Here is a 118,976-nt window from a genome sequence, read left to right as displayed (position 1 = left end):
TATTTATAAATTACTATTTGCAGGACATATAAACTATTTGGAATTCTGAGGTAAAAAAATATTTTAATTTTATTTATTTTTTAAGGAAAAAAATGTTTTATTTGTAAAATACACATATATATAATTCCGGAATCTAAGATTAGTCAGTTGAACAACAACAAAAAATCATGATATATGAGAAATAATTCGTGTTGCATGCTCGATTTTATTTATTTATTTATTCTGACAAAATATTATGTATAATTATTTCTAGTGTGATCGCTTGCCCGTTGCTACTACACGTATTGTTAGATCTAATAATAATAAATTAATCTTAAACAGGATTTCTCTGTATTATTGATTAATTAATTAATTAATTAATTTTCTAGAATTATTGGGATCTCAAGAATATTAATTAAGAGACATCAAACAATTCTAGCTCATCTATCTACATTTTAAAAGTGTCATGTATCTCATTTCTATTACCATGAATTTATTTGGTAGAACACACACACATGTTTATATATATATAAACCAATTGAGTCAATGGTGTCTTTTTTTAAAATAAAAAAGAAATTTTTTATGAGGTTAATTAAACAATTTGTAACACAAGCATATTCATTACAATGTGCTATATATGATACAGCATATTCGATTCACCAATAAAGTATATATGAAATTATAATAGGCATATCGTGAAACGAGACAATTATGTTCATATTTACAATACTAAATAATATTTTTGACATAAAAACTATTGTTTTTTCATTGATGACCCAAATAGAAGAATAGTTTCACAAAATTGACTCGTAAAATCGTCTCACAACAACTTTTGTAATGAAATTTAGAGAATCATTGGACGTGATTTATGAAGACAACATACATACATATTATTTGATGTAACATATTTATCTTTGTTGAAAAATATATTTAAAATGTATGTATTGAATATTTGAATGTTGAATATTTGAATGTTGAAAATAAGAGTTGTAAATATTGAAAATTAGTGTGTGATGATGTAGGTAATGATGTATTTTATTTTTGGATTATTTGTAAAGATTTCCTATAAATAGATATCTCATTTGTGAAGAAAATCACAATTGAGTAGAGAGAAAAATATTATAAAGTGTGTAGTTTGGTAAATTTTGAGAGTTTGAGATTTTTACTTTTTATCATAAATTTTTACTTTTTCACAACACGTTATCAGCACGAAGCTCTAAAAGTCCTCCATCCTTTTCCAAGCTCCAAACAGAAGAAAAAAGTAACAAAAGTAATAATATTTATTTTACTGTTATTTATTTATTGTGTATATATTTAATATATAATATAATGTTATTATTAATAATAAAAATAAATTTTTCAAAAACGTGTTATAAATCCTGGGAGGATGTTAAGACGACATCCCACACTCCCGGTAAGGGATACGACAAGTATAAAAGCTTATAAAATTTTTAAATAAAATATCTTATGACATATCATAATAGTAATATGATATGATATACATAATTATTTAAATATGTCTAATATTATATACATCATATTATTACCATAAAATTATACAAATACATACCTTTATTTTTTTTATACACCAACGGTCATAAACGGTAACAAAACGGCTAGTTTTTGCCCTATAAATATGATCTCATTAACACATTCAATCACTCCAACTTTCTCTTCTTCTCTAAAAATTATTCTTCACTAAATTTTCGAAGAAAAAAGAAGATGGCTTTCTCAAGGTTATTTTTAATTATTTTGGTTATCATACTCACAAGTCTTTTATTTATCGGAGAATATCCTCCTCGTGTGTTTTCTTTATTTTTACAAATGCTTGTACTTGTTGTTCATCTATTACTTTGTATTGCAATATTCATTAACTAATAAAATGCATCGTAATTTTTTTTAGTACCACCATGTCAAATTTGACAAAGCTCGAATTTGTTGCGCTCGACATCACGGGAAAAAATTATATGCCATGGACTCTCGATGTAGAAATGCATCTTGAGTCATTGGGTCTAAGTGAGACAATAAAAGAAAATGACATATCGACATCACAAGAAAAGGCAAAAGCCATTATATTTTTGCGTCGACATCTCGACGAGGGATTGAAATGTGAATATTTAACTGAAAAAGATCTCATGGCTTTGTGGAAAGGATTGAAAGAAAGATTTGAACATATAAGGGAAGTTATACTTCCGACCGCCCGTGATGAATGGAATATGTTAAGATTCCAAGATTTTAAGAAAGTCAGCGATTATAATTCAGCGATGTATCGAATAATCTCGCAGCTAAAATTTTGTGGAAATGAGGTCACAGAATCAGAAATGCTTGAAAAAACATTTTCCACGTTTCATGCATCAAATATTATTGTACAACAATAATATAGAGTACGTGGATTTGCGAGATATTCTGAACTCATCGCCTGTCTTCTTGTGGCGGAAAAAAACAACGAGCTATTAATGAGAAATCATCAGTCCCGACCCACTGGATCAACATCATTTCCAGAAGTAAATGCTGTAAGTAAAAATGAATTTAAACCTGGAAACCAAAATCAAATTCAAAGACAAGGTTTTGGTCGAGGCCGAGGTCGAGGTCGTGGACGTGGACGAGGACGTGGAATTGGCCGTGGTCGTGGTCGAGGCCGTGGTTTTGAAAACAATAGATATAGTTATTTTTATAATTCATCTCAAAAGAGCGTCTCAAACCATCCACAGAAAAGGCATCATGAGAATACAAGTGTTAATGAGAATCACTCAAAAAGATATAAAAGTTCTTGTTTCAGATGTGGTACTCCAGGACATTGGTCCAAAATTTGTCGAGCCTCTGAACACCTTTGTAAACTTTATAAAGAATCATTAAAGGGGAAAGAAAATGAGACCAACTTCACTGAACGCAGTGACCATTTGAGTGATTCAACTCATTTTGATGCTGGTGATTTTATGAATGATTTCTCTGGAAATGATCAATATGTTGGTGGGATAGAAATGAACAATATTGATGCTGCAGATTTTCTCAATGATTTCTCTGAAAATGAACAATATAGTGGTAGAATATAAATGTACAATAATTTATTTTTCATGTATCCATATAATGTTTTATTGTATAATTATGATATGTGTTATATTTAAATATATATTGCCAGTAATTTTATTTCATTGCATATTTTTTTGAAGTTCAAAAAATGGAAAATGCTATGAGCAAAGCTGAAGTTTGCATACCCGATAGTGGTACAACGCACACTATCCTCCGAGATAAAAGATATTTCTTGGAACTAAAACCGACAAAAACAACGGTGAATACAATATCAGGTCCTGTAGACTTGATTAAAGGATGTGGTAAAGCACAATTTTTGTTACCTAATGGTACAAAATTTTTGATCAATGATGCTTTATATTCACCACAATCGAAAAGAAATTTGTTGAGTTTTAATGATATATATTCCCATGGGTATGATACTCAAACAATGAATGAAGGGAATAAGAAATATATGTGTCTTATCACATATAAATCAGGAAAGAAATATGTGATTGAAAAACTACCAATGCTCCCTACTGGATTGCATTATACACATATAAGTCCGATTGAATCAAACAGGGTAGTTGATAATTCTTCAATATTAACCAATTGGCATGATCGATTGGGACATCCTGCTTCAACAATGATGCGAAGAATTATAGAAAATACACATGGTCATCCGCTGAAAGACCAGAAGATCTTTCAGAATAATAAGTTTCAATGTAAAGCATGTTCTCTTGGAAAACTTATTATAAGACCATCACCAGCCAAAATCCAAACTGAATCACCAATGTTTCTTGAACGTATTCAGGGTGATATTTGTGGATCAATCCATCCACCATGTGGACCATTCAGATACTTTATGGTATTGATTGATGCCTCCAGCAGATGGTCACATGTATGTTTATTGTCAACTCGAAATATTGCATTTGCAAGATTACTTGCTCAAATAATAAAATTGAGGAATCAATTTCCCGATTATACAATCAAGAAAATTAGACTTGATAATGCAGGTGAATTTACTTCCCAAACTTTCAATGATTATTGTATGTCTATGGGAATCATTGTTGAGCATCATGTTGCTCATGTACATACACAGCATGGATTGGCTGAATCATTGATTAAACGTCTGCAAATGATTGCTAGACCAATGATTATGAAAACAAAGCTCCCTATTTCTATATCGGGACATGCAATTTTACATGCTGCTTCATTAATTCGCATCAGACCAAGTGCATATCATAAATACTCCCCATTGCAGCTTGCATTTGGTAAAGAACCAGACATTTCTCATTTGAGAATTTTTGGATGTATGGTGTATGTGCCTATTGCACCACCGCAACGAAAGAAAATGGGACCTCAAAGAAAGGTTGGAATTTATATCGGTTATGATAGTCCATCAATCATTCGATATCTTGAACCTCAGACAGGCGACGTGTTCACAGCACGTTTTGCTGATTGTCATTTTAATGAGGAAATCTTCCCAATGTTAGGGGGAGAACAGAAACATACCGAAAAGGAAATTACATGGCATGTATCATCATTGTTACATCTGGATCCAAGAACAAAACAATGTGAAAAAGATGTACAACAAATTGTACACTTGCAAAGAATAGTCAATCAAATATCAGATGCATTTGCTGACACAAAAGGGGTAACTAAATCATATATACATGCTGCAAATGCCCCTGCTCGAATTGAAATTCCAAAGAAACAAATTGAAGATACTCATGATGTCATTAAACGCCTGAAGAGTGGAAGACCAGTCGGTTTCAAGGATAAAAATCCTCGAAAAAGAAAATTTATAGAGAAACACGATTATCACAAAATAAAGAATGATGTTCCTGAAGAAACACATGATGATCACAAAATAGAGAATGATGTTCCTGAAGAAACACATGATGATGAAAATGTTCTGTCAGAACCACAAACTGACAAGAATCATGAAATATCTATCAATTATATTAATACTGGAAAAATATGGAACCGAAAAGATATAAAAGAAATTGATGATATATTTTCTTATAATGTGGCAATCGACATCATAAATGATAATAAAGATCATGAACCAAAATCTTTTGGTGAATGTAAAAATCGGCAGGATTGGATAAAATGGAAAGAAGCCATCCATGTTGAATTGGATTCGTTAAATAAACGTAATGTTTTTGGGCCTATAGTCCTTACACCTGAAGGTGTAAAACCTGTTGGATACAAATGGGTTTTTATTCGAAAGCGAAATGAGAAAAATGAAATAGTAAGATATAAAGCTCGACTTGTTGCACAAGGTTTTTCTCAAAGGCCTGGAATTGATTATGAAGAAACGTATTCTCCCGTGATGAATGCAATTACGTTTCGGTATTTGATTAGCTTGGCGGTATCTGAAAATTTAGAAATGCGTCTTATGGATGTTGCTACAGCTTACTTATATGGATCACTTGATAGTAATATATATATGAAAATCCCTGAAGGATTTAAGATGCCTGAAGCACAAAGTTCAAAACCCAGAGAATGTTATTCTGTGAAATTACAAAGATCATTATATAGGTTAAAGCAATCTGGTCGAATGTGGTATAATCGACTAAGTGATCACTTGATGAAAAAGGGATATGTAAATAATTCAATATGCCCTTGTGTTTTCATTAAGAAAACAACATCCGGATGCGTAATTATTGCTGTATATGTTGATGATTTAAACATCATTGGAACGAATAAGGAAATTCAAGAAGTTGTGTCATACTTGAAGGAAGAATTTGAAATGAAGGATCTTGGAAAAACCAAGTATTGTCTGGGTTTACAAATTGAACAAAAAGAATGTGGAATGTTTGTTCAACAGACAAATTATACAGAAAAGATCCTTAAACGTTTTAATATGGATAAATCAAATCCTTTAAGCACTCCAATGGTTGTTAGATCATTAAACATAGAAAAGGATCCATTCCGATCATGTGAAGAAGATGAAGATATTCTTGGTCCAGAAGTACCATATCTAAGTGATATCAGTGCCCTTATGTATCTTACAAATTGTACAAGGCCTGATATATCTTTTGCCGTAAATTTGTTGGCAAGATTTAGCACATATCCAACAAAGAGACACTGGAACGGAATTAAACATATATTCCGTTATCTACGAGGAACGACAGACTTGGGACTTTTGTATTCAAAAGATGCTAATCCAAGTATAATTGGTTATGACGATGCTGGATACTTATTTGATCCACACAAGGCACGTTCCCAAACTGGATATGTTTTTACTCGTGGAGGCACTGCAATTTCTTGGCGTTCACAGAAATAAACGCTCGTAACAACTTCATCAAATCATGCCGAGATTATTGCACTACATGAAGCAAGTCGTGAATGTGTGTGGTTAAAATCAATGACCCAACATATCCAAATCTCATGCGGATTATCATTCGACGAGAAACCTGTGATACTATATGAAGATAATGCTGCATGTGTTGCTCAAATGAAAGAAGGATACATAAAAAGCGACAGAACTAAACATATTCCTCCTAAGTTCTTCGCATTCACCAAGGAGCTTGAGAAGAATAAATGTATTGATGTTCGTCACATTCAACGTCAATATTCAGAAAGCATATATATAATATTGGGATGCGCAATCTACGAAATTTGTGAAGAATTGTTCGTGTCAACATGAGGGGAAGTTTACGTGACTGCACTCTTTTTCCCTTGCTATGGTTTTTATCCCACTGAGTTTTTCCTAGTAAGGTTTTTAACGAGGCAATATAAAAACACGTAATGAAGACAATCATTATGATCATCATCACAAGGGGGAGTGTTGAAAAATATATTTAAAATGTGTGTATTGAATATTTAAATGTTGAAAATAAAAGTTGTAAATATTGAAAATTAGTGTGTGATAATGTAGGTAATGATGTATTTTATTTTTGGATTATTTGTAAAGATTTCCTATAAATAGATCTCTCATTTGTGAAGAAAATCACAATTGAGTAGAGAGAAAAATATTATAAAGTGTGTAGTTTGGTAAATTTTGAGAGTTTGAGATTTTTACTTTTTACCATAAATTTTTACTTTTTCACAACAATCTTTTTAAATATTTTTATTATAATAATTCTACAAACCTTTCTCATTTTTAACACTGGCTGCAAATTTCCTTCTTTTAAAATAATTGTTGCCCCAAGAATATTATAATTAACACTTGCGATTACACCCGATAATTAAAAATTAAAGTTGCTTGTACAAGTCAATTATTTTTAATAATTTCATTTAAAACGTGATTTATGCATCAACCTCCAATTAGCTCGCCGTCCACTCTCCGCGTCTAATTAAATGGTTGTAACATAATTTAAGTGATCCATAGAAATTAATTGAAGCCATTTCTTAATCATTATTTATATTTTAAATTGAACATAGAGTATGTTTTAGCAATACATTGTCTTCAAATGACAGCATAATGAAGTTTCCTACAAAAGGAACACTAATACATATTTTACAGTATATTTCTCCCAAAAGTAGGAAGAAACAAAACTTAGGTTGAATTTCTACACGTTAAATCACAAGTAAACCTAATTCATGTATGCTTCTACTGCATATGATATAAGTATTTCTATTCCCCTTCTGCCATATGGGGAACCAAATAGCAAAAGAATCTGCAAATTGCTTTTATTTCATTCCTGCAAGAAAAACCATTCGAATTGCTAGTACCACAAAATAATATACGGCCTTTTTAGCACAATGCATTTCAAAGGTTTCCCAGAACTGATCTAAAATAAATAAGATCAAGTCAATTTTCGATTTTTATCGAGCAAGATCTGATCATATACAAGATATATTGAACACATCACCTCATCAAAGGGCTATAGGGATTCTCATCCCATCATGTGCAAGCTGGACCGGTATTCCTTCTCTGGAATGAATGAGAATGGTTTAAATTCTAGAATTTAATGTTTTAGAATCGCAAAATAAACCTCACATTACACTATTCCATGTTGGCATGCTAAGACTTATTTAAATTTGAAGGCAGTGACCGAGAGATGGCATGAATTGAATAACACAGACTAAGGCCAAAAATCAACACACAAAATTCAGTAGCACTGTATTCATCAACAATTATTCATGGGAAAAGATCAATCCAAGAAAAAGGATTCATAGTTGGAGGTTGGAATGTGGAGAGGAGAATAGACTTTAATTTTTAACTTTGATTTCCCTATAATCTGATAGAAATGAGCAAAATAAATTTGAGTCACTATTGAATTCAGAACATGAGCTCCAAGCTTTTCATAAATGGAGTAAACAAGTATAGTATTATGGTGAGTAAGCCCCCGCCTACTATTCTTTCTTGATCCTATTTTGGGCAGTTTACTTTCAAAACATTACACAAGAACACATAATCAACCGTACCTTCTAGACCATTCCATAAGAAATTCATTGTCTTTGTGGTGATCAAACTCGTGGGTCATTCCAATTAATAAAGCTTTCTTTGGACATATCCTCTTCACTGCATCAAGAGTCTAAAAACAACAAACTTAAGAAAATATAATGAAAGTAGCAACTTCCACTTGAATGTATCACGTAAAATCTACGAAGAAGAAACCTGAGGGAAGCAAAAGTGAGTATTGTGGGAACCTTTCTGCAATCAAGAAGGAACAAGTTGAACAAACAATAAGAAGTAAAACATGGGTATAAAGTATAATAAGAAATGTGGACCGGGAGGAATTAGGATCTGAAAAAGGCTCCCCAAAAGAGTAAACACAAATACAGAAGAAAAGTTCTGGTTTACAAAATTAACAATTGAGCAAAAGCCAGAGAGAATCAAAAAGCTGAAACTTGTAGTCAAGAATTTCTCGAGCAATCATCATTTTGTATTCTACAGAATTCTTAATCGCCAACCTCATATCTAATCAACGAATTGAATATTGATAGTACACAAGGTGAATGACAACAGGGCTTAAAAAGTAGTGTTTTATTGTGATTGTGATTGGCGTAACAACAAAACATACAACTGCAGCTTCATTTCATAGTAATCACACGAGTATGAGTTATAATATCTAGTCTTAATCGATCTTATACAGACTGAGATGCACAATACATAGACAAAGACTTTGCATCTCCAAGTCATCAAATAATTAACAGAATCACCATATCAAATAACAAAAGCAAGTATGGCACTACTTCTACAAAATTGCCTAATGACTACAGTGCGTATGAGCTAAAAGAGGTAAAGTTCACAGAAAAAGGGAAAAAAGGAACTTTTTGTTGGGGCTAACCATCAGTACCTTGTAAAGAGTGTCCAGAATAAGGAGATCCAACTGTCCACCTCCATGCTTGGAAATAACTAAAAAGGCAAATTAATTGTCACAAAAGGGCGAAATAACTACAAAAATAAATTGGTTGTCACAAAAGGTAATTTGAACCTACACAGAAACTGGCCATAAAATGCTTATCTTTAGTTTCTGTATAATTCTTTACTCATTCAATAAATTATAGTTGAACTTATCATGCTACATCATGTTCTTCATAACCAATAGTTTTTTCAACTGATTACTTGCACAAGCCTTTCAGCTCATGCTTTACTGGATAATTGATAACTTCAGAAAAGTAGATATCAGATATAAATTTCTGAAAAAGTTCAGGAATAGAAGCCGTTGATGCTTTTGTGTGTGTGTGTACAGAAAGAGAGAGAGAGAACACCAATTAGTTCATGATCTGAAGTGATCAGGTAGAAACCTATAAACACCAGACTACAAAGGAATAAAGGAGTGTGCTTACGGTATTCTGTGGGAGGAAGAAAGCGTGAAACATCTGATATATATGCTACTCTGGATCTTTCACCAAATAGAAAACCTAAACATACATAGTCCTCACCATGCATCACCTATTAATAACGAGAGACAAGTAAGGAACGAGAGGATTCTGAAAATAAAACAAAATGCAAAGGAGGAAACTAACAGGTAGAGGAAAAAATTGCAGTCCGGAAGCTACAAATTTCTTTGAGCAGTCATTATCAATAATCCTCCAGTCAAGTTGCGCTACACGTCTAACTTCCTGCCCAGGCTTAAGTTTTTTTTTAGCCAAGTAAGGGAATTTCACTGCAATGCTGTTCAGAACCAAACAAACTTAATTGCACAGAGCATCAGTTTTTATGTAACCAACATAAATTTTTTAAATATTCTACATGCTGAATTCATTTGTGCTATCACACTGGGCATTATGTTTTCATCAACAAATTTTTCTCCGCCTACTTTAGTCATTACAGGTAGCATATATTTCTGCCAAAAGAACAAAAAATAAATTGTGTGTACAGACAAAAATAAAATTTGAATTTTCAGAATGCCAATTTTTATTTTTTATGGTGGTTAATAGAAGCAGCAGCAGCACCAAAATTGCAGTGATACTGCAGCTACACATAGTATCTATGATTTATGTTCTTAATATTGATGTCAGCAAAATCATCATAATTTTAAGTTTTAACTCATAGAATGTGCAAAACACAACCCTAGAAGCGCAAAATACCTCTCCATTGCATGTTGGGAAAGGTAGATAGGAGTTGGATCAATGTCATTTGTTGGACTAAAAGGTTGCACGGCACGTATATCATCCAAACCAAGAACCGCATCAGCATGCTCATGAGTTAATAAAATCTGAATGAGCCAAAAAAAAAAAGAAGCTCCCAATGCTTGCTTCAATAATAAATAAAAAGATAAAATTAAACAGAAGTTAGAGAGGTTGCATAATGGTTGTTAGACTTCTTGAGCCCGTTTAATATTCATCAACTTTGCCTAATCGGACAGATTTAAAGGATGGAGAATATTTTTTTCCCTAAATGTACCCAAACATGGAAACAAAGAAGCAACCATAAAAAACCAGAACATCGAGCACTAGATTTCCAAAAATAAAGAGTTAAAAAAGGCCATGAAAGAAACTTATCAGTTAGGTATGTCTAAACAAAATTTAACAAGACATTCATAGAGCCCACTGAGTAAGATTTTTAATGACCAAATGGATATTTGCAATCAAGCAAAGTACTCGATTAATATGAGGTGGATCTCTTTATAAAATATCTTAATCCGTCTCCCCTATTTGCTCTTTAAGATGTGAAACATCATGTTACAAAAATGTGGGCACGCTAGTTTTATAAATTGCAAACAGAAAATGAAAAGAGAACGAAATAGTAAACTCACACAGTCAACTAGGGGAATTTTGTGAAAAGTGAACCATCTGAGTACTTGTTCCCTAAAAGTCTTGCCAACATCAATTAATATATATTTATGTTCACCCTCATCACCGCAATAATCGATTAGAAGCGACGTGTTGCACCTAACCAACCATCAGCACCAAAAAAAACTTGTCAAGACTTAAAGAAAACTTGTCTCCTGTTCGGATCCAAGAAACAATAAGTGCCAGATTCAATCTGCATCACTTTTCTCCACATAGTTGTATGAATGTACATTATGAACAATTTCGTTTGAGATTTTCTCAGATTCTTGATAAATAATTAAATAATTTGAAACTGGCAATAATTCTCCAAAGAAAAACCTGTAATTAGGGTTTCCCTCCGGTGGTAAGGATAAAGATTGGGAACACACAGGGCAGGGAGGATCGGAAGGTTGGATCAAGCACATTGCATTGGGGACAGCACTGGAACAACCGGTTCCCAGAAATATCAGAGCCGATTGCGACGTCTCCGCACTGCCGTTTGGTGTTACATTGCCGGCGGCGTCGGACGTGGCGGCCATCAGGTTCTGGGCGTGAGAGAGAGAGGAGGGGGATGGCGAGTGGATGTCTCAGATATCCGTCGTCGCCCTCACTGTACTACAATACGAATAAACGAATTTAGCTTAGGCATTTATACATGCCATTAAGAAGACTAATGGCTGTTACTTTTTCCTTCATTCATTTTTTTCCAACTTAAAATAAATAAATAAACAAATATATATTAATGCATCCACATACATGTCATATCTATTTTCTGTAATTAATTTTATTTATATTAAAAAATAAGTAGTGCCATATTTGTAAAATTAATGAGAATATTATAATTTAAAATTATAATATAATGAAAAAAGACAAAAAAAGGAATACCGATACACTATATTTGTCTCTATTTTCTAGATTCTTAAATACCGATGGGGGAATGACACCTCATCGATACTCACAAAGGTGTGCACGGTAAGTGTGCAGGATATCAAAACTGTATATATATATTATATATATTATTATATATATATATATATATATATTGAGTGGAAAAAGCAGTAAAATCCAAAAAACCGACAAAGCAAACTAATAAAAGAGTACTTTTCATCAACCAATTTAGGATCAATCGGTCAAAGCACTCTACCGCGAGAGAGAGTGTGTGAAGGCATCGGTGACAGGACTGATCTCCTTCTTTTATGTTTTAAACAATGATACAGCCTATAAAATCCTGGAACGACAAACATAATCCTGCATGTTGAAGCACAAGAAAATGGTGTGCGTATTACAAGGCACAATGCTTATTGATAAAAGCATGATATAAGAAAGATTGATGAAAATAATGATGGGACGCAACACTTGGAATCCTGTCCACTGTACGTTCTACAAGACCACTTGTAGACGAAATTTAGTTTGACTGAAAGTTACAGTGCCTTATTTTGTTCGCACGATGACTCGGTGTGTCAATTCTACAAGTGCCCGCCTTGATTTCTGAACATCCTCATCATTATTCTCAGGAAGGGAATCAATTGCAGCAGAGGCAAGGGTGGCGTGCTTTGCTGCTAGCTCTCTAGTCCTCTCAATGCCCCGACTCTTTCCAAGGTACTCTAGAGCCTGCAGTATGAGTAAAGAATAATTTTCAATCACTCAAGTTTCTCTTAAATGCATGTTTCAGAAATATAAATTCAAAAAATAAACTCATTAATGTAGCTAGAATAATGCTGACTGACTGATAAGCACAAGGTTGATTCAACAAAACACTTACACGATCCACATTTGCAGTATTGTCGAATCCCTGATCAACAATGGTCCGAAGCTCAGGAAACTCCTCCATAGCAAACAATATGGGAGCAGTAATAATACCCTGAAATAATTTCAGTCATATTTCGAGTGTTATAGATAGGGGTGTAATGGTGTATTAGTAGCCAACCACTGCACTAGATTGTAGGTTGCTAAACATCGATCAAATTGAAAACAGTTGCAAGCACACAGATAAAATAGAACACAGGAACTGCAGTTTAGTGATTTGGATTAGAGGAGAAGTGCTTATAAGTTGTAAAATTATTTCATAATATTACAAGTAGGCAACCATTAATTGTGACGTGCCAGAGGCAGGATTTACTAGAGACGTTTTTCTGGTCAGCCTTTCTCAGAAATAGTAGAAAATCTGGAACTACAGCTCTCACACGAGGTAAGTGCGTTGACAAACATATGGTTAAACAGCAAAGTGAGCACATGCTAACAAACACACAACACAGACTGGCAATTCTTCAACAAAATACAGAAAATCCAGCAAAAAAGTGGGACGAGTACATGACGAATGTCAGACAAAGAGCCTTTGCCAAGGGAACTTGATGTGCCAGTGAAGTCAAGAACATCATCTATTAATTGAAACGCCAGCCCCTGTAAATTTAAATGCAAATTTTAACAACAGCTGCTAAATGAAAGAATATATAAATAAATGCGAAGACAATAAGCATTTCATAAGATAGACATACAGCATGTCAGATAATACACTGTTACAACAGATTTTTAGGAAAATCTCAACAGAATTCACCCACTTTCACCAAAAATTGGTAGGCTGATATATAATTGGGAAAGTCATTGATGTAAGTAATTACTGAAACCATCACTAATGTAGCTGATAAACCGATGGACAAAACCACTATACGGGGTATAAGAGATACCAGAAAATTTGAACTAAACTAGCATGTGTAAAGAACAAGTCAAGTCAGAACATGAATGGTATATGAATTTAAAACTCCTCATCCTCTTTATATCCTCCATCAAGAGGATGAAAAATATAACAAAGGACGTCTAATCAAATTAAATGCAAAACAAACGAAGTAGGAGAGAAAATGTACAGACCAGATTTTTTCCATACTCGTATGCCAATATTGAAGCTTCAGCTGTCTGGCCAGCAAGAAGGGCAATGGCCTTGCAGCTATTTGAGATCAATGAGGCAGTTTTATAGTATGTTTTCTGCATATAATATTCCATGCTGCAAAGAGAAATAGGGACGTGATTTTGAGCTGAAGAGAACGGCCCAACTGGAAACAAGGTATCCTTAAAATAGAACTGCTCACAATTATTAAATAACTAAATTATAAATAACAAGTTCTTTTTCTCTGAAAGCTTTCAAATAACAGATTTAAATCAAATTCTATGACATGTAAATGCATCACGCCTTTCTGTGGCACACTAAACAACTCCAAGCAATGCCTATAAAGTATAAACCAAAAAATTGAGCACTGCACCTGCATCGCTGCTCAGAACTAGTAGTCATTTGCATTGTCTCACCAGTAACAAGATGCTCAACAACCATAGCCAAGAGTGATACAACCTGTAAAAACAGCAAAATCAGGAAACACATTAGTTGATAAATAAATGACAGCTCCAGTCAGCAAAAAATTAAGCAGAGAGCTACAACTAATTATTGACCAAATATCGAGTGTAAGAGACAGCTTGAGCAACAAACTTCAACATTTTGCAACAATAGTAATAATTGTTTATACCTTACATATAACCATATGGATTTGGATGACCATTTATATTCTCTCTTTGTTCAACTAATGCACATGCAGCAATGAAATGAGAGAATAAAAAGACATGGATCGACTATAAATTAAGGAAAGGAAATGCCAAGGAACAAAGAGTACCTCGGTGTTTTTTAAAGAAGCAAGTGCCACACAAGCTCTAGAAAGCAAGAAATCTCCAGCCAGTACAGCTAACTGCAATATCATGGAGACCACCACTAAGATATATGCAATTAAAAGAGCAACTAAAGTCAAATAAGCTCTGCAAGTTGATAGTTCTCATTTATTCATCTTGTATCCAGTCTCTCTGTAAGCATTTTTCCTTTCCATGAGTATATTTGTACTTGTATTTTGAGAAGACTAGTGTCTCTTGAAAAAATAAATCAAAATGTATAGATCTTGCTGTTAGTCTACACACCCATTATTTTAGTGGGTTCTTTTGCTGAATACTGTGTTCACTACCTAAGTTTTTAAAAAACCCATATCATAGACAGAGAAAACAAATAAAACAAATAGATGAAAGACCTGTTTTCTTCTGAAAAAATTAGTTTATAGGAATACCTATATCTTCTAAATTTTAAGCAATGAGGAACCGACACTCAATATCTCAATTCTTTGTGACTACCCAGTCGAAAGCAGTGATTAGCATCTCAACATAAATTTTAATTACAAAACTTAATGCATGAAAGAGAGGGAAGTGAGAGCACACTAACAACCGGTAAAAACTAAAATGAAAAATCAGTTATCAAAAAGATGCCAAAACAAAAAATAATTCAAAAACTTTTCATCATCTTAGCAAAAGTGAGAAGACAGTCATCAGGTGATACAACTGATTGCAATTATCAATTTCAAGTTTTTCTGCCGATTTTCTTCCTTTCAAATTTTTACGAGGTTTACTAATAAATTTTTCCAGAGGTGGAAATGAGCAAAAATTAACGAAATTTGTGGGTACCTTGTTACCCATTACAAAATTCAATGAACCAATCCCACGCCTTGTGTCAGCATCATCCAACACATCATCATGGAGGAGGCTGGCAACCTAAAAAATTTAATATGAAGTTGTAAGACAGATGAGATAATGTTGATCAAAGCTACAAACAAAGCAATTACACAAAACTATGCATTTAAAACTCTAATATTCGAGACACCACATAATTTATGACAAGAATTCACATATCAAACAACTAAAATGAAGACAACTTCAAATATACTACCATTTGACATATCAAACAACTAAAACGAAGACAACTTCAAATATACTACCATTTGAAGAAAGAGAGATTTTTATCATGGAAAAAGCTCAGATTATTCAAAGGATCTTACAGATACTCGTCTTTTCATTTTGTAATGCTATTCTCATCCAGAAAAGGAGCCAAACAGATATCTTAAATATGTTCAGACTTGAAAGGAAGCAAAAGAACATGACAATAATATCAGAATATAATGTTCCAATCTGAAGAACTCAAACAAAACTAGCCACTCTTTCCAATACAAAACCAAGTCCACCATACTGCCATCATCTGCTTCTATTAAATCCACGGACAGAAAAGATCTACACTTCGTGAGGTCAAGCAGCAGATGATGAAACCTGGGTAAATAGTAGGTTATCTTAAAATAAACCAAAACTAAAGAATATAATAGTCTCTCTCACTGGTCCAACTAAACTGCATGTCTAGTCTAACCAAAGTTCATCGCGAAAGTTTGAAAATGTTGGACGCGTGACTATTATCTGCTTTGGGCCCTAGGGATGCATAGGAATGTAAAAACTAGAGTTTTTGGCTTCAAGGAGAAAAAAATCACTGACATGGATCATCTCTGTGATCTCAGCAATACATCGCTGTCTTGAACGCAATTCCAAGGACAAAGGATCGCCAGCAGCATCAGAAGCTGGTCTCGGCATTGGAATATTTAAAGCTGTGGCCATCAGCAACAGAACCTGCATTGTGTACTATTCAGGTAAATGATACTAAAAAACAGACCAAAACCACTTCTGTTAGTATGCATTTCATTCAAATTAAACCGCACATGATCAACAGAATAATAACACAACATGATTGCAAAATTCACGTTCTTTTTACATCTATGTAATACATCACAAATAAATAGATAATTACAGGTATAGAATAAGTAACATTTCATGATGCAAACGTAGAAATAGAATACAAAGTATGTAGAGTTAATATAAAGACATATGAAGTACAAAAAGATGGCAAATTTTATCATATGCGGCAATTTTCAATTTAAGTCATTACATTTAGTCAGTATGGATATTAAAGAAGTGAAAAATATAATGAGCTCTCAGCACTTAATAGGTGTATAGCTATGGTAAATTGGTACAAGATGCTAAATTGATTCATTTGGTTGAGAAGATTGATGCCAGAAAGTTTGATGGAACCAGTCTTTTCTTTTCTTTTTCCATAGCACTTGCAATCTGTCATCGATATTTTAAAATGGCAATCTCAACAAATTTTTAGGGGCGGCCGAGCACTGATCTCATAATATGATTAATCATATCACAGAGAGTACGATTTTCATTATGTTTTATCAGTCCAACCAAAAACACACATTCACAAGGGTTGGTTAAGAACTAAACTGGCACACGCTATTGAGGAATGTATTTTCAACCCATGTTTTTGGTTAAATTGAATCCATTTGGCATCCTTTTCACTGTCAGATTAGTTTTTACAGCATGCAACATGTTTTTCACCACATTCAACATTGCTCTAATGAGTCATGAATACGATTTTCTCATTAGAAATTCAACCATGACTTGAGTGCTATCGCTGTCATAAAAAGGAATGGAATCAAATTGCAGGTGAGGAACTTACTGTGGGTCGAAATCTTTTTCCTTCGACTCCCATTTTGAAAAAATATTCTGCAGCAGAGGCAAGCTTGGGGACCTAGAAGATTAAAGGAATGCAACCTCTCCATCATCATGATCGATCTGTTAGCTGACAAAATATAGAAGTAGATGTCAATACCTTTGCAATTACCATGGACCTCAAGCTATTTGCCAGAATGGACAGTTCATCAGCAACGAGAGAAAATGGATCTAATTGCTCCTGAGATATAAATTAAGAATGAAGTATTAATACTTTCTTCATAAACGCCACCAATGGAGCAAATATAACTGGAAAAGAAACCAAATATGAGGAGACAACTTCATTAGAATTTATGTTACGTGTACAATTAAAAGAGCTCACCAACAAGTAGCAAGAAGATGATTATTTCACTAACCTCAACAACATAGGTTCCCTGACGTTGAGATTGTTTCCCAATAGTACTTATGGCACTTGAAACCCAAGAATAAATAACTCTGCAACCCAAAACCTACTAATCACCAGCAACATAGAAGGCATAGTACAAAATATTTAGAAATTTTTTTAATGCCAAACAACAGTAACTAAGTGACAATCAAGATGATCAACAGTGACAACAAAAACTCCTACAAAATAATGAAACAATGTGAAATTTAAACACTAAATAATAATGGTATGATCAACAAGACAACCGGGTAAAACTACTGCAGGTAAAAGATATCAACAACCAGAGTGCAAATGCTACAGCCCGCACTACAGGAACCATGTCCTGAGGCTCAAGCACCTTGTCAGACACCAGTCATATCAAGAATGCAGTGTGTGTGGATCCAATATAAGTGTAAAATGGAGCTTCCTAGAAAACCAACATTTGTTGTAATCATGTCAGTTACCCGGTGGGGGGGTGGTTCTTCTCCAGAAACAAGTAGCACTGGCTAAGACAACAATAAGCACACATTCATTATATATACTGTCCATATACAGTATGACATAGATAGGACTTTCTCTACAAACTTCGAATTTCTAATAGTATTCTTCAATACTTTATAGTCTACTTCATCTATACACATATATAATTAAAGGAAACTGTAGCCTAGCTAATTATATTTTCTACATAATGATTGGATGATTATCAAGCTTCTATCCAACGATTGATAATCCTAAATTAGGAAAATGAGAGTACATGAAGTAAAAATCGAGGTGCAATGAATGACTTAAAAGTATTCCAGTCATCAATCTCGTCAAATTCAGATACTCATTACCTCCATAATGCATACTACATAGTACATACGATAAATGGCTTCTATTTTTTGTTTTTAAATATCTCGACAAAAGGTTCAGCAAAAATCACCAGACAGTAGTACCTTGTTAGAAAAGCAACTCGTCAGTTAGCATAAAGCACCATTCTCTGGGTACTTGGATAGTCAGTGCCCAGAAATCCAGCAGAAAATTCAAAAAAGCCAACTGACGTCCACCACTTGTTCGACGGAATTTCCACAAGAAAATTCTCGCATCATTAAGTCAGCCCACAATCAAAAAGTACAAAAAAGTAATTTCACGGTCATTGTAATTTATTTGCTCCAAATACATATCCAGGTAGAAAAGATCAATATCAACACATAACACTCCATTGAATCTATATTCAAAGATTGACTTGCAACAGAAAAAGCAACTTCATTCATTCTCCGTGACAAGATCATTACAAACTGTGATATCAAGTTACTGAACTCAACAAGAGCGAGTATATTTATTTACCTCTTGGGAATAATGATCAGGAAAGCGAAACTGGGTGCAGGGCTGAGGTAAATGACGCTGACGCTGGCCATCACCAAGTAATGAAGAGTATACCCATCGATATCTGTTGCAACCCGTCCTTGTAACCCGGGTCAGCCCCCTTGCAAATAACATCTCCAACGGGGAAAAGGTGGTTCAAGTTATTGGATGGAAGGTCGACAATGAAAAGGCAAAAACGAAGAAAGATTACTTGTCAATGGCGCCGATGAAGAATATATTAGTAAACAGAAATTCGACTGGGACTCGGCTCCGCGGCCACCGTCAACAGCTTATTTGCTAACATCTTTCGGAGAATATGCAACAGGCTGCCATGTTCCAAGTCCCAAATCTGAATGATGGGATCGTCTGCCTTACAATTGGGCCACGAATGGGCTAATTCTCTTTAATGGTCAATTAGTTTTAACTTTGGTTCAACAGTGGGGATCGAAAGGCCCAAATTTATTCGGGCTTTTGGGACACACATGTTTAATCCTGGGTGCGCAAACTTTTGTGAACCAACCAGTATGTAAGAATTAAGTAGTGCATTTTTTAAAAGAAATTAATTACAAGGAATTATTTAATGCCATAAGATGAATGTAAATCAATGTGCAATAATCACAATATTTTATATAGGAAAATTAAAAAGGCTATATAAAGATCCCGTTTGATACTAAGAATTAATCCCCTTAAATTAAATAATAAAAGAAGAATGTCAAGAAAAACTGAAAAAGGGTGTTCATATCATTTGCTTATCAGGGTATAAAAAGTAGAGTCGAGCTCGAATGTCACACTGTTCGAACTCGAATTGTTTTATTTTCTGTTTGTATCGAGCTACAGCTCGACTCGTGTATATATCGAGTTACTCGAGCTCACTAATCTGAATTCTTGCTTTTAAATATTGAGCTCGAGTTTGGATATGTATGTACAAAAATATTCTTTATTTTTTATTATTCTAAATAAAATATATATACATTAATAGAAGTTGTTCGAGTATAAAAATAATTGAAACTTAACTCGAAAAAATATTCGAGCTAATCGAACACGACTCGAGCTCCAATCGAGTTTTGACCGAGTTATTCACGAGTTACTCACAAATAACTTGACTCGCTTGCATCTCTACCGATTGCCTCGCTGATAGCCTTCGACGTCAATGGCAGTGTGCGTGTGGTTAAATGACATTAATTCTCGCTCTATCCAATCATTCGTCGCTAATTCTACCAGTTTCAACCAACATGCGTTCTAATAATGACATGAGGATGGGACCAGCTTTTATGGTTCCCAAGTTTCAATTTAAAATTAAAATGAATCGCATCTCCTTTGATTTAAGCCCGGAAATTTAATATGGGAGAGTATCGTCGAAAAATATTCAAATTTATAAGCAAGTTTTCTCCACACAAATTTCACATTCTCAGAGTATATTCAGTTGTCCTTGCCAGAAACTCGGAAAAAACTTAGAGACCACTGCTGAAAAGGCAACTTTCAAGGCTTCCTCCCTTTCACCTCTCCGGCCTACTCAGTTGACCTCGAACCCTCAAATTTTGATCAAGGCGCACAAGCTCAGAGTAGAATAGAAAATGTAACCGTAGTACGTAGTTTTCAAGAAATAGAAAATGGAATACTCTCGGGTTTGTGAAGGAATATTCTAGAAGAAATAGATAGATACAATTTAAATGCCACAATATAAATGTAAATTAAAATTAGCTTCTCGAAAGCTTGAACACGGAACTTCACACAATTCAAAAACGGATTTGCCATTTATAAGTTGACTTCAAATTCCATGAAAGCTGGATTCGAGTTAGGGAATGTCTTCAGAATTCTGAGACTCCTTGGTAGCTCAACTTCATTTTATCCAGATGCCTGGAATTATGATCATCTGAAAGCTGAAAGAAGGAAAACAACATAATTACAATCACGGCTTGACATACACCAACCGACTAGAGTAATGCTGTGAATCACAAATAATGCTAAATTAGCAGTAACCTTATTCTCCAAAGCTCCACGACAAGTCCAAACCAAATTACAAGCCACACCTAAATTTTGCTAGCAACTTCCACCAGCTAGGTTTGACATACAACTTCAAATACAAGCAATTCTTCAAATACAAGCAATTCAAGTAAAGAGAGGCAAGTCAGGTGATGTCGATTATGAGTTGAATAAATAGGTCAGATAGAATATCGAATAACTTTTAAGGGAAAATATTCCATGAATCCAAGCTTCCGGCGATAGGGGAAGTCTGCTGCAAGCTATGCGCACAAGGCCAATTGTGACTTAACCTAAGAAAGCCATTTCTTAACTGAAACAAAGATCAGTTGACCAATATAATTATGGCTTCATAGTTCACAATCTTAAATTATTCGTCTCTCCCGATGTTATGATCATTTTGATCTCCAAATTTAGACTCAAGTGTTTCATATTGGACCTAAAAAACAATTAAATTTCATGATTCATAAACCCACAGGCCTAGAAGGTAGAATAGAGTAAAGATCAGGCATAGATTATCCAGCAGAATAATGTAAGATTGACACAGTGATAGGGCAGTGCAACTCCAGTATCCACACAATCTAGCATCAACATCAAAATTGTGAAATCAAATAATTCAACAACATCCAGACTCACATTTGATGGACGATCCAGCAAGGCAAGTGAGCCTGGACTTGGTATTGGCCTCAGCTATAGGAAGCGTCTTCCCTTCATTAATCATCCGCACATTCCCATATTCGTATAACTCCATCTGATGATGCAGAGGCCACTATAACTGGATCATTCTCTCCAGAATCATCACCATTCTTTGATAACACAACAATGCCTTTCACACGAGCCGTGTGGGCATCATCAATGCTGTAAGCCACTTTCCCACTGCCTGCATCCCATGCCTTTATACCCCTATCTTCTCCACCGGTAAACAAAATCCCATTCTGGTAAAAATAAAGGAAAGCAAAACAAATTCAATCCCCACTGAATAAAGGACAATTATCAAATGTACACCCAAAAATTACAATCATGATATGGATTTGAACAAGGTAAATAAATTGCACAAATAAAGCTACCAGAAACATCTATTAATTGTTGCAACCCATCCCTTCTCTTTCTTTCAGTAAACTAAGTAATTTCCGTAGTTTTTAATATCGTATTAATTAATCATTATCATATTTATGCTATCATTTTTCATTTTCCTCGGCTAAACCACACACAAGGTAAAAGTGAGAGACAGACATACGGCGCCAGGGGCAGCACAGAGGACTTTCTTTCCATTATCCAACTCAGAAACTAATTTTGCATCCTCTGATTCGTGGACCGTGATTTTCTCATCGACCACCATGAAGAATTTGTCTCCAGTTCTATCAAATTGTACGGTGGAGGACTCTTTGTTCAGCCTGCAGTAAAAGCTCCGCCTCCCTCGAACCAAATTGACCATGGCCAAGCAATCGTCATGGCCTACCGTCAACGCCAACTTCCCCGAGGGGTGGATGGAAAGAGAATTGACACCCTTCTTGTGAACTTTCACGGTTTTGAGGTGAATAAAGGGATCAGCGTCGTAGATTGAGACACAGCCGTCGGCATCTGCGGAGACGAGATTCCTGGGGAATGAGAGGGAAAGAGGGGTGTAGAACGAAAGGGAGGAAACCGCGGAGGAGTGGTGAAGGGAACCAATCTCGGAGGACGTGGGGAGGTCGTCGATTTTGATGGTATCATCGTTGCCGCCAGAGACAGCGGCGGAGCCCGAAACGGCGACGGACTTGATGGTGGAGAGATGGGAAGGGAAGGAGAAGAGCGGGGTTAGGGTGAAGGATGAGGGGGATTTCTTCAGGCTGTAGCCCCATATGAAACGCTCGTATGATCCCGCCACCAAACTCATCCTTCAACCTTTTGCTTAAACCATGGAAGTCCGCGGAACTATTGGGGGTAAGTGTTTAGGAAAATCAGACATATTTTATTCAATCATATCATATATAATAATATTTACAGCAAAACCTAACCTATATATATTTAGTTTTATGAGTTATAAATTTTTTATGAAATTATCTCTCCAGTCAATTAAGACGTTTTGGAATAATACAATGACGTATCAACATTTATTGCAGTCTGTGTCTGTATTTGGAGGGGAGATACAACGTGACAATAACAACGGAGAATTATATTCACAGATATGTAAAATGGGTTGCGTCGGCCCAGCCTGCTTCAGCCGTCGTCCAACGGGGCAGCACTTTTTGGCCCACCAATATATATACGAGACGGATCAATCCCTACCGATATTTACAATAAAAAATAATACTCTTAAAATAAAAGATAATACTCTTAAAATAAAATAATCAATTGTACATAAACAATGCAAAAACTCTCGTGAGAATGTCTTATATGTCAATTTTCTGAGACATAACTTTTGCCCGACCAAACTAATGAAAAATTATTATTTTTTATGTTAAAAGTATTACTTTGCGCGGTAGGTATAGATTGGTTCGACCCGTCTCATGAATATAGACATGCGAGACTATGTCACAAGAGATCTACTCCATAAACTATTATAAATAATATAAATACTTCAAAATTTATCAACCATATATAAACTAGTGATTTGTGGCACACGCAAAGCTCATGATCCATAAAAAAAACAAAATAAAATTTATCAATTTTTGAAGTTGAAATGATTGAATCAATTTTTGAAATTAAAATAGGAGTAGATAAGAGGGAAAAAAAATTGTTTGTAAAAGATAATATATTAAATTCATGCTTAGTTTGATAAGATATATATTTTAGAGAAACCCGAAATTATACAATGGCTTAATTCTGTTAATACATTGGTTCCACGTATTATAATATAATAAAATAAAACTTTTTTCTTCAATAAATTCAAGTTTTGTTGCGTAACTCTCTGTTTTCACCTTTGCTTGCTACTTTCTGGAACTCTTCCACATCTGAAGAGGCAGCTAGTAGTCATGGGCGAGGGTGTCGATGTTTTTGTCGGGGGCGAACAAATTGTTTTTGTCAGAAGGGGAACCAAAACGGATAGGAGAGGGAGAAAATAGTTAGTTGGGAGGGGACGACGAGAAAACAGGTAAGTGAATGTTTGACCAATAATAAAGAGTTTCGATTTCTCATACTAATACTTAGTATCAAAAAAAGATTATTTCGTAAAATGTTATTTAATTTCTTTAATGGGAAAAAAATTGAGATTACATTTATGTTAAAATATATTTAATTTTATAACGTGAGTTTCCGCAAACAATGTAAATAATCCATTTGTTATTAAGTTATATATATAAATTTACATGCCACGGAGTGCTAAAATTGAATTAGTTTCTACTCTGTCTTAAATGCATTATTCGGATGCAGCGTCAAACCTTAAAAGAGATTCTCCTAGACTAAATATTAATCTATTATAAATAATAGATAAATTGGCCGACTATGTCTAAACAATGGATTTTCGAACAGCTTAACTCATATTGTAGTAAATATTAGTTGGTTTGAATATATTACTCGATATATAATCTCTTTATACCTGAAACTATATACATGTACATGTGTTGGGTTTCTCTGTCAAACAAATCCATGAATTTGAAATCTTTTTGTTTCGAATACATTAATCCAAATGCGACATAAGTTTTCTTTCTTGAGCATCTCTTCACATTAGTTTTCCTTTTACGATCTAGATAAGACGATTTCTATACCACGCAGTGATATTATATTATATATAATGTATGCCACGAACACAGACATCCAAACATGAAAGACAACCACAAAGGAAGTCAAATGGTCGATCGCGTTACAAATCCATGGGGCAAAATGCAGGTTGATGCTTCCATCTCAATCAAAAGAATAATATTATGATGAACGCAACTGAGTTGACATACTTACAATTAAAGTGTAAAGCTGAAAATGAAACAAATCATAATAAAAAAGATCAAAATTTTCATACATTTTTATTATTATCTTTAACAGGGTAACACATGAGCATAAGATCTTCAAACCTAAAATATTTACAAATAAGCGATGACCACAAATTTAAGGGCTTGCAGTTCTTACAAGCATGTAAGCATAGGCCTGAGTTCGAAATGTAACTAGATGCCTGTCAACCAGAATAGACTTTCGACGGAAGTACCGTGTCACCAGATAGATGCCTGTCAACCAGAATGGACTTTCGACGGAAGTACATTTAGGGCTTGTAACCAACCAGTGACTGGTAGTGAAGTGGTAATAGAAAGGATGATGAACTCCACAGTCCACAGGTCCACTCCATGAAAAGAAACTGCATTTTCTGTGCATCCCTTGAAAAAAACTTGCCTGAAAAAATGATTCCCATCAAGAACAAGCTTTGAATGACCAGATGCAGCAGAGAATTTCTTTACAGCAAATAATGTAACGAAAACTGATCGTATCATGGAGGCAGAAACAACCATTTCTTACGTAAAACAAAACAAACAACCGTTATTTGCATGAAAGAAAGTTCAATAGAACAATAAGAAGTAACAAATAAAGAAGAAATAAACATGAAGGCAGATCAAACCATAAAAAGCCACATAACATTCAGCAGGCTTTGAGATTTATATGAAGACTTTAACTCAAAAGTTATTTATATTTATCTGTCTTGCAATGTTAACGGTTACAAAGTTCTGATTCACATTATGGCAGCTGAATAGATCTTATATACCCAATCCTGCTCTTACATGATAAAGGTTGGCACATTACTCCAGTCCCAACCCCAGAAAGAAAGAAAGAAAGAAAGAAAGAAAGAAAGAAAGAAAGAGGAGAAAAAAAGACACCATGGGAGAATAGGCATTACGCATACTGCACACATGGAGAAGAGGTGCTTGAAGCCACTCAAGATGCAGTAAACCAGGGTAACCAGAAATATCAATCTAAATCTCGTTGAAAATACAACCAATAACATTACTCAAATGCCTACAAACTGTGTGTGCCATTGCAACCTGATAGCATTTAAACTAAACTTGTCATGATAAAATCAGGACACATATTTGAGGCACACCCAAAGCTAAACTTGTCATAATATTCGCATTTATCAATCAGTGAGTACTCGAATAACCATTGATTTCGTGTCATCACTCTCTATCTTCACAGTAAAAAGGAACTAAATTCACCATTCAAATGCGCAAGCATAATTGAGGTACACCAGAACCTCATGAAACACGTGACTGCATAAAACATACCCAATTTCGATGCCTCGAAAAAAAAGGAGAGAGAGAAAAATGACAGAAAACATTATATTCTCCCATCCCCCAATTTCACCAAGAATCCAAATTAGTTTCTTCCAAAGCTTGTAATCAATAAGCCACTCAAAAACAAATTACCTCAAGCGTCCATTCCTCTGCACCTTATTCACACCTCATCTCAAAAGGAGTTCATTTCTAGACAATAAGCCCTTCTCTTTAATAACATCTTTGCGGCAGTATGAAGTGGTTCCTCGAGTGCAGAGGACACCCAGTTCAATTCTGAACCCAAGATCTCCTTCTTCGGGTGCTCACTAGGCCTAATCGCCACCAAGGTTGCACCTTCCAACACCATCCCACAAGGCAATTCTAAACGAGGGGCATACCACAACCACATATTCAGAGCTGGAACGAGAGTCCTTTTAGATGCTGATGATGCCAACAAAGGCTTCATCCTCAGCTCTCGCAGCTGCTCTTTATTCATAGACAACACTCCTTGCCCATCAGCATCCGTTAAAAACAAGCTCTCCAATGTCTCATGCTCGGCAATTATAGGCTGAAGAAGATAATGCCTTGCTGAGGCTGCAACCAAAGAGCTTATCGTCCACACAACACGCAACTTTAAGCCCCCATTCGTGTAAAAAGATTCAGGAATGCTGCCACGATCGATCTCGCCAACTCTATTGTTGTTCCCAATGTCGGCTTCAGAAACAACATAAGCACCTGAATAATTGTGCATCATACTATTGGCAGTTCGAATTATGTTTGAAGCTCCAAAAATGACGCAGCTATCAAGAGTGGAACCAAAATCTGCCTTCCACTTCAGCAGAACACCCTCATCAATCCCGAGATCGCCACTCGGTAATTCAATTCTGAGGAGCTTAATTTCGTTAAAATTCCTCAAGACTTGACTAGGGGAATGGTGCGTGACGCTATTTTGTTCAGAATCACATTCTAAATCTTGGGACAGAGAAATATTTCGAGAAGCGGAGGAGGGAACGATGAGCTGAGTAATAAGAGAGTGCAGGGGTTTGACGAGCCCAAAAAAGAATAGCCTGAAGAGAGAGACAATGGGATAGCTGGACTTGTCTAGAACCGAGACAGATGAGGAGGTGGCGGATGAAGATGAATCATCGTCCGAGATGACGCAATCTACGCGGACGATGACGTCATCCACCTGAGGGACAAGAGCGCGAAAACGCCTGGAAACAACGCAGCATCGGCCCAATGCTTCGACGTCGCCGATCCTGTTAAAGATAAGGAGGAGAATGGAGTCCGGCAGCGGGTCGAAGTGATCAATCTGTTCGGCGTGGAGTCTGCTGCCCAGATCTAATCTCATCGAGCACATTTCGTGTAGCTTCGGTGAAAAGCAATGAGTGGATAATTGTGGGGAAGATCAAGAAACACGGGATTGACACATGAATTAAGAGATGTGAAGATAAAGAAAGAAAGATTCTAGCTCCGGCCGCCGTTCACATAAGTATATTTGGGGCGTGGCCTCTCTCCGAACGTGCAGATTACTTGGCAATCCACGGGTTAATTTATACACGGTCCCCAGGAATGCATGACAAGATTTTATTCCCCCATTTAAGTATTTTAGCCACAAAATTTCCTCAAATATTAATTTAAAATAAATAACCTGCTAACTGAATTTTTATAATTAAAAAAAAAAAACAAAAAGAGCTCACCGACATAATTTCTCACGGCACTCCGAAAAATTTCGTTCTCAAGTGATTACGTTGTACTCATACGTTACGGCATGGATGTGTTGTTCGTTTATGGTGATGTCCAGACCAAGCAAGATATTACCATGAGCAGAGCAGAGCTCTATGAGTCAGCAGGACGAAATCTGAGGGGGCTTGCATGCCTGTTTCCTTAAGTTTTTGGGAAGCCTGAAGTCCGAGTTAGAGCAAAGAAAACGGGATGCCCATTGATTGTATTATTTGGGGATCTCGGGATGTTGGCAAAATAATTGGAAGATGATATCATTAGATTAATTATCCTATAAAAATATGAGATTTAATAATGGTAATACAGTATCGATGACTGTCATCAAGCAATCACGACATATGAAACTGTGATCGTGCTATGCAACATATGGATTGGGGTAAATTAGAAGATAATTAAGTTAATCAAAGTACAGAATTTACGGATGTCAGGGCTTGAATTCCGAGGTCGTCGTTACTTTTTTTCTTATAAATTTTATGTGTTCTCGTTCAAAAAGTGATTTGATTATGGTTATATTTATTACAAATTGTATTTATATTCTCCATAGTTTTTTTCTGTTTTGTGAGATCATTATTAACTTGAGTATTGGATTGACCGCGATGGAAAACTCTTTCAGAGCCTCTTCACGAGATCTATTGTTTGTTTGTGTGCAAGAGCTCGGCTACCTGCGGTAGATCTTAAGTATTGACCTACGAAAAAGGAGAAACTCTAAGCTCGAAATTGGTCACCCTTTAATTTCTACCCCCAATTTACCGAGCCACATCAGTTTATTCGTAAATCGTGACTTTAAAGCTTTGCATTGAATTAATGGGTTAGGTGAATATTGAACCTGAGATGTGTACAATCACCCAATTTACACGAAGTCGTGATCAACTCGTCTTACACACAGGAAATAAATGGCATTTTCGTTGAGCAAACGTGGGTTCCATGCATTCAAGAAATGGGTATGGGTCTCAAACCCGTTCATAAAATTGACCCATACATATATCGAATTGCTCTCCTCCATGACCATGCGTGCTTGCTTTTATTTGTATGAGATTAAAGGGACACCTCGTTTTTGTTTTTTTTCTTCTTAATACGGCTTTTAATAAAGCATTGACAACAATCAACATACACAATACTTGAACGAAAGGGTTCGGTTCGATAATATTATTGATTTCAAATGACGTTCATCTTAGATATATTTGAAATATATCACATTAACTATTCAAAACACTTGGTTTCGTTATAATCGTATCACATTGATATATTAAACTAATAAAAAATGAATTATAAACTCAAAAAATTTACATCATCCAATAGTAAAACCATTTGGACGAAACGTTAGGATTATAAAATCAAAAAAATTACATCACCTGGCGGTTTAAAAACGTATAATCCAACTCAACCATTTAGTCTGAAAGATGTGTGGTCGATTTAGTCATTTGCCCGCGATATTTGGGCCACAAAAGCATTGTAATTTATGGACCCTATTGGGCTACACATCCATTTTACTAATTATTTAATTTTAGCCCATCAATTTCTGGTTCAAAGTTGTGAACGGTTGAATTAAATATTTTTCACTAATTAGGATATGTTTGGTATGAGTGTTAAGCAAATGATAGATTGTTAAACTCATATTTGTCTCATTTTTTATTGGTTCAATTAATCAAGAAAGTCATGATAAAAAAAACATATTTGGGTGAAAAGACATCCCATTGTGTTGGGAGGATTGATAATCTAATTCCTAAAATATAAAGTAAATTACCATTTTACCCACAATTGATGGTTTATATTTTTTTTATTTGCACACACATCACATAAATAATTCCATGATGAAACTAAATAAAATTTAAAAAATAGAGAAAAAAATAATTAGAAATCCACTATATCATCCTCTGCGCTTAAAAAAATAGAGAACAAAATGAGATAAAATGCAAAATCATATTAATTTTTATTAAAAAAATAAATTATCATATAAATACATAATCTATAATTTAAAATTTTATAAAATATTTATTTATTAATAGCTGAACACGTATTTTGAAAACATTGCTACAAATATCATTTTATATACCAAATTGTCATCAATTTTAGTTTAGGGTATTTTTGTCTCAACAACAAAAAATATAAAATTTATCATACTCGTTAAAATCTTACCAAACAAAACATTATTCATCACTACACATTATATATCATTACCTTAAGTTTTTTCATGAATCCAATTAGTTATCATATCCTACACACCAAACCTAGCCTAAATGTATAATAAATCCCTCGATTTGATACCCAATACAAAACACTAGGTCTAAATTACTTGATTCCACATATATCTTCATACCCCACAATTACTATTATGGCTTTCCATGCAATAACAATACTTCATAAAATTTAGAAACATTTAATTTTTTAACTTAAAATTTTAATTAATAATCAAAATTGAGGAGACAAATTTATCTTTTAAAAAAGGGGGTGGATTTGCTTTAAATCCAAATATCAAACTTAAATTTGCAGGAAAAAAATGTATTTGCACTCATTAATTCAAAAAATAATAATTTATGTACTTTCCGGATCCACATGTTTTTCGCGGATGAAAATTTATTCAAAACATTGAAAATCTGATGCTAATATATAATATTCGAGCATCAACTATTTTATATATGGTACAAAAGATAATATTTTGAGTATAAAATAAGAACAAATTTATTAATATCAACATTTTACACATGTTTGAGCACTAAAAAAATCATGTATTAATACCAGATCTGAAATAATTGGTAAAAAAATACCATATATTAATATGATATTTTTATTTTTTTGTGCTGCTTTTTTCCCGAAAAAACAAATATGTCATTAATATCAATACTTACTATATATATTTGAGTACTAATTAATCATATATTAATATCAGATTTGAATCATTTTATCCTCATATATCATTTATTAATATAATATTTTTATTATTATGTACCAATTTTATCCGAAAAAATAGGTGAGTTCAGATAATACATGAACATTTTTTATAGATCAAGAATAAAAATATATAATTATTCTGACAAAAATTGAATATAAATTTAAGAATTTAATGCAAATTTATTCCTAAAAAAATGAGATCACATCGAAGGAGTAGGATTAAATATTTATTTGTAGACAGCCTTCTTGGAATTTTACCCGTCAGCCTCTCCTTATTATATATATAGACACAAACTCTGTGTTTGCGTAGCAAATTCTAGTTCTCTTTGTCCGCAGTCGATCAGCATTGTGAGGTTTGCACCGAAATTTTCTCTCTTCAACATCGTTTATGTGTATTCGATTTCTCCATTCTTTTGAGTTACTTTGATAATAGTTTTCCGTATTCGTACTTCTGAACTTCAGTTGTAGTCTAATTTCTTTGCTGTTTATTTGGTTGTTTCCTGCGAATGCTGGAATTTTTACAGCTCTATTGATCAGCGTCTGCTTCGTTTTTTTTTCCCATGGTTATTAGGTGAGTGATAATCTGCGATTAATTTTGATCCGTAATTGTTATATTGTATTGTAATGATATGGTAATGGCATTAAATAGGTCGACTCGATATCAATCAATTTTATGCCGATTAGGCGGGTCTACTGCAGTAAGTTATTGATTTTTTGAAGATACGGATATTGGCTGGAACAAGTTGTAGTGTGTAGGGTGGGTCTACGCCAGTGAATCATTGAAAGCATTCAAAGTTGTCACAAGCAATATATAAGAGTAGTGTGTGTGTATAAGAGCTTATTTTTGTACGAAAGCTTATCATTCATTAAGGTATATAAAGAACAGGTACCGACACTCTATGCTTTTACTTAAGAAAAAGATGTGTCGGTTATCACATCATATGAGCATGTCGGCGAGTCCATAAATGTTTGTGCTCTTTTTTCTAACTAACGGTTTAGGAAGGATTTTGTGAATTTCGTTGATGGTGAACTGTTATTTTAATGGTTTAGGCACTTAATTTTATGTCCATTACTGAAAGAATATATGGTGTATGGCATAAGACTTCATCATTGTGTGGTAAGATTCTGTAAATTCCTCTCACATATAAGAATTCAGGTGGTAAGGGGCTTATAAGCTCAGACAATTCGTCATGATATATCGAGTTAGTGTTACAGGACTTTTAGATTCAATTTGCATATATTATAGGATCTCAACAGGTACTTCAGCACTCTTTTTTGTTGTAGGTAACAATAGATAACAACAGTAATTTTGTTCATGGAAGATGGTAAACTGATAATATCTTCTCACCCACAACTATATTCATGTGAAAAATATATAAAATGCATTGTTTTTCTACCTGTACAACAATTTAACGAGCAAGAACGGATCTTTAACAGCGGTTCTACAAGTACGTGGTCCTTAGGATGAGTATTTCCTTCTTCCAAAATGTCTCCCGATTTTTCTCTATGATTATTCACTGGTTTTGAATCATATCCAGAGCTTCTTGGCGCGTCGTAGGGGAGACATCCGAGCAAATGGAGATTACAAATGTTATGGAGTATGAAGCCCTTGCGAGGGAGAAATTACCAAAAATGGTTTATGACTATTATGCCTCTGGTGCCGAGGACCAATGGACTCTCAAAGAAAACCGAAATGCTTTTTCTAAGATTATGTAAAGTGCCTCAGTAGTTCCTTTAGAATGCTTGCTGTATGCATTATCTTTTTTCTAGAGATTCATTAATTTTCCAAGTATAAGGAATAAAGCAAATATCATTTATCTGGACTGGCTTTGTTGCCAAAAACTAAAAAAAGCTCTATTTGTTGTATAGGTTCCGCCCCCGTATATTAGTGGATGTTAGCAAGATTGATACCGACACATCTGTCTTGGGCTTCAAAATCTCAAGTCCCATAATGATTGCTCCTACGGCTATGCAGAAAATGGCACATCCAGAAGGTATTAAGTATAAACAGCATGGTAGCCAGATTTTCAATTATCTTGAGTTAACAATCATGTATGAGAAACATTTTTAAACACACGATTGTTTGATATGTTATTGTAAATTTGCTGTTAATATGTAGAAAGTAAAATTTGTGCACGCAACTTCTTAGGTGGTGTTTGCAAATGCTTGAAAAAAAGTGATTATGAACTTTTTTTTAACAAATTTGCAAAATTTTGTAAAGGAAACGTCCATAATCACTTTTTTTAAAACATTTGAAAACTACCTTAATAATATACTTTATCTATAGCATTTCTGAAGCTGATTGATGCAAAACTTAAATTTATAATTTTCAACAAAGTATATGATCATGTTTCAAAGATTTTTCTATGACCCTTAAATCTAAAAGCATATTTTGACATATATTTCATCCTTTATATGCATTCCCAAGTGCTTGAAATAGTTTTTAAATGGTTGCTTGATGCAGGAGAGCTCGCAACAGCAAGAGCGGCATCATCGGCGGGCACCATCATGGTTCGAATTTTCATCACCTCTATTTTCTTTCTCAATGTTAAAGTTTCATCTTAGTCTTTGCCTGCAACACTGATTGAAACATTTTATTGCCTTGCTACTGATCGATGATTGATGTGCTATATAGACGTTATCCTCATGGGCCACCTCTAGCATTGAAGAGGTTGCATCCACGGCACCTGGAATTCGATTTTTTCAGCTTTATGTAAGTCCAAAAATCATCATCCACTTCTACTTGTTGGCCATTCTGCTGATTCTCTGCTTGTTATTTTCCATGATAATATAGTATTCTCCCTCGTATCTAATTACTACCTCACAGAATGAGCAATTGGAATCCATTAATAATAGCCATGTTATATAGCACAGATCCTTATTTAAAATCGTAGCCTCAGAGATGATTTCTCTTTAAATTTAGGTTACCAAAGACAGAAGCATTGTAACTCATCTCGTGAAAAGGGCTGAAAATGCTGGTTACAAGGCAATTGCCCTGACTGTAGACACTCCAAGGCTTGGGCGCAGGGAAGCTGATATTAAGAACAGGTCAAGTCTTTACTAAATATTTCCTCTCTTGTAGAGATTCAAATTCTAATGTTGGGTTTGTTAATTGATCTTCGCGTTTGTTTGACTGAGAAATTTTATTTAACATGTATGTGTTTCCTCTTGTGCTAGTTTTGTCTGTTCATTGATATTTATTTTTGTGCAAGCAGATTCGCTTTGCCATATAACTTGACACTGAAGAATTACAAAAAATTGAATCTTGCCACGATAGATGAGGTAAACATGCTAAAATACCTCTCATTGAATAAATTTAGTTCAGTGATCTTGTATTTTAATCCCACCATCCTACCAACTATTTGTGGCTGTTTTAGACCAATGACTCTGGACTTGCTTCATTTGTCGCCAACCAAATCGACCGATCTCTTAGCTGGAAGGTAGGAACATCATTTTCACCTGATGAATCTAGCGAAATTGCAGGAAAATCAGTTTTAGTTTTATGTTTTCTTCTTGATAAAACCTGACAGGATGTGAAGTGGCTCCGGACAATCACTAACTTGCCGATCCTGGTGAAGGGTGTGTTAACCGCCGAAGATGGTATGCCCTTTACTTCAGTAAATTTAATTTTTTTCAATGTTTCTTTACCTTATATTGGTGCCCCTCGTTAATGTCTTATTTGAATGTATTTCAGCCGCCCTAGCTATACAAGCTGGAGCAGCTGGAATCATCGTATCCAATCACGGAGCTCGACAACTTGATTATGTTCCTGTGACCATAATGGCCTTGGAAGAGGTTATAAATACTTGTTTCGGTTATTGCAATTCCCTATTAAGTTTGTTCCTCTTGGACAGTGGCTCAAGGGAGGGGGAGACCAGCAACCACGGTCGCCTCCATTTCTCTTGACCTTTTTAATGCATGCATGATTTTGGTAGACAATATAGAACACTCCTTAAATTATGAATTTTGGCTCTGCAATGCTTTGGAGGTTGTTTGATATGTAAACTGTAGTTAATCGAACACACGATATTTATTCTCTCATTTTTGCGAGTTGAATACTTTTGCCCAAGGTGGAATTACATCTGTGTCTGTTGGTTTGTTGATAGTGTTTAGCAAGTAATATAATGATTCCAAACTTGAGAAAATGTTTCTGGTTTACATAGCCTTCTCCAGTATACTTTATAGCCAGTCCAGGTTCAGACATGTTAGTTTGGAAACTTGCAGGTTGCAAGAGCAGCACAGGGCAGAGTTCCCGTTTTTCTTGATGGTGGGATTAGGCGAGGAACAGATGTCTTTAAAGCAATAGCCCTTGGAGCATCTGGTGTATTCGTAAGTATCGAAGACACGGCTTCTACATATGACACCGTCAAACTTAGTGTTTAATTCACAAGTTCTCCTTCACTTATACTTCCTACTTCTGATTAGAACTTAAAACTTCGTGTTGTACATACTACATATACATGACCAGAATAAATTTACCTGGAATCCGCATTAAATTCAATATTATTTAAAGTTATCAACCATTGTCGTTGAGTATTATAATAAGCTAACGAACTTTTTTCCCCGTTGGCAATGGATACTACAGATTGGAAGGCCAGTTGTTTTCTCATTAGCAGTTGATGGCGAGGCAGGTGTACGAAAAGTTCTTCAGATGCTGCGCGATGAGTTCGAGCTTACCATGGCATTAAGTGGTTGTCGCTCGATCAAGGAGATCACCCGTTCTCGTATTCAGGTGCCGGGTGACACTCCTCCTGTTACCTCTAGATTGTGAAGTCCGAGTTTGTGGTGGAATTACGTACCGGTCATTATCAAAAATACCAGTTTGCTGATTAATAATGCCATCTTTGTTATAAATCATTTATTCGTCATTTAATGGTTCGCCGTATTCAAGTGCGGTTTGGACCGGCTTTGATTTTTTGTTTTCCAAATGAAATATTTTGTGATTGTTGAATAAATTATTTAAATTATCCAATCTAGCCATTATATATATATTTTAGGGTTTCTTAGTATCTGTGGTTTGTAGAAATGCTGGACGTACAAGCTACAAAGTGAACATGAACAAGCTAGGAAGCCAACATGCATGTTTGCCACAAATTGAACATGTTACCTTTTAATGAAATTAGTTTCATTAAAAACAAAAAACAAATTGAACATGTTGAATGGACTCGTGTCATGTACTCGACAAAGCAAAAGAATTTAATACTATAATAATTATCTTCTTCAACCTACCCACCAATCGCGTGTGTGTGTGTGTACTCGACAAAGCAAAAGAATTGAAAAATCAGGTACTGTTTTTGTTGAATAAATTTTCTATATTATGTGTATACATGTAAAACATATATTTATCAAACCATCTCTATTCTCTCCTTAGGTTATTATATAAATTTATAATATAGTTTTTTGTTTTTCTTTTTTTTAAAAAAAACAGAAAACTCAGTTATAATAAATGAAAGCATCGAAAAGATGGATAGGTGGCGCCTCACTGAAACTTCTCCCCAAATCCTTGCATTCCCATGGCCACACAGTGGGCTACAAAACCACAAGGGAGGGAGACAAGACAATATTTTAAACTTTACATAATTTGTTCGTAAAATTATTTTTTCCCAAAAACAAACATTTATATTTAGGATATAGATTAGTATCACATCAACGATGTTGCATTTAATTTCAGACGAACAACCAACCTGACATAAAGATTTTAGCTGGCGCCCACTTAAAAAATGGAGATTCTTGGAATTACTTCATTTGTAGACTTTGAATAATTAAGATCCTACATCATCGACACAACATCCAAATGTGAGAAAATAAAAATAAATTAAAAAACAACATCACGAGATAACTTTAAACAGGCAGTGGGAATTATATAATATTTGACCGACCGCGATCTAAGTTAACTTCAAAATTTTTATTTTTTATGGGTCATTATTCTACAAAAAGTGCTCCCGATCGACGCGACGCTTCTAGTTCTCTCTTCTTTGATATGGTTTAATTAAATATTAAACTTGAGGTAATGGTGACAGCCCACTTGTTTAAATTAACATTAAAATTTTATCCGGATTCGGCTCCATTTTATTTCCGACATTCAAATGATTCATAGCATTCCAGAAATCATTCTTTTTAATTGAGAAATAACAAATAAATTATCCTGCAGTTTTGCATTAATTCAGTCCATGAAATCATTTTAGATGCTCTGGATTATTAAAATACTAACAAAAGATGCACACGCATTGTATGCGTTATTATTATCTTTAATTTGATCAAATAATACTAAACTATTAACACGAAATTATTTCAATTTAGAATAGTTGTTTGATTTAAAATGAAGTTTTGTTTAGATTTTTTTCTATGTAAAATATGGAGTGACTTGAGGAGGTTTTTAGTAGAGTAAGAATGATAATTATGAAATTAAATATTTTGGTGTCCTCAAAAGTAGTTACTCTAAGAGTCTGATATTTAATAATATAATATAACATAGATAACAAAGGTATTTTTCATACACAAATTTGAGAAATTTATTGCATGCAGTTGAAAAAAAAAAAAAAAAAAAGGAGGATGTGGCTGTTAGTCCGATAAATTGATATGTTTAAAATTTTAATTTCTCAACTTATTAAAATACAATTTTGTTTTCATACAGTAACTTCGATTTGTTTTAGTTTTGATAATTTTTTTTTTCCTGAAACCACTGAATTCATCGAATATGTGATACATGTGAGAAAATATTACGCATATTAAAATTCATAAATATTTATATTAGTATATGAGTGTGATATTTTTGAAAAGTAAAATATCGTCATCTTATACATAGTAATTCCTAAAAAAAAAACACTTTTCAAACAGTACTCGAGACTGATTCTCACAGTTAATAATTGAAGTACGAGATTTAAAATTTTAATATTGTAATTTTTTTTCCATATTTTACTAGGTAACTAGTACACCGATGCACGCGTTGCGTGATTGTATAATATTTTTTATAATTCATTTGATTTATATTTAAATGAGGATCAAAATATAATTATAAGAAATAGTGAGGGACTACACTGTAATTTTGATATATAAATTAAACAATAAATTGAAAAATAAAAGGAAAAAAAAATAACATCTAACATAAACCCTAAGAAACTAATGAATATTATATACGCTGAACTACATATAACTTACATTAAGATTTTAACATTTTATTAATATATATAATATAATTATTAAAATAGACCATGACACCACCAAAATTAGTTATTCTAACTGTCTCAAACTTAATAAAATAGTATAGATAAATCTAGACATACAATTAAGTTTGATCCTTTTTACTGCCCTAAACTTATGATAATAATTCTCGTTCTATATTATTATATATTTATTTATTAGTGGAGATATACAGAGAGATCTTTTCGAGTCAATAAAATAATACATAGCACAATCAATATCCGTTGTATAAATAATAAATATTGTCCCATTTTTTTGGACTCTAGTTTGTTTTCCAAAACCCATTGATATTTGACCCACGTGAATTTCACATGCACATGTTTCTTGCCTGCGTAAAACTCGAAAATTTGAAATTCTGTGCCAAATCCTCGTATGTCGTTTTGCAATAAATTTAACACAAAGAAGAAAAAGAAATTGAAAAGATAGTTGAAGAAGAATAATTACGTACAGATATGTTTGATTGGGAAAATTCTTGGAACTAACAAATTTTCTTGGCAGTGTTCAACTTGATGAAAACAAGGTGGACTCTTGGAGATGGCGACCGGAAAGTCATGGTCTCTTCTCAACAAGTTCAGCATACAAAATTGTTTCAAGTAATCGAAGCCACACAAATAAATGTACAGCTAAATCTTTGCAAATTCATTTGGGCCAAAGGAATTCCTTCTAATTTCTAAACATCAAGTTCAGCATACAAAATTGTTTCAAGTAATCGAAGCCACACAAATAAATGTACAGCTAAATCTTTGCAAATTCATTTGGGCCAAAGGAATTCCTTCTAATTTCTAAACATTCAGGTTACTTTGGATCAGAGGATAAAATTATTAAATGATTAAGAGAAAAATGATAAAAAAATGATTGAATTATTAAAATAGATAATGATAAAATAATATTATGTTTGATATGATTATTAAGAATGAGATAAATAATAATCTTTTGATAAATTGACAAAATCGACCTTCCATTTTGGCGGCGGCGGCGGTCGGCCGGAGGTGTGATTGTCGGCCGGAGACGACGGCGGCGGTAGGAGGAGGGGGTGGTCGGCAGCGGCGGCGGCGGCGGGGAACGGCCGGCGGTGGTCGACGGCGGCCGACGGGGGTCAGAGGGGGTGATCGGCGTCGGGAGGCGGCGGTGGTCGGCGGAGTCGGCGTCAGGCGGCGTCGGGCGCCGTCGGGTGACGGCCGGCGGTGGGCGGTCGGTGGAGGGAAGTGGTGGTGAGTTTGGATTTAACAGAAGGGTAAAATTGAAAAAATAGGATGTATTAAGAGTAGGATAAATAATCATAGGGGGTGAGGAGTGATTATTTTATCTCAGTTAATATAACATAATTATTCATAGGAGAGATTGACTTGATTAAATAAAAATCGTACCAAATAAGGGATAAGACGTGTTAAAAATTCATAAACCCATCTTATTACTCCTACCAAACGGTGCCTCAATGTTTTGTTTGGAAGCTATTGCAAAATAGAATTCCCACAAAAATTAATCTTAGTATAAGAAATATCGGACCAGGTGAATAAAGCTTTTGAAGTTTGTGGCTATTCCGAGAAGGAAGTACACCACCTCTTCACTACTTGTTCCTTCACCATATGATTTGTTCTATTCGATCCGTTCAATTTTGTCAAGTATTTTTTTTTTCGTCACAAGTATGTTTAAAAATTCAAAGACACTGTTATGATTCAAATTAGAAATAATAAAAAAAATTTCGATGTTTGATCGAAGCTCACTTGTTGATTATTTTACAAAATACTCACCCATTATACTTTTGGAGCAAGTCGAAGAAGAAAATAAGGAGCACGTTCGAGGATGGTGATGAAGTCCCACTCAATCAAGATAATCTTTATAATTATGTCATCATATTATATTTCAATTTGTACGTTTCTGCATTCGTCATTTAGGATCTCATTCTACATAAAGTTATTTATTTTTATTCAGTAGACTGGTTTTTTGTTATTTGATTACTACGAGATTTGTTGTTTTACGATCTTATAAATGTTAATAAACGTCGGGTGTCAATACGCTTCGGTCCCGGAGCACGACAGATGTGACATTTGGCAATACACGGTCTGGAGTATTTGGAAGATAAGAGACGGTATTATCTTCCAATCCTTGGAACCAATCTTTGAAAAATCATTCCAAGATATTCAAGTCAGATTGAAGTCTTGGATGCTAGCAAAATCAATTGGAGGAAACTTCTCATTCGATGATTGGGTATTAAATCCAAATTTCATCATTGAGCTAGTTGTATTGAGCTGTTTTGGTTTTTTTTTATTCAATTTGGTTGAGATTTTTTCCCCTCATATTCGTGTAGGGCTTTGTTCGGTTTTTATGCTAACTTGAGTTTGTAAAATTGTACGAAAGGGCTAACTTGTACTCTCTTATTAATATATATAATTTTCCTATAAAAAAATTAAGTATTTTAAATGACGCACATGATTAAGTGCATCAATGCATCTACTTTTTACTAACATGCATCTATATCTATATTTATTACTATTATTAAGAATCTCGCTAATAGAGACAAAAAATTGGTCTGTTTTTTGTTTTCCCAATTTTACCCTCATTTGATATCAAAATTACATTTTTGTTTTTATTTTTTAAAATTTCAAAAAACATTTTTGTTTTTTTTTTTAAATTATAAAATCAAATGGCATTTTAGTCTCTCGATAATCTGTCAAATTTCATTTTAGTTCATAGATAATTATAAAAATAATGTACACGCACCGCGTGTGCAAAATAACTAGTTATATATAAAGAGCTGACTTGCACTCGGTCTCGACTTCCTTGGACCAATTTTAGACTGGTCTTACTTTAGTCTTATAATCGTTCTGTCTGAGTCCAAAGATGCCGTAGATCCTTTCCAAGACATCATTTAATATATACCTTTTCTGCTCCAAGTGGGTGGAGGAGCAAGACGGTGGAACGGTGGGCGGTGGCATCACGTTGGGTCAATTCTATATATATATATATATATATATATATATGCACGGACGTGCACAAGTACAACCAAACATTTTAGTTACTGGATCACAATGGAATTCGAGAGCGCACTTAAATATTCCAAGGAAAAAGATGCTCACAAATTAAAGCTTTTTTCTGTTGTTTTGACATTTAACACGTACGCTAAAAAGTGTGTATCTTTTCAAGAAACACACACACACACACACATATATATATATATTGTGTAATCAGTGACGATTGATCAATAAACTACGTACTTGATTACTTTTAATTCGTAATTACGGATATTTATAGAGTCAGACGTTTGCTTTATTAACAACTACTGTAAAATTTTCGCTTCACTTGCTGAGGATATATGACACAACTATTAAAAATAACTTTAACCAACTAAACATTCTTATTAAACCCGGAACACAGTCAGAAGCTACGTAAAATCTTGTCCAAATATTTTAACTTCAACAATTTTTCGTGGTAATACTGATATGAAATTAGAAAATAATGATTTAAAATATTTGAAAATAACGATGTGCTGCCAAAATTACATACATTCATAGGTCAAATCAGCACTTCATTATAAAAAAAATCGAATGGTATAAATATAAAATTGATAAAAAAATAAATATAAATCAATAGAATAAAATCATAAATACGATTAGATAGATAAACGAACCAAAAAATATACCTTTTTAAATATCCAAACGAAATTCTAAATTATCCATTCCCATATTTAATTATTGCATTCCAGACAACAAATTTATAAACGAGGAAATAACCTCGATCAACACTTTTTTTTAAAAAAATGACCTTCCTAGAGTGTATTTGAGGAGTTGACCGCCTTGCAAACTTAGTTGCAAATAGAGCTTTGACAAGAACACTTGAGGAAAAAAATATATACATGCATCGGGGAATCGAAGATAATCATGGAAAAAAAGAGACAGAAACCAGCTGAGCTCCATTATTACCTACAGCAAAAGCTACAAGCCTGGCAGCGGAAAAAGATTGTGTAAAACCAAAATTTATCCTAACAAAACAACTGTCAAAATCATAATCAAAGACTAGCAGAGAAATCCGGGGACGCTGCTCTAAATCTACCAATCCCTCTGGTAGTGCCGTCGACAGCACTTATATACATACGAACTGCTATGCGTATATATACACTAAATTCTTCCAGTACATCATACTACTGCAAGGTGTCGCAGCGTCATTTATGCTTGGTTTTCCAAGTCTTTTGAGCTCACGAAGGTCCCATGAAATCCGTACGGGACACGAGATGGAAGCTTGACGCAGGCTTCCAATTCTAACGTCATGGCATTTATGATCTGCAGCTCTGATTCCCACGCATTTTCGTCGTGTACGAATGTGAGAATATACCCATCATCTTCTCTTTCTGAATTTGTGTCATTTGGGACGAAAAACGGCTCGCCTCCGTATTTACAATCGCCGTAGATGGATTTTTCAACTTTTCCGGTGTAGTGGTCCACTTTTGCGAAGCCGGAGACCTTAGGCCAGGGCTCCGCAATAGCAAGATAAGCGTGCCTGGTTTTCCGACCGAGAAGGTTCCGGTTAACCATTCCGGCTTCTAGATTGATTTGCTCCAAGGAGTTGATGATTTCCCGCTTTTTGGACTCGCCGGTTTTCAGATTCAGTCGGATTTCAGATAAAATGCTTTTCAACTTTTCATCGCATTCATTAAAAATGGAGTCGGGTGGAGTCATGCATGACCCGATCACCACGATCTCATCCGTCTCCGGCTCCTCCCAAGCATTCCATAAGTGAAAACAAAAGGTTTCGGGACATTCGGCCCATATGATATCATCCGCATTTTTAGCATTTTTGGACAAAATTCCAAACCTGGAAATCTTATTCCTGTCGTATATCACAGGGGAGCCTCCTTTAATCATCTCTTGAAGCTTGAAAACCACTTGCTGATCAGGGATCACCACGAAATTCTCTGTTATGGCGAAATCGTGTATCATTGTTGGAACATCAAGTGGTATTTCGACATCGGGTGATTTGATGCCCCCATTGGAGAATTTGAAGAATTTAAGATAAGGCTTTTGAACAACATCGTAGCTCAAAGTAAATAGCTCCCCAGACACTGGATCAATCTTTGGATGCGCAATCATGTTACTTTTCAATTCCCCGGAGAAATCATACCTCGCAACTGTTTCGAGATCGCCTGATGGGGTGACTCGAACTTGATAGGGAAGATCATCTTCAGACATGGCTAGTAGCCTTTGATTGAAGTATACTAACCCGGCGTTTGCCACCCCTGTGCCTTGGCTGTGGTCCAGTACCCCGAATAAGCCTCGGGCGTAGAAGAGCATCAACCTGGCTATGCCCGAATGCCCATGGAGCTCGCCAATGGCTTTAGGAAAAACGGGCCTGCCCAATTTACGTTCCTGAGTCAGCCTTTGCGTCTCCGTGTACCGGCAAGCGTAGCTGACGGACTTGCCTCCATCGATGGTCACGGCGTGGATCATGCCGTCACCATCGAATAAGTGGTGGCCCGCTACTGGGTCGTGTAAAGGGTTGGCGCCGTTACGCAAGTAAACGCCGTTAATGCAGGAGGGAATTTTACCCGTCACCTGAAGGTTATTCTGCACCGGTTGCTCTGGGACCGGTGCGAAGTTTCCGGCAATCTGGACTTGTGGGTCAGCAGTCTTGGGGAGTGGGTGTTGTCGCTCGTGTGAAACCAATAGACCCTCCACCGCGTCCAAGGTTTGGGCTGCCACCTTTTTTAGTATGTTCCACTGAGGCGGCCGCGCCGGAGAATCAGATCTCTCGGGTGGCAAATCTGTTCCAAGTGTTGTGGATGATTGAAAGGGCAGCTTGGGTAAAGCGGCAATTGAAGGTGAATGCAAAACACAGTTGATGCTATTTCTTTTCGAATGCTTAGTCCTCATCGAGACAGAGTTTGATCGAAATCCCACCTCGACAAACGAGAACCAAGGGCAAGAAACATTGCATCCTGCCCAACAACTTGAATTTGTGTCTAATATAGGAGGAGATGAAGCCATATGTTTGATTTGTGTATGCGTTAACTATGTCAAGTGTTAAAAGGGACAAAAATTGGTATGGAAAAGAGAAGTTGAAATGGCTTTGTTATTAAGATGCGAGAGGGGAGTGAGGAAAGAAAGAGGGATGAAGAATTTAAATAGAGTATAGTATTATTTTCATATTTTTGGAATTAGCCAAACATGAAACTAGAAAATGCAATTAATGAAATGTCAATTGTCAACTATCTGCCTTACATTTGAACTCCGCACGTAAAATGGCTCGACGGCCCCCCTATGCCATACCATTTCTTTAATTGTATGGTGTTCCCTACACAACGTAACAATGACATAAGTTTCTAACTATAATTTCCACTAAAATTGACCACACTTTCATGCCATAACATACATTTACTATATGCAGAAACATATTTGTGCAAAATAAAACGTCGAGCGAGCAGATCAGTTCGTTTTTGTCATCTCTTCAAATATAAATATATATGCTTTGCGATGGTTTTTGTCCCTTGGAAATAAAGATCGTTACGCTAACTTCCCGACCGACCTGATAAATATCTTGTGTCGCTTTACAGAAAATGTCTAAGCTAAATATCTTGAGACACTTCACAGAAAGTGTTTGATTTAGTCCACTTCATGTAATTGTGGAGGTAATATACACCACATTCAATCATGTTTTCCGTGTCCTTGTGTGATATTTTTCATCCACACGCATATATTTGCGGTATACCATATGAGTAACTCTTTAACACTAAAGACACGTATAATTGAGTAAGTATCTCGTGAAACAGTATAATAAATTTAGTTCATATATATGTATTATCATTAATTAACCAAGTTATCAACCAGTGTACTTTCAAATTAAATCAATTCATCGTTCTAGATCACAAGTGACCTTTTTATCTGTAAAATGTAAAATAATTCAAAAGAAACGATATGCTAAATTGTGTACAATCTCGTTTTTAAATTTATTATGTAATAGCCATTATATGTACGATTTCTAATTTTATAAAATCTGTTAACTCTATTTTACATGAAAAAGGGAAATACCATATGGTTCAATCCACTTGATGAACTGACACTATCCCCGTCCAAGTAGACAAATATTTTGTCACGAGACAAATCATCACCTATTGGCTTAATCTCTAGAAATAAATTAAATCCACACATTAAAACAATAATTGGAGTGAGTCACATGCAGCCGGCATGCAAGTTAATCGAATATTTTTTTATTTACCGCGTTTTGGGCCATTAACTCGACAATTATTTCAATCATTATTCAAATCGAGCGCATAAAGCTAATTAGTTTAATATTAATTTCCAGTTTTTGTCCAAGTGAGGTATTAATTTCATGTTCTCGTACAACTAAAGATAAACGTAATTAATGAACAAAAAATGAATAAATAAATAAACATATTTATGCGTAGCATAGCAAATGTTGCATATTATTTTATTGAAAGATTTGGTCCATACAAAATGTCTGTGACAAAATAAATTAGTTGAATCATTAAAATGATCGCAGCACATGATAATTAGTTGCAGATAGCTAATATCTGCTGTGATCTACTACTAATTTCTCTTAAAACATGCTTACAGTGTGATCCCTAATCTTTATTAATCAACTAAATATTTTATTTTTTCTAATTTTTTTATAATTTATTTGACCATGAATCCTATAAATACTGACGTCCGGTAGCATGAGATGTGTTTTTGGGTATCGAGCCCATTCTTTTAATCTGTATCTTGAATTACCATATATTGCTTTGATCTAATCAGCCCATATTTTTCCAAAATTTGTGGGATATGATAGTTTAGATCACAATCTTCAGGTAGTGTTTGCAAGTACTCGAGAATGAGATATTTTCCACGTCAATTCCTCACACATGCACTTTGACACGCAAATAGATAGTGGGGAAATAATTATGGATTTAGGTTAAAAGATTAGTTCATATTATGACCAAAATTGATCTGTTTTAAATGCCCTGAAAATTCAAGAAAGCAATATGGATCATTTAAAGATGATTTAGGCTTCTCAACTAAAAAAAGTCACGAGTGTATATGGGGATGGATATTTACTTGATTTAGTTAGGCAATTAGGTATCTTAATTTTAATTAGAGTGCCGATGGATACAAGAATAATACTTCATATTAGGAATAAGTATTGATATTATCTTGGAGATTAAAAGTAATTCAGTTTTACTAAATTAAACAAAAAATTGAAAGTTTTTTTTAGGTTTCCTAATTCCAGGAATTCTAGATATATAATTAATGTACGTAGTTGTTTCAACCAATAAAGTATACAAATTTAGTCATGTTAATCTTTTTTTTTTCCTTTCTTTGCGTCGAGAAGAACTTTTTTACGATCAAGTACTGTTGTCCAGTCAAATGAGTGACCAACGAAATTAAGGTTCTAGTGTCCTAGTTCTTATCTTTGATTGGATCAGGCATTCCAACTAATTGAAACTTTCCATGAAGTTTAAATGAAAAATCTTCATAAATTAAAAGAAAAATTATGCTACTTTTGATGGCAGTTTAATTATACTGCGAGAGGTTTGGAGCTAGCAAAATAACATTGATCGAACATTGTTGTTCAAATTAATTCTCTCTCATGTGTATTTAAATACACTCAAATATTCTCGGGCAGGGTTTTTTTCCAACCAAACTAATATCTTCTCATTAAACTAAAAATGGACCGTGAATGTCTTCTTGCTTTCCTCGTACTTTCTTTTCAGGGCAAATGAGGTAGCTGGCACTGCTTTTCTTGTCCTTAGACATTATATTTGAGGATATGATATTAATTAATTTCCTGATATAGGGAAGTGATATGTTCCGTTCGTTGTTGGAATTAAAAAGAAAATATTTTTATGTATTATCTTTGACAGATATTCAGAGTTTTAAGTCGAAACCACATAAAATGCTGTATATATCACGTCATAATAGAACATAAATCTAGCTTGAAACACATGCATTGTATTTTCATTTTATTTTTAGCTAAAAAGTAACCAAAACTTTTATCTAATTAACTCCTTTAAACTCGCTTTTGGATTTCAGATTAATTCGTACGTGCAACTACAATTGTCAAAAGTGCAAGTTTATAGCAATTCAAAATCACAGGTTCCACCTTGCTGACTTCTCACTCCGCAGATTACTTTGTTTCATCATAGCTAGGGATTAAAGCCGTGCGTCAAGTTTGTTCAAATTATCCGGATACAAGCGAAAGCCAGCGTCAAAAATCAATTGTATGGATATTGAGATGCTGTGTATATATATATATAAAGTTGTTACTATTATTTCAATACAAGAAAAGAGTACGTACCATTGATCCGACGATATTCTCTAATGACCGCTTGGGGCTATTACCGCCACCAAATGACCCCACCTTTGCAAGTTGCATAGGAAAAAGATATTTGAGAAAGGAATAAAAAGTGGCCAAAACTTTTGGAGAGATAGAAAGGCATGCATTAAGATATTGTCAATCGGTTGGCGAAAGAAAAGGGTTTTTCACGAGTACCAAATGGTTAAAAGTTTGCATCTACTTTCGTTGGAGATGTCCCTTTTTCAGACAGAAAAACACACATGATAAAGAATTTGTAGGAGTAAAGGAGAGGCAACTTGGTACTGTTTTTTTCTTATATGGACAGAACTGAACACAAGTTGAGCCTGATAGAAGCAACTTTGTTGAGCTATGATAGAAGCAAGTTGGGGTATATGGGCATGCAGCTTAGCTAGCATACATGCTTTTGTAGTGGAAGTTGAAATCTCGCCCATAAGGGTTGTCTGGTCCCGAGAAAACCCCGCCGTAAACCCCGTTCGAGTGGGGAATTAAACCCAACGTACGTGGATTATATTAATCATTTTTTAAATATTCATAATATGAAGTAGATGTTATTAAATTTCCTTCAAATTAAATTAAATTCAGAGTTTTATAATTAAAATTGCTTCTTGTTCAATATGCACCTGCCTCGGTCCAGCACATAGGGGCCAGCCTGGGTTAGAGAGCCTGAATTTGTTTCACGATTTTTTTTTTAATTTGAAATAAGAAATAAATTAATCAAATTTTGGATTGGATTCAAGTATCAAAATATATTTTATCACAAGCTACCCTCCTCACATAAATTTCTTAATTGGCTGAGGTTCAATTATTGGGCTGCCTAGGGTATGACCATCTCGGTCCTTAAAAGAGCCCATCCGAACCTCACGCCCAATGCACCGCTATTGATTTTTTATTTTATTTTTTAGGTTAAGTTTTGCCATGAAAAATAATAAATTTTGATAAAAATATATATTATTTAAAATACCGTCATAACAAAACTCAGAGCCGTACCTACTGCGAGGCGAGAGAGGCCATCGCCTCAGGGCCTGACCAGCACAGGGGCCCAAAAAAAATCTCATGTTGTTGAGTTATGCACCTAAATAGTATGTGCATTTGACATTTAAAAAAAAATTGGACATTAACCCATTGAAAACATGATTAAATATGATGATTGTGTTCATTAATGATTTAATCAAATTATGTAGAGCCCAAACAATAAAACTACACGGCTCGTTAATTAAATTTTTAAAAATTTTGTATGCATAAAATGATAATGTTTATCCAATATATTTATTTTTTTATCTTGTGTCAATTCATGTGTTGAACTTTTATATTTTACTTGACGATTATTTGACCTCTTTTCTTAAATTTATGTAGTTGGACATATTTCAAAAAATAAAACACAAAAAATTATGATACTTACCTATTTTACATATCTTTATTTTTATTTTCTTGAATAAAATATTATATTTATTATTTAAAATAAATCATATAATTTTACAATATTGATTCATTATATTTACCATTTTGTATTTGGATAGTTTATATTGATAAATTTCAATTTTAGCAACATATCTTACAATTTTTGCCAATTTCAATCTTTTTCCAATATAATTATTCATATGACACTGCATTACGTTAGAGTCATGTTGATGTTGTGGCGCACGAAGAAAAAAATCGCAAAAAGATAAATATGTAACTCGTAATTTCTATTATTTGGTTATTTTTAATTTGCAAACTGAGCTTTACGGTTATTTATTACAACAAGATTTTTTTTTTAATATATCGCTTCAGGCCCTATGAACCACAGGTACGGCTCTGACAAAACTTTTTGTGTTTTCCATATAATGTCATACATTAGTCCACATGAAAATACATAGGTTTCACCTTCTTTTCATTAAATCTAAATTAAAGATACACAAAAACTATTATGAGACTATTTTATGAATCAATTTTGTGAGACATATCTTTAAACTAACGTGATCAATGAAAAAAGTATGTTTTTTATGTCAAAATATTATTATTATTTTTTTTTTGTAAATATGAAACGAATCAACTTATCTCAACTAGATAAAAGACCTACTAACTCAAAAATGATATGACCCTTTTTATTGATATTGGAAGTACCTTGTGTTTTAGCATCCCACCTGTATGAAATAGTTTTATTTAGAAAAAAGAAAAAGAAGGAAGAAGAGTTTTACCATCCTCCCAATTATTTATTTTTTAAAATTCAAATCCTTCCAGTTTCGATGAAGTTTCCATAACTTAAACAAATAATTAAAAAAAAAAACTGATTCCAAATCCAATCAAATAACATGCCGAGAGGAGACCAATTTGTGATAAAGAGTCGATTTTTGGGGCAATAAAGTAAAGAGTGGCGTCGCGGACAGATCTTTTCTTCTTCCCTGCTCGAACTAGTTGAGTTCACTGAGGAAACAGGGGATGGGGGCTGTGACGGTGGCGCTGATAGCCATTGCGGCCGTGGCTTTGGGATGGTTGACAATTGAGATAGCTTGCAAGCCTTGTCTAGAAAGTGGCCGCAACGCCATCGATCGTAATCTCAACCCCGACTACGATCCCGACGATGAAACCCTCGACGCACCTCTCAATCCAAATAACAATGAATCCGATGATTCCGCTGCCGCCCCCGCCTCTTCCACCATTCCCAAGGAAGTCTGATCTTGATGCACTTTGAATATACGCTGTTGGTTCTTCGGTAATTGTTCTTGTGTTTTCAAACTTTTGCCGTCTTTCTCGACTTTTTTCTGTTTTTCGTGGGCTGATTATACGTAAGATGGAGATCAGATCGCAACAAAAGGGATCTATCTGTTTGATTGTTTCGTTCTTATTTTTGTTGACTTCATAAGTTGTATTGCAGATATTTTTGGTATGCATTGTGCAATCCGAAATATGAACTTCTATAATGCAGATTATTATTACCTGTTTATTGGTTCAGAATCAGACTTCAGATTATATATTTACCGTAGATCCTGTCTAACGCTGGTTCAGAGTTTTCTTGCTGGTGTAAGTTATTTTCTTTAGGTTTATTGATAATGTTCAAGTGGTGATCTTGAAAGTTGAAACTGGTTTAAGAATCAGTTTATTTCTTCATGAGGTGTGCATTCATATCCTTTTTCCTTTTGTTATATCACCTTAGATGAAAATTGATTAGGCTAAGTGTAGTGCGAGATACGGATTGGATGGTGTGGATGTGAAAGAGTAGAGGCACCTCAATGAATTTGGGGTTCATATCTTTAAAAAGATTAGGCCTAAAATGTGTTTCATTTGATATATTATGTGGTCGAACTGAATTGTGGCTCCGGGGCATTTCAGCAGCATTGGAGCTGGCTGATTTTCTGGATTTTTAGTCCCATCTTAGTTGCCAACTATAATGTGACATATGAATAGGCAGTGCAGCCTCTTCTATTTCTCTAATATGCTTTAACCAGATATTCACGATCACATATGATTGCATCAATAAGTCTAAAACCTGGCCATGAAACTAGTACACAACTCCTACTTTCAAAGAATATAGCATTGTAGCAATGATATGGAGCTTATGAAACATAAGCTGTTGGAATAATGATATTAGATTATTATCATGAGAACCCTTGGTATTGCTCGCTCGCATCTTCACCATGGTGTGATTTTTTTCATGTAGTTTGAATCCTGAAAGGATTTTCTTCGAACATCTAATCCCCGTTGCTCGCAAGGTTCATCTACAAATCGGTCAAGAGGGGGAATATCTTTTCGTCAATCGGGATCCGTTAATTGTTCAAATTTAGTGATCTTAACTGAGAGCAACTGAGGATGTGAGCAATATCAACGCCCGGTTTTCATCTCTTCAATTAAAAAGAGACTTTAACCAGTGAAAGTAGGGTGTCAAAAATGAACCCAAGTCCACACGAAAAATATTGGGTTAGGGCTTTTGGGTTCGATTCAGATCGGGTTGAATTTGAAATCTGACCCGAAAAAATTGGGTTTGATCAGGTTGGATTGACCTGAATTGATGATCAAGTTACCCATCAACCCAAACCCACACAACCCACCTCACTCATTTATATTTTTTCAAGGTTTGACTCGTAGAAAAATGTGTAAAACGATATAGAAATGGAGTTTGAAAATTGAAAGTTACTTTGTGGTGCTTGAGTGTTTTTTTTATTGTATATTGATATCATATATGTTTATCGTGCAATATTTATTTTATGAAATATTTGAATTTTCTAAATAATTGTTTTTTTGGGATAATTAATAGTTTATATTATTAGACTATTAAATTTAAATATTTAAAATCATGGAACAAAAGTATCATATTTATTGCATAGTAAAAATCAGATCGTGTTGATTGGGTTGGTTCGGATTTGAGTTTATTTTTTGGGTGTGGATGGAAATTTTTCTGAAAATCTTTGATTCAACTCGATACGACCCATTCGAATTGACACCCTTGAATCCATGGTTACATAATGGATTGGACCACCATTTTAGACCGAGAGACGTTCTATTTTTATGGCCACAAATAATTAATTTTTATTTTTTGGGGAGTTTCGAAGGTTTTTCAAAAATCAAACACACCAGGCATAATATGCTGTAGTCTAGTTTAATTTTTAGGAATGAAATACTGAGTTTGATGTTTATCAAACAATAATCAATTCTTCTAATTATTTTAAAAATCGGGTTTGATTCCATGATGCATATTGCTTTATATTAATTAAATGCAAGTGTCATGCATACATCGTATCAAACAAGAAAAATCATGTCGTTGGGTTGATTTTATCAATATCTTTTCGGACAATTTTATCACCCATGGTTTATACAATATGATTAACATGATTTGAAATTTATTGTATCAGTTCAGAAGTTTATTCAACGTACACCAAAAAATAATATCAGAAGGTTTTCACGTAAAAAAAAAAAAGAAAATCGTGTTATTTTTGTACTTACAAAGGGAGAAAATGAAGAGACGGGAGAAGGTGGATTTGCTTTCTGGCAAAGGTCCCTTTAATTAATTTTACGAAGAAAGCCAACTTCCTCATCTTCTTCTTCTTTTTTAAATCCCTTAATTGGCTACCAATACAATCCATGCACACTCTAGCTTAGTCATTTCTACGTGCCAATCGATGTTTCTACTTTGAAAAGGATATTCTACTCGCACATGAATCAATTATATGCAACAAAGACTAAACTAATCTTACGTACCGAGGTTTGAAATTTTGTCACAAAAATATCAATTATACAAAAATGCCAACTGATACCCCTGGGATGAACCCATCAAGATCCGGCCCAAACTTCCGGCCCATATCTAAGGCCCGCAGGTGAATGGCCCATGACAAGCCCATGTATTCTCCTATAAATACCAGGTTTGAGCGTATAATTAGGGATTCAATATATTGTTTTCAGCAGCACCCTTAGCTGCTCCCCCCATACATCCTCAGTCACTGACTTGAGCGTCGGAGGGGCTACGCCAGGACACCCTCCTGGCCCCCTCCTAACGGTCTTCTTTGTGATTTCAGGCTCAAGGTAATTTCAAAACCTGCGTCTGGACTAGTGACCCTTGCTGGAATCGGACCCTGAATTTCCCGTGAGTATCACTTGGCGCCGTCTGTGGGAAAACTTGAGTTGAGACGTAGAGATGGTAGGCAGGAGAGGGAGTAGAAGAGCTACCTCAGCATCATCGCGTCCTCAGAGGGGACCAGAACAGTCTCATGCTGAGGCAAGGCAGGAACAACCCCATCAGGAGGCGAGAACAGAACAACCTCGTCAAGAGAACATGGTCGAGCAACCCTGTCCTAATGAAAATGTGGGGAACTTGACTTTGGAGCAGTTGGGCCAATTTATCACCCGGACAGTGGATGAGGCAATGAAGAGGAATAAAGAGTCTATGTTTGTAGAAGAGCAAGCCGCTCGCCAGGAGCAAGAGGAGAATGTGGAGGGCAGTCAGAGTAGGGGGGAGGAGACGCGACCCCTCCCAAGTGAAGAGAATCCGGAGATAGAGGAGATGTTGAAAGAAATACAAATGTTGAGGCAGCAGTTGGGGAGCAGAGCGCCGACACCCAAGAGAGGAAGTCCTTTTTCACTAACCATTTTAGAAGAAGGGCTTCCTCCAAATTTTCGACAGTCGAATGTGGGAGAGTACGATGGACATACTGACCCCGAGGAACACTTGGGGAGGTTTGAGAATGCGTCTCTGTTGCACCAATATTCGGATGGAGTCAGGTGCAGGGTGTTTCTGGGCACGTTGGTGAGGTCAGCCCAGCAGTGGTTTAACACTTTGCAACCCAGCTCTATACGTTCTTTTCAGGACTTCTCAGTTGCCTTCTTGCACCGATTTTCTAGCAGCAAGAGGCACCAGAAAAATTATTTGAGCCTGTTCGTGATGAAACAGCAAGAGAATGAAACTTTGCGATAATTTGTCCAGCGTTTCAACAGTGCAGCGCTGGAAATACCAGCGGCTACCCCTGACATCATGATAAGTGCCTTCACACAAGGACTGAGGGGAGGGGAGTTTTTCAAGTCGCTGGTCAAGAAGCCTCCGTTGAGCTATGATGATCTGTTGGCTCGAGCTGAGAAATATGTAAACTTGGAAGATGCCCAACGGTACAGAAGGATGGAGAAATGGCCCGGAGGAAGTAGAGTTGAGGGAGCGGAGAAAGGAGGAAGGAAGAGGGGTGCGGGGGAAAGAGAGGAAGACAGAACTAGTAGTAGAAGACAATTCTCATCCCATGTTCCCCTGGATAGGAGTCGGGACGAGGTGATGGAAGTGAGGGAGCCCACGGGGAGGTGGGAGAAGTCGCGAAGGGTTGGGTGCAGTGCTAGATTGCCTTCACGGGATAGACGAGAAGGATCCTCATTCAGGAGTCGACAAAGGTCTCGCTCGCCCCCTAGGCGTGGTCAAGGCCCTCCATGGATAAATCAGAGGATCGGGGAGCAGAGAGGGGAAGGTCGATGTCAAGATGTCTCTCAGGAGCTCGTCGAACCGAGGAGGGGAATGAATGAGGATAACCACCCTACGAGAGGAATGATTCATATGATCTCGGGGGGTGCTACTGATGGAGACTCTGGGCGAGCTCGGAAGGCACATGGGAGAAGGTTGGAGAACTTTGAGATATCTAGGGGTGCAGACTTACCACAAGACCCCGTCATCAGCTTTGGGCTGGAAGACCTCTGAGGCGTTGTGACTCCACATAACGATGCCTTGGTGGTAACGACCACCATTGCCAATTATGATGTGGCGAGAATATTTATTGATAATGGAAGCTCTGTGAACGTCTTGTTCAAGAGCACGTTGGATCAAATGAAGATGGGAGGATTTGAGTTTGAGCCGATATCCACCCCGCTGTATTGGTTTGCAGAACGCGTCATCTTGCCTTTGGGTCAGATTGTTCTTCCCCTATCCTTGGGGACTGATTTTCGGCGGGTAACAAAGATGATAGCCTTCACTGTAGTAGATACCCCGTCAGCGTATAATGGAATTCTAGGACGACCAGCCCTGAAGGATTTTAGAGCAGTAGCTTCCAGTTATCATCAAAAGCTTAAGTTTCCTGTGGGAAAAGGAGTTGGAGTCCTATGCGGGGACCAAAAAGTCGCACGTCTTTGTTATGAAAGAATCGTGAAGGAAGAAGAAAAGAGAGGTCGCGAGCATTCGCATGGAAGCTTGAGCTCAGTCTTGCAGTTGTAGAGTCATTCGAAGAAGCTTCTAAGTGGATAACTTTGTTCTGTGAAGGTATAAGAGGAGCATAAAAGTTGGAGAAAGCGCAGGGCAAGGCTTCAAAGAGACCCTGAAATGCTTACCACCTCAGAAAATATTACTCTTGAATTTATTGTTGATGTATTTCATCTTTGCATTTTCCCATGTAATCAGTTGAAATTCAATAAAACCAAGTTCTTATATTAAGTTCATGGATGTTGTTGTATTGTGAGGATGAAATAAATTTTATTTTCCTGCTAAGGCATCGCCTAGCAGAGGAGCAGAGTTGGGGTGGAAGAAAGATTTTATTTTTCTGCTAAGGCATCGCCTAGCAGAGGAGCAGAGTTGGGGTGGAAGAGAGAGGAGCAGAGTTGGGGTGGAAGAGAGATTTTATTTTCCTGCTAAGTCATCGCCTAGCAGAGGAGCGGAGTTGGGGTGGAAGAGAACTTTTATTTTCCTACTAAGGCATCGCCTAGTAGAGGAGCAGCGTGTAGAAGAAAAATTTTATTTTCCTACTAAGGCATCGCCTAGTAGAGGAGCAGCGTGTAGAAGAAAATTTTTATTTTCCTGCTAAGATATCACCTAGAAGAGGAGTTAGAGGGTGGGGGCGTTGAATTTTCATTCTCCTGCTAAGGTATCACCTAGCAGAGGAGTTAGAGGGTGGAGGCGTTGAATTTTTATTTTCCTGCTAAGGTATCACCTAGCAGAGGAGTTAGAGGGTGGGGGCGTTGAATTTTCATTCTCCTGCTAAGGTATCACCTAGTAGAGGAGTTAGAGGGTGGAGGAGTTAGAGGGTGGAGACGTGGAATCTTTATTTTCCTGCTAAGACTCGGCTTAGCAGAGGAGTTAGGGGATGAAGGTGTTGAATTTTTATTTTCCTGCTAAAGCCCGGCCTAGCAGAGGAGTTAGAGGGTGGGGGTGGTGAATTTTATTTTCCTACTAAGGCCCGACCTAGCAGAGGAGTTAGAGTGTGGCGGTGTTGAATTTTTATTTTCCTGCTAAGGCCCGACCTAGCAGAGGAGTTAGAGGGTGGAGGTGTTGAATTTTTATTTTCCTGCTAAGGCTCGGCCTAGCAGAGGAGTTAGAGTGTGGAGGTGATGAATTTTTATTTTCCTGCTAAGGCCCGGCCTAGCAGAGGAGTTAGAAGGTGTGGGTGGTGAATTTTTATTTTCCTGCTAAGGCCCGACCTAGCAGAGGAGTTAGAGTGTGTGGGCGTTAAATTTTTATTTTCCTGCTAAGGCCCGACCTAGCAGAGGAGTTAGAGTGTGTGGGTGTTGAATTTTTATTTTCCTGCTAAGGTCCGACCTAGCAGAGGAGTTAGAGGGTGGAGGTGGTGAATTTTATTTTCCTGCTAAGGCTCGACCTAGCAGAGGAGTTAGAGGGTGGAGGTGGTGAATTTTATTTTCCTGCTAAGGCCCGAGCTAGCAGAGGAGTTAGAGTGTGGAGGTGTTGAATTTTTATTTTCCTGCTAAGGCCCGAGCTAGCAGAGGAGTTAGAGTGTGGAGGTGTTGAATTTTTTATTTTCCTGCTAAGGCCCGGCCTAGCAGAGGAGTTAGAGGGTGGGGGTGGTGATTTTTATTTTCCTGTTAAGGCCCGACCTAGCAGAGGAGTCAGAGTGTGGGGGTGGTGAATTTTATTTTCCTGCTAAGGCCCGACCTAGCAGAGGAGTTAGAGGGTGGAGGTGTTGAATTTTTATTTTCCTGCTAAGGCCCGACCTAGCAGAGGAGTTAGAGTGTGGAGGTGATGAATTTTTATTTTGCTGCTAAGGCCCGACCTAGCAGAGGAGTTAGAGTGTGTGGGTGTTGAATTTTTATTTTCCTGCTAAGGCCCGGCCTAACAGAGGAGTTAGAGGGTGGAGGTGTTGAGTTTTTATTTTTCTGCTAAGGCCCGGCTTAGCAGAGTAGTTAGAAGGTGGGGGTGGTGAATTTTTATTTTCCTGCTAAGGCATCGCCTAGCAGAGGAGCAGAGTTTGGGAGGAGAAAAATGTTATTTTTCTGCTATGGCGTCGCCTAGCAGAGGAGCAGAGTGGAGGAGGAGAATTAAATTTTCCTGCTAAGGCATCGCCTAGCAGAGGAGCAGAGTTTGGGAGAAATTAAATTTTATTTTTCCTACTAAGACATCCCCTAGTAGAGGAGCAGAGTTTGGGAGGAGAAAAATTTATTTTGTTTGTCGATAACGAAAGATGTTTGCCGCAGTGAAAATTACTGGGCGTGGCGCCGGGCGAGCATGGCGCTTGTGTGGGCGAGGTGATGGGCGAGCTTGCGGCGTGGACGTCGGGCGAGCATGGCGCTTGTGTGGGCGAACTTGCGGCATGAACGTCGGACGAGCGGGCGAGGGGGCGAGGGTGATCCACGTTGGGCTGAACGCTGGGCGGGGCGAGCGTGACGGGCGCTCAGGCGAGAAGCGGCATGGCGAGGCTGGGCGGTGGCTTGCGCGGGAAGATGGCGAGGCGAGGAGAAGGCAGGGCGAGCGCTCGGGCGAGCGTGGCATACGCCGAGGGGCGAGCACTCGGGCGAGGGGCGAGCGTGGCACGGCGTGGGCAATCATGCGGCGAGGGGCGAGCTTGGCAGGTGTATGGGCAGGCGAGGGCGAGCGTGTGGGCGTGCTGTCAGGCGAGCTGATGGGTTGGGCGAGCTGGCTGGGCGGTGATGGGCGAGCGTGACAGGCGAGCTGAGGGGCTGGGCGAGCTGGCAGGGCTGGTGAGGGGCAAGCTTGGCAGGTGTATGGGCAGGCGAGGGCGAGCGTGTGGGCGACTGGTGAGGGGCGAGCTCGGCAGGTGTATAGGCAGGCGAGGGCGAAGCAGGCGAGAGTAAGGGCTGGGCGTAGACTCGACGAGGGTAGTGTGGTGTGGCTAGGCGAGGGCGGCGCTTGGCGAGGCTAGGCTGGAGAATTGTACGCTGGCGGCGAGCGTCGACAGGGCGAGTGGCGCGCAGCTGGGGCGTTGTGCGCGGCAGGGGCGAGCGGCGAGCGTGGGGAGGGGGCGACGCTACAGGATTGCGACTTTATTTGTTTCCAAATTTTTGGAGACTGACAGATGGCGAGAAGGACACACAACTCACATGTTGTAAACCTAGAACAACGCAATTAATCGAACTTTGAACCTACGATTCAGTTCGACTCGGGAGGGGGAGACTGGTGATACCCCTGGGATGAACCCATCAAGATCCGGCCCAAACTTCCGGCCCATATCTAAGGCCCGCAGGTGAATGGCCCATGACAAGCCCATGTATTCTCCTATAAATACCAGGTTTGAGCGTATAATTAGGGATTCAATATATTGTTTTCAGCAGCACCCTTAGCTGCTCCCCCCATACATCCTCAGTCACTGACTTGAGCGTCGGAGGGGCTACGCCAGGACACCCTCCTGGCCCCCTCCTAACGGTCTTCTTTGTGATTTCAGGCTCAAGGTAATTTCAAAACCTGCGTCTGGACTAGTGACCCTTGCTGGAATCTGACCCTGAATTTCCCGTGAGTATCACCAACGATATTTGAACGAGAAAAAAGTGGAAAAAATTATATCTAAAAATTTGAAAGTATTTTTGCTGGACATCGTGTGGTCATGGCTCTCAATTAAGTCCTTTATATATGTGGCATCACACGTGCATCAGATTCCACAAAATAAGGGGAAAAAAGGCTTTCGAAATGGGACTTGCCAGAAGTAAGAACCCCTTGAATTTGCTTTACAAGTAGTACTCAAGATTCATCATGCATGCATGTGTACAAATAAATTTACGGCATGCATGAATCCTTTTTGCAGCCCTAAATTTAACTATAGATTTAATTAATTTAAGCTAGCATGATTTATTATTAACAATCAAAACTTTATTGAATTAGTTTATTCATATCTTTCATTACCTATGGCAAAAAGGAAATTGCAGACAAGGAATCTAAAGATAAAGACACCAATATACTAAAGTAACATGGTCATTCTCTACTAGCTCTTTATTAATTTCTTATCCACTTACCAAATTCCTTCCACTTTTCTTTCGTTTTGCTTTGAAACCTCCACCAATAGCATTGTCTAATTTTTGCTCAAGAGGAATCTCATGACTTAAATGGTATAAATCTTCGCCCCATTCATCAATTGATTAATACTCGGGCTTTTAATTTGGCTTATGGCATGTATTTATTATATATTAACATTAGTTTGAATTAATGAGCTTGTGAGACAATTATGATTCATATTATAATATTTCGCTTTTGACATAATCAACATATAGTTTGATAAAAATATATATATCATATATTCACTTAACGATTGTCTGAGTTGGTGAAATAAGTGAGCGTTTGATCAATGATCATGAGTTGATTCTCTCTCCCAACACCTTCTTTGACTAGTGTGGTCATATAGTTTTAATTAGAGTTATTCGAATTAATTTTTATGAGAAATAGATCTTTTGCAACCAAGCATTTTTTATAAATAAAAAATAAAAATCGGCAGTTACTTTAAGCCATATTGTTATTGGTCCCTAAATTAAATCATTGACTAAATTAGTGAATTATTATTTTGCCACATGTTAACCATTCATAAATATTTGTTAAAAAAATATGTACCAGCTGCATTTTAATTAAAGAGAGTATTAATGTGACTCAATCACTTAAAATGAAAAAAAAAATTTCTAACAATATTTGCAAATTAAAAGTATATGCATGCATATTAATCTGATGAAAAACAATATTGATATGAATCAAACAAATGTATACTAAAAGATACTAATTATATATACATATTAATATATAAATTTAATTTGCCACTGATTTGGGCTTTAATTATAAACAAAACATATAAAAAGAATTAAAAAAGAAAAGTAATGAGATTCAAAGACCTCTTTGCTTTTGTGTGAAGAAAGAGTTGGTATAACTTATAAGACCACCAATAGCCTCTTGAAAAAGACATGAATAAAAAGAACCTATCAAAATTATAAGTAGAAGATATATATGAGAAGAGCAAAACGATCACTAAATCAGCCAAAAGGCAAAGCACCAACTGAAACCCTCTCTCCTTAATAAACTAAAACCCAAACAAGTAAAGAAAAGAATTCACGCTAACACTATAAATCACTCTTTTCTACGTCCATTTCATTTCCCTTTCTCCCTTTTCTCGCTAATTTAGTGCTTAGAATTAATTTCTAGCTCTAATGGGAAAATTAGTCCCGAGCAAGAATCTTGTGTTGATACATATTCTTGTTGCATTAATCTTTCTAAATTTATCAGGTACGCATGTTCTTGTAAATAATTTCCTCTCCCCCCAATGCTATAAGCTTGATCATTAGATTAAATGCATGTTATGATATGTGTGTTTTATCGTTTAAGGATTAGTATCAGATTAATTAATGTATGAAATCATATGCAAAAAAGTTGTGATTATCATTGTGGATTGATTGAGGTTTGCATTAATTACAGGTTTAAGGTTTATTAGCGATGTAGAATCATTGGGCATCAACTATGGGCAAGTGGCCGACAATTTGCTACCACCGGATAAAGTTCTTGATCTTCTCCGATCACTTAAACTTTCAAAAGTCCGAATCTACGACACGAACCCTCAAATCTTGACATCATTTGCGAACTCGACTGTCCAACTCATCGTGACAGTGGAAAACGAGATTCTACCAACATTAACCGACCCAAACCAAGCCGTTCAATGGGTTTACACTCACATCGAACCATATTTTCCTTCCACAAGGATCACTGGAATCTCCGTCGGCAACGAGGTTTTCACCGGCGGTGACACCACGCTGATAACCTACCTCGTCCCCGCCATGGTTAACATCCACGCCGCTTTGGTTCGGCTGGGACTTGATCAATTCATTAAAGTCTCCTCGCCAAATTCTTTAGCAGTTCTTCAAGAATCATACCCGCCTTCAGCGGGCAGTTTTCAGGCGGAGCTCAACGGCCGTAATGCCCCAGATTCTGAGGTTTCTTGAAACAACCAAGTCCCCATTTTGGATCAACGCGTACCCGTATTTCGCATTCAAAGACGAACCGGATAATATTCCTTTGAACTACGTACTTATGAACCCGAATCCAGGAATGCTCGACCCGTACACAAATCTCCATTACGACAACATGTTATACGCTCAAGTTGACGCAGTCATTTTCGCCATGGCGAGATTAGGTTTCGGAGGGATAGAAGTTCGGGTTTCAGAAACGGGCTGGCCTTCTAAAGGAGATTCCAATGAAATCGGCGCCACCATTGAAAACGCAGCGACTTATAATAGAAATTTGTTCAGACGGCAGCTGGAAAATGAAGGGACTCCACTCAGACCTAACATGAGACTTGAGATTTATTTGTTTGCTCTATTTAATGAAGACATGAAGCCCGGCCCGACGACAGAGAGGAATTATGGTTTGTTCCATCCCGATGGTACGATGGCTTATAATATCGGGCTCTCTGCTTTGTCTAGTCATTCTTCACCTTCCACGGCTTCTATTTCCTTAACTTCAAATGCAACACAGGTAAAGACTTAAGTTTTTAATTTATTTATTCAATCCTCATGTATTTGTATTTTGTAATAATCAATAATATATACAAGCTAATTATACCAAAACAGTAAAAAAATTCAAATTAATGTAAAGAAATGAATCGTAACATAAATTTCTGTTCCTCTACTTTATTTTCATTTAGAAATAATTTTTTTAATTATGGATCCTCTGTACTTGTTTTTTTGTTCGTTTTGTTTCTCGTGGTACTGTCTCTTAATTACCATTGAACTTGAACAGGTTAAACAGAAGGGATATGAGAGTTTGCTGCATTCAGTACTCATATATTTGCTGGCCTTCAAATTTTTCAAGGGAAGACAATTATAGTAAAATATCTTTTAAAGGAAGGGTTTTCTCTAGTATTCTAAACTAAATTATATATATATAATATATATTTGATATATATACACACATACACACATATATAGCATGTTCACATATTCTTAAAAATAATTTAAAAGACACAAATCGTTGATCCAAATACATATCCTGAGGGGTACTGCCGGAGTGGAGTTACGATCGATTTCGTATAGTTTATCATGTGTTTGGATTTGGATGAATATATATGTGTTTGTATGTATATTAAATTCAGTGTTATTGAATCGAAAATCAGAGAACGATTCAAGGCGTTGCCAAGAATTGGTTCATTCCATGATCCAGAAAGTAGGAAATCATTTTACTTGAAAGCATTCAGGCCGGCCATCCATGAAATATAGCGATTGGTTTATATTTGTTTTGTGGGGGATCATCCGCCATTGATTTCTCCAGATTTATCGATCGTATAGTCGATTGCTTTAGCTATCCACGACTCGGAAAAGTTAGCCACGAATACGGGATTCTATGTCCATATACTTGTAAATAAATTATCTTATTGCAGATTACATATTGTATAATTTGTCTTCCCCTTTATTGTACAAAAGATATATGCAGTGGAAGAATTGTTTGGACTTTGCTTTTTCACGTTCAGACTGGACTCGGAAAAAAATTATGTGCATACCAATGCATATTTTAATATGAGAGATTTCGTCGGCAGTAATACGTGGTTTAAATATTGATAAAAAATTGTGTGAGACGGTCTCACGGGTCATATTTTGTGAGATTGATATCTTATTTGAGTCATCCAGTGAAAAATATTATTTTTTATGCTAAGAGTATTATTTTTTATTGTGAATATTGGTAGGGTTCACCCGTCTCACCGATAAAAATTCGTGAGACCGTCTCAAAAAAAACCTAGTCGAAAGTTGTTTTGTGATTCTATTAACAAATATTAATTTATTGACAACTTCGTGATTTTATTTTTTAGAATGGGTTCACTATATATCCAATAAACAATGTAAATATTTGATCAACAAAAAACCAAAATATTTTACATCATTGAATATGAATTATGATGTGCCATCGAAATCGTTGATATGACGACATGCACATCTCTAGCCCCTTAATTGGGCCCAAAGGAGTTGATCATGGGCCTAGGTCCATGTCACCAGTAGCCCGATTAAATCGGGAATTAATTTAACGAAATCTAGAATCTTCTTTGGAAACTAAAATCTGGCTTTCTCCAGAAGACCAGAACAATGTGCAGAAACCCTACAAATTGAGTAGTGACAGCAGCGTAAACAGCTGTTTCTGTACCGGGAAATTCAGTAATTCGAACATAGTTTGTTTTCAGGACAGTTATTGAAATGGCGGGCAGTGAAGATTTGATTCTGGACTTGGAGGAACTGAAACAGCTTCAAAGCATTGCGAAGAGGCCCCGCGTCGTCTCTATCATTTCATCTGAGATTCGTGATTTGGAAAAGGTTTTTGGGTTTTCCTTCTCTATTCTTTTATTTTGAGTTTTTCTTTACTTGCTTGGATCTCCTTCTTTTCTGCTTAGATTTGACTGGTGAAATGGCGGCTCACCTTTTTGTATCTCGTTGCTGATTATATCTTATCGTTTCCTCGGTTTAATTTTATCATTTTGCATTTGCATAATACTCTCCTCTCAATGTTGAATATAATTCCGGATCATTTACTTCTTTATTTGAGAACTTTCCCGCACCTTCACTTGGAAGATGTGCCGTGAGTGGCTTTTGGGAATTTAACAGGCTTGCAAGTAAACCTGATGATTGTATGTTTTTCTGAACGTCTTGTATAAACTTGTTTTCGTGGTACACTTGAAATCCAAATGAGTAATACAATTTTTGGTTAAATATTTGGAGATTTGAGTATCAATAGTTGATTTGTTGTGTATCTCCATCTTAATTCAGCTCCTTGTGTATTAAGGATTATACGAACTTATTACTTTTCATTCATAATTAAGCTCTATGTGTATTTGGGATATAGTAATTCTTGCAGTTTTTAAAATATGGGAGAAAGGAGTGTGTTATCATTCATAACAATGTGTTTGACCACTTTATGCCAATTGCTTGTGCCTTTGTGTCCAGTTATCTACTGAAGCTGCTGCAAAACCATCTTCTCAAACACCAGCTCCAGTTTCAGCTGTACACATGCCAACTCCAGTAACAAATGTAACAAAGACTGCATCAAACCCGACATTGAATTATGCTACTCTCAGTTCCTTTAGCTGGGAACAGGAAAGTGATCAGTTGAAGGTTAGAATTCATGTTTGTGGTGGACTTTTGTTTTGTTGATGTAGAAATGCATATCTTCGTCTTTTGACATAGGGTAAGTACACGACTTTGTCTATATTTGTATCTCTTGAGTGAAAGGTAACACTATTACTCCTGGCCTGGCCATATGTGATTTTCCAGTACTAGCTGTTGAAATTTGCAGTTTACCTATTTATATAAAAGTAATTATTTTTTCGAGATGAAGTCATTTTCGTGACATTATTTTGTGCATAAACTTACCTGTATTGGTAAAATTATTGCATCGTGATTATTGCTACTTCTTTTAGTGCCCTCTCTGGCTGAGATTCTTTATTTCTTTTATATTTATTGCTTTTATATATTAACTGTCGCTAATGACAATTTTTGTTCTTCTTTCCTAGATTTATATCTCATTGGAGGGGGTTGACAAGGAGAAGACCGAAACAGACTTCAAACCAATGTCCTTTGATGTGAAATTTCATGATGTCCAAGGGAAGAACTATCGGTGTGCTGTACCTAAGCTGAACAAGGAGATTATTCCTGAAAAATGCAAATTGATTGTGAAGCCTAAAAGGGTGGTTATCACTTTAACTAAAGCTTCCAAGGGTAACTGGTTGGATTTGCACTTCAAAGGAAGATAAGGTAATTCTTCTCGACACTCAAAATGAATTTTCTTTATTTTAAAACTTTATACTAAGTTGTTCTCGTTACAATTGTACAGCTGAAGCCGAATTTGGACAAAGGCAGCGACCCAATGGCTGGTATAATGGACTTGATGAAGGTATGTTCGTCTAACCTTGAATTTAACTTGCACGTGTGCATTTGCAATTCAAATGATTTATTATCCATTTGCAGAATATGTATGAGGATGGTGATGAGGAGATGAAGCGAACAATAGCTAAGGCATGGACTGATGCAAGATCCGGAAAGGCTGCTGACCCTCTAAATAATTATCGCTGAAAACTTCCAGAGAGCCCTGTTTCAATAGCGGGTGTGGTTGAATTGTGGTGTTTTACTGGACCATTTGTTTCTAGATTCCATGTGTTATGTGATTTGTCCTGCATTTTTCAAGTCAATATGCAATGTTATTACTTCCCACCTGTAACTCAGTTCTTATGTAAGGCTGTTCTTTTTACTCACTTCGTTGCTGTTGGAAATGAATTTTGCCTTTAAAGTTTAAACAAGAGGAGCAGAAGTTCTCAGGTTTTTTAGGGCCAACTATTTTTATCTGCATGTGTAGTAGGTTTCAGATTGGTAACTACGTCTGCCAACAAGAAATATATATGGTATATATGGGGGCAGACAACGTTGTAGCAGCGATGTTAGAAGTTTATCATTAGTTGAGTCAGCAGTTTAAGAAACTACATTTGGCTCTCCTCGTTCCTCTTTTAACCGATCCATGTGTGTGTATTATTGTGTATTATACACACACACATATATACAAAACGTGCATGTATTCAGGGGTTGATTTAATTGATTTTTTTATACGCAAAATTTATTTATTTTTTTGCACAGATTGAACAGCGGAAGGAGAAAAGTCTCAGAGTGTATATTCAACGATCCAATGGGTTAGTTGGACAAAGATTAATGTTACTTACTACTCCTCCTCGTCGAATAATAATTGTTTTCATGGGTAAACTTAAGTTTATGTTTGGGGGTAGCTAGTACCAACACATCTCGAACAAGCATTCATTGTAAAGCATGCAAAAATGCAAACACAACTGAGACAAGAGGCGATCATCTCCCTTGCATGAGAATTATATGCGTGCTATAAGGCCTCTTTTATAGAATTTCCAGGGTTAAGTACGTACCTGCAATGAATCTCCAACGTTGATGAAAACTGACTGGTCACTGGGGACTGAGACTCAAGTTTCGTCGTGAAGGCAGATTTGTAGGCCTTCAATGTGGTTAGATCCTGCAACAGAGATTATATATGGATCCGTATGCTCTCCAAATCCAATCAAATTATGCTTCCAGTTCTGGAAATGGTTGGTAATGATTTACCCTAAAAAAAATCACTTCTCTTGTTATTTATCAGCTTACTCAGAAAGTTTCGTCTGCCATCATTTCAAAAACCTCACACCCCTAATTTCTGACTGATGAAACATATTCCATTACAATTATACGTACGTACGTACGTCCGTCAAAGTTCTATCTCACTGGAGCAGACCCTACTGTAGTTTGCATTGAATAAATTTGACAACAAAAACAAAATATTCTTTTTTCGGATACTTACTATATTGATCAAAAGATGCGTTAACATTTTTAAAATTTTTTGAATCCGTAATTTATGGCATGTTAGAGCTGATTAACACTTTTTTTATTTAATTGTTACTTTTAAAAAAAATAATTTAGATCGGTTTTGTGTTTGGATTGAATGCTGTTATTTTATTTTAAAAATAATGAAGCATATATTCAGAAAATATCATATTCTTTGGTTTCTTAATTTTTTTAAAAAAACTAAGAAATTACTTTTTAAAAAACGTTTTTAGTTAGATATATATATATATATATAATAAATTAAATATCTTTTTCATTCGAACTTATATATATTTTATTTTATTTTTCCTATATAACATATTCTAAGTACTACATAAAACAATAATTATTTGCTAGTATTTTTGAATTACTTACTTATCTATATTAATCTATCTATACTCGTCCACTTTTTTAAAAAAATCAAATAATATATTTAATATAATTGCATCATTATTATTCAAATAATAATTAAAACTATAACAAAATAATCACATATCTTTTATTTATTATTATTATTATTATTATTATTATTTTATATATATATTATACAAACACACGCAAAACTCAAGTATAATAAACTATTTGGTTCTTCAATATGAAGTCTGACTAAATTTACATGATAACTCTCTTTTACTTAACTAAGGAAAAACTTTCATATGTTTCAAAAGTCGATTTTCTAACACATTTTGTGTACCTTTATAATTAAAATTAAAATATAAGATAACTAATTTTCGATATGTCGATAAAAAAAAAAATTAACATTCCAAAATATTATTCCAATTTATTTCTCGCTTTATTTTAATTTCAAAAATTAATAATTTTTATTTTAAAATTATTTGTTAAAAAAAACTAGTTCATCTTAATTTCCAGAGCACGCGGCCCGACCGCTGGTCTACTATAATTAAATAGCATCAGCCCATAAAATGGAGAGATTGTGGGAAGCAGAGTGAGCTCATTTCAGCGCGTGAGACTGGTAAGCTGTGGACTGCTTTGAAATCAAATCTTCATCGGCAAGGAAAAATGAGCGAACAAGCTGGAGAGAAAAGCAGAGGCCATAATCCATCAGCTCCTCCTCCTCCGCCGCCGAATTATTATTATGGCACTTTTCAAGGTGTGGCGAATTATCAGCCTCCTCCTCCTCCGTCGCAGCCGGTTATCGGATTTCCTCAACCCACGCACCCTCCTGGATTTTCAGGTGGACCTCCTCAATACTATCATCACGGATATCAGATAGTTCCCGGTAATTTTCTCGATCAGTTTCTATACAGCGTATTTTGTTGATTGTCTAGATAGTTTCTAGGAATTTTTTCCGGCCGGAGATGACGTGTTTATTCTGGATTGCTAAGAGATAAACCTTGTTGGTAGTTTCTTCTAAATGGGAGTATCCCATAATTTACATTTGGCACCATACTGATCTTCTCTTTTTCGTTTCCTTTTGTTATTTTCTAGGTTATGCTGTTGTTGCAGGACGACCATTTAGAGAGGAGAGGCTTCCTTGTTGTGGTATTGGAATTGGATGGTTCTTGTGAGTTCCCCCCCACAACTACTGTGATTTTTCATACACCTGATATTCTTTTGTTTGCTCGAGGAGACTTTATCAGCATCAGTACCCATCATAAATATTTAGTATCCCTTGGTTGTTTTAGGTCAAAAATCTTTAATGGCCAAAACTGATATGTTGGAGGATTTTGACTGTACTAAGTTATTCCCAATTTGGGTATTCTACATAATATTTGTCACGTCGACATACTTTTCTTGCACTCATTGAATTATTTTGGTTGGTGATTGCTATTGTGGAACTAAAACTGATTTCACCTTGCTGTCTTATTTCTATCTAGGGGGGAAAAGAATATTGCTTTCTCTGAATTTGATTGTCATTGTTTTTACTCTGTTTCCCAACATGTTCCATGTTTTTGCTATATTTTGCTAACATATTCCAAGTTTTTGCTGTTTTAAAAATTATTTTTTCCATGCCTCTTTTAGTTTGTCTTGTCCTTAGCTATTGATCCAAAAATTCAATGCTGAACTAATATGGTTGTATTTCTAATTCAAGTATAACATAAAACCTTAAAAATTTTGGTTAATTTATTTATGTTTTTTTCGACAAAAGAATATTGTTGTCACTTGCCAGATAGCTGCTCTCTTTTATATATTAAGAGGGACCTTGAGGGAATGGCTCAAAACAATTTGGCCAAATTCTTGACGGTTGAGTTAATAAGTTTTCTACCTTCATTGCATATTTTATGTTTAGGTGCTAAAACGTGTTAAAATTCTTCAAGGAGTTACTGGTTATTGTAACTTGAACTGCATCAAGTTTGGCATGCAGGTTTTCTGTTGGGTGCTAATTGCTAGCTTTCTTGACTTTGTATGCAAGGTTTATAAGCGGTTTCTTTCTTGGTACCATTCCATGGTATATTGGTGCTTTGCTGCTGTTGTGTGTTCGGCTTGATTACAGAGAAAAGGCTGGTCTGGTTGCCTGCACTTTAGCTGTAAGTGTTTCTTACATTTTCCAGTTGTCTTATTTTTGTAGAAATAAATATATAATTTGGCATATGTCTATCGCTTTCCGGTTACGTAATTGTGTTTTACCATGATACGTGATTTGTGTAACAAAATTAAATTTTTTTATAATTTAATGCTTGTAAGTAAAAGTACTGATTCAGTAAAGATGTGAGGGTCAAATGAAAGTTTGTCTAGGTTTTTGGAGTTGTGATGTTTGGACTTGGGTGGTTAGAACATTGAAGTAGGAACAGCATCTTTCTATCTATCTCATTACATTACTTTTTTCCTGTATTTGTTCATTTATTCCTCGTATTCCCGATTTTGTGAGCGAAAGACGTTTTGGCCCTTGTGTAATTAGTACCAATGCATTGAAGATAACTTGGGGAACAGCTCTTATATTAATTTCGAAAAATGTGTGTGAATTGTGTATGAGAGAATTTGAGTCATTGTACAACCTTGATTGCATGAGGTTTTGGCAACTGTTACTATCTTACTTTTGGGTGTTGATTGATTTCCAAATATATTTTGCAGGCAATCCTAGCTTCCATTGCTGTTACTCTTGGTGTGACGAGGGCGACTCATTCTTGGTGAATTTTGCAGTTTATGTATATTCCCCAAGTCCGATTAATGTTCCTTCAGAAACAGATAAAGTTGCTGTTTGAAATATATATATATTTCTTTTACTTGGAGCTCGCTTCTCACCGTTACTGTATCTGTTGATAAAACAAATATCTGTTTATCCTTTTTTTTGGTTCTATATTTACTGTTTACATCTTGAGGACACAGCGTCATCTCCCTTTTGGTGCAGAACACTGCCAGGCAAAATCTTCTTGGTTTATATGCCAAAATCAGCAGTTTGAAACATGTATTTTTTTGGGTATCTAAATATGCTTCCCGTGGCGCGTTTGGTATCACAACATCATATAGTAGCGCTTCCGCAATATTATTCCATTTTTATTCGAACGAGTGCTCTGAAGTAGCTTGTCATATCCCGTTATAGTTGGATTGATGAATGTCAAATGATGAATTTTAAATAATTGTCTTGTTTAGATCGATAAAATTGAAAAGAAATTCAAATTTATTACATAAAATTTTGCATTTTGTTGTCACGTTGGGTATTTTTGAAATATATCCCTCCAACACTCTCAAATCAAGCCTCTCGCAAATCAACTTTGTCTTTTTCTTTTTTCTTTTTCAAATGTGTATTAATAGTTGATAAATTTGAGAGTGTTATATTTGTTCAGTATGTTATTTTAGATTTTTTTATTTTATTTTCAAATGTCATACCATTCAAGAATATATGATTGTTTTGCATAGTATGTTCTAAAACTTGAAACTATAATTTGTACATGAATTATTCAAACATAATTATAATGTTATCAGGTGAGTTTAAAATATATATTTCGAAAACATACATATAAAAATGAATTAAACAATAAATTTTTTATATATATACCAGTGTATGTCGCACACGAAATGCGTTTGTTATATATATAAGTTAGGAAAGATATCAATTTTAGTCATATATGTATCGAGTTGTGACATTTTTAGACATATATCTTTTTTTGTTGAATAAGTTATGGTGCTAAAACTATCTTTGGTTATCAATTTTGATAATTCATCTCAAAATCATATAAATAAATGCAAAAATCATTGTTAAATTTTTATCATTACATGGCTAAAAAAAATTTATTTAGTTAAAAATACTAATAATTGTAACAATTTGGATCAAAATAAAATATTAGAAAACACAACTTTGGTAAAGCCCATTGAGCCCATATAATCATCAATGGTACTAGAAAAAGCCCACAATACCAACGGAACCCATTAACCAAATGGGCCAGTGCATCCTGTGGCTCATTATAGTTCAAGTAGGGTTTTATCAGCGAAGCATTGCATCAAAACCTTTCGACCCCAGGCACGCCAACGCCCTGCAGAAGAGAAAGGTGCTGAAAATTTGAAATCGATCGAAATGGTAACTTACAGGGTAATGCATCCACGCACACTGCGTTCTTCGTCATTGATTTGATTTTTATTTTAGTTTAAAAATGTTTTTAACTGTGTTTGATTGTTTATTTGTGTTGTATTTTGTACAGTTCCATCAGTACCAGGTGGTGGGGAGAGCTCTGCCGACTGAGAAGGAAGAACACCCGAAGATCTACCGCATGAAGCTATGGGCCACCAATGAAGTCCGCGCCAAGTCCAAGTTTTGGTACCCTTTTTTTCATTGTAGGAAAAGCTGCTTAGCCTGAGATGATTATTATGATATATTCCATGCAGAAACTTATTTCGTTGCATTGGAATTGGGACAATTGAGTAAAGATTTATTTGTGATTGCACTAAATGTATTTGCGGATTGGTTTTTATGTTCGAAGGTACTTCTTGAGGAAGCTTAAGAAGGTGAAGAAAAGCAATGGTCAGGTTCTTGCTATTAATGAGGTGTGCAATTTCCCTTGTTCTTTTTCTGGTCCCTTGTGATAGATGATCTTTGGTGAGTTTCGTACTTCCAGACCTACTAAATCGTAATGTGATCAATTTACGACACGCACTCTGTGCTTGGGAAGTGTTCCTGGAATTTTTAGGTTGTAGTTTCATCTAATTTAGGCCCTTTTAGTTGAAGATGCAGTATGTAAAATGACCGACTTTCTGGGATTTTTTTCTTGAAAATATGCATAACGATTGTTTGTTGCGGTAGTTAGTTGAATTAGTTGATGCATGTGTTATCATATGCATTGGAACGTGGCTTCAGGCTTGTTGCCAATGAGTCCATGTTTAAAATTTATACGCTCTTCCGGAATCTAAGAATTTTCACACTCGCTCATGTCAATATGTTGTGTAACATTTATAAAATTTCTATACCGATGTGAAATCACTGAATCTTCACGTGCTCTCATGTGATTGGAAAAATCGATTCCTGTTTACATCTAAGAAGATTTGTAATATCACTGCCGAAGTGCTAGGGTTGAAAGTCCGTGTTTGCATCAAGCATTTGGACAAGACATGACTCCTTTAAACACATGTTGAATATTTCCGGCTGATTCCGTTTTTTGGTTAAGTTTCCTGAGCTATCTTTCTTGTACATTTTCTTTGTTTTTCTCAATTAAGGAGAGGTAGAATGGCACCAATTTCTTCGAAAATTTTTCTATTTACCGTTAATAACTGTCGTTCTTACTAAAATATCACTGGGATCTACCATCATCACTGAATAATCCATTGAGAGGAGTTGCAAAATCAAGCTTCCAATAACTCAATTTTTGCCTAGGGCTGAAAACATCTTCGTCTCCTTGAGAATTTCTAGCTTATCATGCGAATTAGGTGTTCTATGTTTTACATTGATGTCCAAGGATGTCACCAATATTTCTTTGTTTACAGATATTTGAGAAGAACCCAACCACGGTCAAGAACTATGGAATCTGGCTGCGTTACCAAAGCAGGACTGGTTATCACAACATACAAAGAGTATCGTGACACGACATTGAATGGGGCAGTGGAGCAGATGTACACTGAGATGGCATCTCGTCACAGAGTCCGCTGTCATTGCATTCAAATTATAAAGACAGCCACCATCCCAGCAAAGCTTTGCAAGAGGGAGAGTACCAAGCAGTTTCATGACCTCTAAGATCAAATTCCCTTTGGTGTTTAGGAAAGTTAGGCCGCCGACCCGAAAACTCAAAACTACATACAAGGCAACCAGGCCAAACTTGTTTATGTAGATTGCTGAAAAAAGGGCAAGCCTCAATTTCTGCTATTTGGTTTAAGGGCGTTAATCTGCTTGAATTTTTGGTCCTGATAGTTATCGTATCGCCAGTGGAAGAGCAAACGTGGAACTTTTATCGGTTGTTTGATCATTGATGTATTATGGTCAAATGTGCTTAAAGAATTTTTACTTTTTTTATTTTGTTTTTTGTTATCGTTGTGCTTGGGGCAATGACGCAGCTAGTGAGGTTCTAACCGAGGCGCGTCTATTGCTGGTTGAAAACTATTTCCAAACCCCCTCTTAGGCCTGGGCTCGTCTCTGGCCTTCGAGAATTTCTGGAAGGGCTCCCTTGTTAAGGGTAAACCCTAAAATTCTTAGTTAAACCTTTATTTTTCTTCAGCTTTTTTCTACCATCTGAAACACTTTCCGGATGACCCATCGATGAAGAAAGGTTTCAAATCCTCTCGATATCCAGACGAGGATGTTAATTAGTCAGCGGTAACTTTGAAACTTGATCCTTTGTGAAAAACTAATAAGTTAAAATTATCTTCTCTTATTGATTTCGTGCTAAACTCTTTCCATTACTTCGAATACGGTATTATTATTTTTCATTTTATAAAGATCGCATTTTTTAGTTTAAAAAAATTATGATAAATTTTCTAATATCGTTAAAGAAATAAATTAATATATACTTTTACCGCATTTAAAATCTCATTTTGAATTTAGAGAACATCAATCATTTTGAATTTAGAGAACTTCAAATTTTGATGTGATTCCATTTAGACACTTAAAAATCTAATTTACAGCCAAAAAATTTCTAACTTCAACTTTAACTACGAAAATAAATTTAGCTTATTGATATTTTGAATAAAGGTTTACGTTATTTTATTAGGAGAAAAAGAGAAGGTATGCTTGATCAATATATAATTTTTAAAAAATTATAGATAGATTAAAATGAAAAGTCGAATATTTTTAATTAACTTCTTTTAAAAAATGATGTATCAACAGGACAACATGTAATCCTAACCGCCTACAAGGCTTCTCAAACTCGACTTCATCATTAAAAATTTTGATATTTTAAAAAATTGCATGCTGCGTGTTAACATATATTGCCTAAACCTTTATTCAAAATATAAATGAGCTAAATTTATTTTCGTAGTTAAAGTTGTATTAAGAAAATTTCGTGGTAAATTTGATTTTTAAGCATATACATACATGGAATCACAAATTTGAAGCTCTACAAATTTCACACTATAATGCAGGTCAACTAACAATTACGATTAGGTAGTTACTACGGTCCGCTAACAAATGCAACTCGAATGCTTAATGTATTGCATGCAAACCAAAGAGAAGTAGAGAACCATCATTGTTTACCCGTGTATAAACGTTCCCGCTCATTCCTTGTCAATTTGACAAAGCATGAATCCCTGAAATTTGATAACCCAAGCTCATTATATTTCTGCGACGACGACGATACAATACTACAGCAGTCAGCAAATTTCATGCAGAATGAAACGCATAAATCATAATGTCCAAATTTTAACGGCTATAAATTTTAACGGCTATCTATAGCTAGGGAACAAACAGGTTCTATCAAAACATCCTGGAAAATTATACATAATACAGCAAAAATAATTGACACAGATTGGAAAATATGATGAAAAGATGGTCTGTTAATATCAAATCTTCAGTTGCACTGTTTCACACGAAGTAAACGAGATTCATGTCCTTCCGTATCATCAAGATGCCTTTCTCTTCCATTATCTGCAGAGTCAAACTTTTCTGCTGTTAACTTCTCTAATAAGCCAAAACTTCTGCAGATGATTGATATAAATGGTGTTCAAACCTTACCTTCAAAAGGGACATAATTTCTGATGCCGAGTAAGGTTTAGCTGCCCCACTGTTAACAACACCTTCTATATCAGCTATTGGCATTTGTTCTATATGCTGTGCATGCCGGTACTTCCCTAGTGCAGAACTGAACGCTTCTAGTCTACACAGGATTTAAACAAACAATAATTAAATAAACATAAATCAGAAAGCGGGAAATAATATTTTTCAGATAGATGAAGGTTTACGAGACACCCACCTCTCTGATGAAATGTTGTCTTCACCAGCTGGAGGTCCATCCACTTCCATGGCTTCCGTTTCACTTACCAAAACACAGAACAGAAGGTATATCAACAAGATTACATCAAGTTAACTACGTAACAATTACTACGGAAGAACCAATTGGATGGATAATGTAAGCACATAAAGACGCTGCAAATTTTAGGCAATAGTTTCAGTACACTTACCCTCTGTTTACAGTAGATCTGCCATTTGCAGTCATATTTCTGCTACCACCAGGAGCATCATTATCACCAGTGTCCACGTCAGCTCTTTGTTCTCTTGCCATTTCTCTTTGCTCACGCTCTTCCATTTCACTCAGCTCTTGATGATATATAGCAAAGTTAAGAACTTGAAGAGCTGCCTCGACGTCAAACTTCAGAACCTGTTGAAGTACATTTTTTTATAACTGTTTGATGCTATCCAAACGAAAATGGAATGAAGCATAGTTTTCAATAAACTATAGAAATATATCTTTCTACTATTCATATTTCAAATGAGAAATGTCTATTCCTTCAATTGACCAAAATGAAAATATGTATTCCTTCAATTGATTAAAATAAAATTTTCATTATCAGAAAGTTGACACAGGGCAATTCTACTCTTGTACATTAAAGAAAAATGAACATAAAGAACAGTACCTGTCTCCGCAGCTTCAGTTTGGCATGAGCAGTCGATAATCGTATTATTGTTTCCAAGGTTCTAGCAGTGATTGGAAGTGTCCCTCCGGTCTAAAGAATATTTGTGAGCTATTTTAAAAATAATCACCGACAGAGACAATAATTATAATTTTAGTGCTATCAGATGAATAACTAATCCACCTTTGTGGTTGAGCTTGCACTTCTGAATTCAGCATATGTAGTCGCAATGTGGTCAGATGCCTGGAGAAAATGATTTATCAGAAAAATCAGTGAAGTTGCATGCAAATACTTATATGAAGCCTTAATAGAATAAGAGTATAAAAATGACTGCACCTAAGTACGAACATACCAAAGGGAAGGACAAAATAGAAATTTTAATTTTAAGATTAGAAGAAATCATCAGTACAAGTATACACTCATGATGTCTATATCAGATTGCAGACAATAGTCACCTCATCAGTGAGCTCAGGTTGAATCCTATTTTTCGCATAATGAATGAACTTCCTCAGAAAATTGATAGTGAGAGTGTCACGTTTGCGGCCTTTATCAGATTTTTGCCCGTGCAGCATTCTGTTGTATTTAACAAAAACAGATGAGCCAGCCTCTGTTTCATCTTCTCTGTCACGCTGGGCATTATCATGTAAGGCTGTGCTGCCTGAAATATAAAATGGCTGATTTTGATATATCTATATGCAGTCATTAGATAAGCTCACAATCCCTTGTTTTTCATTTGAGGATTAACCATCCACAATTTAATAGAATGTCCACATACCTCCATCTCCCACTGATCGATACCGATGCATACGCAACACATGTTGTGAAATCTCACGGTCAATGGCAGGATTCATTTGATCCAAAACGATGAACAATAAATCAAAACGAGAAAGCAGGGAGTCCGGCAATCCAATATTCTTTGTTGGGGTTAAAGATCGATCATACTGTGTTTATCATTATAAAGCATTAATGAAGTAGAAGGGTAAAATCCTTTGAGAGAAAAAGAAGAGGCAAGTAGCATTGTCAATGCTTCAAGAAACTTACAGTTCCATATATAGGATTTGCAGCTGCTACAACGCTGCAGCGAGCATTCAATGACGCATGAATACCAGCTTTTGCAATTGTTACAGTCTGCTGTTCCATCACCTCATGTATAGCAACACGATCTTGGTCATTCATTTTGTCGAACTCATCAATACAAACAATGCCTCGATCAGCAAGAACCATTGCGCCAGCTTCGAGTCTCCGTTCCCCTAGGTTAAAGAATCCAGGATTCTAAGCAATTGCCTAAATCTATCTTCAATAACATCAAGAGGATAATTACCTGTCTCTTGATCGGAAGTAACTGCCGCTGTCAATCCAACACCAGAAGACCCCCGGCCAGTGGTTGATATGGCTAGAGGAGCAATATTCATGATTGCTCTCAATAATTGAGACTTGGCAACAGAAGGATCACCAACCATCATCATATTTATGTCACTAAAAAGTCAGAGCGGTGAGCATCATGAAGCATCTTATAATTGGAAATTATATAACTTCCAGGTTAGGAAGTTGGAATATAAACCAGAGACAGCTTGAACAAAAATTAAAGCAATGTAGACCTTGTTCTAGCTAAAGTTAGGAGAATCAATGTGGCTTACCCCCGCAAATGGGTTCCATTTTTCAAATTTTTTTCGTTTCCTCCCAGCATCAATAGAATCACAGCTTTCTTTATCCACGAGTGACCGTATATGGAAGGTGCCAGAGAATTCGCAATTAGGTCAAATGCATCGCCTCTTTCGGATATCTTTCTAATATTTTTCATGTCGTCACTTGAATACTGTAAATTGTGGGACATATTGTTGAGAAGAGAGACATTGTTGGCTATGAGAACAGTCCTACATAATGGACAATCAAGCTTTTACCAAAAAACAAATTTGATAATAAAGATAAATCAGATGTCTAATCGTTTCTACGCAGATGACAACCTGAAGACTCCATTTACACTACCCTGGCTTTTCCCAGGAAGGGCTTTGTAGATCCCAACTATTGCCACACGGTCTCCGGGTTTACATGAATCCACCAGGTCATCTTCAACAATGACATCCACAGTCCGAGGAAGCTGTCCAGGAGCTGAGTTTTCTGGTACTTCTTGCATGGATAACGTCTGGTGGTCCTTATAAGTACATAACCCAAACTCAGTCACCAACAAGTTTCCATTGTCATCCTGAAAAATATCAATTTTTAGAGTTCCCTTTCACAGATACACACAAATAAGAAGAAAACAATGAAACTGCAAAAAAAAATCTTACTCTAGTAGGATAGACTGAACCGGTTGGCAAACCTATATTAGACGTAATGTCTCTGTATTCACGAACCATAAATTTCTCCGTGACAGGGCAGAAATGGACACTCTTGACAACCTTTGGCCTAACAAGAGAACCTATACACAGGGATAACATATGAAGACATTTTTCAAATGTTACATAATGTCAAGCAGAAAAGCTTGAGTTGGAAAAGAAACTACATTTAGTGACAATGCCTTCAACGCAGACCATTGAGCCAATAAACCGTGACATGAGCTCTCTTGGTGTCACCCTCCGGGAAACGAAAGGACCCTCAAGCCCAACTAGAGTTTGCTCTCCTTCCTTCAGATACTTTTGATTCATGCTCCGTGCAACATCCGTCACTGCATCACAGAGAGGCTGCATATACTCACTGGGAGTTTGCAAGAGCCTACAAAATAAAATAAAGTGTCACATAAACAAAAGGTGATCCAAAATTCAACAAGAATTTTAAACCGTCATCGATTACCAGTAATAAACACAAAAATTTATTTTCATCATTTAAACTCGAAGTCTTTTGAATATTTTTATCAGTAGAATTGAACGAATTGTGGCTGCAAAAAGCGAAAGCTGAAGTCTAAAGCTATTCAACATAGTAAAGTATGAAATCCGTTTATCGATGAAAATGAAATCGTGAGAAAAATACTTCCTAGGAGTGTGTAAAAGAAACTCTTAGACAATATGATAATTATGTTTCCGTTCATTTAGCTTTATGCTCAACTAGACCATGGCTTTATTTTAAGCTGAACAGGTTAGAATGGTTCAAGTTGCGTAATTGCGATTTGCGACGAAACCAGATGATTGTTGCTCTTGTGTAAATGCTTGTCGGATAACATCCGTAGTAAGAGGCAGAAGAATTTAGTGGAAACTTCTAAACTGTAAATTCCCCGCCAAAAAAATGTTACCTGCGAGCCAAATCGGTGCCTTCCCTGTGATGGTAGAAATGGGAAAGGTTGACGATGCAGCGGCGGCGGTTCTGAGTAAACATTAATTCGAGCCCTTTTTTTAGCTCAACGTTGTATTCCTGAAAATGAAACACATCAAAATATAAAAATCACGTTTTGAGAAAATTTATTGCAGAACCTAACGCGACGAAAATGGTAAGACTTACAGTTTGTTCGAAGAATTTGAGAAAAGTTCTCTTGTGAGCAGTCCTGACATCCTCGCTCAAATCCATTGCAAGTGTGTCTTTTTTCTTTGGGCTACTGTGTGAGAGTTCTTCAACTTCTAGGGATGACTTATTTTGGCGGGAAACGATGGGGAGAACTCTGTGCTTGGCGGGAGAGAAGATGTTTGGACGGGCCGGATGTTGTTTGGGCTACACCTTACATTCAATATTTGGGTTGGGCCTGGTTACTAGCAATGGAGTGTATACGCACACAATAATATTATTTTCTTCTGTTTTTTAACTACTGCTTATAGAATTTGAGTGATGCTTAAATTATTATCCTTTGGGCTTTGAGAGCCTATTTCATTTGGGTCATGCTACATGTAGAAAATGTTTTACATGTATTTATAAAGTACATTTTAAATAATAAAATTATCTTAAATATATTTTCGAAAAAGTTTTTCAAATTATCTAAATTTTAGTACTCATACTATCAACAATTGTATTTATATATGTATATGAGTTTTTAAGAAATTCGAATGAAATTCATAAAATTCATAATCATATTTTACTACAAATATTGTATATTTCAAAAATCATTTTTTTTTATAATTTAAATTTCCAGATTTATTTTTTTACATACTTGTGCATTTCTACAAAAAATAAAAATAATAAAACTCTCCCTACCACTCCCTTAGACTGTTATCCTTTGAGAGCTTATTTCATTCGAATCATGCTACATGTACAAATCGAGTTACACACCAGATTACAAATTATATCTGAAATGACAAAATCATTTTATTTTTTATTTGGAAAACTCCTTCAAAATGTTCACACACATTGGATAATTTTGTAATTTCGAATACACTTTATAACTCAATTTATAACTATCATTATGCATATAACATTTATGTTTTCATTTATATGAATTTTCTTCGAACAATAAGTTGAGTTTTAATAGTTATGTAATAATTTATGCACAATCATAAACACGAAAGAATTCATTACAGAACCCATCAAACTCTGATAGACAAACAAACTAGAAGCCACTTTGACTGATAGATAAGAGTTATTATTTATTTATAGATAGATATTTGATTTAATTAATTCTGATATATAGAGAATATATATGTATGCTGTCATTACCGAAAGGAAACTTCTACGTGGAATGGCCTAAACCAACTGAAGATTTTAATAAAATCTTCATCCAAGAAATGCAGAAGATTCTTTAAACTAAGAGAGATGGAAACTCGTATTATTTATTATACCCACCGAATTCGAGTTGCTCGAATGGTGGTCAGAGCAACTAGAAAAGAGATTATGGTCGCGGCCACTCGGATGCTCTTGTATGAACAAAAGGTTTTGATCAAGGCCTGAATGCAGTGAATGCCACAACAGAGTTATGACCACCAAATCCAAACGAATTCGAAATGGCTGCAAATATAAACCAGTTAGATTAACTAGGATCAGCAACGAAACGAAAGATGGCAGTTTATAATGGTATTCGCTATAATGCGAAGCACCATACCGACGTTGACTTCATGCTGCTGCTTTTTGCTTTGCAACAGAGTCGAACACCATGGAAGGCTCAGGATTCTGAATTAGTCATGAAAACGAAGTTCGTGAGTTTGAATATGGAGAGGATGGGACTTGTCACCAGGCAATTGAAATACAGAAAAGGACTGTCACGAAAGAGCTTCTTTGTGTGAAGAAACATTAAAGGGGGGGAAATGCAAAGATTACACTGAAATAAAAAAAAATTCGGCATAAAAATTCACTTGAACTTACAAATTGATTAATGGAAGGGTGGAGCCAGCCAGTTGTAATGGCTTTAATTGTTGCAATGGCTTCCAAACCACCAGCAGCACCAAGACAGTGCCCGATCATAGACTGGAACAAGATATAAAGTGGGACATTGATAATGAACCGTAAATCATCCGTCTGATATCCTTCTTAGTTTTATGTTAATACATATCGCTTATTGTTAGTGTTTTCTTTATTCTTTAATCTCCTATTCTTGTGCCAGATGTTGAATTCTCACCATTGCCATAGGATTGTCTTGATGTTCAAGTTCGATAAGGCTCGAGCTAAGCTAGAATAACTGCTCAAACTTGTTATTTTCTGCTTTGGAATTTGAATCCAGCTCAATTGTGATTCTAACTCAAGCTCGAGCCTGAAAACTTTGCTAATATTTCCCTCGGCTCAGTACATTAGTGCCCTGACTCAGCAATTTTATTTTAAAATCAACTATCTATAAATGTTCTTTAAGCTACTGGATTGTGTATATAACCTCACTTTTGTAATAATCAGGTGCGGGCAAACGCGTAATTAAAAATTGCTCATAAGCAAAAGGTTGGAATACATCTTTAAAGACTTTGTACGCGAGTAAGAGAGGTAGGGATGACGGAGAAAGTAACCTTTGTTGCATTCATTTTGATCTCTGAAGCATTCTTGAATACTTTTCCGACGGCGTTTATCTCGGCCAGATCACCAATTATGGTGGACGTAGCATGGGCATTAATGTAGTTAACCTGGAAATTATTAGAACAGTTAAAACCTGCTAAGTTACAGTCTAACCTCGACATTAATATAAATCAAGTTTACAAAAGAAGTATGACATAGATATATAGATATGATACAGCATATTTTAGAGAGAAAAAATATGGGATATTTCATGGTTTCCGCACAAATACACCAAAGCTTTGATCTTCCACTTCAATTTTTTAAATTTTATGAGATCATAAAGATAACAAAGAAGGTTAGAAATCTGGGAGAAACTACTACACATAATGAAGGAATAAATCGATACCTCTTCAGTTGACACACCAGCATCTTCAAGAGCATTCAGAATACATGAAGAAACCCCCAATCCATCAGATCTGGGATCTGTCATATGATGAGCATCACAATTTACTGCACCTCCTAAGTACTCAGCAATAATTGGCGCATCTCGTTTCATTGCATGTTCCAAACTTTCCATTACCTGTTTAAGAAGAATTGCAAAAAAAAAAAAACTTCAAATTATTCATTATTAAGGACCACAATCAATAATTACGGTAGGGTAGAGTTACCAGGACACCAGCTCCTTCGCTCATAACAAAGCCATCTCGATCTTTGTCCCATGGCCTTGAAGCAGTTTTTGGGTCATCATTTCTCTGAGACAAAGATCTGCAAGCAACAAAGCCTCCTAATCCAGTTGAAATCATGGGAGCTTCAGTTCCACCAGCAATCAACAAATCAGCTTCACCTCGACGGATGTGATTAGCAGCCGCATAGAAGCAATAATTTGACGTCGCACAAGCAGCAGAAATTGAATAATTTGGCCCCATCAAGCCAAGATCAATAGCCAGCATTGCAGACCCCATGTTTGTTAAGATATAAGGTATAAAAAAAGGACTTATCTTCTTGTAACCTTTATATTTTAGAGCATCAGCAGCATCCGTAAAAGCTGTAATACCACCCATTCCAGTTCCAACCAATACACCAGCCCGAATTTTGTCAATCTGCATCAATACGAAAAGCAGACATATCAAACTGCTGCTCCTACATAAGATACCAAGTTGAAGAAAAGGAGCAATCTTGCAAACAACTGAACTTGTCACAATAAAAGGATATCAAAGTAGTTTTCAAACAAACTCAAGATATCAGAATCAGATAATACATTAGTTAAAGAATTTATATTGTTGAATGAGAAAGAAGACGATCCAGATGTTTAGTACCAAAAAAAAAAGTCCAAAATAATACAACAAGATAAAGTGGGAGTATAAGTCGTAAAGCGTATCATAGTGATGAACACGACGTACCCCGAATATGAAAACAGAAACTTATACTTATTGCATAGAACATCCATGGTTCGATCAAAGAAATGGCGCATTAGGCAATGGTCATTAAAACCACCTAACACGGTTCAGAAATAGCATTAAAACTACCTAACACGGTTCAGAAATAGCAGGCTGGATTCAATACATCGCAAAATTCAATTACAAAATATCAAGATCTTCAGAAATCAATAATCCATAAAAAAACGAGCTACTCATTAGTGAAACACAATCCAGACTCATAATTAACCAGCCTCAAAAGGCATAACAAAACCAAATGCTAACTCAAGTTTCCTGTAATACCAATCATAAAGCCTCTGTCCATACTCAATTCAGCTAAAAAAATCCAACATACCTTGTTGAGTCTCTCGCCCCCGAGATCCGAAGCTTCTAGAGCCTTCTTTCCAGCAACAATGCAGTACCTCAGGCTATTGTCAAGCCTCCGATCATTCTTTCCATCAATATACCCCTCAGCTTCGAATCCACGAATCTGACCCCCGAAGCGTGTAGGAAGTTTCGATGCATCGAAGCTGTCAATGGTAGAGATACCACTCTCACCCGCGAGCAGCTTGTCGTAGTACGCGTCCACATCATTCCCAAATACGGAGACAAGACCCATACCAGTTATGACTACACGCTTCTTGGGGTCTGTCTCCCTCTTTGGAGCCGAAACTGTGGAGGCGAAGGCGAATATAGTGAAGGGACGGCTCCTCGGAGCCCGGGGCTTGGCATTGTTAGCAGGTAAGAGGGTGGAGGAATATGGTTGGCGGAGGGGATCGGGCGGAGGGGGGCGGAGGACGGTGGTTTGAAGGGATTGCATGAAGGTGGGTAACGGTTGCTTCGAAGAAAACTATGTTGTAATAATGGCGGGTGGCAGAGATTGAGATGGTTGAGGTCGGTTATATGGAGGGAAATTTATAGGCTTTAGGCTTCTCCCCTCAGGTTTTAAATAAGCTGCCTAACTCATGACTTATAATTATAAATGCAGTTTATTACCATTTACAAATTATTAACTAAAATAAATTTTTTATTTGTTCGGGATATTATTCACAAAGAATTTTATGACACGATCTTATGAATCATTAGACGGATCAAAAAATAACAAAAAGATTTTAGGTTCATTTTGCTGCGGGTTCGATTCATCAAATCAAAAATAACATATTTATTCACCACTTTATCGGGGGATTTTAGATTCATTTTGCTGCGGGTTCGATTTATCAAATCAAAAAGTTTTTCAAGTTGAAGTGGTCAACAATGCTTTATATATATTCGTTGAAATAAATATGTTTTAAGAAAATATTTATTTCCTAATATATTTAATAATATTACAATTTTCAATAACAACTAGTTACTCTGCACACCGATGCTTGTTTGTACAATCTTTTTTATCATTATCGATGAACTAAAGTGAAATATGTTATTATAGACGGATCTCCTAACTGAATCACTCATTAAAAAATATTACTTATTATCGTAAATATGGGCAGAAGAGCCCTACTAGATATTATTAAAATTGGATATCTAAACAAAATATCTTCATTCAGATTTAAGTACCAGATGAGCTACAAATCATCGACATGTTTTTTAAATGATGCTGATAATATTTGTTAGAAAAATAATTTATTAGTATTTTTTTTTTTCTATTTTTTAATTAAGGAAGTGATAATTTTTTGGTTTAAGGTGTCTCCCTTTGGCAATATGTTTTAACATAAATTACTAGTTGAATACCTTTTTCTCCGTTTGATTGACGAAATGCTTAATATTAAAAGCGTTCTTTATTTTTTCTTGAAAATATCGCTCATGTTTTTTGTGTGGATGATATCATAGTTTTTTTCTCATGTTATTTTATGAAAAGTATATGTAAATTAAAAAATAATAAATTTGCAGACCAAGACCATGGAGTTGTTTGTTATTCGGTTTGAGCAACCAAACTGACAATTATCTAAGTGTTAATCACGGTGATTTGCCCGAAATCACCCGAAAAGGACGAATTGTCCCCGTAAATAAAAATTAACATATGTTTAAATATAAAATCGAAATTAATTCTAAAAACAAGTTCATTTCGATATAAACAAATTAATTTTTATACACCCGTTAGCCCAACGCATAGATCCAGGTCAAAAACTTAGTTTCAATGTTTAAAATTTCATCAGTGTGTGTGTACCAACTTTAAATTTTGAAATCAGATTTGTTATAACATACAAATTGAAGTGATAAATTTTCAAGTTCTCATACATTGGAAACACTTGAACAGCTTGTATGAGTTTATTTTCTAAACCATCATATATGCCAATAAATTTTAAATCATCGATGTTGAAATTCATTCGAAGTAAATTTGTTACTCAGATTAACACAAGAGTGGGTTTCTTGTGAGACGGTCTCACGAATATTTATCTGTGAGAGAGTCAACTCTACCGATATTCACAATAAAAAATAATACTCTTAACATAAAAAAATAATATTTTTTCATGGTTGACCCAAATAAGATATCTGTATCACAAAATATCACATATGAGACCGTCTCACACAAATTTTTGTCTTTAAGACTATCCATCCGAACCCAAAGGCTGTGAAGTTCAATGGTTACACTCAAATACATGACAACGCCATCATCAGGTTAATCGATCGGTTAGCAACTTCTTAGTTCAGCTACTTGTCGAGCGTGTTAGCATATGCGTAGCTAGAAAATAATACAAAAAGCTTTCGAAACCTGCAAATACAAAGACCACAACAGTCACAGCTAGTGATATTGTATCTAACCACAAACCAAAAGTGGAAAGAAACAAGAAAAACACTCACTCTCTATACCTTTTTTGTTTCAAAAGTAATTAGACGTGAAAGAATTAAGCAAAATACCAAAAGTTTCGTCCAATTGAGCAAAAGCATTATTACCGGTTAACATGCATAGCACATGAAGATTATGCCCTTGCGAAATCAGGTGATTGATTGTCGGAGCAAAGAACCTGCAGAAGGCACATTCCAATTCGTTTAAAAACCTTGATGATGCCAACAATTGGCTCAACTCTATCCAATACTTCGAATATTTTCAGTAAAAGAGCATTCTTTAAATAGCAAAACACAGAATTCTGGTATGTTTGGTGAGTTATGTTTTGAATTTTTATGATTTTGAATGTCAAAAATTTCAGTGAAACAAAATAGAGAAACAATGGCACAAATCGAGAGGAATAAAAAAAAAAGACTTCAAGCTCATCGTTTTCGCATTAGTTCCTTTAGCTCAAGCCACGACACTCACAGAACTAGCATTTTTCGAAACAAAACACCCTCATGACATTTTTAAGAAATTTCATCTTCAACTATTTCAACTTTATCACTCAGACGAAGGGATCATAGCGGTCTTTTTCTGGTACCTGGGAAACCAAGGCAATGTATTCGATCATTTGCCCGATTTATATTTCAGGGCTTGTTTACTCCACCGTAGCCATGAATCCACTCCAACAGTCGCCGTCTTGTCCCTACATTCAAATTGCCAGGTGATTTCGCCAGTCATATAAGATAATCTTAGGACAATGTTGCAACAAATAGCATTTAGTTGCTGACATTTACATTTTTATTGACTTTCAAAGACATAATTACCAGAATTTTAATAGCAAATTAAACAATGCTTTCCTCCTACTGATACACATCTGAAATCCAGTGAGCAAGCACCGTAAGCAGACAAGGGTTTCTGGAATACAGTGAAACCAAGATAAACTCTGGCAGAACCGCTCATAGACCTAGGCCCAAAATAAAAATCTGGAAGTCGTGTTCAGACATCATTATAGTAGACTATTTGAAGAAAATTAGGCAATAAGCAGAATATTACATCAAAAAAGTATTTCTTTTTTACAGACAAAACTTATTTAATACAGATTAATAGATCAAAGAATAAAAGAAGTGAATCCATTACTTTTTCACTAGATGGATCAAATAATGATGCAAGTTAAAAGTTATGTACAAGTTTGCTAACAAGAAATGACAACATTGCAATACATAGATTCATAATCAAGATGTGCAATAACCAGCAAAACATTTCTTCTTGGAGTAACACCACCTGCCATCAATGAACATTTTATGAACAACCCATCACAATTATCAGAAAACATGGTTCTGGACAATTATCACACCTGCCATCAATGAACATTTTTTGAACAACCCATGTGGAGATGGAGGTGGGGGGGCACATCACAATTATCAGAAAACATGGTTCTGGATATTGGAGATAACACGATGCCTGTGCTTGGAGATACAAACATGAGAACTATGATTACCATCATTCAAGAACGTAACCTTGGAGGCGAAAAGAGATCCGTGCAGAATTTTGCAAAGAGAAGCACCCCCAGAGCACAAATATCGATGATAGAATCACCAACCACGCCATGTAGAGCTCCTCACTCGAAAACTAGACAAGACACTGTAGCATTTTGTCACAGAGACATTTTTTGAACGAGGCACACACTCCCATAACTATCGACTGAGCTAAATTGGCCAAATGTAGACATAAAAAAACCGTCAGAAATTTAAAAAAATCTCGATTAAGCATTGAAAGAGTCGAAATATATACAAATCGAGACGAAAATAACAAATAATTCTCTTTTACCTCATATAATTTCTTGAATTTTCTTTGGATCTTGGAGCCTCCGTTGTCCACAACCTTTTCACCAGAATCCAGTGCACAGTTAAGCCTTTAACGTTTAACACGTTCAAAAATCTCTGAACCCAGTTAAATTCAGACAAATCAGAGAATCGCGAAGTGTTGAAAAAAAACTTCCACGAAAGAAAATCAGATACCTACTCTGGTCTTAAATCCAGGATTCCTACGTACAACACCGTTGTGGGAAAGGATGAAAAAACAGGAATACTGTGTTCGAGCGAAAATTTCTAAATCAAAATCAAGCAAAAATCTTATTCAGCGTGAAAAATCTATAATTCAGGACTGCGAAAATATGCGAATGTAAGGAGCTGTCAGCAGTTGGTTGTTCTTGGACATTTCTTTTCCAATGTCCAAGAACCTGAAGCGACGAAAACAGAACGCAAATATATGGACCGATGTAAGGAAAGAATTAGGCCCATCATACGAAACCTCTTCTGGACCCAACCCTTTAATCGGGTCGACCCCTCGAAAAAATAATAGTAAATTGTTTACATTGTTGTGAAAAAGTAAAAATTTATGGTAAAAAGTAAAAATCTCAAACTCCCAAAATTTACCAAACTACACACTTTATAATATTTTTCTCTCTACTCAATTGTGATTTTCTTCACAAATGAGAGGTCTATTTATAGGAAATCTTTACAAATAATCCAAAAATAAAATACATCATTACCTACATCATCACACACTAATTTTCAATATTTACAACTCTTATTTTCAACATTCAAATATTCAATACTCACATTTTAAATATATTTTTCAACACTCCCCCTTTCTTCTGTTTGGAGCTTGGAAAAGGATGGAGGACTTTTAGAGCTTCGTGCTGATAACGTGTTGTGGAAAAGTAAAAATTTATGGTAAAAAGTAAAAATCTCAAACTCTCAAAATTTACCAAACTACACACTTTATAATATTTTTCTCTCTACTCAATTGTGATTTTCTTCACAAATGAGAGATCTATTTATAGGAAATCTTTACAAATAATCCAAAAATAAAATACATCATTACCTACATCATCACACACTAATTTTCAATACTTACAACTCTTATTTTCAACATTCAAATATTCAACATTCAAATATTCAATACTCACATTTTAAATATATTTTTCAACATACATATATTTATAATAATAACTGAATATAGGGATAAATTCCCCGTCTTAAATTTCTTTTATATTTGTTTTTCCTCAATAATTAAATTGTATTTTTTTAAATACAAGAATTTCCATTTAAAATATGGAATTTGACTTATAATTATGTGTCAATTCTCCCTCATATTTTTTAAAATTAAATTTTATAGCAGGTCATTAATAATGAATTTTTTAATAATATTTAACTAAAATTTTCAAACATAAAATAATTATTTTTCAAAGAAGAATGGTCAGCAACCATGCAAGGATGTATCATCCGGAAGAAGTTGACCGTTGATCAACAACACCGCGTCTCCGTAATGAACAACCCGGAGATTCGGAAGCTTCCCTGAGCCAAACATTTCATCACCAGCTAATCTTGCCCACTTTCAAAATTATCATTCTAGATAGCTTGTCTGGGCATTACAGCTCATAGAAGACGAATTTGAATTTAATTTTTGACTCGAGATGAGTTATAAATTATCGATAAAAAATATATAAATATTATATATTTTTAAAATGAAATTTATGTAACGCGTAAATCGTTAACATAAGTACCTCGTTATAAGAAGTAAAATATTTAATCCATTTTGATAGCGGTAATTTCATATGATGGTATATTTGAAACGTTCCAAACCAAAATTTTAATAGTTTGAAAAGTTTTTCAGATTTCTGAAATTTTTTTAAACGTAATTTGTAGAGAATTATTTACTTAAAACTCCCGTAGTATTATTCAATTTGACTTGTTCACATCTTAAATTTTTGTTTTTGAGTAATTTTAATGAGGCTTCTGAAATGTTCATCCTGCTTTCATCTGAAACTCGTTCTAAAAGTAAAAACCAACAAAAAAAATTCCAATTAGAACTGCATTGAATTTAAAAGAAGAAACCGTAGGTGAGATGATTCGAAGGAATCAAATTAAATAAACCGTTAAAAAAAGAATGAACGCCTCCACAAGTTACAATCCTTTCTGAAGTAAGAAAATCGCCCCCTCTCCGAAAACATTAAAAAAACTACGCAAAATCTGCAAGAACGTTCATAAGTGGCAGCCGCAGCAGAGGAAGAAGAAACATGCCGTGGAGATGAGAGCGATGGCTTCGAAAACAGAAACAATCTTGAAGATGAAACTATCCACGAACCAATGGTGTAAGTTGAATCTCTTGATCTTCCATCGCAGCCCAGTTGAGCTCTTCGGCTTCCACCGCCACGCGCCACCGGCGGTCTTCTTGTTCAGCCTCTTGAAGAAGTAGAGAAAGCTAAAAGTCTTCTTCATCGTGAATCTGTGACCCGGTATCAATGATTAGATGTAGTTAGTTATATATAGTGTTTGATGGATTTGAGTGTTGCTGTAGTTTGTGGAAACTGGAGGTTGGTTACTTTGAAGGATTCGAGATTGGAGGGAGGAAGATTTATCGATGGGCTGGCTGGTGACCGACTGGGGTCTAGTGGTCCGCGTTTCAGGGGTTGGGTTGAAGGCTTCTAAATATAGTTTTTCTTTAAAAAAAAAAAAAAGAAACACGAAATAATATCTAATTATACTATTATAGTAACCATTTGTTATATTTATGAAATATCTAATTATACTATTATAGTAACCATTTGTTATATTTATGATTTTTTTTCTTTTTTTTTTTTCAAAGTTAGATAATAATTCCGTTAAAAGAAATAATGAAATAGACAAATATTGAAAATGCTGCAAAAAGATTCATTACCGCATGAAAAAATGGTTGGTTGATGCCTGATGGCAACTTCGTGATTCTTCTTGTAAGGACGTGCTTTTGATAAATTTATAATTTTTTTAAAATAAAAAACGTTCGGCGTGTTTTAAAAATGAGAGCCACCATTTCAATGATGTTATTTTAAAAAATACAAAAATGAGAGCCACCATTTCAACGATGTTATTTTAAAAAATACGGCGAACGCCACAATCTCAAATATACTAATAAATCGTTATACATGCGAAATGTGTGATTTCTGAAAAAATAGAAATAATTTTTTTAAAAAAATTAAAATTTATAGCAATTTCTGAATTGAGACGATAGGATATAAGAGATAAAATGAAAATAAAATTGTAAAAAATATCGAATTGAGTAATTAAAATACATTATTCGGAACTATGAAAAAGCTTTACCAACGCACAAAAAATTGGCTAATAGATTTAATTTTAATTGATAACTAGCGAACGATGCATACATAATTGTGTGAAATAATGATTATTATATATATGAATCACGATCGTGAATATTAATAGATTGAGTTGATTCATAGAATTTTGTTATAGTTTTTGATAACAATAATGAAATTATATTAAATATGTATAATTTGCATGTAAATTTTTTATTTTAAAAATGATTTAGATATTATTATTATTATTATTCGAGCACCTTGAATTCCGCGTAAAAAATATTCATTTTTAATTGAGATAGGCTCATCGAATCATTAAAGTAGTGGTGCATAAAGGAGAAAGAAAAAGAAAAAAAAAAGGTTTTCTTTACCTTTTGAAGCCACTATAAATAATAATATTCCCAAAAAATGGAGCCTCCATGTAACGAATTCTAGGTACACGGTGAACCGAATATCAATATTTATAATTAACAGCTAAACCGATGCAGAAGCTAATATGTATGAAAGTGTTCGTTAATTGGGGAAATAAATAAATGTTTGATTAATAGTTAAAATTTTGATTTTCCTATTAACATTTTATTGAGCGAGTATGTCATACATAATTTATCCAGCGTAGTTTGCAAATTATTATGTTATTTTTGGTTTATCCGGTATGTACAGAAAAATAACAGATACAAATTCCTGCGTCATACAAAAATACTTGAAAGTTCATGCACGCTGTGTTTTTATTTAGCATATTAGATCACACTTTAGTACATGAGCTTGGGTTTGTTGCCGATTACAAGAGATTATCGGGATAGCTGACATTATTATTAGCTTGGTTATATATTTGATATTTCAATCAAGATCTTTATTCTTAACTATGAGAAATATATAAAAAAAAATTTATTTTTTTATTGTTTTTGTTATGAATTGTCATATAATGGTGAAAGATATGAGTAAATTTATTATAACAATCATTTTTAGTGTGATTATTTCCTCACTCACACGCACTGTAGAAAACTTTCCAAGTGGTCAATCCTACTTCCTATCCTATGGTACGTGTGAGTAATGACATAATCACGTTAAAAATATATGTCTTAGTATGATGAGTACAGTCGTCGAATCTGGGGCGTTAAATTTATCACTTGTAAAATGATGCTTAAATGTTTCCAACTATCATAAGATTTAGGAAAATTTGCACTTTTTATTTACCATGTCTGAAACTACGTGATTTTGGTATTTTATGTTATCAAATTGTAGTCTTACTCATTTATCTTCCAATATGTTGCAAAGTTGTGTCATTTTTTAATCGGGGATGCTGATGTATCACTGCATACACCAATATCATGTAAACGCTATATTTACAATACATAAGTTGTACTTTGGAAATGAACTAAATTGTAAAAAAAAAAATTTTTAAAAAAATTGTGGACTAAATTAAACCGAAATTTGACCACATTAAAGACCAACGTCACAAAGCCACAAACATGTAAAACCAACAAAATAATTTTCCCGGATATTTTGTTCTTTGATTTTCAACTCTACGTACCATCACGATCAACAAATGTTTATTATAACGACCTTGAATAACAATGTGAATAATTCACATCTACGTCCCATTCCATATCCGAATCCCATTTACATGACAATGTGAATAATTCACAAAACGATGAATTTCGACACATTCATGACACATGATAGTCGTGCCTTGTCCGCATAATAAAGCAAAAATTTGTGTGAAACGGTCTCACGGGTCGTATTTTGTGAGACATATCTCTTATTTGGATTATCCATGAATAAATATTACTTTTTATGCTAAGAGTATAACTTTTTACTGTGAATATCGATAGGATTGACCCGTCTCACAGATAAAGATTCGTGAGACCGTCTCACAAGAGACATACTCATATAATAATTAGGGCCGATCCTATCAATTTTTGGGTTAAAAAAGATCCATCAACCTTTGTTCATATTTTTTTAGTTACGTAACAAAATTTTCGAATTAAATCAATACAATAAAACAATATAAAAAATAAACGAATTAAGAGGTCAAACATGGCCAAAATATGACTAAAATACAATCCACTTTACATTGATGATTGAGTCATTTCGTCGAGCAGATTGTAGGCAACATATGCAATTTTCAGATACTCTAGCAATGCTTCTAGTCTACTGCTATGATACAAAGTTTTAATGTTCAATGAAGCAAAACATGGTGTACAAGAAAAGAAAAATGAAAATACATCGTCAAAGATAATCGGATATGGTAAAGAACATATTGAAAGATTTGTGATTATCTAGAAAAATCAAGAAATTTCTTGATTTTGATTTGTTATGATATTCACAATTAATCGAATATCACCAAATGCATTTTAATTCTAGGCACATATGCACAAGAAGCGGTGACGAACTTCTTTTCCTATCATGTTTTTTCTGTAGTCAAATATTTCATATGAACTAGTAGCATTTGGACACGTGTATTCCGCTGGTTAGGAATATTTTGTCCGGGCATTCGTAATGATGTTATTTATAACACTCACCAACTCATCAAAAATCGTAGTATCCACTGTCAAATACTTATTATAACAACATATTTCTTTCACCCACATTCTTTTTACCATTATAAATCATTATTTATGGGTCTCACATTCCAATCAATCATCTTAAATTTTTGTCATATTAAATAAATATGTTTTACAATATTTAAATCATTTTTCTAATTTTTAAAAATAATCTTATTTTTTAATAAAATAATTTTATTAACAAAAAGAAAAAATATTAATTTTAAAAGTTAAAAAAATAATAAAAAATCTAAAAGAAACCTAAAAAAAATAAATAAAAAGATGATGCAATGTGTGAGGCCCATGATGAAATTAAAAAATAAGAGATATTTTGAATGAACGGCTCTCTCTATCATGTGAGTAGCATTATAATGCCCACTCACAATAAAGAGGGAGTGTTAAATGAGTATTATAATGTTTATTTAACACTCTGATGTAGATGACCTAATTAATTAATGATCGGGTTGAAGAAGACATGTGGAATAAAAATATATAGAATATTGGAACATGTGAAATAAAGTTTGAAGAAGACGATGAGTATGTTTTGGGCTATGCAGGGAAAAAGCCCAAAAAGTAATTTATTTTTGTTGGACCAACTTATATTATTATATTTCAAAAAATTATGGACCCAAAAAACAAATGATCGAGTCAATGGACTCTCAAGTCTCATGTCTTCACGTAGGCACGGCCCTGATCGTAATCGACTAAAGAAAATGCGCGATGATTTAGTGAACTTATTCAGTTACTTTTATTTTCGGACAAAACATGGAATAAGTTTGCGCAAAAGAGTTCCGAGCAGTTAGTTGCTTTTAGATCGGGTGTCCTCTCAAATAGATCTAATTTTTTTAAAAAGTATTTTTTTAATCTAAAATAAACCATTAACCAAAAATAATGAAGAATGATCAACTGTGAAGTCACTTTATTCTCACGTGCGCAAGCAGTCAAGTTTTAACGATCAACTAGTTGTTGTAGTTAGATCTATGCGTATGTGTAATGTGAAACGGTCTCACATATATTTAGTCATAACAAGAATCAATTATACTCATATTTATAATAAAAACTAATATTTTTGGCATAAAAATTCATTTTTTTATGGGTGACTTAAATAAAATATTCGTCTAACAAAATTAACACGTGAGACCGTCCTACAAAAGTTATTGTGGAAACGGATATACAATATATAACTTGAGATATATAATACCTAGAGTATATCTCTTGTGAGACAGGTCAATCCTACCGATATTTACAATAAAAAGTAATAATCTTGGTATAACAAAAGTATTTTTCATTAATGACCCAAATAAGAGATTCGTCTCACAAAACACGATTCGTGAGACCGTCACACACAAATTTTTGCCTAAATATTGTTTAAAGCTCAACTAAAAGCTATGGTGATACTGAAATACAATATAAAATTTGAGAGATTTATACCACGTGAATTTAGAATGAGAATATAATTAATGAATTATCCTACAACTAAAAAAACATGAACCCGACCATGTACGTTCGAAGTATAAACAGTTAAAAAAACGTGATAATTTCTCGAAAAAGGCGTTACGATACGAGTTGTAGGAATCATAGGATTAAACGACCGTGTCAAAGTTCGATGTCACTCGGTTTCGGGGTCAAGCTCGAACGTTACTAAAAAAAAATTATAATAATACATGGTATCATCACACCTGTACCACATATGCCAAAACATATTAATCGAAGAGAGACGTACAATGTATAGATACAAGGCGGATATGTATGCAGGGTGTGATTGATTGTGAAGGAGGAATCCCCACACAGATCTGTATTCTGTAGGATACCCAGATATCCTCAGGCGCCATTGGGATTCCAAGCATAAAGGAGAAGGGTATCCCTTTCGGTACCTGCTGTACCACCATTCTGTCATTAATTCCTTAGTTTCCAACGAGGATAAATCCATATAGTTATACGCAGTCCACAAATATCGTCCCTTGCATTTGGACTTTCTTGAAGTGTATTTGGGAGACTGGCAAACAGACAAGATGTTTTAGTGTGCGTGTATGTGTAAATGGTGTGAGTGAAAAATAGAGAGAATTGTGAGAAATAAGATGTTGGAATTCAGAGATGGAAGTTGCTATCCGAAGGCTGTGGTGAGAGTGAATGTGGGTCTGGCTTCTGTTGATGGTGTGATTGCAATTCTTGCATTTTGTCAGGTATTTCTTGTTTTACTTATTGGTTTATGTTTTAATTCCGATAATTCTTGTTTTTCTTTCTTTTATGTATATGATGATGATGATTTTGTTGCTACGATACACGCTTTCTTGTTCTCGAAAATCTGGCATCTGAACAGTATTTTCTTATAGTCTCTGATGAGGGTAGATGTGTACACTACGCATTCGTCTTAATCTTGCTTCTTGCATTGGGTTTTCATGAGTAGTGTTTGTGTGATACAAATAAACACGATTTCGAGAATGCGAGTTTGTTTGAATGGCATAAAAGTGAAAGAAAGGTTTTCAGAACCATGTGGGAATTGAGAGAGCTAAGTTTCCAACCAAAGTCTGTGGTGGGATGGTTTGAGAGTCTAGTAGTGCAGGCCCCATCCCTCACGTGAAAATTTCTCATCATTTAACGTGTAATTTATCTGAATGTCCAAGTTTCATCCAACTCAATATATCAAATCGACAGTGTGATTTCAATTCTTGCTTTTTATCATGGGATTCTTACCATGTAAGTTTTTCCATGTGAACCGTGTCTACATCTTCTTCACCTATGGTTTTTTATTAAATATGCGTCTAAGTAAGTATTCAAAAGACATTTTCATGCTAATGTTCTGACATGGTTAGAATTCAAAAAATAAAAGTATTATTGTTGTGTGCTGCATTGATTATGGTTGTTCTATATGATGCCGTTGGTATCTACGAAATTTGATGGGTGTTTTCTGCTGAATCTTTCACTCAAATACTCCATAGCTTCCAAATATCTCAGGGAAGTTAGTAATATCTGTCAAAATGAGTCAGCTACAGACTATATTAGTATATTACACGTGTAATTTGTGACATAATGTCTGGTAAAATACCTCAGTAAGTAGCAATGGCTTCTCTTTTAGAGAGGGTTTTATGTCTTTGAAATTTTACAGCCAAACATGATTTAACAAAAAATCCGAGTTTATAAATTTTTGTTTTATGCCTGTTTCATTTATCCTGATGTTATATATTTTTTAGCGTACTTATTTCTTGCTTGTCTTTCCTCCAACATTGTACCAGTTGATGAGGATTCATTCAAGGAATTCAGAGGCTGGCTGGACCCGCCAAAAAGTGAGTAATCATATGATTTATACGACTCTTTAACCTGTCACCTGTCTATTTCACTATACAATGCCAACCTTACTTGACCAAGAAAATTTCAGTGAAAAGCAAACATTGTTCTTCTATTTTCTCTTGTTACTGGATAAGATGACTACAGTGAAATCTTGTTCCGCATTCAATGTTAACTAAGCAATTGATTCTTTCCATTCTTCCCACCAATAACACGAAGAACATGTGTCTTGTGCATGAGTACCCATTTTATTCTAGTACTTGATACAAGAGAAAAGTTTAGGCTCTAAAATACTAATTTTAATTTTGTGGTTTAGATGTCTATAAACTACAACATGGCTCTATAGTTTTCTGATCATCATGTTTAATTTAGATGTCGGCTGATTAGATTGCATTTTTTATTGCAGGTCTTTCATCTAATGATCGGATCTTCCAACTTGGGTTAGAATAACTACCTTTGGGATTATATTTTCGTTTTACGATTTCTTTTAGCAGACGCAGTTCAATGTGCCATATATATACATGCTGAATGCTTGCAATCTCATTATTTTACATATTTAGAATGCAGTTCTCATCTCAAACGATGCATAGGATTTGTTTTATACAGTAAATTTGCAGAAATTTGTACTAATTCTGTTCTAAAGGTTCTTATCTATTGCTTCAACTATAACAGCTAGGGCGAGGAATATCTGGAATAATTAATGATAGGGTCTATTTAGGGACTCTGCCAGTTTGTTTGCAGAATAGCAATAAGAGGGGAAGATGAATGCAAGGGCTTACAGGTTTTCCAAGTAGTCAAAGTGCTGTGGGTACTTCTATTTTATAATAATGATGGTTTTGATTATAGAAATATCCCAACAATAACCACACCTTTTATCTTGTTATAAATTTATTTAACCCTCTCTTGAAGTTTCTCTTAATTTGAGCAGCTTCTCGTTCTGGATTATGAGGACTTCTGGTATTTTACATTTCTTGGCAGGCTACTTCCTTTATTTTGTGTTAAATCTTGTTGCTGCTTGCAAGGGTTGGAGTTGCTGGTCACATTCTTGTGGTTTCATTGTCATGGGTAAGAAAATTACAATCTACTTGTGTAATTAAGAAAGTTAAGATGCATGATGACTGTACAAGGGATGTTTACTTCAAAATTTCCTCTTTCAGCTCTCCCCAAAATTCTGTTTGTTGCAGCTTTTCTTCTACTCTTGTCATTCTGGTAAGTTGACGTTTGCTTGATAAATTATGACTTGAGTTCAGTCGCAGTATTTTTATGGTACATAATATTTCACGTGCTCACAATTTCAGTAAAATATATAACGGCGTTTGCTATATGCACAGTCTAGCATTTCCGATGTGAATGAGAACCCTCCAGCGCAATGCAAAAGTAGCATTATTTCTATTATAACTAAAGACACCTATCTACACATGTTTGTTAAAGAATGCTAAAATGGTATTTGTTCAAATAAATTACGTCTAGTGTGTTCTGAATATTTATATTTACGTGGTGAGAATACAGTTCATACCCAATTACCTTCTGATATTATGATATTTATTATTATTTATTCTGTCAGGCATCAAGATTTCTCAAGGAGATCAACTAACATTCCACGCATAACAGAGAGAATTAAAACAAATTTAGTTAGTTTAAGAGCTTCTTGGACAAGAAATTGTTTATTCGCAATTTCATTCTTTAGATGGATACTCTGACAGTCTGTTGTCCTATAATGGATTGTGCTTCTATTATTTATAGTATATTGACGAATCTCGCCTTAATGTTGTTATGAGCATCCGATACGTGTTTAATGTCAACAAATATCATAATATTTCACATTGGGAAGGTAAACATCAATTCAAATGAGGATTTGCAGGGTTGACCTTTGTCATCAGTCAAATGATGATGATGAAGATGAAGAAAGCCCTCGAGAAGTTCTTCTGAAAAAAAGGAATAAAGCAGATCCTACTGCAAACAGTAGTAGAGATTGTTGCTCCTTTAGGCCGACTCGTGTTGGAAGCCGGCAGAAAGTTGTTATTTTGGTATACAAGCAATTTGAGCACCACATTCTTTTAATCTTTATTGCGGCAATCTTTTGCTTTGTCTGATCTCAAAATTCTCAACAGGTTACTGTCTTGGTTTTTGCAATAATGGTTGCCTCTTCTGTGCTTATCTGGATTGGCATGGGAATGAATCCAATTGATTCAGCAGTTGTGGCGCAGGCATGCATGCTTTGGCCCTTTTGTTTTCTTGTGTCAAATATGTTTGATCTATTACCGTATATTATATAAGAGGGCTCTCAGATAACCGGAAGTTTGTAATTATCTTGCAGGTATATGTAGATCTCATTGCAATAGCTGTTCTTTTGCTCGGAGGAGCCTTGGCATGCTATGGTGAGTGCCTTCAGCCTCACCCACAAATTTGATTTTTCCCCTGTTTTTGGCGATAGGATTAATTTTGCCCTTTCCATGCTTTTAATATCTGGAATTAAACCTAACATCCCATTGTGTGAACTAGAAGTTGAGAATCATGGGTCGATTTGGTATATAACAGACTTGAACCAAAATCAAGTAAATTTGATGAATGTACATTGAATGTGACAACCTATCAACTGTAAGGCACATCAAAGGGATAAACTTCTAGACTACCCATTCTTACTAATATTGTGAGTTGATTTATGTGGTTGCATTCTTAGAGGAAGTCTTTTTTCTTTCCATCAGATTTGTCGACAAACTCATACCAATCAATCGAATATTGATTAATACGTAATCGATCGAACACTATTTGAAAAAGACTCTTCTGCTCAGAAACGAAATGTTCCAAATCTTCCTGGAAATTCTTGCTCCCATTGGACCAATCTTGGTAGTTGTATTGCTTGTGGAATCTTGAAAATGAACAAATGCCATGTCTGACACATGGTAGACAATGGACATGCATTATGGCATACCTTCAGCACCTGCCAAACATTGTTTGGAGAAACAAAAGAGGGGGAGGGGAAATGGCAATTGGGTGAATGAATTTTTTAAAATGTCTTGCACATAAATAGCACGTTCTAAGATTTTCCTATAGTTATGTTTGTTTAACCACTACCAAGTGAAGTAGAACTAGCTTAAGTATGCTGTGTCTATTTATTATGATATTGAGTTTTGAATACAATACCTCATACCACAATCATCGTTCTCATGTTTTTCCTTGGAGGTTGGCAAGTTGAGAAATCTGTTATCAGACCCAATCACTTATAGTATTTTTCGCCCCTCCTAGATTCTTAAATCTCTACATGCTATGTAATTCAAATGCTCATGAACCTATAAAATGAACTCTTGTTGAACAACTGCCTTCTCTTCTGCAAGAAAGTAAGTTTAAGTGGGTAATTCAAGAAGTTGGTGACCAAAGTTTGTGGTCAATCTTTGCTATTATCTCTTTGATTCGAGTAATTTCACCTAATGATTTGTCATATTTTCCCTGCTATATATGTGTCTATTTTCTTGTCATCAATTAGATTCGATATTCAGGTCTTATGTTGTTCTTGAAAATGAGAAGAGTGAGATCTGAGCTGGCATCCTCAGAAGTGTGGAAGGTAGTCACTTAATTTACTCAAGTGGTTTCTCATGATTCCATTCAAATAATTATTTTATAAAACAAGTGACAGTTAGAGAAGTTTCTGAAATTACATATTACCTAAGTAAGTTATCTGACATTTAAGCATCAGTTAAGGTGTATCATTATTTGCCATAACTATGCTTAATCTATTCAAATGCAATCAATACTTTTTAGTTGTGCGTATATATTTCTTCTTATTCATTTTTACACGGTTCAATTTGTAACGGTGTTGCTGGTTTGATTATGTGTGAAATGATAGTTCTTGTTCACTTTTCCTCGCCAATAAAATGATCGATTTCCTTTACGAGATAACAGGTTGCTGGATTGGCCATTGTATCTGTTGTATCTTTTACGTTAAGTGCTGTTGTTGCTTTAGCAACAAATATACCAGTATGTTCTTCTTGCCGATTCTCTTACATGTTCTCCTCAATGCATATTTCTGATAAAAAGGTTTAATAGGCAAATGTTGTTTCATTCTTGCAGCTGTTTTATCACTGGCCTGAGAGACAGATAGATGGTGTCTATACATCATTTTTACTTGTTCTGTATTTTTTCATGGGTAACTCTCACAACTTTTTCATTATAATTTAAAGCTTTCACTTGAATATTAATTTAATCTACTGTTCAAGATGGTCACATTATCCTCTTTCTAACCAATTTAAAGGAACGATGTTCCCTGAATATTGTGGAGATAAAGGTTATGTTTATTTGCTCAAAATCATGCCCTATTTATTGGAAGAATGGTCTTTCATTTATTTTTGGGGACCGAATAACGAAATGTGAAGTGTTGCTACCATATTTTATGGTTAAAGTATTTTTCCAGGTTCATCGGTGCCCTCAGCATTTGTACTGTATGTGATGAGAGAACTACCACCCCCAATTTTGACCAACAGAGGGCAAGAATCAACAACGATAGCTTTTATTAGTGACGGTTCAGTTTCTTCCCAACCACAGCAGCAGTGGACTGCTGCAACGAGCTTGCAGAATCAGGTTCCAATTCTTGCTTTCTGCATTGACTGGATTTTATGGACCATTTTGTTTCATTAGTCAGTCCAATGCTTGTTTCTTGAAATGTAGATATCAAGAGCAAGCCCCTTATGATATCATCTACGGATTTGTCATCACATGATAGACCAATGATTTGTACGAAGAAATTTGGGGGGACGGATCGGCATATAAATTATACACATAGGACGAAGCTCAACAGAGACGAGCTTAACGAGGCATTCGGGTTGCAGCCGCTACACTGCAGCCCTTGCATTTGAAAAATATATTGGCTTGTGTTTACAGTAACAAAAATCAAGTACATTTGGTATATATTTTTGTTTATTCTATGTTCATGACGCTCGGTTAATCTGTAAATTTTTGATCGATTGAATATTATATTCAACAGATTTTATCAGGCAATGCACAAAACCCTGCGTGTTTACTCGACTTTTTGTGTGCTTGTTAAAAATAACATGCATCATTTATTTATAATGGAGATTTCCAATTCTATTTATATCATATTTCAAGATTGCCATCTGATGTATCAAGAAAAATGCTGAATTTTCTGCAGAGAGAACTTGAGAATGAGTTGGAAGGACGGGACTAAAGGGTATCGAATGTTCATGACTCAAAATCATTAATATTTTAATACAATTTAATATCACGTGTGGAAAATTCCAAACAAAATGGCAAGTTGACCGTGGAGTCACAAGACTGGAAAGTGCGAAAAAACAAAGAGCAAACATTAAATGTTAGTCGCACGACGCCAGAAAAAATGGAGCTGTCGCACAGAAAGCGTGCTTTTAAGCATGCGCATCAAGAAAAGCGCCATAAACTGCTTGGAAACAAAAGCCACAACGAATTCAATTTCAAAGGCCGATCATTTATTACAAGAAATTTTAAAAAATAAATGTTGAATTACGATATATAATATGTAATAAGATTTAAATAAATATTTCGAGTCTCTTTTTCACTTTTAGCACGCTTTTGTCAGACCACCTTGCTAATAAATACTCTCCTACAGCCAAAAATTTCCCATAGCTTCGGAGGGAGTAGGGATGTAAACGAATCAAACCGTTTGTGAGCTATTCGAAGCTCGATTCGATAAAAGCTCGTTTCGATAAAAGCTCGTTTGAGCTCGTTTAATGAGTCTCGTTAAGATGAACAAACCAAACTCAAGCTTTATAGTATTCGGCTCGTTAGCTCGTGAACATGTTCGTTGGTAAGTTCATAAGTAATCTTTTAGATGAAAAAATAATAGTTTTGATATTTGATTTATTGATTTTGCATATTATTTATGAAATATATAGAAAAATCTATTAAATTTATTTATTATAATAAATTTACAAATTTTAATAAGAGTAATATATTTTTCTTTAAGTATATAACTTACTTTTTAATTAATTTAATGAAAATTTAAATGTATAATTCATATTTATTAAACTTGTTTAGACTCGATAAAGGCTTGAATAAGCTCGTGAGCTATGCATATATTCGTTAAATAAAGCTCGAGCTCAGCTCGATTATAAACGAACCAAGCTCAAACATTCAAGAGTTCGGCTCGGCTCGACTCGATTACATCCCTAGCTTGGAGTTATTTTTAAGTTCATCAAAGCATATTCCAAGCTGACAAAACGAAAATAGATACTCAAAATATTTGAAATCAATTTTTTCCGTAACCACTTCAATGGCTTGAGCACAAATAAAGGGATGTTCAACTACGATGTGAATTAAGGTAAAATTGGGTGAACTATATTCGGTAGCTATTTCATTTTTGTTGGGACATCTTAAGAATACGAGGAATTCACGTGAACTTATTGTATCCAACATATTTGCGGTCCTACCTTTTAGTTCGCGTATAGGATAAATTCAAATCTTGAACTAACGTAAATAGTTTCACTTATTTTTAAATAAAGAAATCACAAAAACTCATCGTTTCATGAATCAAATCTTTAATTTGAATCTTACCTACTAAAAAAATAGCTTGAATTCAGAATATATCAATCAATGAACTTAGGCCTTAGCAGAATAAAATGTCGAAACACTTGATAGGTTTTTCCGAACAAATTCCAATAATAGGTACACATTTTGTCAAACCTCGTGAAGGCTTACCTTTTCTCGTCACGCGCACTCTCCGATCCTACGGCCACCAAACCCATCCAGCATTCCGGCTCCCACAATCCCACGGTCCTCATTTACCTTGTTTGACCTATAAGATATCTCAACATGAGCTAATAGCTACTCCATATTGAAAAATATTGACCTCCTTATGAGAGAGATTCAAATTTGTTGGTGGCTTGGATCTTGTAATCAAGAAACCTTGTTTGGTTGGTATCTTCACAATTCCTCTTTCTTTAATCTATTTCCATCATCTTCCTCATTATTTTATTCGGGTTTTTGCTTTCTCTTTTTCCTGTGTTTCTTGCCCCCTACTGTGTTTTCTTGTTTGAGTGCTGAGGAGGGTATGAATCGGGATTTTCTGCTTTTATATTCGGGAATCTACAGCATTGTATGAAGGGTTAACGTGTGTGAAACTGCTCATCATGTCCATATGTTATATGATGTCATTTTGAAATAATTTGCTATTTGAAATAAATATGGTGTCTTGTGATTCAGTTTACAAATTATACCTCCATTTAATGTATGCGGGTTGTGTAACTAGTAAAGAAATGAACTTTGTTACGTGGTATTTTCAATTATGAATCTTTGTGTAGTCATATATTAGAAATTCAGTGCTTTTATTCGAATCTTGATGCCTTTTTTAATCAAACGTAAGTATGTTTTAGTATGCTTTTAATACTTAGCTGGTTTTTCATTCGGATTCTTTTATGCCAACTTTCTTTCGAATCTTTTTATCATTTTGATGGCACAAAAAGTGTTTTTTCCAAGTTCATAGATTCTGACAATGAAGGGAACATGCCTTGGGAATCTCCGAATTATCATGGGAAGTGCTTACGATTGGTAGCCGTCTTTCATGTTATTCTGTAATTTTTAATGTGATGCGGTGATTTGCTCTCAACATTACGTCACCACATTAACAATTTAGAACCGTTGAAAGTGATGCGTGTGGATTATGTGCTGCCAACAAGAATGCAATTCACTCAATATTTGTTTTTCAAGTGCTGTATGATCAAGAGTTCAAACCCTGCTGTCTGATTCTTCTTTCTCATGTTTTCTAACGTATTGAAACTGTCTCAATGGATGCTCAGTAAATAAGAGGAAGATGTTCACACTTACCATAGAATAAGGGTGAAATGACTCTACATTTAGAATTTTGTGTGTATCCTACGCGGGTAGTATTACTTGTAGCGGCCAAACGACACATTGAGGATTGCAATTTTAACTCCTGTTTATCATCATAACCTTCTTGAGTTTGTAATCTTTGCAAGTTAAATTTTTTTGATTTTCCAGATCTTAACTGGTTTCTATATTTCTATAGTTTATTTGGGTCGGGAGAGTTATAATGCACATTGTTGTTGCCAGAAAGAAAAATATAAAAGTGGAAGAACTGGGAAAACTTATAATGAGCGTCGGGGGCATTGCTTTTTACCAATTGATGCAAGTTTGTCAGGTCAGTGCTTCGTATTTCGTCGGTATGCACGCCCAAAAGGCATGATTTATAGCATATCTTCCGCAATATTTTCAAATTTTTAAGTACTCTTGGATGTGTTTTGCATACAGGCTGAGTATTTCCGTCAATTGCTTAAGCCAGTAACGTAATCTAGGTTCGGTAAGAGCTTTAGGCCATTAAGATTCACCACCTCGAGTTCTGACCGTGTAAGAGAAATTTCATGCTTGTGAGTTACTAAGTGCATAACTACGTACTCCAAGAGCTTTTACCTCCTTGAAGCTTCCAGTTACTTTGACCTTGAAAGTGTTTAAGTCCAAACTCATTCATAGCGATCAACCATACTTCCATCTGTGTAAGGACCGATGACTCAACCGGCCCCACTCACAGGACTCACCACCCCTGGCAGTGGTGTCCGTGCCTCCCCAAGATTCGAACCTATGACCTCCAGGACAAGTACATAGTTCCTTGAATCTTGGTAGCCACTTGAGATCGGTCCTTACAATCTGACTGGTCAAGTGGGCTATTTTATGCAAAATACTCAAATGGCCCCTGCGTTTAACAATAGAATAGTGCCTGTGCCCTCTAGTAGTGAACCTCTCGGGCCTTTGCATGGTGTTGATATCCAACCAACTGATGCCTGCCCTAGGAATTTTGTTGTCTTCGATCAGTCTAATACCAGAAGCCAGATCATTTTTCATCCCGAAATACGTTCCAAATTCTTCGATTTTGGTCTTGCTGATGATAGTGCATCAATCTTGAAAGGCAAAGATGATAGGAAGGATGCAAACTACGACAGGAATTTTTTCTATCTTCTGAAAGAAGATTCAGATGATATTGATGCACTTTTGAGCATGGATGATGTAGAAAACCAAGAATATGACGATGATGAGGTGAGCACTGCACGAAAAGATGCAACATATGAATGCAACTCTCCAGGTTCGTGCTCTAATTATGAGTCGCCTCCCAGAAAGAGGTCAGTTCTTGGGACATCTTCTGTGATTCGCTGTAATTATAAAAAGGGTGAGAGAACGAGGACGATGGTGAAGGTATTAAGAAGAATGGTTCCTGGTGCCAAACAGATGAGTACCGTCACCGTCCTTGATGAGGCTGTTCGATACCTCAAGTCCCTTGAGGCACAAGTGCATAATCTGGAAACCGGGAATTCAAAATTTGTGATCGGAGCTGATTCACCTACTAAATCAGCTGCAAGAAATATTTAATTGCCCAGGTTTAATGGGCGATCATTTGTTTTCAAGTCGATAATTTGTTTTCTTGTAAGCCAGTTTCTTTACTGCCACTCCCGATGCTGATAATCAGTTATTTTCTTGATCCCAACTAACCAGGATTTGCGACTCGTATTGGAATTATTCCGTGTCTTGTAAGCGAGGCGTAGTATTAATCATTCTCAACGAATTTCTTGACTCTTTAACCGAAGGTGTTGATCTTCATTATAATGTGAAATAATGAAATTTTTTATGCTCCAATGGCTGGCAGAATCATTCGAAAAACCATCGGTGTGATGATAGATCCTGTTCCATTGAACAGCTCAACGAGAATTTAATTAACATGCAAACTACAGAAAATAACAGAAATGGAAATCTTCAGTCTCAGGTTATTGAACGCATATATATTCAGAATGCTCCATTGCAGCAGTCACCCTTATTAGGAAAACTCGAATTTACATTTCCCACAGCCTGCAAAATCCATGAAAAATCGAGGTCATTGAGCATGTGTTTATGCTTTTGTACATTTGTATTAGTAGCCGTTGGATACTCAATAGGGTCGGTAAAAACAACAATGATTCCCGATTTCTCGAAATCACAATTCCAAGAATGTCTCCCCTGTTTATTGTAGTAAAGATCCATGTCAACTGAGGCATGATTCAGAAGATTGCTAGGATAGAAACAGGAGGCAGGCTCTTGGATCAAGCTGCAATCCACTACAGTGCATGCAAATTTTATGTTATCCATTAACGTCTGTTCTGAAGTCGAAGGCCTTGGCGTGCACCAAGTTCCCTGAAATGAATGAAAGAAACATCTCTCTCGATGATGCGTGGGAGATTATTGTTTGATGTTGGGAAAAGGTGACGGAAATTTATGGAGTCCAAAGGCCAAAAGAATTCATCTAATATTTCCTAGTAGAAAGATGTATCTAGTTTATCATTAGTGTCATTTGTTTGCCATTTTCTTTGATTCAAAAGAGCGAATACCTGTTTTGTCAGTGGATGTAAAATTACAAGTTCTATGCTGAAGGCAATATATATGGGCTAAATTGTACATTATTAAAGTTCCTGGGACCCCTCCACTTTTAATCAAATTTCACTTTGGTCCTTAAATTATTGATTGGAATGCCATTAAGATATAAATATTGTTTCATTAATTTCCATTTTTGTTGTTGTCAAATATTACATTAATGGAAGAATGCTACTCAAAATTATTACACAACTTCAAAATCTTGCAAATGCTAATAAATTACTTTTGGCACCAAGAAAAAATGACTACAATAAATTTTTTGGTGTAGTTTAATTGATTAAGAAAAGTATTGAACTCTTTTATACAAATTTCAAAATCTATAAACAACAAATTATATAGAGCTTTAATTTCCAGCTCGATTTATTTTGTTCCCAGATTTAAAAGTTCGGTATACTGTTCTTGCATAAAATCATATCAGATGTGATAACATAGACTGAAACCCAATTAATATACATACTAGAGTAAGCTTTAATAATTTTGAGAAAGTAATTTATATAAAAACCTATATATTAACACCATAGATTACATTATTTAAACAATTTTTGTCATAAAACTTATTCCAACAAAGAACTCTTATAAATAGCTACATACTTCTTACTTTGCATGATGGCGGAACTGACACAATATCATGTGATTTTGAATTTGATTAGAACAATATTTTTTTATATAAAAATATACATAAAACTAGTAAACATGGATTCTTTCTATATTTTTCTTCTGTGTGTTTCGTCCACGTGCATGATAATGATGGCGTCAACATAATTTTTATTTTTTTTTGTCATATTTGAATTTATGTAGTCAAATAATAATGTCCATACAATATGCCGTGACAAACTCACACCTAATTTGTCTGGATCTGCGAAATGTGATTTCCAGTAGTACTGTTATTGATGGTGCACATGTGAGATATATTATATGAATGATAGATTCATAATATTTTGTATTATTGTTATTAGATTTATCATTATTTTTACTTATAACATGTTTCATTAATATATTTTGCTGTTATTTTGTTGTGGGAATAAATTTTATTGTCTTGAAGCAAATTTGAGCTAAAGAAGCTATTTTTTTAAATCACATTTGAAGTAGTCATGATAAAGTTGTGAAAGAAAGACAAAAACAGAAGAAGTATGAGAATAAGGAATGATCACGCCTTGTTAATGTTCTTATATTGTATGTGAAACTGAAGCTGACAGAATTCCACCACTTCAACGTGAAGAACAAGAAGAAGGCACAAGAATTTTTTATCTCTTCTCAAGAACACTAGGCTAAGTTTTATTTCTGATTAAATGAATATTTATGATATTTAATTTTATCACTGTGATGTTTTTGTGTTTAATTTAAGATTCTTGTTTGTTTCAATTATTTGTTTATTTAAATTTAATTTTATGAAATTTTCATGTCGATAAATCTGACAATTTAATTTGATATATTATTTTCCAACTGCTATTCATGAATTCAATGATCTGTAATTGTCATGAATGATTGGTACATAAGTAGCGATATATTGATATTGTGCTATCATAACATTAATCTAAATAAATCAACGAAACTGGATCTATCAATTGCAGCTATCTCGATTGTTAGATTTTAGGATTAACTGTTTTCACAAAAAGAAAATATTATCTTTAACTAATATGGAACGCTATTGTGTCCAATTGATTACTGATAAGTTTTCACTGGATACAAGGTTTGGTCAATTAAATTAGGAAAACACGATGATTTTAGCGGCTATCCCTATAATTCTAAGGTTAATTGCTTGTAACTGTAAAAATAAATAATATGTTAGCCGATTACCAGTGATATAATTGAACAGTGTAAACCTCTTGAATTAGAGTTTGATAATATTAAATTTGAATTTCACAGTTATTCTTCTTGATTATTTATTTCTTCTGGCATGCTAAATTAGTTGTAGTATTTTATTTATTTTTAACTAAAAAAAATCCCCCTTCATTTGTTTTTCTTCGAAAGAAATTAGCCTCTATTTTCTGTGAATTCGATCATATTCATCATTATACTCAGTTTAATTAAAGAGTAAGAATTTAAGTTCTGAGGCTCAATACAGCACATCAATTAATCAAACAAAAATATGCTACAAAATTTTGAAAGTAACATCTGACATGAGACTTAGAAATAAAAATCTGATTATATTTGCATGTATAATAATCTCATGAATGAATTTAGATATTGAACGTAGATAGGTAATTAAATGCATGTGTGTGTGTGTTGAGTTTCTGATAAACAACAATGTAAACTATATTATTTAATTTGCACATAATTTGTCATACCATACGGCCAATATATTAATACAGCAAAATACAATGACAGATGAGGTCGCTACTCTCCATATATATATATATATTACATAACATCACAATGTACTTAATAATAATATATCAAGTACAAAATTGTGATTCGTAGATTTTGGGAAAATAATTAGGGCACACGGGAAAATATACTTTTTTTAAAAAAAACTACAGAAGATATAAAAGAAACCTCGGAACGGGTTAGACCTAGAATGTCTCATCAGGGCTCCTGCTTGGGGAAGACTGAGAATATATCTTGCAGCGTCCCATAATCACGAATCTGGTATTGTTGATTGTCACGTGCAATTAAATTTTGCTGATGATATGCGCCGCCGCCTCCGTAGGCTCCGTAGATATTGTGAGGCATTTGATGAACATACATTTCTTGATCAGGAAAGTTGGTCGGTAGGCCGTCTGTGTTCATTAGTGGCGGAGTTAGCATGGAGGGATGGAATATGCCGGCCACATTTCCCCGGAGACTTGTCGGAAGATGGTGGTTGTGTTGGCCTTCGTACGTCGTGATTACGATTGAAGGGTCTTGGTAGGATCTTTCGATGCGTTTCTTGACCGGGCATTTCTGAGTTGTGCATCTGTAGTAGCTTCTGCGCAAGGGGTATTTGCGCAGCTTTTGTTGTTAAGTAGTGCGGAATATTCTCCAAACAAGGAAAGCCAACAAAGAGGTTGTTTTTAAAAATAGTATGTGTATAATTGTTGACTACGATTGCCTGAAATCTTTATTACAATTCACCCTAGGGTTGTTGTGTTCAAACTACAAAGATGCATGTAGTCATTTATCAAAGGGTCATTTTTCCTTGAAGTGTATAAATTTGGTTATTACAATATATACCGACTGAAGTATAAATGTTTGCATATACATCTTTGAGTTCGTTCCCTATTGAAAATAATGATTTATGCATGAAAGTTGTTAGGTTTAAGGTTGAATACAAGCAAATTGATAGTGAATCATGAACATTTAGAGTGTGATTATACCAGGAAACTCGATTAATTGCCAAGAAATTATCATTTAATTAATTGAACCTTGGATAGGGGCTATTCTTGACAGCCTTTTGTCCATATTTTCTCCATCTGTATCCATCTTCCAAATGATCAACTTCGCTCTTCGTCATGAAAGCAAATCTGGGCTCCCTTTGCTTCTTCTCTCCTTTCTTCTTACCTTTGGAACCCCTTCATTCATCAATTGGTAACAATGATTAACTTTAATTTCCATGAAAAATAGTAAAAATAAATATAAATAAACATATAAGTACTCTTTTTTAGAGCTGCTGTCTTCTCCATCTTCAGGGTTCTCTTTTTTACCATCTGATTTCTTGTTTTTGCTCACATCTTCCTCACATGCTACTGCCTCAGTCGAAGAAGAGGAAATGGAGGAGTTGGGCGTGGTAGGGTTTTCACCACAGCGGTCACCGTCCACCACCGGTTTCTGCTCCTCCTTCACGGTGTAAAACACCTCAGAAGACGACCCATATGAACCCTGAACGTTCTGATCAAAGCTTCCACGCAAAAACCCGTTGAAACTCAGGTAACTACTAGACTGATCAATCATTTGCTGTCTCTGAACAGATGGGTTCTGCATATAAGCAGAAGAGTTTCCGGCGCCGACGTTGTTGCGTCCATGATCGATGTGATCTTGAAAGGGGTGGTGATAGTAAAAGTCGCTGAAATTTTCAGACATGGAGATTCAAGAAAAGAAGAATTAAATAGGGTTGCAGAGGAGAAGGTTAGGAGGATTTGACAATTTGAGCAACTTTAGCTTGTGAAATCTTTATATTTAAACTTTGACGAGGAGATTGAGGTCAGTAGCTATTATTTTTTATGGGTCCCATTTAATAAAGTTTTGTTTGACAAAATTTAATAATGTATTCTGAGTCACTCCTTGTTATTTAATTACCCATTCAACCTAGCTAGATGGACAGTTCTATTATTGATTGATTGATAAAAAAAAATTATACTATGAAAAAAATATTAATCTATTATATACTCATTACGTCACAATATTTTTTTTTTCGGGTTTTTGTGCGAAAAAAAAAATATTGTGACGTAATGAGTATAATTTGGGTATTTTAGCAGTTGAGCAAGGTAGTCTTTGTTTGCGAAACGTCAATATTTCAGAAAAATGGTTAACCTTGTGGGCTTGCACGTGTCCACACCGATGCACCGGCTTTTGACCATAGCCGACGCATCTTTGGCACGTGGGAGATGCTCTTTGGTTCTCCTGAGTTTGGTATTTTCTTAATAAAAGCACATAATTCATGCATGGTCCTAACACTCGCCGACCAAGAAACATATTGCTGTGTTCTTATTACAATGCACAAATTAAATCACTTAATTTAAATTATTTTAAATTATTTAAATAAACCTAATATAGTAATTATATATGTCACGTTTACAGTCAAAACGGCCGGGCACGTACGATCCATCGGCTAATTACCATGTCACATCGCAATTAATAGATCAAAATAATGAAATATAGAGTTCAGCTTTAATTTCTTTTTCGTTCATTTTCATTGGCCTCCGTATATAAACTATTAAATTATATCATCTTTGAATTTATAAATTTTATGTTATTTCCACTTCACAATCTCGTGTAATATATAATAATCCTAAAATATTTTGGTCAAAATCAAATCGCGACTAATCTTACAGCCAAGTGTTACCGTTTGGAGGGATATATACCGACAATTAAAGGAGAATTATCATATATGAACGGAACCTTTTGGCTACTCAGTTATTAAATTACATATTTGGATTACTATGGTTTAATTTAGTTCCTAAAATTCTTGCTATTTCTTGAATATACGAGTCTCACATCTCCATTTTATTAGACGGATTTCGAATCCAACCACTTTAGATCTAGATTTGATCGATCTATCTCACACGATATGTACTCATTTTTAAAAACTTTTAAACGACTATGTCATAATGTCCATAAATAATTTACCCTATTACAAGTTGATTACAATGTTTATGATATTTTTTATGTCTTGGGCTTTTAAAAATAAATATGAAAAAAATTTATTTATTTTTTTAAATTTTTTCTGGTTTTTTTCTCAAAGACACATATATGATAGATCAATGATAATGTGGTTAAGGTGATTGTATTGAATAAAGAATCGAGTTTTTGGGATATTGTTATAAGAAATTACGGTATTTTAGGTTTTCTAAAAAATAATTCATGATATTGTTTTGACTTTATGAAAACTCATTTTAATAATATAGTATAAATATATATTTATATGGATAATGTAATGTAATTTGTTAATTCAGATGTTAAAAATAATAATTCAATTTTAGAGAGGAGGATATATTTTTTAAAATTTGAAAAAAAAAATTAAATTTTAGTTAATCTATAATAAAAAGGCATATTTTTTGGAAAAGAATATCGAATGATTCGCATGTAAGAATGGAAAGAGAATAAATAAAGAAGAGGGGGGCATGAGATTATTGACCGTCGATATGTGTGCGTAATGGCCTTTGGTATTTGATTCCGACCAAGTCCCAATCACGGCAAAATTAAAAGATGGCAATACTATTTATATATAATTTTGTACTGCAAAGTGGATCTGTCAGGCATCTACCACACCAATCTCTCATCTCCAATATATTTTATGTTTTAAAAAAAATTGAAATATTTCATTAATATCAATTCTGTCATATTTGAAATATATATTATTGACTAAAAAAATGATCGACTTTCATTTATCCAAAGTTTCGTTAATAATGTGACAAATGTGCTAGATATTGGACCGCAAAGTCTAAAGTTATTTGTTGAAAAAAGTGATTTAAGTGAGCTGATGACTGATTCAATGGTCTCAATTTCCAGCAAATATATAAATAATGAATACGACATACAACATATTTTAATAATATTATCTTGGTCGAGTCACGCTCGAATTTTATCATTTCTCCATTTCCTCGTATTACCGCTTTATTAATTAACTATGACATTTTTCCCCTCCTAGTAGGTTTTTTCTTTCGGATTTTGGCAAAAATTTGTGTGAGACGATCTCAGAGTCGTAATTTGTAAGACTAATATCTTATTTGAGTCATTCATGAAAAAAAATATTACTTTTTATTGTGAATATCGGTAGGGTTGACCCGTCTCACACATAAAGATTCATGAGACCGTTTCATAAGAAACGTACTTTCGGATTTTTCTATGAAAATGTTTTGGCGAAACCCTTCTTAGGAATCTCGTGTCTTTCGGGGTTATGAACTGCATAAATTATTTATCTCACGAGTGACTTTTGCATATTTATTTATTTATGATTATATTACATCTATTTATTAAAAGAAATTCCCTTTTCAAGTATATTACGGTACGATCACCTCTCCCACCATCATGTATCATGTTCACATATTTGGTTTTCATTTACATGTTGGTCAAAAAGAATAATCAACTGATCCAAATATTCAATTTGACTTTAGAATTGTGATGTAAGTTTCAACTAAGTAGCAGTGAGCCTTCATCCAAGACAAAAAGTTCAGACTGTTGAAAAATATATTTAAAATATGTGTATTGAATATTTGAATGTTGAAAATAAGAGTTGTAAATATTGAAAATTAGTGTGTGATGATGTAGGTAATGATGTATTTTATTTTTGGATTATTTGTAAAGATTTCCTATAAATAGATCTCTCATTTGTGAAGAAAATTACAATTGAGTAGAGAGAAAAATATTATAAAGTATGTAGTTTGGTAAATTTTGAGAGTTTGAGATTTTTATTTTTTACCATAAATTTTTACTTTTTCACAACACGTTATCAGCACGAAGCTCTAAAAGTCCTACATACTTTTCCAAGCTCCAAACAGAAGAAAAAGGTAACAAAAATAATTATATTTATTTTACTGTTATTTATTTATTGTGTATTTATTTAATATACAATATAATGTTATTATTAGAAATAATAAAAATAAATTTTTCATAAACTTGTTATAAATCCTGGGAGGATGTTAAGACGACATCCCACACTCCCGGTAAGGGATACGACAAGTATAAAAGCCTATAAGGTTTTTAAACAAAATAAATTATGACACTCATTATAATATTATGATATGATATACATAATTATTTAAACATGTCTAATATTATATATATCATATTATTACCATAAAGTTATACAAATACATACCTTTATTTTTTTTGTACCCCAACGGTCATAAATGGTAAAAAACGGCTAGTTTTTGCCCTATAAATATGATCTCACAAACACATTCCATCACTCCAACTTTCTCTTCTTCTCTAAAAATTATTCATCATCAAATTTTTCGAAGAAAAAAGAAGATGGCTTTCTCAATGATATTTTTAATTATTTTGGTTGTCATACTCACGAGTCTTGTATTTATCGGAGAATATCCTTCTCGTGCGTTTTCTTTATTTTTACAAATACTTGTACTTGTTGTTTATCCGTTACTTTGTATTGCAATAATTATTAACTAATAAAATGCATCGTAATTTTTTTTAGTACCACCATGTCAAATTTAACAAAGCTCGAATTTGTTGCGCTCGACATCACGGGAAAGAATTATATGCCATGGACTTTAGATGTAGAAATGCATCTTGAGTCATTGGGTCTAAGCGAGACCATTAAAGAAAATGGCATATGCACGTCACAAGAAAAGGCAAGAGCCATGATATTTTTGCGTCGACATCTCGACGATGGATTGAAATGTGAATATCTGACTGAAAAAAATCTCATGGCTTTGTGGAAGGGATTAAAAGAAAGATTCGAACATATAAGAGAAGTTATACTTCCGACCGCCCGGGATGAATGGAATACATTGAGATTCCAAGACTTTAAAAAAGTCAGTGATTACAATTCGGCGATGTATAGAATAATCTCGCAATTAAAATTTTGTGGACATGAGGTCACAGAATCTGAGATGCTTGAAAAAACATTTTCCACGTTTCATGCATCAAATATTACTCTACAGCAACAATATAGAGTACGTGGATTCGCGAGATATTCTGAAATCATCGCCTGTCTTCTTGTGGCGGAAAAAAACAACGAGCTATTAATGAGAAATCATCAGTCCCGACCCACTGGATCAACAGCATTTCCAGAAGTAAATGCTGTAAATAAAAATGAATTTAAACCTGGAAACCAAAATCAAATTCAAAGACAAGGTTTTGGTCGAGGTCGAGGTCGTGGACGCGGACGTGGACGTGGACGTGGAATTGGCCGTGGTCGTGGTCAAGGCCGTGGTTTTGAAAATAATCGAGATAGTTATTTTTATAACTCATCTCAAAAGAACGTCCCAAACCATCCACAGAAAAGGCATCATGAGAATACAAGTGTTAATGAGAAGCACTCAAAAAGATATGAAAGTTCTTGTTACGGATGTGGTACTCCAGGACATTGGTCCAAAGTTTGTCGAGCCCCTGAGCACCTTTGTAAACTTTATAAAGAATCATTAAAGGGGAAAGAAAAGGAGACCAACTTCACTGAACGCAGTGACCGTTTGAGTGATTCAACTCATTTTGATGCTGTTGATTTTATGAATGATTTCTCTGAAAATGATCAATATGTTGGTGGGATAGAAATGAACAATATTGATGCTGCAGATTTTCTCAACGATTTCTCTGAAAATGAACAATATAATGGTAGAATATAAATGTACAATAATCTATTTTTCATGTATTCATAGAATAATGTTTTATTGTATAATTATGATTTGTGTTATATTTAAATATATATTGCAAGTAATTTATTTCATTGCATATTTTTTTTTTAAGTTCAAATATGGAAAATGCTATGAGCAAAGTTGAAGTTTGCATACCCGATAGTGGTACAACGCACACTATCCTCCGAGATAAAAGATATTTCTTGGAACTAAAACCAACAAAAACAACGGTGAATACAATATCAGGTCCTGTAGACTTGATTAAAGGATGTGGTAAAGCACAATTTTTGTTACCTAATGGTACAAAATTTTTGATCAATGATGCTTTATATTCACCACAATCGAAAAGAAATTTGTTGAGTTTTAATGATATATATTCCCATGGGTATGATACTCAAACAATGAATGAAGGGAATGAGAAATATATGTGTCTTATCACATATAAATCAGGAAAGAAATATGTGATTGAAAAACTACCAATGCTCCCCACTGGATTGCATTATACACATATAAGTCCGATTGAATCAAACATGGTAGTTGATAATTCTTCGATATTAACCAATTGGCATGATCGATTGGGACATCTTGGTTCAACAATGATGCGAAGAATTATAGAAAATACACATGGTCATCCACTGAAAGACCAGAAGATCTTTCAGAATAATAAGTTTCAATGTAAAGCATGTTCTCTTGGAAAACTTATTATAAGACCATCACCAGTCAAAATCCAAACTGAATCACCAATGTTTCTTGAACGTATTCAGGGTGATATTTGTGGACCAATCCATCCACCATGTGGACCATTCAGATACTTTATGGTATTGATTGATGCCTCCAGCAGATGGTCACATGTATGTTTATTATCAACTCGAAATGTTGCATTTGCAAGATTACTTGCTCAAATAATAAAATTGAGGAATCAATTTCCCGATTATACAATCAAGAAAATTAGACTTGATAATGCTGGTGAATTTACTTCTCAAACTTTCAATGATTATTGTATGTCTATGGGAATCATTGTTGAGCATCCTGTTGCTCATGTACATACACAGAATGGATTGGCTGAATCATTGATTAAACGTCTGCAAATGATTGCTAGACCAATGATTATGAAAACAAAGCTCCCTATTTCTATATGGGGACATGCAATTTTACACGCTGCTTCATTAATTCGCATCAGACCAAGTGCACATCATAAATACTCCCCATTGCAGCTTGCATTTGGTAAAGAACCAGACATTTCTCATCTGAGAATTTTTGAATGTATGGTGTATGTGCCTATTGCACCACCGCAACGAAAGAAAATGGGACCTCAAAGAAAGGTTGGAATTTATATCGGTTATGATAGTTCATCAATCATTCGATATCTTGAACCTCAGACAGGCGACGTGTTCACAGCACGTTTTGCTGATTGTCATTTTAATGAGGAAATCTTCCCAATGTTAGGGGGAGAACAGAAACATACCGAAAAGGAAATTACATGGCATGTATCATCATTGTTACATCTGGATCCAAGAACAAAACAATGTGAAAAAGATGTACAACAAATTGTACACTTGCAAAGAATAGCAAATCAAATACCAGATGCATTTGCAGACACAAAAGGGGTAACTAAATCATATATACATGCTGCAAATGCCTCTGCTCGAATTGAAATTCCGAAGAAACAAATTGAAGATACTCATGATGTCATTAAACGCCTGAAGCGTGGAAGGCCAGTCGGTTCCAAGGATAAAAATCCTCGAAAAAGAAAATTCATAGAGAAACACGATGATCACAAAATAAAGAATGACGTTTCTGAAGAAACACATGATGATCACAAAATAGAGAATGGTGTTCCTGAAGAAACACATGATGATGAAAATGTTCTGTCAGAACCACAAACTGACGAGAATCATGAAATCTCTATCAATTATATTAATACTGGAAAAATATGGAACCGAAAAGATATAGATGAAATTGATGATATATTTTCTTATAATGTGGCAATCGACATCATAAATGATAACGAAGATCATGAACCAAAATCTTTTGGTGAATGTAAAAATCGGCAGGATTGGATAAAATGGAAAGATGCCATCCAGGTTGAATTAAATTCGCTAAATAATCGTAATGTTTTTGGACCTATAGTCCTTACACCTGAAGGTGTAAAACCTGTTGGATACAAATGGGTTTTTATTCGAAAGTGAAATGAGAAAAATGAAATAGTAAGATATAAAGCTCGACTTGTTGCACAAGGTTTTTCTCAAAGGCCTGGAATTGATTATGAAGAAACGTATTCTCCTGTGATGGATGCAATTACGTTTCGGTATTTGATTAGCTTGGCGGTATCTGAAAATTTAGAAATGCGTCTTATGGATGTTGTTACAGCTTACTTATATGGATCACTTGATAGTAATATATATATGAAAATCCCTGAAGGATTTAAGATGCCTGAAGCACAAAGTTCAAAACCCAGGGAATGTTATTCTGTGAAATTACAAAGATCATTATATGGGTTAAAGCAATCAGGTCGAATGTGGTATAATCGACTAAGTGATCACTTGATGAAAAAGGGATATGTAAATAATTCAATATGCCCTTGTGTTTTCATTAAGAAAACAACATCCGGATGCGTAATTATTGCTGTATATGTTGATGATTTAAACATCATTGGAACGAATAAAGAAATTCAAGAAGTTGTGTCATACTTGAAGGAAGAATTTGAAATGAAGGATCTTGGAAAAATCAAGTATTGTCTGGGTTTACAAATTGAACAAAAAGAATGTGGAATGTTTGTTCACCAGACAAATTATACAGAAAAGATCCTTAAACGTTTTAATATGGATAAAGCAAATCCTTTAAGTACTCCAATGGTTGTTAGATCATTAAACATAGAAAAGGATCCATTCCGTCCATGTGAAGATGATGAAGATATTCTTGGTCCAGAAGTACTATATCTAAGTGCCATCGGTGCCCTTATGTACCTTACAAATTGTACAAGGCCTGATATATCTTTTGTCGTGAATCTGTTGGCAAGATTTAGCACATATCCAACAAAGAGACACTGGAACGGAATTAAACATATATTCCGTTATCTACGAGGAACGACAGACTTGGGACTTTTGTATTCAAAAGATGCTAATCCAAGTATAATTGGTT

The 118,976-nt window shown here is 35.0% G+C and overlaps 12 protein-coding genes, 1 long non-coding RNA gene, 1 other non-coding gene and 3 pseudogenes across 41 annotated transcripts; 8 read left to right on the top strand and 9 right to left on the bottom strand.

Moving 5' to 3' along the window:
• Positions 1-7,333: 7,333 nt before the first annotated feature.
• LOC142555959 (putative hydrolase C777.06c) lies at positions 7,334-11,812 on the bottom strand. 4 transcript variants are annotated; one of them, XM_075667146.1, is made up of 10 exons: positions 11,506-11,812; positions 11,151-11,286; positions 10,483-10,610; positions 9,919-10,066; positions 9,739-9,844; positions 9,246-9,304; positions 8,564-8,599; positions 8,371-8,480; positions 7,815-7,876; positions 7,334-7,733 (listed from the first exon to the last, which is right to left on the bottom strand). In XM_075667146.1, the coding sequence occupies exons 1-9, from the start codon at positions 11,703-11,705 to the stop codon at positions 7,819-7,821; spliced, it is 981 nt and encodes a 326-aa protein (XP_075523261.1). In that variant the 5' UTR covers positions 11,706-11,812; the 3' UTR covers positions 7,334-7,733; positions 7,815-7,818. The 4 variants fall into 4 exon arrangements, with proteins under 4 accessions (XP_075523261.1, XP_075523262.1, XP_075523260.1 ...); XM_075667147.1 differs by having other exon boundaries at positions 7,334-7,728; XM_075667145.1 differs by having other exon boundaries at positions 7,334-7,643.
• A 583-nt stretch (positions 11,813-12,395) lies between these two features.
• Positions 12,396-19,641, bottom strand: LOC142555958 (solanesyl diphosphate synthase 3, chloroplastic/mitochondrial-like). 7 transcript variants are annotated; one of them, XM_075667137.1, is made up of 13 exons: positions 19,500-19,636; positions 19,271-19,423; positions 17,937-18,029; positions 17,681-17,761; positions 17,528-17,599; positions 16,504-16,635; positions 15,652-15,738; positions 14,823-14,894; positions 14,421-14,506; positions 14,032-14,164; positions 13,477-13,566; positions 12,929-13,027; positions 12,396-12,777 (listed from the first exon to the last, which is right to left on the bottom strand). In XM_075667137.1, the coding sequence occupies exons 2-13, from the start codon at positions 19,421-19,423 to the stop codon at positions 12,598-12,600; spliced, it is 1,278 nt and encodes a 425-aa protein (XP_075523252.1). In that variant the 5' UTR covers positions 19,500-19,636; the 3' UTR covers positions 12,396-12,597. The 7 variants fall into 7 exon arrangements, with proteins under 7 accessions (XP_075523252.1, XP_075523255.1, XP_075523251.1 ...); XM_075667140.1 differs by having other exon boundaries at positions 17,937-18,015; positions 19,500-19,635; XM_075667136.1 differs by having other exon boundaries at positions 19,271-19,641.
• A 2,243-nt stretch (positions 19,642-21,884) lies between these two features.
• Positions 21,885-23,237, bottom strand: LOC142504486 (uncharacterized). The gene is given in 3 exon segments (XM_075617342.1): positions 21,885-21,995; positions 21,997-22,203; positions 22,506-23,237. Coding segments are annotated over 3 exon segments (957 nt in total). The 5' UTR covers positions 23,145-23,237.
• Positions 23,238-25,083: 1,846 nt separating this feature from the next.
• LOC142555956 (F-box protein At5g46170-like) lies at positions 25,084-28,055 on the bottom strand. Of its 2 annotated transcripts, XR_012822485.1 has the most exons (3): positions 26,593-28,055; positions 25,405-25,567; positions 25,084-25,352 (listed from the first exon to the last, which is right to left on the bottom strand). XR_012822485.1 is itself a non-coding variant. In XM_075667135.1 (2 exons), exon 1 carries the CDS (start codon positions 27,797-27,799, stop codon positions 26,633-26,635), a length of 1,167 nt encoding a protein of 388 aa, XP_075523250.1. In that variant the 5' UTR covers positions 27,800-28,055; the 3' UTR covers positions 25,084-25,567; positions 26,593-26,632. The 2 variants fall into 2 exon arrangements, 1 of the variants encoding a protein (XP_075523250.1); XM_075667135.1 differs by having other exon boundaries at positions 25,084-25,567.
• A 3,244-nt stretch (positions 28,056-31,299) lies between these two features.
• Positions 31,300-36,038, top strand: LOC142555955 (glycolate oxidase 1-like). Of its 6 annotated transcripts, none has more exons than XM_075667130.1 (12): positions 31,300-31,424; positions 32,610-32,783; positions 32,941-33,065; positions 33,536-33,582; positions 33,707-33,784; positions 33,995-34,119; positions 34,287-34,353; positions 34,449-34,511; positions 34,602-34,671; positions 34,766-34,866; positions 35,296-35,400; positions 35,657-36,038. In XM_075667130.1, exons 2-12 carry the CDS (start codon positions 32,647-32,649, stop codon positions 35,840-35,842), a joined length of 1,104 nt encoding a protein of 367 aa, XP_075523245.1. In that variant the 5' UTR covers positions 31,300-31,424; positions 32,610-32,646; the 3' UTR covers positions 35,843-36,038. The 6 variants fall into 6 exon arrangements, with proteins under 6 accessions (XP_075523245.1, XP_075523244.1, XP_075523249.1 ...); XM_075667129.1 differs by lacking the exon at positions 31,300-31,424 and adding an exon at positions 31,617-31,642; XM_075667134.1 differs by lacking the exon at positions 31,300-31,424 and adding an exon at positions 31,745-31,769.
• Positions 36,039-42,137: 6,099 nt separating this feature from the next.
• Positions 42,138-44,338, bottom strand: LOC142556721 (9-cis-epoxycarotenoid dioxygenase NCED2, chloroplastic-like). Its single transcript, XM_075668202.1, has one exon. It carries the CDS (start codon positions 44,247-44,249, stop codon positions 42,435-42,437), a length of 1,815 nt encoding a protein of 604 aa, XP_075524317.1. The 5' UTR covers positions 44,250-44,338; the 3' UTR covers positions 42,138-42,434.
• A 5,535-nt stretch (positions 44,339-49,873) lies between these two features.
• On the top strand, positions 49,874-50,511 carry LOC142555954 (outer envelope membrane protein 7-like). Its single transcript, XM_075667128.1, has one exon. The coding sequence runs from the start codon at positions 49,996-49,998 to the stop codon at positions 50,230-50,232; it is 237 nt and encodes a 78-aa protein (XP_075523243.1). The 5' UTR covers positions 49,874-49,995; the 3' UTR covers positions 50,233-50,511.
• Positions 50,512-60,212: 9,701 nt separating this feature from the next.
• LOC142556720 (glucan endo-1,3-beta-glucosidase 14-like) lies at positions 60,213-62,598 on the top strand (annotated as a pseudogene).
• A 657-nt stretch (positions 62,599-63,255) lies between these two features.
• LOC142555953 (uncharacterized) lies at positions 63,256-65,447 on the top strand. The gene is given in 6 exon segments (XM_075667127.1): positions 63,256-63,516; positions 64,144-64,311; positions 64,710-64,937; positions 64,939-64,950; positions 65,030-65,089; positions 65,164-65,447. Coding segments are annotated over 6 exon segments (690 nt in total). The 5' UTR covers positions 63,256-63,399; the 3' UTR covers positions 65,269-65,447.
• Positions 65,448-67,480: 2,033 nt separating this feature from the next.
• On the top strand, positions 67,481-72,974 carry LOC142555952 (large ribosomal subunit protein eL20y-like; annotated as a pseudogene).
• Positions 72,975-72,978: 4 nt separating this feature from the next.
• LOC142504712 (U4 spliceosomal RNA) lies at positions 72,979-73,120 on the top strand. Its single transcript, XR_012804334.1, has one exon. It is a non-coding gene; the product is annotated as a U4 spliceosomal RNA (small nuclear RNA).
• Positions 73,121-74,215: 1,095 nt separating this feature from the next.
• LOC142555951 (DNA replication licensing factor MCM3 homolog 2) lies at positions 74,216-79,102 on the bottom strand. The gene is made up of 16 exons (XM_075667125.1): positions 78,946-79,102; positions 78,740-78,858; positions 78,017-78,225; positions 77,802-77,932; positions 77,478-77,716; positions 77,151-77,387; positions 76,835-76,989; positions 76,555-76,763; positions 76,289-76,454; positions 75,969-76,171; positions 75,697-75,756; positions 75,517-75,606; positions 75,064-75,260; positions 74,856-74,918; positions 74,618-74,759; positions 74,216-74,530 (listed from the first exon to the last, which is right to left on the bottom strand). Exons 1-16 carry the CDS (start codon positions 79,009-79,011, stop codon positions 74,468-74,470), a joined length of 2,349 nt encoding a protein of 782 aa, XP_075523240.1. The 5' UTR covers positions 79,012-79,102; the 3' UTR covers positions 74,216-74,467.
• Positions 79,103-79,993: 891 nt separating this feature from the next.
• Positions 79,994-83,661, bottom strand: LOC142556719 (3-oxoacyl-[acyl-carrier-protein] synthase I, chloroplastic-like; annotated as a pseudogene).
• Positions 83,662-85,180: 1,519 nt separating this feature from the next.
• On the bottom strand, positions 85,181-87,840 carry LOC142555949 (uncharacterized). 10 transcript variants are annotated; one of them, XR_012822484.1, is made up of 7 exons: positions 87,549-87,839; positions 87,358-87,470; positions 86,885-87,236; positions 86,355-86,811; positions 86,129-86,233; positions 85,653-85,723; positions 85,181-85,470 (listed from the first exon to the last, which is right to left on the bottom strand). It is a non-coding gene; the product is annotated as an uncharacterized LOC142555949 (long non-coding RNA). The 10 variants fall into 10 exon arrangements; XR_012822479.1 differs by having other exon boundaries at positions 87,553-87,838; XR_012822482.1 differs by having other exon boundaries at positions 86,885-87,470; positions 87,549-87,840.
• Positions 87,841-94,851: 7,011 nt separating this feature from the next.
• Positions 94,852-101,501, top strand: LOC142555948 (tobamovirus multiplication protein 1-like). Of its 4 annotated transcripts, none has more exons than XM_075667121.1 (13): positions 94,859-95,390; positions 96,441-96,491; positions 96,899-96,932; positions 97,471-97,557; positions 97,650-97,701; positions 98,354-98,519; positions 98,604-98,699; positions 98,810-98,870; positions 99,990-100,054; positions 100,393-100,467; positions 100,561-100,636; positions 100,901-101,067; positions 101,155-101,501. In XM_075667121.1, the coding sequence occupies exons 1-13, from the start codon at positions 95,286-95,288 to the stop codon at positions 101,176-101,178; spliced, it is 1,059 nt and encodes a 352-aa protein (XP_075523236.1). In that variant the 5' UTR covers positions 94,859-95,285; the 3' UTR covers positions 101,179-101,501. The 4 variants fall into 4 exon arrangements, with proteins under 4 accessions (XP_075523237.1, XP_075523236.1, XP_075523239.1 ...); XM_075667124.1 differs by lacking the exon at positions 94,859-95,390 and adding an exon at positions 97,165-97,300 and having other exon boundaries at positions 96,471-96,491; XM_075667122.1 differs by lacking the exon at positions 101,155-101,501 and having other exon boundaries at positions 94,852-95,390; positions 100,890-101,061.
• A 2,959-nt stretch (positions 101,502-104,460) lies between these two features.
• Positions 104,461-106,064, top strand: LOC142555947 (transcription factor HEC1-like). The gene is made up of 2 exons (XM_075667120.1): positions 104,461-104,635; positions 105,398-106,064. The coding sequence occupies exon 2, from the start codon at positions 105,487-105,489 to the stop codon at positions 105,853-105,855; it is 369 nt and encodes a 122-aa protein (XP_075523235.1). The 5' UTR covers positions 104,461-104,635; positions 105,398-105,486; the 3' UTR covers positions 105,856-106,064.
• Positions 106,065-109,165: 3,101 nt separating this feature from the next.
• Positions 109,166-110,941, bottom strand: LOC142556718 (WRKY transcription factor 71-like). The gene is made up of 3 exons (XM_075668201.1): positions 110,462-110,941; positions 110,232-110,378; positions 109,166-109,795 (listed from the first exon to the last, which is right to left on the bottom strand). The coding sequence occupies exons 1-3, from the start codon at positions 110,884-110,886 to the stop codon at positions 109,414-109,416; spliced, it is 954 nt and encodes a 317-aa protein (XP_075524316.1). The 5' UTR covers positions 110,887-110,941; the 3' UTR covers positions 109,166-109,413.
• Positions 110,942-118,976: the final 8,035 nt, after the last annotated feature.

Source organism: Primulina tabacum, chromosome 9, assembly GCF_025594145.1.
Source record: "Primulina tabacum isolate GXHZ01 chromosome 9, ASM2559414v2, whole genome shotgun sequence".
Lineage (NCBI taxonomy): Eukaryota > Viridiplantae > Streptophyta > Magnoliopsida > Lamiales > Gesneriaceae > Primulina > Primulina tabacum.
This window is presented reverse-complemented; position numbering and strand designations above follow the sequence as displayed.

What these genes read in the sequence shown, in the direction of transcription:
- LOC142555959 (XM_075667144.1), bottom strand. Translation starts at nt 11,705, where the DNA reads ATGGCCGCCACGTCCGACGCCGCCGGCAATGTAACACCAAACGGCAGT. An exon ending in TCCCAACATGCAATGGAGAG is followed by an intron (nt 10,067 to 10,482) that starts GTATTTTGCGCT and finishes GGTTCTGAACAG; the next exon opens with CATTGCAGTGAAATTCCCTT. An exon ending in TGCAATTTTTTCCTCTACCT is followed by an intron (nt 9,845 to 9,918) that starts GTTAGTTTCCTC and finishes CGTTATTAATAG; the next exon opens with GTGATGCATGGTGAGGACTA.
- LOC142555958 (XM_075667136.1), bottom strand. Translation starts at nt 19,423, where the DNA reads ATGTTATTTGCAAGGGGGCTGACCCGGGTTACAAGGACGGGTTGCAAC. An exon ending in ACGAGTATGGAAAAAATCTG is followed by an intron (nt 13,567 to 14,031) that starts GTCTGTACATTT and finishes TTAAATTTACAG; the next exon opens with GGGCTGGCGTTTCAATTAAT. An exon ending in ATACTGCAAATGTGGATCGT is followed by an intron (nt 12,778 to 12,928) that starts GTAAGTGTTTTG and finishes CTCATACTGCAG; the next exon opens with GCTCTAGAGTACCTTGGAAA.
- LOC142555956 (XM_075667135.1), bottom strand. Translation starts at nt 27,799, where the DNA reads ATGTGCTCGATGAGATTAGATCTGGGCAGCAGACTCCACGCCGAACAG.
- LOC142555955 (XM_075667129.1), top strand. An exon ending in CCATAATGGCCTTGGAAGAG is followed by an intron (nt 34,867 to 35,295) that starts GTTATAAATACT and finishes GGAAACTTGCAG; the next exon opens with GTTGCAAGAGCAGCACAGGG. An exon ending in TTGGAGCATCTGGTGTATTC is followed by an intron (nt 35,401 to 35,656) that starts GTAAGTATCGAA and finishes TGGATACTACAG; the next exon opens with ATTGGAAGGCCAGTTGTTTT.
- LOC142556721 (XM_075668202.1), bottom strand. Translation starts at nt 44,249, where the DNA reads ATGGCTTCATCTCCTCCTATATTAGACACAAATTCAAGTTGTTGGGCA.
- LOC142555954 (XM_075667128.1), top strand. Translation starts at nt 49,996, where the DNA reads ATGGGGGCTGTGACGGTGGCGCTGATAGCCATTGCGGCCGTGGCTTTG.
- LOC142555951 (XM_075667125.1), bottom strand. Translation starts at nt 79,011, where the DNA reads ATGGATTTGAGCGAGGATGTCAGGACTGCTCACAAGAGAACTTTTCTC. An exon ending in GTGCAAGCTCAACCACAAAG is followed by an intron (nt 75,607 to 75,696) that starts GTGGATTAGTTA and finishes AATATTCTTTAG; the next exon opens with ACCGGAGGGACACTTCCAAT. An exon ending in GACAACATTTCATCAGAGAG is followed by an intron (nt 74,760 to 74,855) that starts GTGGGTGTCTCG and finishes AATCCTGTGTAG; the next exon opens with ACTAGAAGCGTTCAGTTCTG.
- LOC142555948 (XM_075667121.1), top strand. Translation starts at nt 95,286, where the DNA reads ATGTTGGAATTCAGAGATGGAAGTTGCTATCCGAAGGCTGTGGTGAGA. An exon ending in CAATTCTTGCATTTTGTCAG is followed by an intron (nt 95,391 to 96,440) that starts GTATTTCTTGTT and finishes ACATTGTACCAG; the next exon opens with TTGATGAGGATTCATTCAAG. An exon ending in TTGTGGTTTCATTGTCATGG is followed by an intron (nt 97,558 to 97,649) that starts GTAAGAAAATTA and finishes TTCCTCTTTCAG; the next exon opens with CTCTCCCCAAAATTCTGTTT.
- LOC142555947 (XM_075667120.1), top strand. Translation starts at nt 105,487, where the DNA reads ATGGATGATGTAGAAAACCAAGAATATGACGATGATGAGGTGAGCACT.
- LOC142556718 (XM_075668201.1), bottom strand. Translation starts at nt 110,886, where the DNA reads ATGTCTGAAAATTTCAGCGACTTTTACTATCACCACCCCTTTCAAGAT. An exon ending in GACAGCAGCTCTAAAAAAGA is followed by an intron (nt 110,379 to 110,461) that starts GTACTTATATGT and finishes TGATGAATGAAG; the next exon opens with GGGTTCCAAAGGTAAGAAGA. An exon ending in AAGAATAGCCCCTATCCAAG is followed by an intron (nt 109,796 to 110,231) that starts GTTCAATTAATT and finishes CCCCTTGCGCAG; the next exon opens with AAGCTACTACAGATGCACAA.